The 144,179-nt window shown below is 42.5% G+C and overlaps 4 protein-coding genes and 1 pseudogene across 9 annotated transcripts; 4 read left to right on the top strand and 1 right to left on the bottom strand.

The window, feature by feature from the left end:
- Nucleotides 1-39,998: 39,998 nt before the first annotated feature.
- Nucleotides 39,999-77,546, top strand: LOC311585621 (uncharacterized protein). 2 transcript variants are annotated; one of them, XR_014775278.1, is made up of 5 exons: nucleotides 39,999-40,236; nucleotides 50,786-50,912; nucleotides 51,121-51,181; nucleotides 52,534-54,079; nucleotides 76,656-77,546. XR_014775278.1 is itself a non-coding variant. In XM_084761048.1 (4 exons), the coding sequence occupies exons 1-4, from the start codon at nucleotides 40,153-40,155 to the stop codon at nucleotides 53,561-53,563; spliced, it is 1,302 nt and encodes a 433-aa protein (XP_084617174.1). In that variant the 5' UTR covers nucleotides 39,999-40,152; the 3' UTR covers nucleotides 53,564-54,972. The 2 variants fall into 2 exon arrangements, 1 of the variants encoding a protein (XP_084617174.1); XM_084761048.1 differs by lacking the exon at nucleotides 76,656-77,546 and having other exon boundaries at nucleotides 52,534-54,972.
- LOC311585605 (uncharacterized protein) lies at nucleotides 60,512-136,063 on the top strand. The gene is made up of 4 exons (XM_084761004.1): nucleotides 60,512-60,706; nucleotides 131,086-131,212; nucleotides 131,416-131,476; nucleotides 132,822-136,063. Exons 1-4 carry the CDS (start codon nucleotides 60,665-60,667, stop codon nucleotides 134,941-134,943), a joined length of 2,352 nt encoding a protein of 783 aa, XP_084617130.1. The 5' UTR covers nucleotides 60,512-60,664; the 3' UTR covers nucleotides 134,944-136,063.
- Nucleotides 71,942-77,546, top strand: LOC311585622 (uncharacterized protein). Its single transcript, XM_084761049.1, has 3 exons — nucleotides 71,942-73,178; nucleotides 73,384-73,444; nucleotides 75,027-77,546. The coding sequence occupies exons 1-3, from the start codon at nucleotides 73,145-73,147 to the stop codon at nucleotides 76,138-76,140; spliced, it is 1,209 nt and encodes a 402-aa protein (XP_084617175.1). The 5' UTR covers nucleotides 71,942-73,144; the 3' UTR covers nucleotides 76,141-77,546.
- Nucleotides 86,305-104,460, top strand: LOC311585623 (uncharacterized protein). Of its 4 annotated transcripts, XM_084761050.1 has the most exons (5): nucleotides 86,305-86,603; nucleotides 89,906-89,992; nucleotides 99,570-99,696; nucleotides 99,901-99,961; nucleotides 101,548-104,460. In XM_084761050.1, exons 1-5 carry the CDS (start codon nucleotides 86,520-86,522, stop codon nucleotides 102,350-102,352), a joined length of 1,164 nt encoding a protein of 387 aa, XP_084617176.1. In that variant the 5' UTR covers nucleotides 86,305-86,519; the 3' UTR covers nucleotides 102,353-104,460. The 4 variants fall into 4 exon arrangements, with proteins under 4 accessions (XP_084617176.1, XP_084617178.1, XP_084617177.1 ...); XM_084761052.1 differs by lacking the exon at nucleotides 89,906-89,992 and having other exon boundaries at nucleotides 86,309-86,579; XM_084761051.1 differs by lacking the exon at nucleotides 89,906-89,992 and having other exon boundaries at nucleotides 86,310-86,603.
- A 1,328-nt stretch (nucleotides 136,064-137,391) lies between the features above and the next one.
- LOC311586584 (GPALPP motifs-containing protein 1-like) lies at nucleotides 137,392-138,628 on the bottom strand (annotated as a pseudogene). Its single transcript has one exon. The product of its transcript is annotated as a GPALPP motifs-containing protein 1-like (transcript).
- Between the last annotated feature and the right edge of the window lie 5,551 nt (nucleotides 138,629-144,179).

The raw sequence follows: 144,179 nt of genomic DNA, 5'->3' as shown, positions 1-144,179 counted from the left end.
AATTCTTTAGGGTGCTAGGAGTCTCTAGTAAATCCTATGTGCAATGGATCAGGATTGTTCGAGGAGACATAACAGACCCCAACACCTCACTTGTGGGTCTCCATAAGGCTTATCTTAACATTCTAGACAGGTGACATTTCCTGTGGGCCTGCAAACCGCCAGCTGTCCCTAGAACTGCCCTCTGTAGAGACATGTCCTTGTACCAGTCTCAAAGTCCTTGACATTATTTCTTCTCCCAAGTTTCCTAAGGCATTTTCACCCTGGGCCTAGGCATTAGGGAGCTGATGGGCCTGCCCATGCCTGGCTCTCAAGTGACTCATGTGTTCCTTGGGAACATCCTATTTTCCTGAGGTGAAAATTTCCCATGGGCCCTGCTCTGACCATGGTTATGCCTAATGCACCCCAGGATAGGCTAGTGAGCAAGGCTGGGACCTGGCAGGTCTACTCAATTGGCATCAGACTGAGGATCTCCAGGCTTCGCAAGAGAGCAAGGGTCCTCTAGTGCCCTCAGGAGGTTCCCTGGAGTGTATGGAAGAGAACTTCTGGTGACTGCAGATGATGACACCAAAACCTCACTCCGTGGCCAGCATGCCAGCACCAGTGCCTGCTCCTTAGAACCGTGCCATAGGGAATATAAGGACACAAGGCTCTGCACTGTGTCAAGAATTTATGACACACTGAAGGCAGAACATGCCTGGTGGACAATAGTATCTCCCTGGCCAACTTATACCATGGAGGTCTAGGGTTCTATGGGGTCCTCAGACCAAAAATATGCTGTGAGATTTGCTAGGGCCCTATCCTTGCCTTTGGAGCTTTGGGCAGCAGAGTGGGTATGCAGACCTTGCAGAAAAAATAGGGAAGTCCCCCTCAAAACCTCATGATTATAAAATCTGATGTGGGATTTGCTTTACCTGAGAATGAGTCTGATTTTTAGAGATGCCATCCCAACACTCAAGATGAGGTGGCAGCAGGGGAAGGAAGTGGATGCTACATAGCAAGCTTTATTCCACATACAATTATTCCAATTATGAAAATATACACCTAAATTCTCAGCAATCTGTAATAGAAACAATTTCATGTCATACAATGTTCATTTTTAGTCAGACAATGGTACATCCATTTAATCCTAGCACTTAGGAGGCAAATGCAGGTGGATCCCTGACTTGAAGTGGATTACAGGGCAGCTATGGATACACAGAGGGGAAAAGATTACTATTGAGGGCCTAGGGAGATGGTTCAGTTGCTAAGAGCTCTGGCTGCCATTGGAGAGGTCCCATGTTTGAGACCCAGAATCTACATGGAGGTTTACATCCATCTAATTCCAGTTCCAGAAGATCCAACTCTCTCTTCTGGTCTCTACGGGCAACAAAAAATCATAAGACCCACATAAATGCTATGTGGGTGTGTGTGTGTGTGTGTGTGTGTGTGTGTGTGTGTGTGTGTGTGTGTGTGTGTTCATATTGGTTCAGGAAGATGGCTAAGCATGTACAGGTTTGCCACCAAGACTGACGAATTAAGTTGAGAGTCCAGGATCCACTTGGTGGAATAAGAGAACCAACTCACTCCCACAAGTCCCCTGACCTCCACGTTCACACATGCTCACACAATCTCACCTGCAAAACAATGTACAATTACCTTAATAAATCAGGGTCATCTTGGACTACATCCTGAATTTTAGTCTAGATTAAGCTATGAAATTAATTCTTATATATGTATATTTAAATAATTTGATATGTAAACTATGTAATTATATTTTAAATTATATAAAAATAAATAAAAATATATTTACATATGGATTCATCCAACCATCACCATCATCGTTATTTAGAATCCTACCAACTTACAGATATTCCCTTGACTCCTTATCACCTCTTACTCGGTCCTAGTTTATGTCTTTGTCAGTGACTTTGGTGACACCAGGACAACATATATGTGAAATTCCACAGTCTCTGCCTTTCTCTGATAGGCTTCCTTCACTCAACACAAAGACCTCACTGTTTTCTATGTGGTGGATGTACCTGAATGCCCTCTCTTATTTAGGACTGGAAACAGGGAAAATCCTGTACCTGACTTCTCTTGGGGGGTGGGGGGGCTCACAGGCAACCCTGCCCCTTCCCTTGACTGTCATCACAAGCTGTTCCTGTAGAGGAAGTGATGGTGGGCGCCCTCCCCATCTGAACTTTCCCCATCCCAACCAAGCCACATCCATCCTAGTCCAGACTTTTTCTTGTGTATATTTCTTGCCTTAGCTCCACACATGGAAATTCATCACAATTTCAACACATAATTACTAGCACATAATTACCTCTTGCTCTGCTTACCACCAAGAAGCCTGAATCCACCGTACACCCCAGGCTGGGCACTCCAGACCTTGTTTTCTCCTCCCAGCAAAGGGCCTAAGCTATAGGGACAGCTCATTCATATTCTCCTGGACCAGGGCTTGTGAGGCCGGAAATGGTCAGGTTGACCTCTTCCCCACTCAACCTCAATTGGTTTCATGTTTCTAGACTTTGGCCACCGTATGCTGGATTCTCCTGTTTCCAGAATCCAGAACACCCTCTAGAGCTGGACTTGTCCCTGAGGACAGAATGCTGGATGGGTCCTTGCAGACAATTTTTTTTTTACATTATTGTACAGGAAACTGGGACCTGCAGCATGCGATGTGGCCCTGAGCTACATTCCCTTAGACGGGTGTGCGTCCGCCTCTCTGAACCCCAGTTTCTTCTTCTTTTCTCATTTTTCCCACTCCTCTTTTTAGAACACTTTGTGTGTGTGTGCACAATGACTCTAGAAATCTAAGTCATGTGTCTTCCTCTAGCAATCTCCTCCTTAGTTTCAAGACAGAACCTCTTTCTGAACCCGGAACTCACTGAGGGCTGTATATGTCAGCCAGTTAATCTCCAGGAGCCGACTGTCTCCAGCTAGACTCTACACATGTGCTCTGCCGTGCTCAGCATGTTTCAACATGTGCTGGGAAATTTGAATTCAAGGACTTAGGCTTGCACAGGAATGTCTCCATACCAAATCTCTCCCCATCATTTATTGGACTGTTTTGCTCCGCATACCCAGGCAGGCCTAGAAATTGTATTCCCCATCCCCCAGTCTCCAAGTGATGGGGTGACAGACATGCACATCGCCTCATCTGAACAGTGGGTCTCCACTGAGCAGTGCCTGTGATGATTCCAGAGTAAGACATTATGTTAGCTCAGGGGCCCTCTGCAGGGGTCAGGCCACCTCTCATGCAAGCCATGCCTGGAGCTTTAAGAACCAGTGAACAGTGCCTTCAAGATCCCCAGACCCTGCCTTAGACCACGTGCTCAGTGTCAGCTCCATGGAAGGGCAAAGACCCATCAGGTATCTCAAGCTAGTGGGACCACGAAGAAGCACGGAACATCAAATAGTATATACATTTCCATATCAGTCAAGCTATGTTGTGATATATATAGTTGATTGCTGATTATCCTACTTTATTACATGTGAACCAGATAGATGAAAATGTTGCTTTGGATACACATAGAAGATGTTTAATGTGTCTTACATTCTCTTCTGTTAAACATTTTCACATTACTACTGTTAAAAAGTGTTGCAAAACATTACACATTGCGGATACATCTTCTAGCCTTTGACTTGTACTCAGGAGGCTAATGTGTGAGAATCAGGAGTTCAAATGTACCTCAAGTAATTAATGACATCCAAGCAGGTCTGGATAACAAACAACATCTCAAGCAAATTTTACTAACAAATATTACTAACAAAATCAGGAACAACCATCTACCATCCTTTTTAATCTCCATGTTGACTTTAGCTTTTTGATTTATTGTAATTTATTCACAATATGCCTCAATGGTTATCCTCTCGCTCTTGTTTTCTCCTACCCACCCTCCCTTCCTCTGCTATGGGGTTGGGGGGCTCTCCTCCCTTATGTGACCTCAGCCTATCCAGTCCCAGGTCTCATCAGGATAGCCTGCATCCCCTTCACCTGTGTCCACAAGGATGTGCCACAAAGGGGTAGTTATCAAATTAGGGGCACCAAGGTTCCTGTTGGAGGCAGTACCTGCTCTCCTTCTTCATGCACCATGGAGAATGAGCTACCCATTGTCACATCTGAACAGAGGGTCTATGTTCTCTGCTTACAATGTCCTTTGCAGGTACATCAGGTTCGGCAGGATCCCTGGGTTCAGATACCTCTGGCTTGATGGTCTTCCTGTGGAGCTCCTGACCTCTCAGGCTCCTTACATCCCCCATCTCTCCAGCCCAATAAATCTTTTCTTAAAGTAGTAAAAACAAAACAGAACCCCATTTCCTAGGATTTATGAATAAAAGACGTATGACCATGTACGGAAAGCTGCCACTTCTACTAATATGTATACTCAGTGCATCTGAACATAGCACACCAATAGCATAATCTCACCTGCATTTGACAAACTGGAAATATACATCCTGAAGGATTTATCAATTGCTGAAACAAGAGAACATAGCCAGAAGTCATACCCTGCCAGATTAATAATAACCCAATTTAACTTGTGTGACTGTGTGTGTCTTTAAAATGATGACAGTTGGGTAGGGACTTGAATCAGAGTGATTCCAAGTTCCATGCCAGCGTGGGATATAGTAGTGAGATCCTGTCTCCCAGCAATACCAAACAAGATTATTTATTGAAGAATTTTTAAAACCCTCTAGATTTCATTAAACAGACAGAAAAAATGCCAATTTTGAAAAAATAGACTCACCACTTTGGCAAAATTTAAGCCAAACAATTTACTAGATTCCTCCCCCCCCCCCCCCGAGACAGGGTTTCTCTGTGTAGCCTTGGCTGTCCTGGACTTGCTTTGTAGACCAGGCTGGCCTCGAACTCACAGCGATCCGCCAGCCTCTGCCTCCGGAGTGCTGGGATTAAAGGCGTGTGCCACCACCGCTCTGCTGATTTACTAGATTCTTATATCAGCAGCATTTACTTAACCATTTCCAGAGGAGACTAAACTCAGTCACTGAACATAATCCATGCCAGCAAGAAAAGGGTGAAGATAAACTCCTTCATGACCTGCCACTGCTCTCAGATAAATGCCTTCACAGAGACCATGATGCACACACACATGTACATTTATGTTTCTATGTGTATATATGCACGTATGTGAGTATACACACACATTCAATCACCATAACTAAGCACTGTTATTTTAGCTCAGAACTAGTAATAAATTATGGTTACCAGCAAGAAAGTAAAGTAATCCTGTTCCTGTTGTGATATCTAGTTCCATTAATGGAGCATTAACCAACAACAGGGGTTTTAGAGATACGGGCCCTAAGATAAGATCAGATTAGACACTTCAAATTTCAGTTTTCTTATACTATTAACACTAATGTAGAAAGACTATGGACATTTTCTAAAGCCTCTGTTTCCTCTGTGTATCCAGTTCAGAATCATGTACATCTTATGACTGACAAGGCTGCACATATGAATCCAACAGTCCACGTGTAAGAATCAAGAGTACTGCATGAGAATTACATGTAACAAATGTGATCATAAGCAGCTGTATTTAATTCTAGAAACTAACAAAGCAGCCTTCATGGTCCACAGGAGTCGAGAATTACTACATGCTTGCTGGGGATCAGGTTTTGTTTTTGTTTTTGTTTTTTTTCCCACAATCCCACTTCCATGGTCAAACAACTAGGAATAATACCTTTCTAATGTACGGATCGCAAAGCTACCTTAAGTGCATTTCATGGACATATTAATGGACTTTTCAGCTCATTGTCCTAAAGTATTTTTCAATCCCTGAGTCCAGGAGACTGCCTTCCACTTACTTCCAGCTTTGTCGCTTTAGGTTCACAGATGGATAAACAAAACATAACTGAAATGGTAAAAGTTTATCTTATGGAAATCTATTGTGAGCTACTGTAGTTTAATTTAAGAGCCTATTGTACCTTATACCTGTTATTTGTAGTTATTAAGATTGATTTGGGCCGGGCGTGGTGGCGCACGCCTTTAATCCCAGCACTCAGGAGGCAGAGGCAGGCGGATCGCTGTGAGTTCGAGGCCAACCTGGTCTACAAAGTGAGTCCAGGACAGCCAAGGCTATACAGAGAGACCCTGTCTCAAAAAAAAAAATTGATTTGTACAAGTTATTAGTAACTTTATTTAGAAAAAGAAACAACTGTTATCTTATTTATGATGTAAGTAATTGAATCAGTGCTTATATTTCCAGGGCGTTATCTTCTTTCATTTTAGAGAGTTCCAACTTGACAGACAGGGTCAACGTGATGAAGACATAGCACTTTCAGTTTTGTCTTGATGCCGCTTTGATGCTGCTTGAGAGCTTTGAAATGCTAACAACTTAAAATATTTTCACTGTTACCCTTTACATCAAGTAAATGAAAGCAAAAAAAAAAAAAAAAAAAAAAAAAAAGACACTAATATCACCCTACAGAAATAAACCTGGGCTTGGAGTGTAGTGCATCAGTAGAGCGTGCGCTTAAGGCTTACCTTCTAAGTTTAAAAGGTTCTCCTCCCCCCCCCCCCCCCCAGAATATAATCAGGCAGTTTTGTGAGACAGAGCAGTGTAGATGGAGATCACTTGGTCCCACTTACAACATCTATTAAAGCTTGAATTCTCTTGTCTGAGGTGGGCATGGGTAAGTGGTGTGAACTGCTAATCCCAGGACTCAGGAGGCAAAAGTAGATGTATCTCTGAGTTTCAGAGAAACCTGGGTGGCATAGTGATTTCCAGTGTTTGCTTCTGAGTGATAGCTCTTCATAGACTGCTTATCAGAACTGCTTTAGTTATGTTACTTTCATGGTAGTAAAGAAAAGGGCATGCCTCACTTTTAAACTATATATCCGTAAGAGAGATAACAACAACTCCCCTCCCTTTATGCTTTTACTTGTAAGTTGCTGACTTGTACTTCCAACTTTTGCCAGAAGGGGGAGGAGTTTACCTAAATCTAAACTTCAAAGACCTCGGTTGCCTTGCTAACTCTTTCAAACTACCCCACAAAGAAGACGATGGTCAAAATATATTCCTGAGCCAGACTTTTCTGGTTTGACAAATAACTCCCCTCTGTTTAAGAGTGTATGTCTCAGGGCACACCAATACTAGTCAGTTCCCTGTGGTGCTCTGACAATAGGCAAGAAGTCACTCAGAGCTCAGAGTGACACTACAGCTAGGGCAGAATGGTTTTCTTACTTTGCACAAGTGTTTGTTGCATGGCCAACAGATAGCAAAAATCATGATAATAAAGCGAGAGCACCTCTGGTCAGCATACACATGCATAGACAGACAGACAGACAGACAGACAGACAGACACACACACACACACACACACACACACGGCTTTTTCTAGACATGCACAAACATACAAAATGTTTGCAATTGCTACTTTCATTCAACTGAGGAACTCTGTATGTTCCATATTCACAAGTTAAGGACAGGCAGTGAATACAGCTCACGAGTTGGGAGAGTGCTCACTATGTGTGGGACAAGTTAAGCATATTTTGAAACTGGGTCAACTAGTTTGAAGGATTCTTTGGAATCAACTTACATTTCAAAAACAAATGTTCTAACAGTAGTTATAATCGCTTACAAAAATGTTTTAAAAAGCCGGGCGTGGTAGCGCACGCCTTTAATCCCAGCACTCGGGAGGCAGAGGCAGGCGGATCCTTGTGAGTTCAAGGCCAGCCTGGTCTACAAAGCGAGTCCAGGACAGCCAAGGCTACACAGAGAGACCCTGTCTTGAAAAAAAAAATGTTTTAAAAAATAAAAGTAAATGTTTTACTTTTAAAATATGGTTCACATAATTAGTAGAATTATTGACAGTGGTTCAATTATAAACAAGCATTGACTTTATTAAGCTCAGTTTTGAAAATACAGATATAGCTAGCTAATGCGGGCTGTGAAGTGGTTTATTCTAGTGTTTTCAGTGACATAAGATTGTTTAACAGGTAATGAACTGTTTATTAAATATACAAACCAATCAGATATTTTAAATATCATAGACAAGAGTAAAATAATCATATTTCATGTGTTATTCAGAAAAGTCCAAAATATAAAGACATAATGACAAAAATGTACTTCTCCCCAATTTCAACAATTATGTCAGAAACATTTAAACTCAGAAATAAGTATAGGTAACAGTTGAACCTCTGTCAAAAATTTACATTCTGGGCCGGGTGTGGTAGCGCACGCCTTTAATCCCAGCACTCGGGAGGCAGAGGCAGGCGGATCGCTGTGAGTTCGAGGCCAGCCTGGTCTAAAAAGGGAGCCCAGGACAGCCAGGGCTACACAGAGAAACCCTGTCTTGAAACGCCCCCCCCCAAAAAAAAACCTTAAAATGATAAAATATGTGTTAAATCTACAAGACAGCAGATTGTAGAGGCTGGGAAAGACAAAGCTGCAGCTGCCTCCTCCCATCATGAGACAGAAGTGTCTTTATCTGCGCCTTTGCTCCCCAGACGTGCTGAACGCCATGGTGAGACCTGTATGACCAGCTAATGTAGCAGGCGCAATAACAATTTACAGTACAGGAAAGTGTCTCTAACAATGAACTGCCTGAGCCAAAATGTCGCTAGTGCTATTAAAAAACAAAAAAACCCAAATGAGGTTTCTCCAAACTCAAGGAATCATATTAATAAATGCAGAAAAATATAATTAAGATGCAGCTAATGCCAAAAAGATTTCCTGCATAAGTTCTGAGGATCATATTGTGTTAACATTTCCACTATCTCTTTATTTATATGAATCTTCCCACTCCTCTCAGTTCTTTAAAGGAACACAGTCCAAACACTATTCTAGCCAAATGCCAATAAACTTCCTCAAGTTTTTGGACAGTGTCAAGTGACTAAATGAGATACAGATCTTGTTATCATAGCAACATATATAACTTAGTGGGAAAAATTAAAAAGAAGAAATAAAATCTAGTATAACTAGTGTTCTTTCTCAACTGTGACTTAAAACTTTAAAAATAAGAAAAAATTATATATAATATATATATATATATATTATATATTCCTGATTCCATTCTCAACCTTATTGGCTATTATTTATATATACATAGGAACTTAGTTTCAGTTAAAGGGCTTTTAAGAAACATGGAGTTTGAAATGGCTGAAAACTCCCCAACATTCGGACAGCTGGCAACTTAACAAATGATATTTTGAGGCAGATTCTAGAAATAATAATTTAACAGATGTAGAACCATAAACTAACATAGAATCATATTCTTGGAATAGTATTGAACAACAACAAAAATGTGTTAAAACAATAAATAATCTCATTTCTGGTGCTAAATACAAACATGTCTGATTTCCTATACACAAAAACAGAGTTTTAAAAAAAACATGCATTTCAAAATGTCCCGTGATTATGAAAATTAAATTTACCCTTCTATTTTTTTCTTCTTATTCTTCTTTAGAGTCTCACTATGTAGGCCTGGCTGGCCTGGAACTTTCTGTGTAAAATAAGTTGGCCTCTGGCTCATAGAGAGCCTCCTGCCTATGCCTCTGTAGTACAGGGATTAAAGAGTGTGCACTTCATTAGGACTTCGTAACTTTAAAATTATAAACTTGCCTTCCTTTGAAATCAAGAACAATTTAAACTTTGAAAAGATGCTGACTTATAACTGAACACACACACACACACACACACACATACATGCACACACACACATGCACATACACACATACACACACACGCGCACACACACAGGCACACACACATACATGCACACACACGCGCGCACACACACGCACACACACATACATGCACACACACGCGCGTGCACACACACAGGCACACACACATACATGCACACACACGCACACACACACATACACACACGCACACATACATGCACACACACACATACACACATGCACACATACATGCACACGCACACATACACACATGCACACATACATGCACACGCACACATACACGCACACACACATACATGCACACACACACATACACACACATACACACACGCACACACACATACACACACACACACACATACACACACACTCTTCCCATCTCTTAGTTTTTAGCTATGTAAACCCTCCCCTCAGAGAAGAATGGCTTGAATCGATGATTAGTGTAGAAAACCAAAGCAGACAAAGGCTTCCTTCTCAGGGAACCACCAGGCTTAACCTAGGTGCAGTGAATTGGCCCGATTCAGTATGGTCTAAAGTTCTAAGATCTAACTTACAAACAGAAGAGCATTTCCTTCTTAGGTCTTTGCTTTACAAAGTTCTTTCCATGGCCATGTGAGCCATTCCTCCATGCTCTCACCCCACCCCCCACCCCCCCGTCATTGCGTGAGAGACAGCAAGCTAGGTGCCAGTTAACTGCTTCAAGTGGAAACCCTTGGGTCACGTTCATTGGATGGGCCAAAGCCAATTAGTTACCTGAGACAAAAGTCAAGACAGGATTAGAACCTGCACTTTTCTGTCTCAAAATAAAATGTTCTATAATTCTCTAACTTAATACTTTAAATCATTTCCTGCAAATTAAGTATAAATTTAGTGCTATATTAAATTTTAATGTTGCTATGCAACAATTTCACCTTGAGAAGTTTGTCTGTTAAATAATCAATACCCCTTATTGAGAACCAAATGCATACATCAATAGATGAATTTTAAAATATTATGTTATGACCTTAATTTGTCTTACAGATCAAGGGTACATTAAACATGGGTTGAAGAATAGCTTCTGAAAGATTTTAGTACAGAGCTTATATGGACCTCTAAACACAGTGAAATTAACTTCTAAGTACAGATAATGGGGTTAGATCCCAACAATAGTATTCTAAGTCAGAGATATGTTGAAGGCACACTTCCCAAACGTAAGCTACTGGAGAGAGAGAGAGAGAGAGAGAGAGAGAGAGAGAGAGAGAGAGAGAGAGAGAGAGAAAGAGAGAGAGAGAGACAGAGAGAAGGAGAGAGACAGACAGACAGACAGAGACAGAGATGGAATAGCCATGCCTACATTATCTAAGCTCAGTTCACAGGCAAAATATCTATCATGAAATTTATACTAAAGTATTACTAGCTGATGTTACTTTCTAATATTATCATGAAAAGGAAAAACTGAAGCATTCATTAAATATGCTTTCACACCATTGTAATCTCAAACAAAATCCAATTTGGGGGATGATCTACATGGTGATTGCTTATCATTGGTAACAAAATTTCAGTAATGCAGGGGTGTCAATGCTTATGTCAAGGACTCACTTCAGTGTCCTATATTTTATCCCTTAAGATAAGCTAGTCTTCTTTTTAAAAGTTGACATTTTTCTATTTATGAATTCCGTATTACAGACAACGTGAGTAACGAGAACCACATGTGTCTATTGCATCCTGGACCTGTTTTCCTTTCCAGCAAAGAAACCAATGGAGCAGATGAGCCATAAAGCATAATAGAAGCCACATATTTTCTTTCTTTTTTTTTTTTAAAAAACATACATACATGTTTTGTTTTGAAGATTTATTTATTTTGTATATGAGTGCTCTATCTGCATGTACACCTGCAGGCCAGAAGAGGGCATCAGATCTCACTATAGATGGTTATGAGCCACCACATGGCTGCTGGGAATTGAACTCAGGACCTTTGGAAGAGCAGCCAGTGCTCTTAAGCACTGAGCCATCTCTCCAGCCCTTGAAGCCACATATTTTCATGTCAACTTATACATGTATACATAATTTATAAATTGGTAAATTAAAAGAAAGATAGTGACAAATCAAACATGTTGTTTCCAAGACAACAAAAGAACATTTCCTTCTCCTCCTGGTGAGCCCACTAGTAGCTGTTGCTTGCATCAGCCCTCTTCTCTCATCCTTTAAGAAATTAATAAATGCTATCTGATTGGCTTCTTTTTTCTATCTCTCTGTTCTCTAGATGTTAGTAAAATAAGCAACACATTATACATTAAGAAAAGACATCAGAAACTCCAGTGTCTGCACAATCTTTTTTTTTTTGACAAATGCTCCACAGGACAGTACATGGCATGAAAGAAGAGAAGATGGTTTGCAAATAAAACTGGCCCAGAGGACAGGATACAGCAAACAGACGACGAGGAATGTTTCTCACTGAAGGGAAAACTACCAGCCACTCATACTACTAACTCCACAGCCCAAACTCCCCACAATAATCCTGCAACTGGTAAAAAAGAAAAGAAAAGAAAAGAAAAAAGATATAATTATAAAGACTTCTACTTGAAAATAAAATGAGGTAATTGCTAAATATTTCATCAAGTATACATACTGCTCGCAGACCTTCCCCAAATAAGTGCTGGTGTGTCTAAGAATTTCTTTTACATAAAGGGAGGATAAAGAAATAGGACCATGACTAAAACTTAAAAAGAAATAATGGGGAGCTGTGGAGAGATGGCTCAGAGGGTAAGAACAGTGTCTGTTCTTCCAAAGGTCCTGAGTTCAATTCCCAGCAATTGCATGGTGACTTATAACCATTTATAGTGAGATCCAGCGCCCTCTTCTGGCTTTTTGCCTCATATGCAGGCAGAATACTGTATAAATAAATAAATAAATAAATAAATAATAAATCTAGAAGAAGGAGAAGAAAAGGAGGAGGAGGAGGAAGAAATAATGGGGGATGTGCATGGTGACGCACACCTTTAATCCCAGCACTCGGGAAGGCAGAAGCAGGCAGATCTCAATGAGTTTGAGGCCAGCCTGGTCTACAAAGAGAGTCTAGAATAGCCAAGGCTAAACAGCAAATGCTGTCTCAAAAGACAAACAAACAAACAAACAAACAAAAAACAAAGAAAGAAAGAAAGGAAGGGAGGGAAGGAGGGAGGGAGGGAGGAAAGGAGGAAGAAAGGGTGTCATTGTATGGAACCTAAAAATAGAGTTTACTGCCATAGATGGTGACCTGCATAAGCAGGGGATATTTCCAGATTGAAAGCAAGTACCTTTCAATCCACTGTTGTGGAGAGCCAAGACCATAGCTGGCAGGCATCTTGGACCTTGGCATGATGCATTGAGTGGACCTGGGGCAGGCTGCCTTGTGACCTCTTTCCCTCCTTGCCTCAGGGTACATTCCAGAAGGCTGCCTTGTGACCTCTTCCCCTCCCTCAAGGTCCTCTCCAGCTGTTCTCAGTATTCCGGGAATTACAGAGGCCTTCAGAGGACTAGCAGAACAAAGTCTATAGATAACACCTTGTGGTTCCAGATGCCTAACAGTTCCACCCAGCCCCAAAACCACAAGGGCCCTCGCCCTGTAAAACTTCCTCACTTCTTGATATCTTGAGCGTAATGCCCACCTGGATCACCCCACCCAACCTCCTGCGTCAATGGTATGTAATTGCCTGTGAGAAAATAAAATTTTGTCACCTTGATCAGACTCCTTGACTTGCTGTCCGTTCTTCCCGTCTCTTGTCCCCCATTCTCTCCCTAGGGGTCCGAGGGTCCCAGTTGATTGTCCGGCAGGTCTGGACACACTGTTTGGTTTTTCCCACTGTGGAACTTCTGTGTGACAATTCTAGTAATATTTTTTCCAGAGGAGTTCAGACCAGTCACCTGCAGAATCATAATGCTTATAAATACATTAAAAAAATAGAACATGACATTTAATCATTTCAATATGGAATATTAAAAATTCCAATGCTTTTTAACACTGCATATGGGTGTGTACACTTTAGAACACTGATTCTGCAAAACATTTATGTATAAGAGTATCTAAGAAAAATTATAGCATTATTTTGTTAGGCACATGAAGAAGGAGAAATTATTAGCATCTTGAATTTAGAAATCCTTATAAAACCTCCCATTTAGTATCATTTTAACTTGTAAAACCAGTGACATAAAAAGGGTGATGAGCATATTTTCAACTCACATGAAGGCATGAGATCATTACTTCTAAATTCAGAAGAAGAAAAGGAAGTCCCACGATACGGTAGAGGACAGCACACCAGTATTTGCTGTTACATGGTGAAAAAGAAACCAAACTATTTTCCACACAATCAGAAAGACGGGGCTGTGGAACTGCCTTAAAGCCCACGCCCGGGTCACGCACTAAGCAGACCCTGTCTAACGGAGAGCACAAGGTAGCGTCATCATTCTGCAACTAGCATCGCGCTTTCAAAACTCACAGGTGACCCGATGCAGACGTTAGATGTAAAATCATGAAGAAATTTTAAAACTCTGAAAGTTGGTTACATGGAACTGGTGTCTAAGACTAAAAAAAAACCAACCAAACAAACAAACAAAAAAACCCCAAACAACAACAACAAAAAACAGGCAGGTTAAAAGTAAGTACCCATTTCATCAACCCCAAGATATCAGAAAAATCTCCAGTATTTTTATATTTTAGGTGCTCTCCTTTACACAGTTGTTCAAAGGAGGGTAACATTAAAATGAAATAATGACATGCTAGCCAATCTTTGTAGGTGCCCCATAACACTGACATTTCCAAATTAAAAACTTTAAAGATTAAATATATGGGGCTGGAGAGATGGCTCAGAGGTTAAGGGCACTTGACTCCCCCTCCAAAGGTCCTGAGTTCAATTCCCAGCAACCATATGGTGTCTCACAATCATGTATACTGTGATCTGATGCCCTCTTCTGGCCTGCAGGTATAAATGCAGGCAGAACACTGTATGCATAATAAATAAGTTTTTTGTTTGTTTGTTTGGTTTTGGTTTTTGATACAAGGTCTCTCTGTGTAGCCTTGGCTGTCTTGGAATCACTCTGTAGACCAGGCTGGCCTCTAACTCACAGCAATCCACCTGCCTCTGCCGCCCAAGTGCTGGGATTAAAGGCTTGTGCCACCATGCCCGGCTGTATAAATAAATTTTTAATAAAAGATTAAATAAATGATGGGAGCCTTCCCACAGCCATTTGTTGACAGGGTGGTCCACAGAGGAGACAGGGGGTTGGTGAGGGAAGAGTGAGTCAGGCCTGATGGCCAGGGGAACCTTGCACCTCTGACTGACCAACAATCAAACTGTTTCTGCTCTGACTGACCAGCCATCAGGTGCTTCTTTATTTAGACAGGCTTCCCAGAACAAAGACAGACTAAGGAGACTATCCAAGAACTACAGACTACATGCTTGATTTTTCATACATGTCTCTGGTTACAAGTTCAGTCACAACTAGAAAATACAGACAGAACAGATTTGATTTCTATTATTAGCCCTCTAACTCCAATTGAGAGAGTATAAAGAACGTCTCCCTCCAAGCAAACATGTTTATCATACGACAGCTTGCTCCTAGGCTGTCAGTGTTGGTAGTTTTTAAAGCAATCTATGCAAACAGAAAATATCTGGAGGTATTTTTATGAATAGCAAACACTAATACCTAACTCCTTTGACTGTGTTTCATCATCTAGACTATAAAGTAGGAAAGGTTTATTTTAGTCAACCTGTCTTATTTACTGGGTTCTGCTCCTCCACAGCTGTGCCGTGTATGAACGCCTCTATCTTTAAACTACATTTTTAGAGAGCGCTGAGCATATTGTAAAGGGAGTCCTTGAACCTGTTACCTTTTCTCCTGCCCAGTCAGTTTGTCTATTGTCTCTGTTTACCCTGCACCAAGTATAACGTTTGCTTTTGCTTAGGGGTGGCTGTCCCAAGAGTTTTGCAGTAATGGCCTCATCCAGCTTTGTGTTTATCTGTGCTTCATGATCTCTGGGACAAAAGGAAGATTTCCAAATAGGCCCAGATAACGCTAACTTTAGGGTTTTCCTAAAAAGACTCAGGCATAATTTTCTCAGGAAAAGACATGAGATGAATCTCACTGCAGAAAGTCTCCAAGAATGCAACACACAGAAGCCAAAACCCAAAAGTGAGACGTGCAACGACAGAAACTGCAGCATTCGTCTCAGCGTTGCTGGAATTGTGTCACATAGATGTGCTGGCTTCATGACTTTCGCCATTTCCTGTGGACATTGCTGTGTCAAATATGACTCCGATTGAAACTACTCTAAAAAGGGGTGTGTGTGTGCGCGTGCGTGTGCACGCGGCGTGTGTAAATGTTAGAAATCTGTCAACAAAGTTTGTGCCTAAATGTAATTTTTTAAAAATTTATTTATTTATTATTATGTATACAGTATTCTACTTGCATGTACTCCTACAAGCCAGGAGAGGGCACCATATCACATTACAGATAGTTATGAGCCACCATGTGGTTGCAGGGAATTGAATTCAGGACCTTTGGAAGAGCAGGCAGTGCTCTTAACCACTGAGCCATCTCTCCAGCCCCTTAAATGTAATTTTTTAATGCATTCTTTTATACCTCTGGGCTGTTGTCCTCCCAAGACTATGGTTCTGCTTAAAAACAGCTAAGTTCTACAACCCGTCAAAAACGTTATGGATCCACAAAAACATGAGATAACCTAAAATTGCAGTTATGTTTTCCTAACCAAAGCTTGAAAGTCATTTGCGCTTAGTTAGGTAAACTTCACAGGCATAACTAAGTATAGTTGAGAAACAGTTTGCAAAGTAGGATAATGCAGACAGAAATGTTTGCAAAGCTCTACCAATAAAATTGCTAATAACACCCATGACATAAATGTGGAGCAACCATACGAGGCTGTCTCAGTTGATCAAAACTTCCTGAATCTGTGATTTGCTGGAATGAGTAAAAACTTAATCCTAGGGTACTGTGCGATGCTCAGCGGGCCACTTGCTGATAACATGAATACAACGCCAGAACCCATGTGCTGGAAAACGAGAATCGACTTCAGAAAGTTGTCTTCTGACCTTCACACAGAAACATGGCATGATCCCTCCCCCAGTAGGTGGGGCGGGAGCCATTCTACAATGGGGGGGGGGGCGGGCTTAGTTCTGCCCCACAACCTGTTATAGCACAGTCTTCTCACTTCCCAGGTCTTTCCGAAGCAGCATAGAATGTCGGGTGCGTGGGAAAGCTGGTGGCAGAGAGAGCTGAGGTGCTGGAAAAGGAGGTGAAAGCAGTTAATGAGTTAACATTGTCTTTGACATTGTGCTGTCTGATGTATCAAATCCGCTTAATTTGCAAATGGAATAGATCAGTAACAGATTTATAAATTGGAATGTAGGATTTCATTCTCCCCTCACTTTCCTTAAAAGTGTCATGAGTGAATTATAATTTTAAAAGTGTGAATAAGATACACACACACACACACACACACACACACACACACACATATATATATATGATCTTTGACTTTTCACTAATAAAAAACAAAGAAAACCTACCCTGAATAAGAATATATCTAGCAACAAACTTTTCTCTTTTGTTGTTGCTGTTTTTTTTTTTTTTTAATATGTTTTTGAAGATAGGGTTCTTCTGTGTAGCCCTGGCTGTCCTGGAACTCTCTCTGTGGATAGACCAGGCTGTCCTTGACCCCACAGAGGAGGCCTGCCTCTGCCTCCTGAGTGCTGGGATTAAAGGCTTCCACCACCGCCACCCAGCTACAAGCTTTTCTAAAACCATGTAGCACACAGAAACATTTTTGTTTCTTTTTTGGTTTTTCGAGACAGGGTTTCTCTGTGTAGCCTTGGCTGTCCTGGACTCACTTTGTAGACCAGGCTGGCTTCGAACTCACAGCGATCCGCCTGCCTCTGCCTCCCGAGTGCTGGGACTAGCACACAGAAACGTAATTTCAAGTCAGTCATGCAATTTAGACAAACAACTCAAGTTATTGTCCACTTTGGACTGAGAAGGAATTATTCTCAGAGTTTGGGGGAGGAGGGCATTCATGCGTTCTCATAGCAACAGCATCATTCTCTCCCTCCTTTACAGAAGAGGAAATGAGAGCACAGAAAGTCGGGTGTACACATTTCTGACAGTCGTAATACTTGGGCTAGCTCACTAAAGTGTCAGGGGAAGGCAGTGACCCAGCAGCATGTATGTAAAGACAGCAAAAACATAGCTGAGGGAAGCACTATTCCAAAACAAGTCAGCATAAGTAACAAGTAAAAAGCAAATGAAATCAAGCTGTCGGTAACATGGGCGTTAATACCCAGGCAGCTGCTATTGGGATGTGTCACAAAGCTAGGACCTGTTTTAGTCTACCACCACATGTTTGATATTTGTAGAAAAAAACACCAGATAATGGGGCCTGTGTGGGACAGTTAGTGCTGGCAAATAGTGAAAAACACATGTCTCACTTCACAGATAAGAATGAGATCTCAACCAGTGGAAATTAAGACTGCAATTATTTAGAGGCTGAGGTATCGTTTGATTTGCATCTTTAACCGCTGAGAGTAAAGTATTAGATTAGCATTTCTAAAAGAAACTATTACAATATAAAACTGCCCCAGCCCGCCGGGGTTCCACTAAAGCTCGGGAGGAAAATTTTCCTGTATAGAGACAGAACACTAGACATGAAGAAGGGGGCAAGTCTGCATTATGATCAAACCCCGTTTATTGAAAATTTTCACAGAGTTTATATAGGCACAGAGGCATGGGTAGTTGTGTAAGCAAGGGTTGCTATGGATACCTAACTGTGGAATGCTCCAGCAGGTACGTATCTACCTTTACAGCTGCTAATTGCAGGAGAGAAATTCCAGGAAAGTCCTGAAGGATCTGGTTAGTCAGGAAAAAGCTCTGGGAACTGCTGCTCACAGGCAGCTGGCCTTTAATCTGATCTTATCAGTAGTTCCACCTGAAAAGGAGTAGCTCGGGGGTCTAGAGTGACCAGCCCCCACAATAAACCACAACAGGTGTCTAACTGCCAACCTACGACAAGGTCAGCTAGTTTCTGGTGAATGGCAGACTTCTGGAGAAATAGGAACCTAGGTTCTGACAAGATGGCTGAACATTGGCCATGTAGCCCATCCCCTACATAAAAAGAAGATTTTTTTTTTTCAAGTGAAAAAGATGATTAAAGAAAACGACATCTTAAAGAAAGAAAGGGGGGGGGGAACAGTTAAAAGTAATGAGCCACCTCCTGTACAAGGAGGGACTCTGTGACCTTATGAACTGTCCACGAAGATGCTCCAGCACCCTAAAATAACACTGCATATTAGAGCACAGTCCTCTTAGAGTTCTGTAGTGCACTTCAGCACACATCCCAGGGTACTTTACAATCAGTATGGGTTAAAAGAAAACCAGAGCCCATATAATTCCTAATAGAAATGTTTTTAAAATGCTAAGCAGAACAAATAACTTTTAAGTCTGGATTTAAAAGTCCCGACACCCAGAGTGTTCCCTGCCTCAACTGGCAGAGATTGCAGAGTAGGCTGCTGCTCTCTCCTGGAATGTTCCAGGCTGGCTTATGTTTCTTTATACTCCGAGCATGCTATAGTAGTGAGACAGGTGTGGTGCCTGCGTGATTGTTCTGAACTGGAGGGAGTGCTTGTTGATGAGTTTGCTAGGGGTGCAAATCTGGCATTGAACTAAAGTGAATTTAACAAGTCAATCTGGATAAAACCCCACTTGAAATTTTAGTACTAATTGAAAGCAAAAATGATCAGAATCAGTCCAAAACTAGTTCTGTTTAACAAGAAAACTAATTTGATTAGCCTGATTTTGTTGTAGCTCCTTTTTATTTTATTTTTTTTTTAACAATTAGAAAATAGTGTTTAATAGCAATTTACTCAGGATTTCCAAGTCTTGGAAATATTAGTTCACACATCATAGGGAAAGGGGTCATATTCTCATAATATGATAATTTTCTCTGTGTCAGTGATCCTAAGGTCAAATACAACCTAGTCAGATCTAAAACAATGTATCAGTAAAAAAGAAAAAATATGTGGAAATGAAGAACTTACATATTATTAAACATTTGAAATTGGCATCCTTGAATTCTTTATATTTAACTATTGTGAAGATACAGCCTATAAAATATTAGGATCAATTTATTTATGTTAGACAGTTTCTTCCTTAAGCTTAGCTTTTAGGTTTAATAGCTATGAAGGTTGGAAAAAGCTGACCCAACTACTGTAAACATCCTTCGTATCTAAATTATCTGTGAATGAGCCAGATACTTGTCTTAAGAAAAGAAAACTTAAAAAAAAAATAAAATAAATAAAAATAAGAAAAGAAAAGAAAACTTGCAATTGAGAGGATGTTTTCCTGTGGTTGAGGCAGACTGTAACATTCCTAAACAGAGAAAGTAAATGATGTCCTGACTGGTTTAAGGGACCAAAAAGTTAAATTATGAAAATCGTGTCAATTCAAACACTTAACCCTTGCAGGACTGGCCTGCCAATTATATAACTGAATCCACCATTGACAATGCTAATTAATTTATCAAGTACTTCAGGAACTGACAAAGCAATTACTAATAGAAAATATTAATCAATAGATTTCTCTCTGGGAGCTCAAGGCCAGCAAGTTCTCATAGAAAGCTCCAGAATAGGCCGGAGTACAGAGCAAAACCCTATCTCCAGAAACCATAGATAGATAGATAGATAGATAGATAGATAGATAGATAGACAGATAGACAGACAGACAGATAGATAAGGTAGAGTCAGTACTTAGGATTGAAGAAAAGCTTTGCTTTGCAATTGTAAAAGCAGAGAGAAAATCCTTTAGGGAGCTCCCTTCAAAGATACGTGGTGTTCAGCCACAGAACTATAGCTCTTCACTAAGAAGAGGCAAGGATACCAAGCACAAAGCTGCTTTTCAGGATACCTGCCAGTTACGTCCTTGCTCATCAGGGTAGACCCATCTAATGATAAAAGGCTTGCACTCTGAAACTAGTCTGGGAAATTTCACTGCCCACTGGACCAAATAAAATGCTAAACTTTAACTCTGGGCATCAGTAAAAAGGCCATCGTGAGCTCAGTCACACATCGGCTCTATGTTATGTGGTTAGCTAAAACCATCCAAACACTCTGTGCTCAAGGTTTCTCACCTGAACAGAGGGCTAGAATTCTCTCATACTAAGAGAGAAATGCTGTGTCCATCAAAAGCACCACAAGAGTTAATTATATACACTATGATTTCAGCTGCTAGGAAAAATGCCTGACCTACCGGCAGCCTGTCAATATGTTTTAAATTTCTAATATGTATTTTGGAATGAAAAAATGTATTAATATGTGAATATATTTCATAATCTTATATAAAAAGTGACATATGAGTACTGATATTTTCGGAAAAGAATATGATGAGTCATATTTTAAAAGTTAAGAAACATATCATTTCAGTCTACATAACTACAAAAAACAAAGTACAAGCCTTAAAAAGAAAAGAAAAGAAAAGAAAAACTTCTGTACTCATACACTAGGTTTTATTTTATTTTTTAAAGAATGTAACATTTATTTTTTATTTAATTTTTTAATTATTATTAATTTATTCTTGTTACATCTCAATGGTTATCCCATCCCTTGTATCCTCCCTTCCCTCCCTCCCTCCCTCCCATTTTCCCCTTATTCCCCTCCCCTATGACTGTTCCTGAGGGGGATTTCTTCCCCCTGTATATGCTCATAGGGTATCAAGTCTCTTCTTGGTAGCCTGCTATCCTTCCTCTGAGTGCCACCAGGTCTCCGCCTCCAGGGGACGTGGTCAAATATACACTAGATTTTAACACTGTGCTCAGTGTTATACTACTGACAGAAAACCAAGTGAACACTAAGTGTACCAAATGCCTGTGGAGATGACTTGCAAGGCTCAAGGAACCAGCTTACTTAGATGCTAAGTCTCAGGAGGGGAAGACAGTATTTTATTATGCATTTTTCAAGCAACTGATAATAAATTTAAGATCCAAAAACATCTTGAAAGATGCTGTCTGAAAAAGGAGAGCTGAAAAAAATCACTTCCTCACTTCCTCAGTGCGTTTTTTCTAAACGGGATACTCAAGCCTAGTTCTATGTTTCTATGAATTGAAAAACATGGCAACTCTCATTCACTTTACATAGGACTTGACTTGGACTTGGAGCTGTCTTCTCTGTAGGCTTAAAAAAAAAAAAAACAACACAGAGAGACCCTGTCTCAAAAAACCAAAAAAAAAAAAAAAAAGACAAAAAAGAAACAGAAAATGGTCCCTGTTCCTTTAAAAGCATGGAACCTGTGATATGTGCATGTACTTGCACACCAGCAAGTGTGAGGGAGGAGGGGAAGGCTAAAAATCATGCACACAGCAAACTGAAATAAAATCTCACAGGAGTATCTGTCCCCAACATTTCTAGAAAGAAATAGTAATTAGGCAGAAATAAGAATTGACCTTTTATTTATGGTAACCTTGAACAAAACAATCTGCCCTTTTTCCCAGTGTATGCATTCATCTAATGTTTGATGAATTCAGTATAGAAAACTCTAGGGAAAACAAGCATCAAACCTTTTGCTTTATTGTACACCAAAATATTTACTTTTATACATTCTGATTTACATCCTACGTCCATAATGCTCCAAAGTTCCATGACAACAGACTTTCTTGTTTGAGAATCACCCTGTTTAACTACGTTTAGTTGCCATTCAGAATACAATGCCTGGCCCACCTAACCACATCCACTGAAAAACAGAAAGGTAACAACAAAGCGTCTAATCTCAGATTGATAATGATCTAAGCAATTTTTAACATTCTAGTACATTTTACAAAAATAAACAAGCCTGTGAAACAAAGAAATTAATAAACATGTGTCACTCTGCTTGGTCAGATTTCTGATAGGAAAATACTAACAGAAATAAAAGCATGAGCTGTCAGTCAAGCCACATACCATACACTTAAGAAATCTCTTTGCAATCCGGGTGTGGTGGTGCACACTTTTAATCCCAGCACTCGGGAGGCAGAGTCAGGCGGATCGCTGTGAGTTCAAGGCCAGCCTGGTCTACAAAGGGAGTCCAGGACAGCCAAGACTACACAGAGAAACCCTGTCTCAAAAAAACCAAACCAAACAAACAAAAAAAAAAAAAAAAAAAAAAAAAAGACATCTCTTTGCAGCTGGAGAAGGCCTTAGAAAGATTGTCAGAGTATAAACACTGTTGCATTAAAACCTAAAAGCTCATTGTAAAAATCAACGCCTACTTTTAAATGCACCATTGGGCAAGAGCATAGACAGAGCAAATCAGAACCCAGATCAGTCATTAACCGACACCTTGACTTTATAGAAAACAAAACTCCTGCACTGTCAAAGGAGAAGCCAAGGGCTACAATCATCCCTTCTAATTCTAAGAATCCTGATTCAACTGGACATTTACTTAGCAAGTATCAGTCAGTACACCCAGTGCTGAGGACAGGGCTTGCTGAGCACCCCTCAAAAGGTTCTGGTAAGACCTTCCTACTTTCTACTAGCAATAGATTTTTTTTAGCTCAACATACTGTTTAGGGATCCTTCAGCCACTCTTGTTACTGGCATATCTTAACATATTTAAAAAGCTCTTAAGGCTCATACAGTGAGATACATCTATTGTGCTAACTATTTTCATATAAATGGATCAAAAACTACATGAGACTTACAGCACCTGTGGGTGTCAGGTTGAATTTTCTACAAGAATAGTATTTATTTGCTAGGAAATTTTCAACGAAGTATTTCTATCACCAAATCCCAAATACAAAAGAAAGATGAGTTTTGTCAAACTCAGTGTATATTTTGGGCTAGGTCTTAGGACGCCTTTATCATTCATCTTTGCCAAGTTTATCACAAAACCAAATGGAAAAGTAGCTAGTAATGAAACCATTCTGAGTGTCACATTGCTGGGCTCATTCTAGAAAACTAGACGGTGATGTCACAGAACAGGAAGTAACTTCCTTTGGAGTTCAGCCTTTTTCAACAGACCTAATTTCAAGTATTTGTTGCTTCTGCTAACATATGCGTGGCTCTTTCCAAAGATATTTTTGGTAAAAGGAAGATTGCCACTGCAGCTCTGGTTGCACTTGCAGCCTAGGCCAGTCACTTAGGTTGGTCATGGGTCCTCCTGGCATGTTCCCGTGTTTTCTTCTGAAGACCCCACTTTAGAAACTCATGAGGACATAGCTCCAAGACTAAGCCTTAAATTTCCCTTTGTCATCCTGCTCACTGTGAAAACTGCACATGCTCAGTTCATTACTCGTGATGGCATTAAGCAAATCCATAATCTAAGCTACAAGAAAATGAAGCTCATTGGCTGAATGTGACTGCAAAATAAATACTTCTACCAGACCATAAAACAGACCGCTAGTGTTTGCCTGAGCTGACTTCCGTCATCAATAGACTCCTGACCACATGATGATGCAGGCTATTGTTAGGTGGAGTATTCAGAGTAGAATTCTGAGTAACAAGAAGAACAAAGCATGGTCCGTCCGAGGTCAGTCTTCCAATTTTCACATGCTCATAAACAAGCAACATGCTCTGTAGGGTTGTCCTCACCACGCAATCCCGGGTGGAAGTGGCTATGCTTCAGGATTTTATCAGACTGTCTCAACTGCGGTAAATTCACTCAAATTGTTTTTTATTTTCTGGTTATAAATCCACATCCTCTCTATTTCAAAGGTGAGAACAAGATAGTGCTGATGGGATAAATGAATTGATTTTTTAAAAGTTTGCTCTCAAACACAAGAAAAAGAACATTTAATAATACAGAGAATATCAATTAAGGCCTTAAGTTGAGGAGTGGATTCAATAATCTCCTTTTTGTCTTAAAATCCCTATATATTTCTGTATTTCCCCCTGCTTTCTTTTCAACCCCTATCTCCAAATTTAAGAAAGAAAGATAAAGGAAAGGAGAAACATCCCTGAGTCCAACTTTGCTTTCTCTCTGAATATGACCAATAATAACTTATAACCAACTCCCAATGAAAATAAACATCTACAGCTCAAGAACCCAACCCCACTTAAGGGAAATGGGTCATCATTCTCTTCTAGCTAATTTGGGATGAATAATACCTTTGTAGGGGCTCAAAGAAAATTGGGGAAATGGTTAAACAAGCTAGGAATAGCATTCATGGCCCAATTTCTAAATGTTAGAAATTCCAGGTTTAATTAAAGTCCTGTGAGGGACAGTCTGAATTGCTGGACCAATTGGGATCAGAAGTTTTCTTTGAAGCTGTCCTGTTCTGACGAAGAGCAGCAACTGAAGCACTTGGTCCTGGAACATGAAAGGATGCAGGGAGTCAAGTGTCCAGCATGCGGAGAGAAATGAATCCTGTCAGCTCTGATCCAGTGTCGGTATCTGGTTCTTTTGTTCTGAAACATATAATTTTTCACAAGCATTATACAGTCCTAAAATTATAAATATATGAGGTGTGCAGGATGCATAGAGCAATTAAGCCTGGTTCTCTAGTCTTTGTATGAGCAGAAGAAACACATCTGTAAATTTTAATTCATGCCATCCGAACAATGGCATCTAATAATAAATCACAGCAATTCTGTAACCAACAAGAAGCACTGTCTATGCATAGGCATTCTTGTCTCAGCCAGTCTCATGCTATCCCCATGTAGTGGGATTAGCAAAAAAGAACTAACAAACTCTGGTGCCCGCAATTTGATCACTGCCCCCTGGCGGTGAGGTATTGTGGGTACACAGAGGAAGGGGATGCAGGCTACTGTGCAGGAGGGGAGGAGGAGGCCCCTGTCAGAGGTATAGGGCAGGGGAGTAGGGCAGGAGAGGGAGGGATGTAGGAACGGGAAGATAAGAGGGAAGGAATAACAATAGAGATGCAATATGAATAAATTATAGTAATAGGAAAAACCTCCCTCCCCAATAATAATAATACAGAGAATATGTGATCTGTGGCTATAGCTTAACTTAGAATTTCTCCTTTCCTAGAGTTGCTACCTACCATCAAAGCATGGCAGCAGGGCTACAGTGGAGCGAGGCTGAGTGCACGGACTCCTAGGAAACAGCAGCATCAAGCCCCCAGGCTTCTCTTAAGACGCCCAGGAATCCTCGGGAGCCTATGCACTAAAAACACGCGGAATAAATATCCACCTCAGTGTCATGAAAACAAGCTCTGAGACCCTGTTCACTCCAGAAATGCTTTGCAGGGTAATAGTAGCTCAAACACCTGGCAGACTAATACTCACAATTACATTTTAAACTTGAATTAAGAGAAAACTTTAAACAAGCACTCCAATTATTGCTGTATCTTGGAATGACCTCAACAGAAGTGAGGATGCTGAGGAGTGAGGCTGGACCACACTCTATGGTGACTATCAGCTGACTGTATTCAGAAAGAAACGTGCCTGCATTTTAGACTGCTACCAAAATTCATTCCAAAAATTAAATTCAACAAAAATAAATCTGTCCAATTTCAAAATCTTTAATGGTAAAACAGGAATCTCAAGACAAAAGAAAAGAGTCTACTTATTATTATTATTATTATTATTATTATTATTATTATTATTATTATTATTATTACTATTTTGGTTTTTTTGAGACAGGGTTTCTCTGTGTAGCCTTGGCTGTCCTGGACTTACTTTGTAGACCAGACTGGCTTTGAACTCACAATGATCTGCCTGCCTCTGCCTCCTGAGTGCTGGGATTAGAGGTATGCACCACCATGGTTGGCCAAGAGTACATTTTGTTTTGTTTTGTTTTGGTTTGGTTTTTCAAGACAGGGTCTCTCTGTGTAGTCTTAGCTGTCCTGGACTGACTTTGTAGACCAGGCTAGCCTCGAACTCACAGCGATCCGCCTGCCTCTGCCTCCCAAGGGCTGGGATTAAAGGCGTGCGCCACCACCGCCCAGCTCAAGAGTACATTTTTTAAAAGTGAATTAATTCTTCAAAATTTGTTGTAAACTCCTAAGGGGCGATAATAATAGAACTTTTGTTCCAAGCAAGAGAATTTCTTATATTTATAATTAACATATTTATATAATTTATGAGTACTTTCAGCAAACACGTTCTCATTTTTTGTAATAGAGGAAGCTCCCTGTAATGGTAGCATGCTGAAGCTGTGCACAGTGACACTTTCATCCCCTAAACCCAAAGATGAGGATGTCCTGCCATTGTGACACTGCCTCAGAGAGGGCTCACAGAGTACTCAGAAATTGATCTAAGAATGAGTCGGCAGAGTGTAGTGTCTTCTGCTGGACTGTTTTTTTTCTGGGCAGAGTCCCCAGCCAGCCAAGGTAGACATGCTGGGAGCAATTGCATGCTGGATTAGCAGAAGCAAGCAAGGGGGCTTCCTGGAGGCAGCCCACTTGGTCTTGCATGGCTGACAAATGGGTGTGTCCCTGGTTTAGGCAAAGCCCCAGGGATTTTGTCTGAGGACTGCTTAGTGTAGCTATCCTGCCTGGCCATGCTTGTCTCATACATCTGGCTCGGCAGAGACCCTCACTGCATATTGTGTCACTCTGTGGGGCAGATTTCCTGAAGATTGTTTTGAAGATGTACCTGTTTAAATGAATTGATGGTTTCCTAATCCCTGATCCCAAATCCCTTTAAAGCACCTCTGATTTGAGTCAAGTAATTTTTAAAACCCTCCTGGAGGACAGCAGTGACTGCCAGGAGCTGTGGGATCCTCCATAAGTCATGAACCAGATTCACTCCAATAGGAAAAACAAGGTGAAACAAATTATTGACAAAGGAAATACGTTCATTCTAGGTTTAGTCCAAGGATAAAGTCCAGGTGTATACCATGAAAAGAAAGACCACAGGAATCTAGAAACAAATAATAAATGGTTAGCTACAGGAGAGAAGACAGACTCCTGTCTCTTGGAAAACCCTTGACGTAAAAATCTCTTGCTTTGAACACACAATGTACATTTGAAATAAGAAAAAGATAAAACTTCTGTTTTAAACTCATAATGAGCATATAAATAAAACCACTCTTTTTTTTTTAATTTTTTTTCTCCTTTATTAATTTATTCTTGTTACATCTCAATGGTTATCCCATCCCTTGTATCCTCCCATTCTTCCCTCCCTCCCATTTTCCCCTTGTTCCCCTCCCCTATGACTGTTCCTGAGGGGGACCTCCTCCCCCTGTATATGCTCATAGGTTATCAAGTCTCTTCTTGGTAAAAAACCACTCTTTTAAGCTTACAATACACAGAAAGGACTTAGTGTCAATAGTCGCACTGTGACTCCCTTTTTATGTAATGATTGTATACATTTTTGAATGAGGTGATTTTCTCCATATATAGAGAACCTTAGCATTAGATTGTATAACATCCCAAGACAGAAGTAAATGGCCATTGAAACCATCTGCTTCATTAAAAAATGTGTCTGTCTGTCTGTCTGTTTATATGTCTAATTATCTGTATTTATTGTCAATATGTATGTATATATGTATATATTTCTATCTGTATGTTTACATATACGTGGATGAATGGTGTCTTTAGGAGCTTCCATGTTGTGTCTATTGATTGTATGTGTGTATGTGTGTGTACATGTGTGTGTGTGGGTCATAAAAATCTGCTTGCAGCCGGGCGTGGTGGCACACGCCTATAATCCCAGCACTCGGGAGGCAGAGGCAGGTGGATCGCTGTGAGTTCGAGGCCAGCCTGGTCTACAAAGCGGGTCCAAGACAGCCAAGGCTACACAGAGAAACCCTGTCTAGAAAAAAACCAAAAAAAAAAAAAAGAGTGGTTTCTTCAGCCTTCTTAGTTAGGTTTTTAGTTTCCAGCAAGCTGCTATTCATTGCTAAGCCATCAAGTCAAAAGGAACTGAGGTTTTTCCTTTTACAACCTATGGCTTAACCACCTGGCTGAGCTGATTAAGACCTCCTGCTGTCCAATAACAAAGGTTCTAGCTACAGAGCTGTTTTGGTGGCAGAGAAGCCAGAAGGCCTGAATAGTTCAATTGATAAGGCTCCAGACCCTGATTTAAGGTGCCATTTCCTGTTACCTCTTTTTTCCTTAAAAATTAAAGTGTAAATCGCAAGATCCTGCTCTGAAGGATTAAGAGTTAGTGTGTAGAGAGAAAACACCAGCCGTCAGCTGGTATTCGCAGATGCTGCAGCCTGCCTTGGTTTGCCCTATGTGCTAGAGTTGGCCTCTAGCAGAGAAAGGGCATATGAATTCTATTCAGAATGAACCAGTCATATTTCAAAGGTCACCAGAGGTCTAGTCACTTAGAGTTTTTAGCAAATTCTTGCTTCAGATACCAGTCGCTTGAAACCAGGGGCCCCCACCAGACCTCAAGAGGGAGCTGCCCCCTGATGTCTTATTACTTATGACACACTGTACTGAGGGGTTTCTCTGACAGCACTGCCTGCCTTGGACTTGGATCTCTCTCTCTCTCTCTCCTCTTCCTCTACTCCCCTCGCTACTTTCTTTCTCTCTCTTCCTTTCTTTCTCTGGGGTACCCCTTCCCCCCTTTTCTTTCTCTCCCCATACTGACTTAATAAACCTCATATAATATAGTATCTGTTGCCTGGCATCTTGTTATTTTATCATCTTATTGTCTTTTTATTAATCAGAGCAGAGATGCCTTATCTAGCCTCAGTAGGAGAAGATTCATCCACCTAGGCTTACTGCAGCTCGATGTGCCAAGGCTGGTTGGTACCCACGGGAGGCCGCCCCTTTTCTAAGTAGAAAGAAACAAGTAGAAGCCAAGACAGGAGGGGGAGAGGGAGGGAGTGTAATAATCATAATTACAAAGTAAGTCAAACACAATACAATGAATATATATGTATGTAGGGGACGGGCTGGTCATTCTAGACCCCCCACCCCGAGCTACTCCATTTCCGGTGAGACTACTGATAAGATCAGATTAAGGGCCAGCTGCCTGCGAGCAGCAGTTCCAGGAGATTTTTCCTGACTAACCAGATCCTTCACGACTTTCCTGGAATTTCCATCCTGCAATTAGCAGCTGTAAAGGTAGATACCTACCTGCTGGAGCATTCCAGAGTTAGGTATCCATAGCAACCCTTGCTTACACAGATACCCATGCCTCTGTGCCTATATAAACTCTGTGAAAATTTTCAATAAATGGGGTTTGATCAGAATGCAGACTTGCCCCCTTCTTCGTGTCTAGTGTTCTGTGCCTATACAGGAAAATTTTCCTCCCGAGCATTAGTCGAACCCTGGCGGGCCAGGGCAAGTGTATATATATGTAATATAAATGTGTGTGTGTATATATATATATATATATATATATATATATATATATATATATATATATATATATATATATATTACACATAAGTAGTTTCATTTTGCCATTTTTATGCACGTCTAGACTGGTCTTGGTTCCTATTCTCCTGTGCCATTACACTCCCTCCACCATATCTTGGTGACTGTTACTCTGACTTTTACTAAAGCTCAGCCCCCTCCTTCCTCATGACCTAGAAGAGACCAAATGTATCCTATTTCTGCTGTGGAACTCCTTTGCTTCATGTAAAACCGTGTCTAGTTCTAGTCAATTTCCTTATAACACAGCAGTTCACTAGTCACTGTGCGCAGTTTGAAGTCTTACCCAGAGTCTCCTTATGTGCTATGCTGTTGCTCATTTTTTATTTTATTTTATTTTTTACAAATCATCCTTCTGTTCCTGGGTAAGGGCATTTTGCTTGTGAAGGAAAGGCTATGTAGTGTATTCCTGAAATGGATATGAAGTAAACAAACAAACAAACAAACCACTCATTAATGAGTTTAATATCTATTGGGCTGGAGAGATGGCTCAGAGGTTAAGAGCACTGACTGCTCGTCCAGAGGTCCTGAGTTCAATTCCCAGCAACCACATGGTTGCTCCCAACCATCTACAATCCAGTCTGATGCCTTCTTCTGTCCTGCAAGTGTACATGCAGGCAGAACACTGTGTACACAATAAATAAATATATCTTTAAAAAAAATATCTATGTTTATCAAGGAAGGGAGCTGACACTTTCTATTTTCACTGTGCTCACTTGGCTGTGGGACAAGGGTAACACCAGCTCACGGGGACCAGTTTGGAAGCACTCCTTCATCAACTGTTTTCTGTGTCTTTCATAAACATTTTTCTCCAAAGTATTGATAGATTCAGGAAATCCATAAGGCATGGACTCTGCTCTGTTGGAAGTTATTTTTGTTACAACCCCATACTTGTTGCTTATGTCTCATGCATTTTATTTTCATCGTATTTCAATGTTCATATTTTCTTATTTCCTGATGCATAAAAATTGAAACATCCCTGAAAGATGCTCTGGACTGTAGTCTATTGTCTAGAGCATCAATTTTTTTCCTATAATTTAATTTGTGTGAGGTCTCTCTTGATCATTGCCCTTGAAGGGTTTGCACTACGGCCTTGAAAATAGCGAGGTCATTTTCCTGTGACCCCCGTGTTTCCCTTCGCGGGTCCACCTCACCGACTCCTTCCCTGACCTTTCCTGTGGTCCCTCCTCTGCTAGTTTGTAGTTCGGTTCTTCTAGTATCTCTCCGTCCTTGATGCATCCTTAGGCTGTTAGGGATATCTCAGATTTCACAACAGAGAACTCATGGTTATAAATCTCTAGTCTAAAATTGCAAATTTTTATTTCGAGCACAGTATGTCTCTTTTTTTTACCCATGAGATTAAGTGGTTGAAGTTGGCCAGTACGTGGAAGAAGGAATTCTTTTTTTTTTTCTTAAAGATTTATTTATTATTATGTATACAGTGCTCTGCCCGCACATACACCTGCAGGTCAGAAGAGGGCATCAGATCCCTACATAGATGGTTGTGAGCCACCATGTGGTTGCTGGGAATCGAACTCAGGACCTCTGGAAGAGCAATCAGTGCTCTTAACCTCTGAGCCATCTCTCCAGGCCCCAGGAATTCTTAAAAAAAGATTTCAAAATTTTATTATTCAGGAATGTGAAGCTTGGTCATCACCTTCCCACATGTGCACAGGTGGCTGTCAGTGTCCTTAAGAAAAACATCAACAATGTAGCTGACATCAATTCTGAGGTAGAACTCCTTCAATCTTTAAAACACAGGAACATTGATTTATTTTTTCACATGACTGACACACTGACAACGACTTATATGGTCATGGAGTATGTGGTAGGAAAAGACCTTCAGAGGTGCCTCAGTGCTTCTGTGTAAAAAAGAGAAGAAAGTTAGACCTATTTTCTGGCAGGTCATGTCAGCCGTTCACTTCCTCCACCAAAGACACACTGCATACCATGATATTAAATTAGAAAACATCCTAGTCCTTGTGGCAGGAAATGCAAAGCTTTGTGACTTTACTATGGCAATTAAAATCACAGAAGGGCAGATGTTGGAGGACATCTGTGGCTCCTTGCACTATTATGCCCCAAAGATCTTGGCAAGGAAACTCTATGATGTGCTGGCAGGCAACAGAACTATTACCTTGCAAAGTATTTCTGGAGTGAGCAGGGTCTCAGAGCTTGTTTTCATGACACTGAGGTGGATATTTATTGCACGTATTTTTAGTGCATAGGCTCCCGAGGATTCCTGGGCATCTTAAGAGAAGCTTGTGCAGGTCCTAATGGACGGACTCTGTGGTCAATGTTCATTTTCACCATCAATGCATCCTGTCTCATCTAGGTAAGTGTTAAGTGAAATGGGGTACAGGACACACAGTGCCCGATTACAGACAGGTTGGTGGGACACTGCTTCTCCTCCTTGGTCCTAGAGCCTGTTTATGGGACAGCAGCAGGGAAGGCAGGCCAAAGCAATGCCTGCAGGCAGCATTTCCTGAAGTGACTCCACTGAGTTCTTTCTCAGGAATGTCACATGAGAAGAATGTCCCTGCCTCATTAGGTACTGAATACAAAATAACCTGCTCTTATCTGAAAATACAAGAGCCTTGGGCTGGTAAATGAATTCTTCTGCCAGACTCATCACCTGTCTGCAATATTCCTTTACAGCTGATTGTCAGATCAGGCAAGTCAAGGTGGAGACAATAGTTTGTTCCTAAGGGCTACAGAAGACATGTAGAAAAGCATATAAGATAACATTGAAGCCGGGCGTGGTGGCGTACACCTTTAATCCCAGCACTCGGGAGGCAGAAGCAGGCGGATCGCTGTGAGTTCGAGGCCAGCCTGGTCTACGAGGCGAGTCTAGGACAGCCAAGGCTAACACAGAGAAACCCTGTCTCGAAAAAGCAAAAAAAAAAAAAAAAAAAAAAAAGAAAACATTGAAAACAACACAGTCAACCACATTCCAGCTGAACCACATACACCCATCACAATGCTCATGTGAAAGTTATAGAAGAGACCCACATGACCATGACCATCTGCCGTAGAAGAAGGAAGACCACAAACAAAGTTCTAAGATGAACTGTGGACACAGGAACCCTGATGTCACCAGCCATGAAAACGCCGGAACTGGAGAAAGGTTGGAGCAGGAGCTTCCCTAGGACCTCTCTGGGGAGCCTGGCTGCTGACAAAGCCCAGGACACAACAAATCCATGCACTCACCCAGAGATTACGGCTCGCCGTTCAGCAACACCACGGGGATGCCCATGCAGGCAGGTAGATGTGTGCTGACACCCACTCTTTTCATACACGCAGCCCCCTAGACTGCTGCAGGAGAATGTGAGAGCGAAGCAGAAAGGTTGCTGTGCAAGTCTGGGTGATCACTTCCAGCTCCGAGCGTCAGCTCTGCTCTCGACTCCTGCCGTACCTCAAGCCAACAGAGGCAGGGCGCTTAGCAGGGAATGATCTAAGACTCCCGCGCTGGATCTGGTGAATCTCCGGGCTGCTGCTCATGGAGAGCAGAAATCCTAGAGCTACAAATCCCCATCACTGCTGCACACACACGGCTCGATAGCCACCCATGCAGAACACACTGCCCAGATACAGCCCATGTGAGGACGCGGGCTGTGGAGGATTCTCCACCTGCCCCAACAGTGCTCGGTGTTAGGCCCTGGTGGACACCTGCCTCCCACACACCACATATTCCTCTAGACAATAAGCCTTACCCTGACACTTTTCTCCACCCATGTGTCAATAATCTGCATATACTACTAGGTATCAGTCCTAGAGAGCCCGACACTTAGCAGTGTGTGTGGAACTTCCTCCTTCTTCACAAAGACTTCTCCACAATCACCCTGGAACCTAATTGTTCTCAGCTTCTCATGAATCAGATATGGATCTACGGTCACGGTTGCCTAGACACCCACCTGGCCTGGCTCTCTCAGTCAACCAGGTTCCTGACATGGTTTGTTGGGGCCATTTGCCTCACCCATTTTCTCTCTTGAGGGTTTGTGTGTGTGAACGGTCTTGTTCTATCTTTCCCTTATTTCTTATTCCCCTGTAAATTCACAAGTAAGTTAACAGACTCAGGGCTCGACCGTTAGTAGGCCTACTGGACATCTCGGCAAAGAGGCCTATCATCAAAGAAGGCCTGAGAGGGCCTAAGTATGTGGAGCCAAAGTAGTTCAAGCTGAGCAGAAGTACAAAGCCGCCCCTGGCATAGTCCCATGCTTAGAACCAAAGCCAGACCATTCATACATGTTAGGTATCCTGCTAGATGCCCCTCCTTCACAGCCAGTTTCACCTACGGAACTAGGAGAAATCAGGAAGGACCTCAGCGCTTCATGAGGGTTCCTGCAGCACTGTATGCACAATTTCTTGTGTATGTGCCCCTGTGTGTGTGTGTGTGTGTGTATGAGTGTGTGTGTGTGGTGTGGTGTGTATGTGTGTGTGTAGTGTGGTGTGTGTGTGTGTGTGTGTGTGTGTGGTGTGGTGTGTGTGTATGTGTGTGTGTGGTGTGGTGTGTGTGTGTGTGTGTGTGTATGAGTGTATGTGTGTGGTGTGGTGTGTGTGTATGTGTGTGTGTGGTGTGGTGTGTGTGTGTGTGTGTGTGTGTGTGTGTGTGTCTGTGTCTGTGTGTACCTGGTGTTTTGTTCTGGGAGAGAGATTACCTACCAGGACCTGACACCTAAACATGTAGGTTTTATGTGGTTGTAAGAGAAGAGATAAATACCAGAACCTGACACGTGATATGTCCTGACCCGTGGGACAAATCGAACCAGAGTTCACCTGAAAAAGGGAGTGGGGATTGAAAGTGGGATACAGAGACACAAGAAATATTGAGTCATGTCTGGAAATTTCTGATCAAGACTCACTTTAATGCGTACGCAAGAGTAAGTATGTAAATACATATAGAGAGAGCGAGGTCTATAGGATCTATTTTAGTCCCTCTCTCCCTAGCCCCAGGCAAGAATACAATGGTCTGAGTAGCTCCCTCTAAGAACTTCCTTGATCCTCTGGGTGGTTCCCAATAGGAACTTCCCTATTTCTTTCAAAGGTAAGTAGTCCAGGGATAGCCTGGGACAGAAGCCCTCCTCCGGCAAAGGTCAGCAACTGGAAGGTCACAGCGTGCAGGCTAAGCACGGGATTTCTAACATGGCAGAATTTAGCAGTGCTCCCCACAAAGAAAGGGTTTTGAATTGAAGTATAGAACGTGAGAAAGAGATGTAAGCCAGTGACTGACGCCAAACAGAAGAAAGAGAAGTCAGTCACCCCTCTGCCTCAGCACCCCACCCTTGGGACCTGCCAAAGCTGGACTTTGCTACAGGGGAAAATTTGAGATAAACACAAGGCAAACCCTCCCCTACAGCCAACACTGCTATTAGATGGGCAGGCATCATGTCCTCCAAGAGATCCCTTCCTGACAGCTAAAGCCCTATGCACAGAGCTAGGTGTCGGGTCCTTCTAAGTAACCCCTGACAACCAAACACAATCCTCCATATTTATATAAGGCACGTGTCAGATTCTGGTGTTTATCTCTTCCCTTACAACCACATAAAACCTACATGCTTAGGTGTCAGATCCTGGTAGGTAATCTCTCTCCCAGAGCAAAACACCAGGTACACACGCACACACACACATACACACACACACACACACACACACACACACACACACACACATACACACACACACCTGCGTGCACACCACATGGGAACATTCAAGCAATCATGTATTCATGCCTGTAGGAGCCCTTACCAGTCTGTGAGATCCCACTAAATTTCTCCCATCTCCATGAGTGGAGCTTTGGAACCAAACAGGACTTGAAACCAAGCTCTGTGTCATGGGCTTGGACTGTAATTGGGTGAGAAACATAGCAGCACCTGACTGTTAGTAACTGGGCAGCGGTACAAGCCATCCCAAAGGCCCTGAGGACCATGGGAAACAGGAAACCTCAGGGCAACCCTAAAATTTGTCGGTGTCATCAGAAGCACGTCACCTCCAGGATCCAGGTCCCCCTAAGTTACCTGTGCATTTTCTGCACATGCGCCAGGTCATTTATAAAGGGGCTCACCCCATCCTCGCTCTCTCTTCCTTGTGTCTCCTCAGAGACCACCTGTGTATACCCCTCCCAATAAAGCATCCTACGTGAGCCTGCCACATGGTGTGATTTGTAAATCTATTACACAGTTGTGCCACACAACTCTAACACAATTGTTTGTGTCCCAGGCAGGTACTTTAGCTATGGGAAGAGAATGCCTCGTATTGCTTGACACCTACCCTGCAGGCAAAGTCCTTCATATATGTATTTGGCTTGGTGTAAGGTCCTGTTGGATGGACCCTCCCTTACACTGAAAGCCACACCTAAAACCTCTCAGGACATGCCTGGTATATGTCCCTTTAGTCAAAGGCCTCCATATATGGCTAGGTCTTATGTCCTCCTGAGTAACACCCCCCCTTACAGCAAAAATCCAAACATGCTTGAGCTAGGAGTCAGCGCAAGTTATAGACCTCTTCCCTATACCAATGCCACACACACGCAGAGGGGTGATGTAACTTTGTGATGGCTGTCACCACACACGCACACACACACACCCACACACACACACACCCCTATGTGCTGGCTTGTGATTTTGCAGTTACTGGCAGGTTACTGGACCAATGACGTGGGAGAACCAGGCCCACTGTGGGTGGGTCCAGCGTGTAAGTTCTTTCTGAATGGTGTAAGAAAGCAGCCTGAGGCAGCCATGGAGAGGCAGCCAGCAAACAGCTGTCCTCTCTTCTTGCTTGGATTCCTAGCATACCTTCCTTAATGATGGAATTTGGACAGAACCATGGTACCAAATAAGCTTTTCCTACTATATTGAGTTTTTTTTTGTCATGATGTCTATTACCAATAGAAAGTATAAGCCGGGCGTGTTGGTGCACGCCTTTAATCTCAGCACTCGGGAGGCAGAGGCAGGCGGATCGCTGTGAGTTCGAGACCAGCCTGGTCTACAAAGTGAGTCCAGGACAGCCAAGGCTACACAGAGAAACCCTGTCTTAAAAAAAAACAAAAAAAAAACAAAAACAAAAACAACAACAACAAAAACAAACCCAAAAAACCAATAGAAAGTTTTAGGACAGTATCTCCATGCTGGGCCACAATCTTGGAATCTTCCTGCATATACCTCCTCAGTACTGGGATGCAGATATGTATCAGAACACTATATGAATAAAGACAAGTTTTATGATCTGATAGATTTCATGGAGAAAAGAAATCAAGGCCTAGGACTAATAACATGACACAATTTACAGAAAGTTCCTCAAGTGCATGGATTGGAGAAATTGTGGTGAGTGAGGGCAGACACAACAACAAAAAAAATGTGCCCAACAATATATACAGAGACAAGGGAAACTTGTAATGTGCTGAGAACCTCTCAGAGGATACAAACAGAAGAGTAAAATCTTGAGATGGTACATTAAGGGACATGTGGGTATAAACAGTGACTGCAGAAACATCAATTTAGGAGATTGGTCAACCACCTAGTTCAAACCCTGGGATAACGTACCCACTTCACTGAGTACAAAGTGGTTCCAGAAAGCAGGATGTATGTGAACACATGGCAACTAGCACACAAACACATTGTAACATACATAATCTTGATCATGAGACCAGAGGATGCAGGGCATTATGAGCCCTGCCGTAGCACACAGCCCATCACATCCCCGGAGCCTTGTTTGTGCAGCCAGAGGGATAACACTCCTAGATCATGTACCATCCCCTCAGCTAGTGTAAGATTCCAGGTGGTTTGGAAATAGCCATCAGGATGTTAGCTGAGCAATGTGAGATAAACTGGGAAGGACAAGTTAAAAATTCTCTCTGCCCTCAGAATTTACTACCCCTACCTCACCCCACTTAGAATTTACTGCCCCTACTGCCCCGGCCTGCCGGGGTTCGACTAATGCTCAGGAGGAGAATTCTCCTGCATAGCGACAGAACACAAGGCACAAGAAGGAGAGCAAGTCTTTGATCAAGCTCTCAAATTTTATTTTTCAAGTAGAAGGTTTTATAAGGCAGGGGGCAGGGAAGCATATTGCTATGGCAACCCAGCTGCAGGCTATCTCAAGATGCGAGGAACTCCAAGCAGGTCACAACGTTCTGTCACACTGACTATTTTGCTATCTTTATCTAATCTAACTGTTAAACTACAACAGGGCGGCTCCGTCTAAATCCTACCTTTAGTCTAACTGCCAAACCACGACAGTGTCAGCTGGTTTCTGGTAAATGAGACTGCTGGAGAAACAGGAACCTAGGCTCTAACAAGATGGCTGAACATTGGCCATATGGCCTGTCCCCAACACCCTACCTCACCCCACACCCACTCAAAATTTACTGCCCCTACCTCGCCCTGCTTAGAATTTACTACGTCAGTCACCCATTGTTAGCCTATCACTCGTTAATTAACCTTTGCAGTTAACTTCCGCTTCTGTACACGGTCTATTCATCCCCGACTTTGGCAGAACGGGGTCTTCCAAGTCTTCTGAGCTTGGTGGACCCCCGCATCGGCTCAATAAAATTCCTTTGCTTTTGCATCGACTCTGGACTCTGGCTCTCATTCGGGCTCCCGGGGATAGACTCGGGCGATCGGAGTCTAACACCATCTCTTCTCTAAAGCAGCACCACGTGGCTCCACAATTTAGCTCAAGCAGAACAAAGATGAGGCCCGCACAACCAGCCGTTTGTGTTGACTGCAGGGGGTTTATATCCTTCATCGAGAAGAGGCTCCTGTGTATTTAACAGTCTTGATTTTCCCTAGTGATCTGTGGGTGTGAGAACCTTTGTGCCCCTAACAACCTAAGTGGACTGAACCACTACCGGATTCTTTTAACTTTCCAATTGTAGTCAGCCATTGTTTGAGTACTTGGACCGCAGCCTGTGACATTCTAATAAGTCCGCTTTCTACATATATAGAAACTCATTCAATCCGTTCTGTTTATCTAAAGACCTTGACTAAGGCAGCTGTTTCTTTCGTTTCCCACTTTCCCACTGAGGCAGATGTGCCAGCTAACAACAGCGCTCCACAGTGTTTTGTCATCAGTTTCCTGCTTTTCTCTCAGGGTTCTCTCCTACCTACCAGGTGAAAAGTAGCTGCCGTTTACCTGAGCTCAGCATGAAGCCACAAAACGATGATCTTGTTTCCTAAAAAATCCCTTTTTAGTTGTGAATATTCCGGGCACCCTTTTACGTTGTGGGGGCAGATTGATAACGCCACTACAAGTTGAGCCACGGGCTCTGCGTGTTATCCGCCTTGATTTCTGGAGCCCTGAGGGAAGCTCTTATCAGGCAAGGTCCAAAATAACTGCCAGGTGAGCACAGTGTGGGCCCATAAAGGGGGGGAGGGGGGACAGGAGGATGAGCAACAGGAACCAGCATGTTGGGCTCTTCCCGGGGCTAGGGAGGAAGACAGATGGATAAGCGATTGGAGGACCCGCACAAGTGCTACTGAAATGCACGTCTCTGCATATTTGCAAAACGTCTGGCCCCGGGATTGAAAACTTGGGCCAGCAGCCACTTTGCTGCTTCCCCCTCAGTTAACTCTAAGCAATGTGCTCTTGTCGCCTAAGACTCAGTGGGCAATCATGGCCTCCAGGCCGACCTGCCGGTCAGACGACGAGGCGGGTTCTTCCCCCGCTGCCGTGTTCCAGGATCAGCTCTGTAGCTGAGCAGGCTGAAATGCTTGGTTCTGTGCGATGAGCTCTGAGCGCTGCTGCTGGGTGCTGTGTGAGGTGCTCAGGCAAGCTTTTCCACGTGGTGAGCGCAGGAGCACTGCACACAAAGGGAGGAGCTGTCGGCTGAGCCCCGGGAGCTGGAGAGCTCGGTCCTCCCGGGGGCTGGATGGGAGATCAGGCGGGTAGGCTAGCGGAGGACAGGCACGAGTGCTACTGAGATGCAAATCTCTGCAGTTCTGGAAAAAACCTGGCCCTGGACCCTGGTCCAGGAAACACTATGCTGTGTCTCTTTTGGACATTCTAACCTTAAGGGAGGTGTTCACCTGACTAAAGACTCACTGGCCAATCAGGGCTTTCAAGTGGACCTGCCAGTCAGAAGAGGAGGAGGGTTCTTCCGGAAGCCATGCTTTAGGTTCCCGGATTTGGCTGATGTGGTTTGGATCTTTCCGTGTCCTGTGCTCTGAGCGCTGCTGCTGCTGGATGCTGTGACGGGAGCTCAGGCAAGCTCCGAAGTCAGGAGATGGTGAGACAGGGTCAAGGCCCGCAATGGGGAGGAGCAGGCGGCTGCGGCACTGGTGTGGTAAGTCCTCTCTGGGGCTGGATGGTAAGTGGCGGCCAGGTGTGACCACGTGTAAGGTCCGCTGTGGTTGTAGTCACTCTCTGGACCCAGTTGTGGCCTCTGATTAACTTCACAATGGGGGCTGCATCTGGGCAAACCATTTCGAGCAGGGGCTTGTGTGTAAGAACATCCTTGGCAGGATGTCAAACTGGGAGAGTCCCAGTTTTTCTAGCGTCTTCTACAAGTTCTGCCCTTAGCATTTAACATTTCGGGGTAAAATTCATTTTGTGGAGGTTGTAAAAGGCATCTCATGTGTTGGGTGGGGCTCCAATATTAAACTGTGATGTAGAAAGGTAGAACTGATGGTATAAAGGATTGGCCAATGTTTAGATTATAGTAAGAGGCACCAAGCCGAATTTAGCTGAGGAGGACCGCCTCTCAAACACCCCACAGGTGAACAGTGTGCTAACCAGGCCTCTTAGAGGTGTGTGCTACACGTTTGCCCACCATAATTGTCCAGAAATCTGGCTCCAAAATATGATAAAGGAGACAGCACATATGTACAACCAGCCACTACTTCCATCCCCATTTCTCACACACACACACACACACACACACACACACACACACACACACACACACCACACTCCAAGCTTCTAACAAGCTGCTCAGTGGGGCATGACGGGTTCACAACCAACATCAAGGCCTGGTGTTCCTTGAAGCTCCAGCTTTCTTCTTGAGAAAAGCATAGTTTTGCCACATAGGCAAGACTACACCAGGCAACAACTCTCTGACAAGGAAAAAGACTGTTGTGTTGAGGGCTGGCCTGATGAAGCAGGGCTTTCTATGAGGCCCTCCTGTATGGAGAATGACAGAGCTCCTTCTCCACCCCAGGAGCATGCTTGGGAGAGGCTGGGAATGGTCTAGAGCGAGGGCCTTTGGGGAGGGGTTGCTTCAGCTCCTGAGAACCCAACTCATTCTCTCACATGGGGCTGTGGTATCCGTCCCAAGTCCACTGTGGCTTGGTCAGTAATGTTTTTAGATACCCTGTGTTCCCCTGCACAGCATTGTTTTATTAAACTCCTGAGTTAGTCCCATTGTGTAGTGGTTTCTGCTGGTGTCATAGAAGTCTCCCATTTTCTCCATTGTTTTCCCTGTAAGTCCTATACAAGATGCTATTGTTCAGAGGCTTAGTTGGCATAAGACGTAGCTGTGGAAGACCTCCCGCCCTGGCTTTTCTACTTTCTACCTGCTACTTTCCCATCGTCTCATCTTCTGACACCTTCAAGTCAGGACCATGTCACTGAAGAGTGACCTGCTGTTCTCAGAGCGCTGAGGTACTGAAGAAATAATTCACCGCTGAGGCCTGGAGAGATGGCTCAGAGGGTATGAGCACTGATTGCTCTTTCAGGGGTCCTGAGTTTAATTCCCAACAACCACATGGTGCCTCATAGCCATCTATAATGTGATCTGATGGCCTCTTCTGGTGTGAAGGTGTACATGCAGGCAGAGCACTTGTATATGTAATAGTAATTAATAAATATTAAAAGAAAGAAATAATTCACCGGGCATGGTGGCACATGCCTTTAATCCCAACACTCGGGAGGCAGGAGCAGGCAGATCGCAGTGAGTCCGAGGCCAGCCTGGCCTACAAAGCGAGTCTAGGACATCCTAGGCTACACAGAGAAACCCTGTCTCGGAAAAAAAAAATTCTGGGAATAGTTTGCTGTGTAAATCTCCTATCGGTCTAAGTGGCTAGACTTGCAGTGTCCAGTTCCTATTTAAGTGTTTCAAACCATAACCTGTGGCTTGACCCTAAAAGAGACTAAAGGCTGACAGCGTATGTGGAATGCAAAATAATGTCTACAGATGGCTCTTCTTGTGTGGGCAGTGATTTCTCCTTAGGGAGTCATAGTGCTTCCAGAACAGCTGCATCTTCAGCCTTTCAGAAAGATGTGTCTGAGACAAATTGTTTCGACTCCTGTCTCCTTGGACCTGGTCTGTTACTCCCCAGGGCAATGACCTTGGGTTCCTATTGATGAAAATTTCTAAATATTTTTTTGTTTGTTTGCTTGTTTTGTTTTCTGAGATAGGGTTTCTCTGTGTAACCTTAGCAATCCTGGATTTGAACTCAGAGATCCGCCTGCCTCTGCCTCCTGAGTGCTGGGATTAAAGGTGTGTGCCACCACGCCCGGTTTTTGTTGTTAATCTGAAAGACTTTGTTTATGGATAAAAAGTACTGTGCACTGTACAGGTCACTCAGAAAATATTCTTTTGGTGGTGGTGGTGGGGGTTGACCTTTTTGGAATTGGGTTCAGATACCAATACCCAACTCAAGTCGGGAGGTTCATAACCATCTGCTACTCCAGATGGAAGGAATCCTACATCCTCTTCTCTGGTGAGTCACCTGTACAAGAATGGAAGACATTCTCTTTCTCACAGACATACATACACATGAAAATGGTGATAGGCTTGTGCAATTAGTGCAAAACAAGCTATTTAGGTGTATAATACAAATCATACACTGTTTCTCTTTTTAAAATTTATTTATTTATTTTTATTCACTATATATCCTTGTCATAGCCCTGTCCTTCCTTTCCTCCTGGTCCAACCCTCCCTGCCTCTCCCCCTACGGCCTCCTCTATTCCTCAGAAAAGGAGAACTCCCTTCCCATGCACCACAGCTCATCAAGTCCCATCAGGATGTTGCCTGTCCTCTTTCTCTATGGCCTGGCAAGGCAGTCCCATCATGGCGGAAGTGATCAAAAAGCTGGCATCAGAGTCCATGTCAGAGACAGCCCCTGCTCCCCTTACTAGAGGACCCACATGAAGCCTGAGCTGCCCATTGATGGTATCTCTGTAGTGAGCCTAGGTCCAGGTCATACATGGTCCTTGGTTGGTGCATGAGTCTCAGCAAGCCCCTCTGAGCCGTGATCAGTTGGTTGTATTGGTCTTCTTGTGGAGCTCCCGTCACCTCCAGGTCCTGTTTTCCTTCCCATCACTTTTCCACACGACTCCCTATGCTTTGCCCAGTGTTTGGCTGTGAGTCTCAACATCTTTGCAAACTGCTGCTAGGTGGAGACTCTCAGAGGACAACTCTGCTAGGTTCGTTTTTGTAAGCATAACAGAGTACCATTAATACTGTCAGGGGTTGGCTCTCTCCCATGGGGTGGTGGGGTCTTGGATTGGTCTCGGCATTGGTTGGACAGTCCCTCAATCTCTGCTCCATCTTTCTTCCTGCACATCTTGTAAGCAGGGTCAATTTCAGGCCAAAGATTTTATGGGCGAGTTGGTGTTTCCCTCCCTCTACCAGGAGTCTTGTCTAGTTAGAGGGTGTCCTCTTCAGTCACTATGGGACCTCCTACTAGGAGTCTCTGCTAGCGTTCCCTCATATCTTCCCAGGAGCCTACCCTGACTTAGGTCTCCATCTTGTCACAGAGATGCCCCTGCCCACAGTTTCTCTTTTCCCTGGAGGCCTCTGTCCTCCTGACTCCACTCTCCCCAGGTCACATCTCCACCCTCCTTTCTCTACGCTCCCCCTCTGCTACCTGGTTCCCTCTAGTCAACCTTCTCTTCTGCCTTTTCTGTTTCCCTTTCTGAGTGATATTTGAGCATCTTCCCATGGGAGATCCTTCCATATTCTGATATCTTTCTCACTTTCTCCAGAAACTTGAAGTTTTTGTCATACAGATCTTTGACTTACTTGGTCAGAGTTACACCAAGATACTTTACACTATTTGTGGCTGTTGTATGAAGGGTGTGGCTTCCCTTATTTCTTTCTGAGCCCCTCTGTCTTTTGTATACAGGAGGACTACTGACTTCTTTGAATCAATTTTGTGTCCATCCACTTTGTTGAAGGTGTTTATCAGCTGTAGGAGTTCTCTGGTGGAATTTTGGGGGTCCCTAATGTATACTATCATAACATCTGCCAGTCCCGATAGTTTCCTTTACAATTTGCAAACCTTTGATCGACTCAGGTTGCTTTATTGCTCCAGCTAGAACTTTAGGTACTATATTAAAGAGACATGTCTGGTCCCTGATTTTAGTGGGATTGCTTTGAGTTTCTTTCCATTAATTTGATGTCGGCCATCTGCTTGCCTTCATAATGGGCCTTATAGCCCTGATCTCTCCAAGGCTTTCATAATGAAGGAGTATTGGATTTCGTCAAAAATCTCATAAAATGATTATGTGATTTTTTTTCTTTCAGTTTGTTTATATGGTGGGTTGCATTGATGGTTTTTCATGTGTGTTTAACCATCCTTGCATCTGAGGCCTCCTTGATCACGATGAAATACATTTGATGTGTTCTTGGGTTCAGTTTGCAAGTATTTCATTATTTTTTTAATCAATATTCATAAGGGAAGTTGGTTGAAATTCTCTTTCTTTGTTGAGTCTTTGTGTGGTTTAGCTATCATGGTGACTGGCTTCGTAGAATGTGTTTGGCAATGTTCCTTATGGAATAGTTCGAGGAGTATTGGTATTAGCTCTTCTTTGAATGTCTGGTAGAATTCTGTCCTAAAACTTATCTGGCCCTAGGCTTTTTTTGTTGGGAGACTTTTGATGACTGTTTCTATTTCCTTAGGGGTTATAGGATTGTTTAAACTGTGTGCTGATCTTGATTTAACTTTGGTAAGTGAAATTTATCATGAAAATATTCCATTTCCTTTATATTTTCCAATTTTGTGGAATGCATGTTTGGATTTTCTAAAATTTCCTCTGAGTCTGTTGTTATGTCCCCCTTTTCATTTCTGATTTTGTTAATTTGGATACTCGCCCTCTGCCTTTTAGTTAGTATGGCCAAGGATTTGTGTATCTTGTTGATTTTTCTCAATGAGCCAGTTCCTGATTTTATTGATTCTTTGCATTGTTCTTTTTGGTTCTAATTTATTGATTTGAGCCCTGAATTTGATGATTTCTTGTCATCTATTCCTCTTGGTGTGTTTGCTTCTTTTTTCTTCTAGTGCTTTAAGGTGTGCTTTTAAGTTGCTAGTATGGGATCTTCCCAATTTCTTTCTTTCAGCCTTTTTGAGAAAACATATACATTTATATTATTACACATATATACAGTAACCTACATATAGCAAGAGCAATCATGAAACAGTCAGGAATTACATAAATGTTACATTCATAGTGCTTTGCCTACTTGTATTTGACATCTTTGAAGAAAACATGTTTCTTGGTGAATCTAAAATTCTGAATGTAAATCAATATAATTTCTTTATGAGGGTGCTTAGTGCTATGAATTTTCCCTGTAGCATTGCTTTCGTTCTGTTTCATAGCTTTGGGTATGTTGTGCCTTCATTTTCATTAATTTCTCTTTTTGTTTTATTCTTTACCCAGTTGCCATGATATAGGGAGTTTATCAGTTTCCGTGACTTTGTAGGCTTTCTCTTGTTTCTGTTGTTGAGTTCCAGCGTTAATCCATGGAGGTCTGATAAGATACAAGGAGTTTTTTCAATCTCTTGTGTCTGTTGAGGCTTGCTTTGCTACCGAGTCAATGGTTGATAGTGGAGGAGGCTCTATGAGGTGCTGAGAAGGTGCTTCTGTGTGTGAGTGAAATGTTTTGTAGATATCTGTTAGGTCTATTTGATTCATGATGTCTGTTAGTTTCATCATTTCTCCATTTAGTTTCTGCCTCGATGATCTGTGCATTGGTGAGAGTGGGGTGTTGAGGTCTCCCGCTGTTGATATGTGGTGCCGCTTGCTGGGAGGGTTTGCTGAAGGAGGTGGGGCAGGAGGCTCACAAATTGGAGGCCAGCCTGGGCTACACATATACTATTTCCTTAAAAACCTGTGTTCTTGCATATACTGTCTGAAAACGTTCGGTTCCTCATGCTGGTATGGGTTTTCTTCCAGTCAGTAATCATAGCAAACCAAATGGTTTCTACTTGATCCTAACAGACTTCTTTTTCTTTATCGTAACAGGATGAGATACTTTTAGTAGTCAAAACTATTTTCTCCAAATGTTCAAACATTTGTGTGCCTTAAGCAAAGCTCTTCATTTGGAGTTTTTCTTCACCCTAATACAATTTTTATTATTGGCAAAGCAGAGAGCCAGAGCGCACAGGGCGAGTGATAGCCAGTGAATTTTCTGATTTTGATTTTTAATATAATCCTGTAGTTCTTGTTTAAAGGACTGTGTTATCTTTATATGTCTGGTTCCCCCCCCTCGTTTTTTATAATAGGTGTATTCTATGTTTTACAGTTTACTAATTATAATTTCATTACATTGTTTTTCTGGAAAATGATACACATTCAGTAGTTTTTATCCTTTGAAAATTTAATGTATTATGTTATGCGTTTCTTGAGTTTTTGTTAGTTTGGGTACTTTCTATATAGAAAGTTTTAGTTTCTTCTTTTTGTTCCAAAGGACTTGTCTCTTCTCGTTTCTTGGCAAATATGTGTTTTCTGATTTCTTCATCAGAATGGCTGAAGGCTATGTCATTGAGAGACTGTGTCGATTGATGATTGATGTGAGAAGGTTCTTCCACTGAGGGTGGCAGTATCCCTAAGCAAGTGGTCCTCGGCTGGATAGGAGAGTTAGCTGAGCCCGAGACAGTGACTAGACAAGAGAGCAAGCCAGGAAACAATGATCGTCCATGGTGTTTGCATTCATTGTTTTGCTTGAGTTTCTGTCCCAAGCTTCCAGAATGATGGACTGTGATAGACAGAACTATCCAGAAAAACCCGTTCATTGCCTGAGATGCTTTTGGTTAGAGGATTCAATCACCACAGCAGAGTAGTTAGTCCCAGCACTCAGGAGGCAGAGGCAGGTGGATCACTGTGAGTTCGAGACCAGCCTGGTCTACAAAGTGAGTCCAGGACAGCCAAGGCTACACAGAGAAACCCTGTCTCAAAAAACCCAAAAAAAAAAAAAAAAGATATACAAAAAGTGATTTAGCTGCTGGGCACAACGTTCTCCTTGGGAGGAATGTGGAAGACATGACGACTTGAGATTGCAAAAGGCATTAAAAAAAAAAAACTGTAGAAGTGTTTTACAGGCTGTTCTTTTTCGATCTGAGAGATGGGAGTGTTGAGAGTAATGCAGATAGAGGAAGAAGTTGAGGTCATAGGATTTTGATGGAAAATAGACTCCATGAAAGATTTAGCTAGAGGTCATTTGTGTGATATTTTGGTTCCAAATCTTTCTTTTTCTGCTTGTGCCCTGAGAAATTGAGAAGAACTATAAAATAATGGGCTGATTTCTTAGATGGAATATTGTATTGATTGGATGGTTATTATTAGTGACTCATTGAGGGCTACTGTGAGAAAAAGTAACAAGCGGGGTAGAAATAAATGCAAAGTCTCTGGTTAAAAAAACAAAAAAACCCAAAACAACAACAACAAAAAAAACAGCACTAGCCGGGCAGTGGTGGCACATGCCTTTAATCCCAGTACTCAGGAGGCAGAGGCAGGCAGATCTCTGTGAGTTTGAGGCCAGCCTGGTCTAGAAAGTGAGCCCAGGATAGCCAGGACTATAAGAGAAGCCCTATCTCGGAAAAACAAACAAACAAACAAACAAACAAACAAAAAAGCAGCAGTGGATAGTTTCAGATGGCTGTCAAAGAAGGTGTCTTAAGAGTAACATCCCCTCCTGCTAAACTTTCAATTAATGGAAGGAGTTGGCTAACAGATTTCTAGTCCCATGAAGGAAGTTCATATGAAACCTAGTGCAGCTGGGCGTGGTGGCTCACGCCTTTAATCCCAGCACTTGGGAGGCAGAGGCAGGTGGATCACTGTGAGTTCGAGGCCAGCCTGGTCTACAGAGTGAGTCCAGGACAGCCAAGGCTACACAGAGAAACCTTGTCTCAAAAACTAAAAAAAGAAAGAAACCTAGTGCAACTGTGGTCCAAGTATGGCAGGGTCCATCCCTTAGAAGCCAAACTTGACAATATCACCCATACTGTGGTAGTTCTGGAAACAAGAGAGATGCCAAACTTAAGGTCATGGATTCTTCCTCAAATGGTTTCAGTTCAGCCGTTTTCCAGCCATCTTTGTTTGGTGGAGTGGAAGCCCCAGTGAGGATATTGTGAGAGTTCACTCCTTGAAGCTCTGAGGATGAAGCCTGAGCTGCATTTTGAGGATACGGGATGTTGAGACAACTAAGCTATGAGAAATCTGTCCTGGAGAGATGCTTATACAGAGTAGAAGTAACTACGCCGAGAGTTGTCTGAGAAGTTGCAGGGGTAGGGCCGTCTTTGAAACGGCAGCCCTATGTGTTTGAGACACAGCTACAGGATTTGGTGTTTTCCCTGTTGGGTTTCCTGCCTTGCTCCAATCTCTCCTCACTATGGACACATTCCTCTCTTTTGGAACGGGAAGGGGTATTCCATGCCATTGCATTGTTGGAGAGATATAACTTGTTTTCTGATTCTACAAGGTAGGGCATTCAGGAGATTCTCTTGGATGTCAGAAAAGACTTTGGACATTTGAACAGTGTACAGGCTCTTGCCTGTTACTATTAGGATCATTAACGCTAGACTAAATACATTTTCATCATTGGATGACCCAGAGCCTGCAGTGACCAATGTCAGAATGTATTTGATTGAATCTGAAAGCTCCCAGATAGGATGATGTGTTTGAACACTTGTCCCTACTTTGTGGTTGGAAGGACGCCGCTGTTGGAGGTTTCAGTCCTCCCAGTCTGGATACCCGCTATGAGCTTGGGACTAGGTGCAAGGCTCCCTCCCTCCAGCAGGGCCTCTGGCTCTCTGTCTGACTACCTGGAGAGTGTCTTTGGACATAGATGCCCTTAACTACATTTGATATCTGGCCCTTGACACAACTCCCTGTGCCTCTAGGGTAATTAGATACTGTGTTCCCGTTCATAAGATAGGAGCGTGCTGCCAGACGCAAAACAAGCATCCTTCAAGTGCCTGGTTCCAACCAGTTATGAACGCCTATCCCCGAAGCCCCCCCGACATGCTCCCCAAGAGACATACAGCCTTTGTTCTCCCTGATTAAAACCGAACTACCACCCCCCCCCCCCCGAAGTGGTTCCTAGAGTGTCTGATCTCTGTCGTGCTTGCTTTGTTCCTCTTGCCTCGGTGGGCTGGTGGCCAGCAGGCCTCAAGGGAAGGGGAGAACCACGCTTTGTGGCATTTTGGAGGGGAGCTTATGGAAGCTTTTAAAGAAGCCTTTCCAGATTCCTTAATTGGGAATGCAACTTGAGTGTATCTACTGTGTTGTGGTTGAAACTTCTCAGTCCGCTTCCCTTTTGTGCTGTCCTGCCCTCCCCAATACACGCTCTATCCCTAACTGACGAAAGATACATTCCAAGCAACTGCTATTCAATGCTGAGACACGTTGCTGGCCTGATATTTGTGTAGTTTTAGTTTGTTGGTTTTGGTTTTGATTTTGAAGACGTAGTTTTTTTCTGTGTTGCTCTGGCTGTCCTGAAGGTAGGTATGTAGACCAGGCAGGCCATGACTTTAGAGGTCCAGTTGACTCTGGCTCCAGAGTGCTGGGATTAGACGCTGACCAACATGTCTGGCTTGTTTTATTTTTATACTATTAACTGATGGGCTTGGAATGTGGGTTTCTGTACATGCGAGCACATGCTGTTGTGCTGATTTTTCTAAATCTTGAATTTTGAAATTTTGCAGAGAGTATATTCTGTTTCTCAGATAGCACGTATTCATGACATTAATGGTGCCTGAGCCTTCTGAGTCATTGAATTGAAGGTGTGTGACATTCTTCCTGTCAGTTATATTTGTTTTGAATGTTTTCGAATGAATAGGAGTGTTTTGCCTCTTTGCATGAATATGTACGTAATGTGTGCCCGGTCTTCACAGTAGTCAGAAGATGTACCCAGAACTCTGCACGTGGTGTAATGGACAGGTGTGAGCCCCCATGGAAATCCTGGCCGTTGACCCCATTATTTGCAAAATCAGCAAGAACTTTTATGTGAATATCTCTCCTGCCCAATGGTACTTATTAATTATGAAGATTTTTATTGCTCATATTTTCATCTGCCCATTTGTAACTGTTTAACCCTGCGTTCCCTTTCACTAACGCCACATTTATGTTACAATACAGAACTGCAATGAATGTATAATTCTTAGAAACGTCAGTAAAGTACCTCTGAGCTCTTTATCTTTTTTGTTTGTTTGTTTGATTGATTTTGCAGGGCAGTCAGGCTCTTAATATATGTACCTCTTACTGTTGGGAGCTGGTTGCATAGACCAGGCTTGCATCCACCTCAATGAGATACACCTGCCTCTGCCTCCTAATTGCTAGGATTGAAGACATGAGCAGATACACACATCTTGCCCATCATTTTTGTAGTAGTTTTTCATATAATTTTTCTGGTTTGGGCTCAGTGCTGTTGATCTATCTGCTTGTCCCCTCCCAACCCCTAGCACCACTGTTAATTGGCGTTTCTCTTGCGAAGCTATATCCTATTCGAAGGGTGCAGCAACAACAGAGATGAACCTCATTATTCAGTTTCTTTCTAAAATGACTTGGTGATTGTGTTATAACTTCCATGTCAGGTAATAAGTAGCGGAAGCACCAGAGTTATATGTCAATGAAGTATGTATTTGCAGTGTTGTCATATCAAGCTTTTTGTTGTACACATATATGGGATGTTTTAGGATTCATTGACCTACGATGATGTGAATGTGAACTTCACTCGGGAAGAGTGGGCTTTGCTGGATCCTTCCCAGAAGAGACTCTACAGAGATGTGATGCTGGAGACCTTCAGGAACCTCACTGCCATAGGTAAGATAGTGAATTTTCTTTTACTTTTTTTTAAAATAAGGGAACAACTGTTTCTTTGTTATTGATGCTTTTCTATAATTTCTATTGAGAATGAGGAAGAATGATATGAATAAATCAGACAAGAAAGTAAGGTTCACTTAATATAGAAAGTTAAATTTTGTCTAACTTCCAATAATATATCACACATTTTTTTGGTGTTATATTTTAGGCTATAATTGGGAAGACCAACATATCGAAGAGTGTTGTAAAAGTTCTAGAAAGCGTGGAAGGTAATTTACATGTGCAAACTGGTATGAACATGCCTCTGAAGAAACGTTAAGGTATCCTGGAAGTTTGAAAGAAAAGCAATAGGCTAAAAGAGCTTTAAGATTATTAGTGATTATTAATTCTCACACAAGCATGTACCTCAATGTCAACTGTCTGATTTCTGTGTGTAATACATTGCTCTAAATAAAGAAGACAAGGAACAATGCTTAGCAGACATCATCATTTGAATCGTAGCCCCATAAGAACTAGGCTGGAGAACTGCCAATCTGTTTCCTTTCACACTAGTTAGATATTGCAAATGATACAGAATAGTAATAAGTCTGTCTCTAAAACCCTTCTTTTTCTTTTCTTTATTTTTTTTCTTTTCTTTTTTTTTTTTTTTTTTTTTTGTTATTTCGAAACAGGGTTTCTCTGTGTAGCCTTGGCTGTTCTGGACTTGCTTTGTAGACCAGGCTGGCCTCAAACTCAGAGATCCACCTGCCTCTGTCTCCCCAGGGCTGGGATTAAAGGCGTGCGCCACCACCGCCCAGCATCTAAAGCCTTCGAATAAGCCAGTAGTCCACAGTAAAGCTGATGTTACTCATATACTGTAGTGATGTTGCTGAGTTTCTTGAGAGGACAGTTTATGAGAATCAAGAATCTTGATGTAGAGAAACCTTAGTCCCTTTACCACATGTGTGTGAGGAACAAACATTTAAACCATGTTACTGTGATGTTCGGCCCTTTCATTCGTTATTCTTTTTTAAATAGTTATAGCATATGTCCCAGAGGATGCAAGCCACGTGAGCATAGGGATAGTGAAAGAAGCCACAGACCTCCCTCCCTCCCTCCCTATCTCTCTCTCTCTCTCTGCCTGAACAATTAGAAAACATGTAGGAGTGCCCACTTGGAGTAGACTTTTTGAATGTGATACCAGTTTATAGTTAATTGGTTTTTCAACTTTATTGGGAATATCCACAAAATTATACTTAAATCCCCATGACTACTAGGAATATGAACATTCTCCTGTTTGTCCTGGTTCACTTTACAAATGCAGTATGACCGTACTATTGGAAAATTTATGAATGCTATCAAGGTGAAAAGGTCTCAGTTCTTCCAGTTTTCTTAAAAACGTAGAAGTTCTAATATAGAAGAAAAGGATGCTATAAATGTGAGCCAAGTAATAAATGTTCTGTTAACTTCAAAAATGTAAAAAAACCCATAATGAAGAATGAATATAAACAAAGTGACAAATTTTTAAGATCTGATTCTTCTGTACCATAAGACCAGATATAAAATTAATCCATACAAATACAGGCATTCATGAATGTGATGAATGTTGTAAAGCTCTCAGATGTGCCAATTATTTTTGCAGGCATGAAAGACGTCATACTGGCAAGAAACCACCTGAATATACTCAAGATGGTAAATCCTTTGGCTATCAGAATCATCCTCTAAGGCATGAAAGAATACATACTGGAGAGAAATCCTGTGAAGATATTCAGTATGGTGAAGCCGTTGCATATGGCAATAGCCTTCAAATACATAAAAGAACACGGACTGGAGAAAAACCCTATGAGTGCAACCAGTGTGGTAAAGCCTTTTCACAAAGCAGTGATCTCTCAAGACATGAAAGAATACATACTGGAGAGAAACCATACAAATGTAATCATTGTGATAAAGCCTTTTCACAGCACGGCAGTCTCCAAATACATGAAAGAACACATACCGGAGAGAAACCCTATGTATGTAGTCAGTGTGGTGTAGCTTTTATATGTAACAGTAGTCTCCAAGCACATAAAGAGAAGCATGCTGGAGAGAAACCCTATGAATGTAATCAATGTGGTAAGGCCTTTGCGTGTCGCAGGACTCTCCTATGTCATAAAAGAACACATACTGGAGAGAAACCCTTTGAGTGTAATCAATGTGGCAAGGCCTTTGCGTTTCGCAGTACTCTCCTATGTCATAAAAGAACACACACTGGAGAGAAACCCTTTGAATGTGATCAGTGTGGTAAAGCCTTTGCACATCACAGTCATCTTCACATGCATAAAAGAACCCATACTGGAGAGAGACCCTATGAATGTAATCAATGTGGTAAAACCTATACACGTAACAGTCATCTCAAAGTACATAAACGTACACATACTGGAGAGAAACCCTTTGAATGTAATCAGTGTGGTAAAGCCTTTGCATATAAAAATAATTTCCATGTACATAAACGTACACACACTGGAGAGAAACCCTTTGAATGTAATCAGTGTGGTAAAACCTTCATATATAAAAGTCATCTCAATGTACATAAAAGTACACATACTAGAGAGAAGCCCTTTGAATGTAACCAATGTGGTAAAACTTTTGCATGTCAGAGTTATCTTCAAAAGCATGAAAGAATTCATCCTTGAGAGAAACCCTATAAATGTATTCAATATGCTGAAGCATTTTCACATTTCTATAGTCTTCTCAATCAGGAAGGAATTCATACGGGAGAGAAACCTTGTGGATATATTTAATATGGTGAAGCCTTTGCACTTTTCTGTAGTCTTCATCATCATGAAAGTGTTTATAGTGGAGAGGAATTCTATGTAAGCGATGTGGTAAAGCCTTGTGTTGCGGGTTCTGCTGAGATCCAACACAACTCAAGGACCACATTAATGCAAATGACAAAGATTTGTTGTAATCAAGTTGCTACTGCTCGTTCAGGGTGATGGAACACAGTGGGAAGCTGAACGGTGGCGCCTTGGCCCACTCCGCAGCCCCCCACATCTTCATACCGTGACTCTTGAGCCAGCATAGACAGCTTTTAAGCTTGAAAACCTCGAACAACTATGCCAAGTTACAGCCACATTTTCCACCGGTCAGGATTTAGGAACAGGGGCGTTCCTATGTGGTTGCTCCATGTCAGCTGATACAGAATGTAGGTTTTAGAGTCTAACCAATCGTATCAATACGTGCTTTTGTGATTAGGAACAGGGATTGTGTTTTGAGGAGCAAAAGAAAAATACGAGAAGTCCTGGTTAGGAACAGTCATATTTTGGGTAACAAAGGATGAATAATGGAAGCTTGTCAGGTATTCAAAACTCTCCAACTCCTGTGGGGCCTGGGAACTTGAGCACAGTTTTACCCTGTGACTAACAGGAGGCAGATAAGAAGTCTTTAGGACCAGTTTCTTTTGCTTGTTCTGACATTTGCATATCACAGTCATCTTCAAATGCATAAAGAACAGATCGCATAGGGAAGCTATGAATAAACATAGTAGTGTGTAGTAGTGGTCTTCAAAATTATGAGAAAATGTCATATACTGCAGAGAAACCCCATAAAGTTAGTCACTGTGCTCAGTTTTACACTTCATGGTATCTTTATACAAGAATAAAACCTTTGATGTGTATTCTATCTGTTAGAACCTTTGCTTATCACAGTAGTGTTTGAAGATCATAAAAAACTCGCACAGAAGGGAGTTGATGTCTATAAAGGATTTTGGAAGAAAAAACTCCTGGAGAAAAACCCTTAGAATGTAACAGTGTGGTACTATGTCATTGCACTTTCATTCAGTTACCCAAGATTATTTTGGAAAGAAATGTGACAAGTGTTAACAATCCCTTCAAACATTATGATGTCCCTCTTTATTTTGTTTGGACTTGCAAACTCATATGGACAAAAGCCCAAGAATGTAAACAATAATGTAACCCTCTTAGATTTTACAATTCTTTTCAGTTGTGTGAAGTAACTCACCCAGGCATAACATGTTACGGGTTTGTATTGGTGCCTTTGCTGTTGTTGTAATTAAACCCAATGTCTATGGCAACTTATAAAAGAGTTGATTTAATTTGGCTGATGGTTCTAGGTGGGTATGGGGTCACCATGAAAGTGGCCACGCAGCCAGTGTCACACATGGCAGCTGACGCAGGAATCTCAGGGCTCATATCTTCCAGCTCCAGCATGAAGTAGAGTGGGGACTAGAAATGGTGTGTGGGTGTAGCTCTCAAGCCCACCCCAGGTGACACATGTCCTCCAGCAGGGCAGCATTTCCTAAATTGTCTGAAGTGATATTACCAACTGAGAAGCATTAGCTTTCCTGACTTCAAGCCTACAGGCTTGCCTTCTGTTACACGAACCAATACATTATGAAGAAACTTGTGTAGGTAAGCCTTGAGGTACCTCAAGAGCTGAGTTACAGGAACAAATGCTTACACAAGGAAAACATTCATGAGTAAAATTTTATTTCTTTAGCAAATTGTTTTAATTGAAAATTTTTGACGTCATTGCAGCTTTGTGTGTGTGTGTGTGTGCGCATCTCTGATGAAGAAACATTAACTTGTTATCTGAATACCTTACAGTAAAGAAAGGAGTTGAAAATTGGAAAGGAATTTACAGATGTGAAAAAATTCATTGTATGGCTTGATTAGCTTACTTATTCATATCTCTGTGCTACTGTTTAAACCTGTCAGGACGGGGTCCTGGAGAGATGGCTCAGCGGTTAAGAGCACTGACTGCTCTTCCAGAGGTCCTGAGTTCAATTCCCAGCAACCACATGGTGGCTCACAACCATCCATAATCTGATGTGATGCATACTGTATACATAATAAATAAATCTTTAAAAAAAAAAAACCTGTCAGGACATGGTTGTCCTCGGACTGCAAAGAGATGTGTCTACCTTGCCTCCAGAGTGTTTGTGAGGCGCCTGTGCAGGAACTGACTTACATTATAAGTAAGTATTGTAATCATGAATATTACAGCTAGAAAACCTGTTCTTTTTGTTGGGTTATATAGGAATCAGTGGTTGAGCCTGCCTCCTTAGGTAACCTAACCAGGACACAGGCTCTGGCCCTAACTCCAGGAACAGCGGGCCCCCATCAGCTGCAGCCCCCACTCTGCCTTAAAGTCCACTGTCTTTCAACTATAAGCAATATTATTTTTCTTTATCATTGAGTCTGTTACAGCTCATCAAAGGGCTAGGGCAGAGTTCTGTCCGTATTCTACAGGTGGGGAAACCTGGGCTCAAAAAGGTAAGTGAGCCGGGCGTGGTGGCGCACGCCTTTAATCCCAGCACTTGGGAGGCAGAGTCAGGCGGATCTCTGTGAATTCGAGGCCAGCCTGGCCTACAAAGCGAGTCCAGGACAGCCAAGGCTACATAGAGAAACCCTGTCTTGAAAAACCAAAAAAAAAAAAAAAGGTAAGTGGTCTTGCAACACAGTTAAGTGTAACTTCTCAGCTTACTCATCCCGTCACTGTAATCGCCCACTCAATGTAGGTGAAGTCGCCTAGGCCAGGCATGGTGGCACAGGCCTGAAATCATGGCTCTTAGAAAGTGGGGACAGGAGTTACAGAAGTTTAAGTCATCTAAGTAAGAATGCTTAGCGCAGTGTGGGAGAAGCTTTTATTGGCGCGGGCCAATTTCTGCCATCTATTGCAGGTCTGTACCTTCAGGGCCACGGCACCAGCAAGTGTTAGCTGGGGTACTTAGTGCCCCAAGTTTTCTGTTCTTGATAACGTTTCCCGCCCAAGGCATCCTGTGGCGCTTCAGGGTCAGACTCCTCATTCTCCTGCAAGGAGGAGAAGCAGCCTCAGGAGAGGATGAGCTTGTCCAATGCTGAGGGTTCAGCTTTGAAACCAATGAACCCGGTCAGGAGGAATAGACACAGCAGGTTCTATTTGTGTATTTGCACATACGTACACATACTTATAAGGAAGAAATTGGAAGAATTTGGGAGGAGATGGAGAAAGGACAGGCAAGGGGAAAGTGATAGATTTTAATTCATATATACGAGCATTGAAAACGCATCTAGAGGGATAGCACAGCAGTCAGGAGCCCTGAGTGCTATTACAGAGGACCCAGGTTCCGTTTCTAGAAACTAACTGATAGCTAAGCATCTCCTGGAACTCCAGTCCCAAGGGATCTGATTCCCCTTCTGGCCTCTGCAGGTGCTGCACACAGACATGTGCAGGCAAAACGTCAATATATGTAAAGTAAAATTGAAGCTTAGTGGAACATTTTACAGTGATGTCATAGCTCTGAGATGGACAGCAGTTAGGGCTAGTTAAAATGAACAGCTAGCCTGCTCAGAGGCAAAGCCGGCCTTATTCTAAGTTTAGCATAGTTCAGTATAGCCGTTTATCTAAGAACTGCAACCAGAGTGCAGTCAGATCACTTTCCCTTGAAGTTTTCTGTATTTATCTTCCCTGGAGTTTGTATGTGTGAGAATTGTGCCACTGGTAAGTCCTTTAAATCTATAAAGGAAAATATACCAGTGACAATGTTTTCCCCAACCTCTCTGTCTTTTATTGGGACTTAAAAATTAAGAGGGGCCTGTGCAGGAATTGAGTTCTATCACTAACTTTGAAGGTAGAATAGTAACAGCAGAAAAATGGATGGAAAACAAGGAGGGTAAAAACTTTCCCTCTTTGACTGTAGTTGACGTTAGTAAGGAGCAGTGACGTCATCACTTTTAGAGCATCCATAAACGTCCTGATGGGCTATCGAGCAGGCAATCGGGAATCTGGAAAACAAAACCAAAAACAAACAAACGAACAAAACCTGAACTTATCATGAAACTGATTTACTGCAGTTACAAAAGTTCAACCGAAATAGAAATGGTGTGGCCCTGTCTAACAGGTCTGCTCTTTTCCAGGTTTAAGGTGTGAGAAGAGATGTGAGCAACATTTGCTGTGCTGTAGTCCAGTTCCCTACTATCTTTTTACCTATAATTTTGGGGATTATAATTACATCAGTTCTACCATCTCTTTTCTGCCTCCGAGCCCTCCCCTTGAGCCCTCACTGACTGCTTATTCCTGGCCTCTTTTTGCTTTAACAAGTTACTCTGTGGATGTCGCCTGTGTTTCGCGGCAGGCAGGAGGTGACGCAATGGGATGGCTGCAGGGGACACTGAGTGGGGAATGGAATGTGCACATAGAAGACCTTGTGCCTTGGAAGAGGAGGAAGAGCTCTGGGAACCTGCAAGAATTTCTACATAACCACACATTTCCCTGACTAGGGGTCAGTGTGCCTGTAGGGTGAAAGGGCAGAACTGGGTAGGTCTGTGCTGTTTAAGTTATTCAGCTCTGCTCACCCAGTAGTGCAGCTAGTGCTGTCCTTAGGCCAAGCTGGGTTAAGGGTAGGAAAGCCCTAATGGCGGGAATCTAGGAAGACTGCAGTCAGGAGCACCAGTGAGAGACGGGCTGCCAATTCTTTCCTGTGTTTTTCTCGGCTGGGTCTTTCAAGGGGGTGAGGGAGACTACAAGCCATACCATGGTGAATGTGGGGGGCACTGTCCACAGATCAGGAAGTGCAACAGGGCTGAGATATCAGAGTCTGATTTGAAGGGATGGGGATGGAGTGTGAGCCAGCCTTTGGCTCTCTCTGTGGGTACATATGGTGACCTGGGCAGAGTCCCTTGGCCTCTGAAGTTTCTTGAGTATGGATCCCCTGGAGAAGGTTAGGCACTTCAGCCCTGCTTTTAGGAAGCTGTGATGCTTATAATATCACTGTCCAGTGAACACACCAGGCACTGCTTTGCATGTCCAATAGGACCACAGTTTGAAAAACTGATGTTTGGTTTGTAGAAGATCTTAACCTTGTACTACACATTCAGTTTTGTGTGATCACTTTCACAAATAGTTTAGAACCTTGTAGAAAGGAGGTGAGGGGTGTTGCCCTTCAGCAACGTTTAGTTAGAAACCTTTTACCTTTTTGCTACCATCAGCCACAGTGTCACGATTCAGGAAAATTCATTTCCAGGGTACAAAAGAGGTTTCTGAGCTGCAGAGGTTTCTCAGGTGTGCAGTGTTGTGCAGGTGGATCCCACATCCTATGCCACCATCCACACGGCAGGAAGCAGACATAAAATAATACTTCAGCATTATTTTGTGTGTGGGCTTCTGTGGTGCTGGGGTTGCCTGAAATCCACAAGGGGGTGTGAGAGGCTGCGGAGTTGTAGCCCACCTCTCTGTTATGCAGACGGCGGTGGTCAAGGTCAGAGTTTTTGTGGCAAACAGTCTCCATGAAAAAGTAAGTAGGGATTATTTGTGTCATATGTTATCCAAAAAAAAAATCTCTCTTAATCTGCTCATGTCCTGTAAAATTAAGCAAGGCAAAGTAAAAAAGTAATAGGCTGATTTCTTAGATGAAATATTGATTCTGTTTGATCGTCGCTACTGACAAATCCTTCAGATCTACAGTGAAAAATAGCAACAAGGTAGGTAAAAAGAAATTCAATGCCTGTGGTTTGGAGAGAAAAACAGTACTAGGTAATTTCAGGTGGCAGCCAAATGCAGAAACAGAGGCAGGATTTTTTTTTTAATGATTTTTTTCTTTATTATGTATACAGTGTTTTGCCTGCATGTACAACTGCATGCCAGAACAGGCTACCGGATCTCATTATAGATGGTTGTGAGCCACATGTGGTTGCTGGGAATTTACCTCAGGACCTTTGGAAAAGCAGCTAGTGCTCTTAACCACTGAGCCATCTCTCCAGCCCCCGAGGCAGGAATTTTTAAGGAGATCATCACTATTAAGGAGAAGGCCCTTGCTCTGGATTTTAAGCCTTAGAAGGGACCTTAATGGTAACGCTCTATTCTGCTCATTCTTAGTTGATGGAGGAGTAGGCAAAGTGACTTCTATTCTCAAGATGACGCTTCATACAGAACCTGGTGCCGCTGTCATTCTAGCAAGATCTGTTCCATCTCAACTTCGAAGCCAAACTTGACAGGGTCATTCATGTCTTACTAGTTCTGGAAACAACAACCAAAACATATGCAAATTTGAAAGGTCAAGGATTCTTTCACTGCGGTTTCAGTTCAGCACTGTTGCTCTCATGTGCTTTTGGCAGAACCCAAACCCTCGGGAGGAGACTCTAAGGGCCTCCAGGCCGACCTGCCAGTCACAGGAGAAGGCGGGTTCTTCCCGGTGCCGCGCTCCAGGATCAGCTCTGTAGCTGAGCAGGCTGGAATGGGTGGTTCTGTGCGATGAGCTCTGAGCGCTGCTGCTGGGTGCTGTGAGAGGCGCTCAAGCAAGCTTTTCCACGTGGTGAGCGCAGGAGCACTGCACACAAAGGGGAGGAGCTGTCGGCTGAGCCGCGGGAGCTGGAGTGCTGGCTCCTCCCGGGGGCTGGATGGGAGATCAGGCGGGTAGGCTAGCAGAGGACAGGAACGAGTGCTACTGAGATGCAAATCCCTGCAGTTCTGGAAAAGGTCTGGCACTGGACTGGAAACCCGGATCAGGAAACGCTCTGCTGTGTCCCTTCAGTACCCTAACCCTGAGGGCGGGGCTCACCTGTCGACTCACTCGTCATCCAGGGCGTTCCGGCGGACCTGCCAGTCAGAAGAAGAGGAGGGTTTTTCCGGATGCCTTGCTACAGGTTCCGCTCTGTAGCCGAGCAGGCTTGAATGTTTAGGTAGGAAGTGCTCTTAGCGCCGCTGCTGGGCGCTCTGAGGGGAACTCAGCAAGCACCGTAGACTGGTCACGGTGAGCACCGGGTCATTGCCCACAACACGGAGGAACAGGCGGCCGCATGGCGGGAGCTGGTGTGGTGGGTCCTCTGTGGGGCCAGATGGTAAGTGGCGGCCAGATGCGGTCACCTGGGAGGTGTGTGGTGCTTCTTGTCACTCTCTGGACCTGGCAGTGGCCTCTGAGAATCTTCACTGTGGGGGCTGTATCTGGGCATAGCAGGTCCAGCAGGGGCTGGTGTGTAGAAACATGCACGGGAGGATGCCAAACTCACAGAGCCCTAGTTTCTCTAGTATCTTCTACAGGTTCTGCCTTCAGCATTCAACATTTCAGTGTAAGATCCATTTGGAGTTAAGTTTGTGGAGGTTGTGAAAAGCATCTCATGTGTTGGGTGGGGCTCAGGTGTTAAGCTGTGGTGTAGAAAAGTGTAACTGAGCATGTGACGGATTTGCCAATGCTTAGAAAACAATCGGAGACACCAAGTAGAGTTTAGCTGAGGAGGACCGCCTCTCAAACACCGCACAGGTGAACAGTGTGCTAACCAGGCCTCTTAGAGGTGCTATGATACACATATTTGCTCATCAGAATTGTCCTGAAATCAGGCTCCAAAATATGAAAAAGGAGACAGCACATATGTACAACCAGCCACTACTTCCATCCCCATTACACACACACACACACACACACACACACACACACACACACACACACACACACACAGACTCCAAGCTTCTAACAAGCTGCTCAGTGGGGCATGACAGGTTCACAACCAACATCAAGGCCTGGTGTTCCTTGAAGCTCCAGTTTTCTTCTTGAGAAAAGCATAGTTTTGCCACATAGGCAAGACTACACCAGGCGACAACTCTCTGACAAGGAAAAAGACTGTTGTGTTGAGGCCTGGCCTGATGAAGCAGGGCTTTCTATGAGGCCCTCCTGTATGGAGAATGACAGAGCTCCTTCTCCACCCCAGGAGCATGCTTGGGAGAGGCAGTAACATCCTGGAGACTAGGACTTGGGAGCTGTCCCTAAGGCCCCTATGCACTGGGAGTAGAGCTCCTTTTCTAAAGGCTGGAACATGCTTGGGAGAGGCTGGGAATGGTCTAGAGCGAGGGCCTTTGGGGAGGGGTTGCTTCAGCTCCTGAGAACCCAACTCATTCTCTCACATGGGGCTGTGGTATCCGTCCCAAGTCCACTGTGGGCTTGGTCAGTAATGTTCTCAGATACCCTGTGTTCCCCTGTACAGCATTGTTTTATTATATGCCACGGACCACCGAGGGGGCTTCAACTGTGGCAGGGTCCTAGGTATCCAGGTGGGCACAGATTCGGCGCAACAGGCAGACGCACAAACGCTAGAGAGGTTTGATGCTGCTGCAATGACCCTTTACTCAGTTCAGTGGTTTATACAGTCATATCAGGAGCTAGTTATTGGTGGGTCTCCAGCAAGTGAAATACAAATCAAATCATAAAGTGCATAATACAGCAATAATAAAAAAACCAAACGTACACTAAAAAACAGTGTTTCCCCTGAACCCAAGTTTACAGCTGACAGTGGTTAATCATCTAGACAGAGGCCAAAGCTTTTCTTAGGCTTTGTGGTCATCCCATTTCATTTTTCAAGCTGTTTACTTTTAGTTCTTGCTTCACCATAAGCCTGCTATTTGTCAGCACGTCCTCAGGGCCCTTCAGGCCAGTTAATGTATTTCATAAAGTACTCTATCCAATCTTCTTTTTTCTTCAATATCACCATCTTCTATCCCGATCATCTCCTGAAAAATGTAGGAATCGGTAAACTTGTCACAACAGGTCTCTTTTCTTTGTCAGGGATATAGTGCACCAGGGAGGACGTGCACGTTGTATCCGTTCCCAAACGCTTAGGTCTCCATACTTAACACATTTCCCGGTCCTATTAAGCCATCGTTCTGCATTTCTATCATATATTTTCGTATAGGGTAAAGGAGGACTAGGAGTGGCAGCCAGTCTGTAGGGACCCCGATGCTGAGGGGCGTGTCACCACTTTTCTTTTACCCAATACCATACTGAGTCATTCGCTCCTTTTAGTGGGAACTCCCAGGACCACTGCATCATCCCCTGAACCTGACTCTCTCTTCCTAAATGACCTCCTTTTCCTAGAAAGTGAGCCCTTTATGCCTAACTCCATGTTTTGGGGCTGGTCCCTAACATTTCCAAATGTGGTATTTTTTCTCCCTAGCATCAACTTCAACAGAACTTTTACAGTCCTAGGGAGATTCTCAGTAATAGTCATATTCCTAGCAATGGTTACCAGACTCTGTTCTGCTTCGTCACGTGATGTGTTCCTAATGGGAGCACTGGAAGCTGGGGTGGTCATGCTCCCCTGATGATCCGAACTGCTCATGTCAGTGGTTCCTGGAACAAGGATGTCCAGTGGGCCAGGCTGCCCACCACCTGTTCCTGCCATAAAGACTCCCTGCGAGATTAAAGTGAAAGGAACAGAAAGAAGAAACTGCCAGCACACAGATGGCCAGGAAATAGCTTGGTGCCCTCGAGCCCTGTTTCCACATCTTGGGTATCTGCCAGAGGCCTCCAGGAGACTTAGCTACATCAAGCACCTGCCTCGGGTCCGAACATGCTCCCAGCCTGTACGGCCGCATGTCACACGGACTCTACTGGAGTGGGTGTGGCAATTATCCTCCTGAGTTAGTCCCCTTGTGTAGTGCCTTCTGTTGATGTCATACAAGTCTCCCATTGTTCCCTATTTTCCCCTGTAAGTGGTACACAGGGTGCTACTAATAAGAAGCATATTCAGACTTATGCTATCACTACAGATAAGCAGAGAGTGTTCTTAGGTTTTTGGTTTGTTTTTTTTTTTTTTTTAACATTCACACCTTGGGCTCCTTCCCAACCTCCAGAGACAAAGTTGGGACATCTTGCTCACCAATTTCATCATTGTTTCTATCTCGTACCTTTCAAATGTGTAAAGCATGTTGCTTCTTTTAATAGAGTGTTTCCATATCCATCTCCCAGAGCATCCAGGACCACCAGTCTTGGTGAAAAGAGACAAGTCAGTGGAACTAGAGAACACTAGTTAGATGACTTCATCTTTCAGGTAGCATGAGCTAGAGGCAGAACTGGGGCTCTGTCCACCCGTGCCAAGAGCTGGCCTTCCTCATATCTCCCAGCCATTGTGGTTACCTAGTCCTTTTCACCCATCATTTACCCTCTTGCCTTCTCCGCCTGGCTCTCCCTCCTCCCTCTCTCTACACAGCTCAGCATCATGTCCACTATGGACTCTCCCAGATGGCCCTGTTTCTGCCTATGCTCTCTCTTTATCTATAATAAACTTTTTACTCCATCATACTTAGGAACAGCCATGTCCTTTCCTTTATTTTTCTTTTTTTCATTCACCTTCCATTAACCACTCCCTGCTTTCAAATTTATTGTTACTTTTTGCTGTAATTCTTGTGTAGACCTTCCCAGCTATGAGTTAGTGTTGGAGGTTGGTCTGATGTATCTTGATGCTAATTACTGTTTGCTGTCTTTTTTTGTTTAAAGATTTGTTTATTTATTTATTACATATACAGTGTTCTGCCTGCATGTACACCTGCAGGCCAGAAGATGGCGTCAGATCACATCATGGATGGTTGTGAGTCACCATGTGGTCTCAGGACCTCTGGAAGGGCAGTCAGTGCTCCTAACCTCTGAGCCATCTCTCCAGCCCACTTGCTCTCTTTCAATGCTCTGTAACCTTGACTAAAAACATGTTCCTTTTGACCAATAAAAAGACCAATACAGCTGGGTAGGCAAATGGGCTAGACCTGACCTTGGGCTCTTGAAGACAGAGAGAATCTTGGGGAAAGCGGGACGAGACAGGACAGAGCGGGAGGAGAATGACCATGGGATAGGAATGGACCACGTGGGCCCAGAGGAGGAATTCTGCAGTTCCTCATGGGAGGGGATGGAGAACATCAGCAAGTGCTTTGGGATTTTGGATGGGAGGTGGCCCAAATAGAAATTACTAGAAGCGGATGGAAGGAGATGGAAAATAGGAGTTATCGGAGTACAACTTAGGAGGTAATATCTGCAGTGGCCAGGGTAAAGGCTTACTCTAAACCACAACAGGTGTCTGAGTTTTCATTGATTTCTAGAGGGTTAGAAAATACTGCCTCGCACACAGAAGAAGAGGAATCTGGCTGTCTGGATGAGACGTGATAGGCTGTGGTCATATGGTGGGGGAGGAAGCCTAGGGGAGGGGAATAGGGTGAAAGAGGGAGGGAGGGTGGGATCAGGAAGATACAACTGAGCGGATAACAATCAGGATGTAATCTGAATACATTATTTTTTTAAAAAGAAAATACTGCTGTAATAATAAGTAGGCTACTAATAAATATTTATGAGGCTCTACTTCTAAAATTAACCACAACAAGGTAGAGATGGATGCACTGGACATTGAGTGTGTAATGGAATGTGCACACTAAGGACCTTGGAAAGAGGAACAGGAAGTGCTTTGGGAGACTGGAACATTCTATTAAATACCAACATCCCAGACTAGGCCTCTGTCGCCCCTAGGGAGGAAGAAGAGAGCTGGGAAGGCTTCAGTTGTCTGCGTCATTTGATCTCTGGTCCCCCAGTATAGGAGCTGCTCCTGTCCCCAGGCCCACCTGGGTTGTCCAAGGCAGTGAGGGGCTGTGGGCAGGCCTAGCAGTCAGGAGCACCAGTGGGAGGTAGCTTGCAGGTTCTTTGCAGGAATCTCCTCAGCTGCCGCTGCGGCAAGCTACAAGGAAAGCCACATGGTATGGCATGGTGAGTGTGAGGCCCCTGTCTCCAGGCCGGGAGGAGCAGGTCTGCGGAGATATCAGAGTCTGATCCGCTGGGAGTAGGAGGGACCTTGGGTCATGAGGTCCATGTGGTGATCTGGGCAGAGCCCTTGACCTCTGATCCTCTCTGAGTGTGGAAATCTTCCTCCTGGGAGGGGTGGGGGTTGTGCATCCCCGGCAGGGGAAAGCAGTGGTGTTTATAAAATCACTATCAGGTGTGCACACACAGACAGCCGTTGCTTTTGGTGTGAAGTAGGAAGACAGGTTGGAAACGTGAAGGTCTCGTTTCCAGAAGTTCTGCATTTTGCATTCCCCAGTTTTCTGTGACAGATTTTATGAGTAGTTTAGAAACTTGGGGAAAGGTTATAGGGAGCAACCTTCAGCCATACTTGATTAGAATCTTTTTAACCTTTCCACTACCACCAGGCACAATAGCATGAATCAGGGAAATTCAACTCCTGGGTACAAAAGTAGTTTCTGTGATGCAGGGGTACCATGGACCACTCCAGCCGGATATGGGGGTCCGTGGAACAAGGGGCTTCGAAGACTTGGTGGGTAAAGCTTCGGTGGCGACGAACAGAAACAAGCACAGAGGCAGTTTGAATCTGAGTGTATTTCACAGCTTTTAGGCAAGAATATTTATACACAGTGAAACAAGTATGTCTTTGTGGCTACAGCTCTTGGAAGATGGGTTCAGCAAAGCAGTCAGGGATAGAACAGATAACATCATTGTTTTGTGTTACTTGGCACAGTAAAGCATAAGATCATCCAAAGTTGGTAGCATTCTACCAAGAGCAGGTTAATCAATTTTTGTGGTTAATTATTGTTTAACATCTAGTGCCTAAGTCTATGTGAACCTTCAAGGGGTGAATTTAAACTATTTTAATTCTTTTCTATTTGAGACTTCTTTTTCTCTAGGTAGGTACTTGATGGTCAATATTTTGTCCGTATCATTTTACTAAATAGTCCATTAGTTATTTGTTAGTTATTTCTTAGAATCCTGTTGATTTTTTTTTTTTTTTTTTTTTTTAGTAAGAAGACAGCAAGGAGGCCAAGCCCGCTCAAGGTGCTCAGCCCCATTTAGGGAAAAGACACGCTCTCTCCATTAATTATAATCCATTCACTGTCCTCTTCATAAACTCCCGTACAAGGCAGAGGTGGATGTGGAGTAGTAGCCAATCTATATGCACCCTTAGTGTCTGGGCTACCAAAGCCGACTCCCGACAGCATATGCATTGCCATGTGGAGTTTTTGCTGTTGGAAGAGGTTTGTAAATAATTCATGAGCTCCTCTAGCAAAACATCTTTCTATAGCGCGATAACGCGCTGGTTTCTCTGGATATAGCGTCACGCGGGGGACTCCGTCTCAGGGAACATTTTCATATCCGTTTTCCCGCTTGGCATCTCAGCTCAGGCTATGAGGAACATCTCATGAGCGAGGAATGGAACAGATAAAAGTAATTGCCAGGAAACTCCAGCCAAGTGCACTGGCTAGGGTCAAACCACCATGACCCGTTCCAGGAGACTTCTTGTGAAGTTTTTGCTTCAGTCTGCGTAACAGGTCACACAGACTCCACTGCAGTTGGCGTGGCCCAGACGGTTCTCAGGTGTGCATGGTGCTGGGCATGTGAACAGGACAGATTCCACATCTTGTGCCATAGTCCTTGTGACAGGAAGCAGACATTAAATTTTTCTTCAAAATTAGTGCAAAACAAGCTATTTAGGTGTATAATACAAACCATAAACTGTTTCTCTTTTTTAATTTAATTTAATTTAAATTTTATTCACTATATATCCTTGTCATAGCCCTGTCCTTGCTTTCCTCCTGGTCCAACCCTCCCTGCCTCTCCCTCTGCAGCCTCCTCTATTGCTCAGAAAAGAGGAGCCCGCTTCCCATGCACCCCAACTCATTAAGTCCCATCAGGATGTTGTCTGTCCTCTTTCTCTATGGCCTGACAAGACAGTCCGACCATGGCGGAAGTGATTAAAAAGCTGGCATCAGAGTCCATGTCAGAGACAGTCCCTGCTCCCCTTACTAGAGGACCCACATGAAGCCTGAGCTGCCCATTGACGGCATCTCTGTAGTGAGCCTAGGTCCAGGTCATACATGGTCCATGGTTGGTGCATGAGTCTCAGCAAGCCCCTCTGAGCCGTGATCAGTTGGTTGTATTGGTCTTCTTGTGGAGCTCCCATCACCTCCAGGTCCTGTTTTCCTTGCCATCACTTTTCCACACGACTCCCTATGCTTTGCCCAGTGTTTGGCTGTGAGTCTCAGCATCTTTGCAAACTGCTGCTAGGTGGAGACTCTCAGAGGACAACTCTGCTAGGTTCGTTTTTGTAAGCATAACAGAGTACCATTAATACTGTCAGGGGTTGGCTCTCTCCCATGGGCTGGTGGGGTCTTGGATTGGTCTCGGCATTGGTTGGACAGTCCCTCAATCTCTGCTCCATCTTTCTTCCTGCACATCTTGTAAGCAGGGTCAATTTCGGGCCAAAGATTTTGTGGGTGAGTTGGTGTTTCCCTCCCTCTACCAGGAGTCTTGTCTAGTTAGAGGGTGTCCTCTTCAGTCACTATGGTACCTCCTACTAGGAGTCTCTGCTAGCGTTCCCTCATATCTTCCCAGGAGCCTACCCTGACTTAGGTCTCCATCTTGTCACAGAGATGCCCCTGCCCACAGTTTCTCTTTTCCCTGGAGGCCTCTGTCCTCCTGACTCCACTCTCCCCAGGTCACATCTCCACCCTCCTTTCTCTACGCTCCCCCTCTGCTACCTGGTTCCCTCTAGTCAACCTTCTCTTCTGCCTTTTCTGTTTCCCTTTCTGAGTGATATTTGAGCATCTTCCCATGGGAGATCCTTCCATATTCTGATATCTTTCTCACTTTCTCCAGAAACTTGAAGTTTTTGTCATACAGATCTTTGACTTACTTGGTCAGTTACACCAAGCTACTTTACACTATGTGTGGCTGTTGTGTGAAGGGTGTGGCTTCCCTTATTTCCTTCTGAGCCCCTTTGTCTTTTGTATACAGGAGGACTACTGACTTCTTTGAATCAATTTTGTGTCCATCCACTTTGTTGAAGGTATCAGCTGTAGGAGTTCTCTGGTGGAAATTTGGGGGTCACTAATGTATACTATCATATCATCTGCCAATTCGGATATTTGACTTTTTCCTTTACAATTTGCAAACCTTTGACTGACTCAGGTTGAAGAGACATGTCTGGTCCCTGATTTTAGTGGGATTGCTTTGAGTTTTTTTCCATTTAATTTGATGTCGGCCATCTCCTTGCTTTCATAATGGGCCTTATAGCCTTGATCTCTCCAAGGCTTTTTTTTTTTTTTTTTTTTTTTGGTTTTTGAAGACAGGGTTTCTCTGTTTGGCACTCGCTATCCTGGACTAACTTTGAGGAACAGGCTGTCCTCAAACTCACAGCGATCCGCCTGCCTTTGCCTTGGAGTGCTGGAATTAAAGGCGTGCGCCATCACCGCCTGGCTCTCCAAGACTTTCTTTCTTTTTTTTTTTTTTTTGTTTTGTTTTTGTTTTTTGAGACAAGGTCTCTCTGTGTAGCCTTGTCTGTCCTGGACTCACTTTGTAGACCAGGCTGGCCTCGAACTCACAGTGATCCACCTGCCTCTGCCTTCCGAGTGCTGGGATTAAAGGCTCTCCAACACTTTCCTAATGAAGGCGTATTGGATTTTGTCAAAGGGTTTTTCTGCATGTAATAAAATAACTGATTTTTTTCTTTTTATTTGTTTATATGGTGGATTGCACTGATGGTCTTTCATGTGTGTTTAACTATTCCTGCATCCCTGGGATGAGGCCTACTTGATCACGATGAATGGTATATTTGATGTGTTCTTGGGTTCAGTTTGCAAGTATTTCATTATTTTTTCATCAATGTTCATAAGGGAAATTGGTCTGGAATTCTCTTTCTTTTGTGAGTCTTTGTGTGGTTTAAGTATCATGGTGACTGGCTTCCTAAACTGTGTTTGGCAATGTTTCTTATGTTTATGTTTTGTGGAATAGTTTGAGGAGTGTTGATATTAGGTCTTCTTTGAATGTCTGGTAGACTTCTGTGCTAAAACTTATCTGGCCCTGGGCATTTTTCTTTGGGAGACTTTTGATAACTGCTTGATAAGATTGTTTAAATTGTGTACCTGATCTTGTTTTAATTTTGGTAAGTGAAATTTATCATGAAAATATTCCATTTCCAAGCCGGGCGTGGTGGAGCACGCCTTTAATCCCAGCACTTGGGAGGCAGAGGCAGGTGGATCACTGTGAGTTTGAGGCCAGCCTGGTCTACAAAGCGAGTCCAGGATAGCCAAGGCTAACACAGAGAGACCCTGTCTCAAAAAAAAACCAAAAAAAAAAAAAAAAAAAAAAGAAAAGAAAATATTCCATTTCCTTTATATTTTCCAATTTTGTGGAATGCGCCTTTGTGATTTTCTAAAATTTCCTTTGTGTCTGTTGTTATGTCCCCCTTTTCATATCTGATTTTGTTAATTTGGATACTCTCCCTCTGCCTTTTAGTTAGTATGGCCAAGGATTTGTGTATCTTGTTGATTTTTCTCAATATTGATTTTTTGCATTGTTCTTTTTGCTTCTAATTTATTGATTTCAGCCCTGAATTTGATGATTTCTTGTCATCTATTCCTCTTGGAGTGTTTGCTTCTTTCTTCTTCTAGAGCTTTCAGGTGTGCTGTTAAGTTGCTAGTATGGGATCTTCCCAATTTCTTTCTTCCTTTCAGCCTTAAAAAAACAACAACATGGGGCTGGAGAGATGGCTCAGCGGTTAAGAGCACTGACTGCTCTTCCAGAGGTCATGAGTTCAATTCCCAGCAACCACATGGTGGCTCACAACCATCTATACTGTGATTTGATGCCCTTTTCAGCACTGTATGCATAATAATAAATGAATATTTAAAAAAAACAACAACATACATTTATATTATTACACATATATACAATAAACTACATATAGCAAGAGCAATCATGAAAGAACCAGGAATTATATATGTTACATTTATGGTCTATTGCCTATTTGTATTTGACAACTTTGAAGAAAACCTGTTTCCTATCTTGGTGAATCTAAATTTCTGAATGTAAATCAATATAATTTTTTTATGAACGTGCTTAGTGCTATGAATTTTCCTCGTAGTACTGCTTTCATTGTGTTTCATAGCTTTGGGTATGTTGTGCCTTCATTTTCATTAATTTAATTTTTTTTTTTCGGTTTTTCGAGACAGGGTTTCTCTGTGTTGCCTTGGCTGTCCTGGATTCGCTTTGTAGACCAGGCTGGCCTCGAACTCACAGCGATCCGCCTGCCTGTGCCTCCCGAGTGCTGAGATTAAAGGCGTGCGCCACCAAACCCGGCCCATTAATTTATTTATTTTTTATTTCATTCTTTACCCAGTTGCCATTATATAGGGAGTTAATCAGTTTCCGTGACTTTGTAGGCTTTCTCTCGTTTCTGTTGTTGAGTTCCAGCGTTAATCCATGGAGGTCTGATAAGATACAAGGAGTTTTTTCAGTCTCTTGTGTCTGTTGAGGCTTGCTTTGCTACCGAGTCAATGGTTGATAGTGGAGAAGGCTCTATGAGGTGCTGAGAAGGTGCTTCTGTGTGTGAGTGAAATGTTTTGTAGATATCTGTTAGGTCTCTTTGATTCATGATGTCTGTTAGTTTCACCATTTCTCCATTTAGTTTCTGCCTCGATGATCTGTGCATTGGTGAGAGCGGGGTGTTGAGGTCTCCCGCTGTTGATATGTGGTGCCGCTTGCTGGGAGGATTTGCTGAAGGAGGTGGGACAGGAGGATGTTTCCTTAAAAATCTGTTTTCTTGCATTTGCTATCTGAAAATGTACATTTCCTCATACTGGTACAGACTTTCATCCAGTCAGTAGCCATAGGAAACCAAATGCAAAACAAGCATCCTTCAAGTGCCTGGTTCCAACCGATTATGAATGCCTGTCCCGGAAGGCCCCCCCCCCCCCCCCCCCGCCCCGCCAGCGTGCTGCCCTAGAGACATACAGCCTTTGTTCTCCCTGATTAAAACTGAACTACCCCCTGAAGTGGTCCTAGAGTGTCTGATCTCAGTTGTGCTTGCTTGGTTCCTCTTGCCTGGGTGGGCTGGTGGCCAGCAGGCCTCCAGGGAAGGCCGTGCTTTGTGGCATTTTGGAGGGGAGCTTATGGAAGCTTTTTTAGAAACCTTTCCAGATTCCTTAATTGGGAATGCAACTTGAGTGTATCTACTGTGTTGTGGTTGAAACTTCTCAGTCAGCTTCCCTTTTGTGCTGTCCTGCCCTCCCCAATACACGCTCTATCCCTAATTGACGAAAGATACACTGGAAGCAACTGCTATTCAATGCTGAGGCACGTTGCTGGCCTGATATTTGTGTAGTTTTAGTTTGTTGGTTTTGGTTTTGATTTTGAAGACGTAGTTTTTCTGTGTTGCTCTGGCTGTCCTGAAGGTAGGTATGTGGACCAGGCAGGCCTTGACTTTAGAGGTCCAGTTGCCTCTGGCTCCAGAGTGCTGGGATTAAACGCTGACCAACATGTCTGGCTTGTTTTATTTTTATACTATTAACTGATGGGCATGGAATGTAGGTTTCTGTACATGCAAGCACACGCTGTTGTGCTGATTTTCATCTACATCTTGAATTTTGAAATTTGGCAGAGAGTATATTCTGTTTCTCAGATGGCACGTATTCATGACACTAATGGTGCTTGAGCCCTCTGAGTCATTGAATTGAAGGTGTGTGACATTCTTCCTATCAGTTATATTTGTTTTGAATGTTTTCGAATGAATAGGAGTGTTTTGCCTCTTTGCATGAATATGTACGCAATGTGTGCCCGGTCTTCACAGTAGTCAGAAGATGTACCCAGAACTCTGCACGTGGTATAATGGACAGGTGTGAGCCCCCATGTTAATCGTGGCAGTTGACCTCATTATGTGCAAAATCAGCAAGAACTGTTATGTGAATATCTCTCCTGCCCAATGGTACTTATTGATTATGAAGATTTTTATTGCTCATATTTTCATCTGCCCATTTGTAACTGTTTAACTCTGCGTTCCCTTACACTAACGCCACATTTATGTTACAATACAGAACTGCAATGAATGTATAATTCTTAGAAACGTCAGTAAAGTACCTCTGAGCTCTTTATCTTTTTTGTTTGTTTGTTTGATTGATTTTGCAGGGGAGTCAGGCTCTTAATACATGTACCTCTTACTGTTTGGAGCTGGTTGCATAGACCAGGCTTGCATCCACCTCAATGAGATACACCTGCCTCTGCCTCCTAATTGCTAGGATTGAAGACATGAGCAGATACACCCATCTTGCCCATCATTTTTGTAGTAGTTTTTCATATACTTTTTCTGGTTTGGGCTCAGTGCTGTTGATCTATCTGCTTGCCCCCTCCCAACCCCTCGCACCACTGTTAATTGGCGTTTCTCTTGCGAAGCTATATCCTATTCGAAGGGTGCAGCAATGACAGAGATGAACCTCATTATTCAGTTTCTTTCTAAAATGACTTGGTGATTATGTTATAACTTCCATGTCAGGTAATAAGTAGCGGAAGCACCAGAGTTATATGTCAATGAAGTATGTATTTGCAGTGTTGTCATATCAAGCTTTTTGTTGTACACATATATGGGATGTTTTAGGATTCATTGACCTACGATGATGTGAATGTGAACTTCACTCGGGAAGAGTGGGCTTTGCTGGATCCTTCCCAGAAGAGACTCTACAAAGATGTGATGCTGGAGACCTTCAGGAACCTCACTGCCATAGGTAAGACAGTGAATTTTCTTTCACTTTTTAAAATAAGGGAACAACTGTTTCTTTGTTATTGATGCTTTTCTATAATTTCTATTGAGAGTGAGGAAGAATTGTATGAATAAATCAGACAGGAAAGTAAGGTTCACTTAATATAGAAAGTTAAATTTTGTCTAACTTCCAATAATATATCACACATTTTTTTGGTGTTATATTTTAGGCTGCAATTTGGAAGACCAACATATCGAAGAGCATTGTAAAAGTTCTAGAAAGCGTGGAAGGTAATTTACATGTGCAAACTGGTATGAACATGCCTTTGAAGAAACGTTAAGGTATCCTGGAAGTTTGAAAGAAAAGCAACAAGCTAACAGAACTTTAAGATTATCCGTGATTATTAATTCTCACACAAGCATGTACCTCAATGTCAACTGTCTGATTTCTGTGTGTAATACATTGCTCTAAATAAAGAAGACAAGGAACAATGCTTAGCAGACATCATCATTTGAATCGTAGCCCCATAAGAACTAGGCTGGAGAACTGCCAATGTTTCCTTTCATACTAGTTAGATATTGCAAAAGATACAGAATAGTAATAAGTCTGTCTCTAAAACCCTTCTTTTTATTTTCTTTATTTTTTTTCTTTTCTTTTTTTTTTTTTTTTTTGTTTTTTTTTTTGGTATTTCGAAACAGGGTTTCTCTGTGTAGCCTTGGCTGTTCTGGACTTGCTTTGTAGACCAGGCTGGCCTCAAACTCACAGAGATCCACCTGCCTCTGCTTCTCCGGGGCTGGGATTAAAGGCGTGCGCCACCACCGCCCAGCATCTAAAGCCTGCGAATAAGCCAGTAGTCCACAGTAAAGCTGGTGTTACTCATATACTGCAGTGATGTTGCTGAGTTTCTGGAGAGGACAGTTATGAGAATCAAGAATGTTGTTGTAGCGAAACTTCAGTCTCTTTACCACATGTGTGTGAGGAACAAACATTTAAACCATGTGACTGTGATGTGCGGCCCTTTCATTCGTTATTCTTTTTTAAATAGTTATAGCATATGTCCCAGAGGATGCAAGCCACGTGAGCATAGGGATAGTGAAAGAAGCCACAGACCGACCTCCCAATCGACCTCTCTCTCTCTCTCTCTCTCTCTCTCTCTCTCTCTCTCTTTCTCTGCCTGAACAATTAGAAAACATGTAGGAGTTTGAGTAGACTTATTGAATGTGATACCAGTTTACAGTTAATTGGTTTTTCAACTTTATTGGGAACATCCACAAAATTGCACTTAAAAATCCCCATGAGGTGGCTAGAGAGACGGCTTAGAGGTTAAGAGCACTGACTGCTCATCCAGAGGTCCTGAGTTCAATTCCCAGCAACCAGATAGTGGCTCACAACCATCTATAATGTGATCTAATTCCTTTTTTTTTTTCCCATGCAGCCAATCACTATATACATAATAAATAAATAAATCTTGGAAAAATATTTTTTAAAAATCCCCATGAGTACTAGGAATATGAAAATTCTCCTGTTTGTCCTGGTTCACTTTACAAATGTAGTATGACCGTACTATAGGAAAATTTATGAATGCAATCAAGGTAGAAAGGTCTCTGTTGTTCCAGTTTTCTTTAAAAATGTAGAAGTTCTAATATAGAAGAAAAGGATGCTATAAATGTGAGCCAAGTAATAAATTGTCCGTTATCTTCAAAGAGGCAAAAGAACCCACCATGGAGAATGAATATAAACTAAGTGACAAATCTTTAAGATCTGATTCCTCTTTACCGTAAGACCAGATATAAAATTAATCCATACAAATACAGGCATTCATGAGTGTGATGAATGTTGTAAAGCTCTCAGATGTGCCAATTATTTTTGCAGGCATGAAAGACGTCATACTGGCAAGAAACCACCTGAATATACTCAAGATGGTAAATCCTTTGGCTATCAGAATCATCCTCTAAGGCATGAAAGAATACATACTGGAGAGAAATCCTGTGAAGATATTCAATATGGTGAAGCCGTTGCATATCACAACAGCCTTCAAATACATAAAAGAACACAGACTGGAGAAAAACCCTATGAGTGCAACCAGTGTGGTAAAACCTTTTCACGAGGCAGTCATCTCTCAAGACATGAAAGAATACATACTGGAGAGAAACCATACAAATGTAATCATTGTGATAAAGCCTTTTCACGGCACAGCAGTCTCCAAATTCATGAAAGAACACATACCGGAGAGAAACCCTATGTATGTAGTCAATGTGGTATAGCATTTGCATGTCACAGTACTCTCCAAATACATAAAAGAACACATACGGGAGAGAAACCTTATAAATGTGACCTGTGTGATAAAGTGTTTGCTTGTCAAAGGGGTCTCCGGTCTCATAAAAAAACACACACTGGAGAGAAACCCTATGAATGTAATCAATGTGGTAAAGCCTTTGCACATCACAATCCTCTTCAAATACATAAAAGAACCCATACTGGAGAGAAACCCTATGAATGTAATCAGTGTGGTAAAACCTTTGCACGTAACTGTCATCTCAAAGGACATAAAAGTACACATACTGGAGAGAAACCCTATGAATGTAATCAGTGTGGTAAAACCTTTGCACGTAACTATCACCTCAAAGTACATAAAAGTACACATACTGGAGAGAAACCCATTCAATGTAATCAGTGTGGTAAAACCTTTCTATATAAATGTCATCTCCGTGTACATAAAAGTACACATACTGGAGAGAAACCCTATGAATGTAATCAGTGTGGTAAAACCTTTGCACGTAACTATCACCTCAAAGTACATAAAAGTACACATACTGGAGAGAAACCCATTGAATGTAATCAGTGTGGTAAAACCTTTGCACGTAACAGTCATCTCAAAGAACATAAAAGTACACATACTCAAGAGAAACTCTTTGTATGTAACCAATGTGGTAAAACCTTTGCTTGTCAGAGTTATCTTCGAAAGCATGAAAGAATTCATCCTTGAGAGAAACCCTATAAATGTATTCAATATGCTGAAGCATTTTCACATTTCTATAGTCTTCTCGGTCAGGAAGGAATTCATACGGGAGAGAAACCTTGTGGATGTATTTAATATGGTGAAGCCTTTGCCCTTTTCTGTAGTCTTCATCATCATGAAAGTGTGTATAGTGGAGAGGAATTCTATGTAAGCGATGTGGTAAAGCCTTGTGTTGTGGGTTCTGCTGAGATCCAACACAACTCAAGGACCACATTAATGCAAATGACAAAGATTTATTGTAATCAAGTTGCTACTGCTCGTTCAGGGTGATGGAACACAGTGGGAAGCTGAACGGTGGCGCCTTGGCCCACTCCGCAGCCCCCCACATCTTCATACCGTGACTCTTGAGCCAGCAGAGACAGCTTTTAAGCTTGAAAACCTAGAACAATTATGCCAAGTCACAGCCACATTTTCCACCGGTCAGGATTTAGGAACAGGGCGTTCCTATGTAGTTGCTCCATGTCAGCTGATACAGAATGTAGGTTTTAGTCTAACCAATCGTATCAATACGTGCTTTTGTGATTAGGAACAGGGATGGTGTTTTGAGGAACAAAGAAAAATAAGAGAAGTCCTGGTTAGGAACAGTCATGTTTTGGGTAAGAAAGGATGAATAATGGAAGCTTGTCAGGTATTCAGAACTCTCCAACTCCTGTGGGGCCTGGGAACTTGAGCACAGTTTTACCCTGTGACTAACAGGAGGCAGATAAGAAGTCTTTAGGACCAGTTTCTTTTGCTTGTTCTGACATTTGCATATCACAGTCATCTTCAAATACATAAAGAACAGATCGCATAGGGAAGCTATGAATAAACATAGTAGTGTGTAGTAGTGGTCTTCAAAATTATGAGAAAATGTCGTATACTGCAGAGAAACCCCATAAAGTTAGTCAATGTGCTCAGTTTTACACTTAATGGTATCTTTATACAAGAATAAAACCTTTGATGTGTATTCTATCTGTTAGAGCCTTTGCTTATCACAGTAGTGTTTGAAGATCATAAAGAACTCACACAGAAGGGAGTTGATGTCTATAAAGGATTTTGGAAGAAAAAGCTCCTGGAGAAAAACCCTTAGAATGTAACAGTGTGGTACTATGTCATTGCACCTTCATTCAGTGACCCAAGATTATTTTGGAAAGAAATGTGACAAGTGTCAACAGTCTCTTCAAACATTATGATGTCCCTCTTTATTTTGTTTGGACTTGCAAACTCATATGGACAAAAGCCCCAAGAATTTAAACAATAATGTAACCCTTATAGATGTTACAATTCTTTTCAGTTGTGTGAAATAACTCACCCAGGCATAACATGTTACGGGTTTGTATTGGTGCCTTTGCTGTTGTTGTCATTAAACCCAATGTCTATGGCAACTTATAAAAGAGTTGATTTAATTTGGCTGATGGTTCTAGGTGGGTATGGGGTCACCATGAAAGTGGCCACGCAGCCAGTGTCACACATGGCAGCTGAAGCAGGAATCTCAGGGCTCATATCTTCCAGCTCCAGCATGAAGTAGAGTGGGGACTAGAAATGGTGTGTGGGTGTAGCTCTCAAGCCCACCCCAGGTGACACATGTCCTCCAGCAGGGCAGCATTTCCTAAATTGTCTGAAGTGATATTACCAACTGAGAAGCATTAGCTTTCCTGACTTCAAGCCTACAGGCTTGCCTTCTGTTACACGAACCAATACATTATGAAGAAACTTGTGTAGGTAAGCCTTGACGTACCTCAAGAGCTGAGTTACAGGAATAAATGCTTACACAAGGAAGACATTCATGAGTAAAATTTTATTTGTTTAGCAAATTGTTTTAATTTAACTTGTAGACGTCATTGCAGCTTTGTGTGTGTGTGTGTGTGTGTGTGTGCTGCTTCCAAAGAAAATTGTACCCGTGGATCTTCTTATAGCAAGAATCACAGGAATTTGTAAACAAAAAAAACCTGGCCCTGGCACTAGTCATGAACTTGTCTTAATTACACAGCTATCTTTCTAGCCCTCTAAATATCTTAAAGCCTATATATGTCATCTTGAAGTCAGGAAGTAGGAAAGAACTCAATACAAGTGAAAACCATACTCATGTATATGATTGGATATAGACTTTATACATCTTCAGTTTAAGAAAAAAAAAGTCTTGTTTCATCTTTTTTTCATCATAGTCTTGAAGGAATTAAGCTTTTTGCCATATTCACTCAAGTGTAATAGCAGAGCTCACCAACTGTGGTTGTTGTTTGTATTTGAAACATTTGGGGTAGGGGTTGACCTTTGCTGTATGTGTGGCACATCAATTTACAGAAGTTTATTGGGCTGTTTTGATCTTTCTTCTGTGGCTGCTGTTCATCTTCTATTGCATTTTTACTTGGTGACGGGTGTTGGTTGTTCTGCTGCAGTGTACAGAGTGGTCTGGCCATCATCTAAGTGGTCCATTGTTTATTTAAACATCAGGCATCATCTGAACATCCTTTTCAATAAAGGGTTCCTGTGAATGGTTGGTGGGTGACTGCTCCTGGTTTTGCTTTTCATATTTCCACAAACTCCGTTCAGAGTTTGCTGTTTCTTATCCAGCTTGGGTTGACCATCGTCATTAGTCAAGGCTGCACTTTCACTCTTGATTCTCATGTGTTAGCCTCATGATTGTCAGCCCTAGGGTGGACGATGTATCCCCAATGTCAACACGGTTTAAGAACGTTAATGTTGGGGCTGGAGAGATGGCTCAGTGGTAAGAGCACGGCCTGCTCTTCCAAAGGACCCGCGTTCAATTCCCAGCACCCACGTGGTAGCTCACAACTGTCTTTGACTCCAAGATCAGACACCCTCACACCAGCACACATATATTAAAATATTTTTTTAAAAAATGAATGTTAATTTTAAAATGCTAAATAGAAGATAATGTAAGAGACATTAAACACATCATATGTGTATCCAAAGCAGCATTTTCGTCTATCTGGTAGAGATGTGATGAAGTAGGATAATTAGCAATTATCTGTTTATCTCATAACATAGCTTGATTGGTATACATATAATTATTTGCTGTTCTATGCATCTTCAGATTCCCGTTACTTAACAATTTGGCATTTCATCATGAAGTGCTGTCTTCTACGGGGATGACTTATAGATGCTACAGCAGTAAGATTTATTAAAGAAGCCAGGCGTGGTGGCGCACGCCTTTAATCCCAGCACTCGGGAGGCAGAGGCAGGTGGATCCCTGTCAGTTCGAGGACAGCCAAGGTTACACAGAGAGACTCTGTCTTGAAAAACCAAAAAAAAAAAAAAAAGATTGATTAAAGAAACATTCTGTGTGTGTGTGTGTGTGTGTGTGTGTGTGTGTGTGTGTGTAATATAATTATCGGCTTTAGGTCATGACATATGTGGAGACTGGGAGACAAATTTGAGGGCTCTACTCTGGCTATCTTTATATGATTATCAACGTCAGGTTTCCAACTTTACATCCCACAGACAACTCCCACTTAGCCATCTCCATGTGCTCAAATAAGATTAGTTGAAACATTACACCAGCACAATATTGCCTTCTTTTCAGATTGTAAACATTGTCATCTCAAGATGGAGAAAAATAGGGCAATTTAAGTAATAAATCCTATTTGCAAATGAAAATGATATACTGCTATTTTTATGGTTTTTTTTTTTTTTTTATTCTGAGGAGTAAGCACTTTCTCACAAGTCCATGGTAGAGAATTGCCTCAGTGGGTAAAGTTGGTTGTTGTTACATCTGAAGACCTGAGTTCAGTCTCTGAGGTCCACATTACTCCTTCTATTTTTTTCTCCTATTTTTACACTTGGGCTGTGGCAAATGCACAGCCCCACACCACCAAATGCATAGATAATTTTTAAACCCAAATAAGGGACAGTGAGGTCACTTGAACCAAATGACCCCTTTGGCTTCCTGTCTAGAACTCACACAGAGGAAGCAGATGACAGCTGTAAGTTGTCCTTTCCTGACCACATGCACACCATGGCACAGGTGTGTACACAGACACAGGTCAGACATCTTCAAAATTAACAAAGCAAAGAACCCAATTATTGAGAACACGTGAAAAGATAGGCCAGTTTATTACTGTAGAATTTTGAGAAATATTAACTCTCCATCCAAAAGGGGGTAGTTTCTTTTTAAATCTTATTTTATCTTTTCATTTTCAGATTGAAAGATAGTTCACTTTTAAAAACCACATCATCTGGGCTTACATGTGCATCCCTGTTCTCCCAGCACATGGAGACAGTGACCTAAACTTGAGGCCATCTTGTTCCACATAGTTGTAAAGACATGGCTATGTAGGATTATCCTGTCTCGAAAACATTCCAAAATGAAGCATATATCTCATATTATGCAGTTTTTCTGATATGATCTGACCAGATATTGACTGATTTCAACAAAATATTTTGCTGTCTTTACTCACATTAAGAGAATTGTGTTAACAATGAAAGCAATAAGCAATTTGGAGAGTGCATTCCCAGAGGGATAGAAATCCATTGAATCCATCAGCAACTTTGTAGCTGGGTTTCATAGCCTTCATGTGGTTGGAGACAGAAGGGGCAATGAAATGTCTTCCTTGGCATTATAATGGCATTTGGCAACTGGAGAGTTAGGAGTGCTGCTCCACTTGCATACTCAAGTTTGGTTCCTAGTGCCCATATCAGATGGCTCAGAACCACTGGTCTTTCCAAGTCCAGGGTGTCTAGTGCATTCTTCTGGCCTTATAGGGCACCAGATATGCAAATGGTAAAAAACATTCATATGTGACTTACATTGTGAAAATGGTTTTTTTTTTTTTTGGATTTTTTGAGACAAGGTTTCTTTTTGTATCCTTGCCTGTCCTGGACTAACTTTGTAGACCAGGCTAGCCTTGAACTCACATCGATCCACCTGCCTCTGCCTCCCGAGTGCTGGGATTAAGGGCGTGCGCCGCCACCACCGCCTGGCGTGAAAATGGTTTTCTTTTTGTCCTGGGTATTTTTTAATTAAAATTGATTTAATTTATGTGCGTGGTTTTGGAGCTGTGCATTCCAAGTGTGTGCTGAGAACCAGTTGGAGCCTAGAGGTGACTGCCTGATCCCACGTGATTGCAGTTACAGACGGTTATGAGCTGTCTCTAGGGTGCTGGAATCAGTGTTAGGCCCTGAGGATAAGCTGCTTGCCTTTAGAGGGGGAGCTATCTATTCAGCCCATGAAAATGTCACTAAAGGCAGTACTGTGTCAATGGCTGATCCTGAGTTCATCTTTACCTCAGCCCTGATAACTCAGAAAAACATAAAATTAATAGCATCAGAAATTAACGTAAGACTTGGTGCTTAAGGGAGTTTCTCAGCCCAAATTGCTAAAAAAGTAAGAAGAGCACACACACACACACACACACACACACACACACACACACACACACACGCACACACACACAAATATCCAAAGAGAAACTGGCAATACAAGTCTTTACAAAGTGGTTGAAAACTTGAACAAATCTACAAGAATGAGTTTGTCTCACACCGCCGCCTCCTGAGAGCATCTCTGATGAAGAAACATTAACTTGTAATCTGAATACCTTACAGTAAAGAAAAGAGTTGAAAATTGGATAGGAATTTACAGATGTGAAAAAATTCATTGTATGGCTTGGTTAGATTACTCATTCATAGTAGCAGAGGTGCTACTGTTTAAACCTGTCAGGACATGGTTGTCCTCGGACTGCAAAGAGATGTGTCTACCTTGCCTCCAGAGTGTTTGTGAGGTGCCTGTGCAGGAACTGACTTACATTATAAGTAAGTATTGTAATCATGAATATTACTGCTAGAAAACCTGTTCTTTTGGTTGGCTTATATAGGAATCAGTGGTTGAGCCTGGCTCCTTAGGTAACCTAACCAGGACGCAGGCTCTGGCCCTAACTCCAGCGGGCCCCCATCAGCTGCAGCCCCCACTCTGCCTTAAAGTCCACTGTCTTTCAACTATAAGCAATATTATTTTTCTTTTATCATTGAGTCTGCTACAGCTCATCAAAGGGCTAGGGTGAAGTTCTGTCCGTATTCTACAGGTGGGGAAACCCGGGCACAAAAACGTAAGTGGTCTTGCCACATAGTTAAGTATAACTTCTCAGCTTACTCATCCCGTCACTGCAATCACCCACTCAATGAAGGTGAAGTCGCCTAAGGCAGGCATGGTGGCACAGGCCTGAAACCGTGCTTCTTAGAAAGTAGAGACAGGAGTTTCTGAATTTGAAAATATCTAAGTAAGAATGCTTAGTGCAGTGTGCGAGGTCCACAGAACCTGTGATTGGCGCGGGCCAATTTCTGCCATCTATTGCAGGTCTGTACCTTCAGGACCACAGCACCAGCAAGTGTTAGCTGGGGTACTTAATGCCCCAAGTTTTCTGTTCTTGATAACGCTTCCCGCCCAAGGCATCCTGTGGCGCTTCAGGGTCAGACTCCTCATTCTCCTGCAAGGAGGAGAAGCAGCCTCAGGAGAGGATGAGCTTGTCCAATGCTGAAGGTTCAGCTCTGAAACCATGAACCCGGTCAGGAGGAATGGACACAGCAGGTTCTATTTGTGTCTTTGCACATACGTACACATACTTATAAGGAAGAAATTGGAAGAATTTGGGAGGAGATGGAGAAAGGACAGGCAAGGGGAAAGTGATAGATTTTAATTCATGTATACGAGCATTGAAAACGCATCTAGAGGGATAGCACAGCAGTCAGGAGCCCTGAGTGCTATTACAGAGGACCCAGGTTCCGTTTCCAGAAACTAACTGATAGCTAAGCATCTCCTGGAACTCCAGTCCCAAGGGATCTGATTCCCCTTCTGGCCTCTGCAGGTGCTGCACACAGACATGTGCAGGCAAAACTTACGTAAAGTAAAATTGAAGCTTAGTGGAACATTTTACAGTGATGTCATAGCTCTGAGATGGACAGCAGTTAGGGCTAGTTAAAATGAACAGCTAGCCTGCTCAGAGGTAAAGCTGGCCTTATTCTAAGTTAGAATAGTTCAGGTTAGCCGTTTATCTAAGAACTGCAACCAGAGTGCAGTCAGATCACTTTCCCTTGAAGTTTTCTGTATTTATCTTCCCTGTCGTTTGTATGTGTGAGAATTGTGCCATTGGTAAGTCCTTTAAATCTATAAAGGAAAATATCCCAGTGACTAAGTGTCCTCTAACCTCTCTGTCTTTTATTGGGACTTAAAAATTAAGAGGGGCCTGTGCAGGAATTGAGTTCTATCACTAACTTTGAAGGTAGAATAGTAACAGCAGAAAAATGGATGGAAAACAAGGAGGGTAAAAACTTTCCTGCTTTGACTGTAGTTGACATTAGTAAGGAGCAGTGACGTCATCACTTTTAGAGCATCCATAAACGTCCTGACAGGCTATTTCTTGGGCCCATAGAGCAGGCAATCGAGAATCTGGAAACAAACAAACAAACAAAGAAACAAAACCTGAACTTAATGCAAAAATGATTTACTGCAGTTACAAAAGTTCAACCGAAATATAAATGGTGTGGCCCTGTCTAACAGGTCTGCTCTTTTCCAGGTTTAAGGTGTGAGAAGAGATGTGAGCAACACTTGCTGTGCTGTAGTCCAGTTCCCTACTATCTTTTTACCTATAATTTTGGGGATTATAATTACATCAGTTCTACCATCTCTTTTCTGCCTCCGAGCCCTCCCCTTGAGCCCTCACTGACTGCTTATTCCTGGCCTCTTTTTGCTTTAACAAGTTACTCTGTGGATGTCGCCTGTGTTTCGCGGCAGGCAGGAGGTGACGCAATGGGATGGCTGCAGGGGACACTGAGTGGGGAATGGAATGTGCACATAGAAGACCTTGTGCCTTGGAAGAGGAGGAAGAGCTCTGGGAACCTGCAAGAATTTCTACATAACCACACATTTCCCTGACTAGGGGTCAGTGTGCCTGTAGGGTGAAAGGGCAGAGCTGGGTAGGTCTGTGCTGTTTAAGTTATTCAGCTCTGCTCACCCAGTGGTGCAGCTAGTGCTGTCCTTAGGCCAAGCTGGGTTAAGGGTAGGAAAGCCCTAATGGCAGGAATCTAGGAAGACTGCAGTCAGGAGCACCAGTGAGAGACGGGCTGCCAATTCTTTCCTGTGTTTTTCTCTGCTGGGTCTTTAAAGGGGGTGAGGGAGACTACAAGCCATACCAGGGTGAATGTGGGGGACACTGTCCACAGATCAGGAAGTGCAACAGGGCTGAGATATCAGAGTCTGATTTGAAGGGATGGGGATGGAGTGTGAGCCAGCCTTTGGCTCTCTCTGTGGGTACATATGGTGACCTGGGCAGAGTCCCTTGGCCTCTGAACTTTCTTGAGTATGGATCCCCTGGAGAAGGGTAGGCACTTCAGCCCTGCTTTTAGGAAGCTGTGATGCTTATAATATCACTGTCCAGTATACACACCAGGCACTGCTTTGCGTGTCCAATAGGACCACAGTTTGAAAAACTGATGTTTGGTTTGTAGAAGATCTTAACCTTGTACTACACATTCAGTTTTGTGTGATCACTTTCACAAATAGCTTAGGACCTTGTAGAAAGGAGGTGATGGGTGTTGCCCTTCACCAACGTTTAGTTAGAAACCTTTTACCTTTTTGCTACCATCAGCCACAGTGTCACGATTCAGGAAAATTCATTTCCAGGGTACAAAAGAGGTTTCTGAGCTGCAGAGGTTTCTCAGGTGTGCAGTGTTGTGCAGGTGGATCCCACATCCTATGCCACCATCCACATGGCAGGAAGCAGACATAAAATAGTACTTCAGCATTATTCTGTGTATGGGCTTCTGTGGTGCTGGGGTCGCCTGAAATCCACAAGGGGGTGTGAGAGGCTGCGGAGCTGTAGCCCACCTCTCTGTTATGCAGACAGCGGTGGTCAAGGTCAGGGTTTTAGTGGGAAATGGTCTCCATGAAAAAGTAAGGTAGGGATTATTTGTGTCATATGTTGTCCAAAAAAATCTTTCTTAATCTGCTCATGTCCTGTAAAATTAAGCAGGGCCAAGTAAAAAAGTAATAGGTTGATTTCTTAGATGAAATATTGATTCTGTTTGATCGTCGCTACTGACAAATCCTTCAGATCTATCATGAAAAATAGCAACAAGGTAGGTAAAAAGAAATTCAATGCCTGCGGTTTGGAGAGAAAAACAGTACTAGGAAATTTCAAGTGGCAGCCAAATGCAGGAACAGAGGCAGGAATTTTTTTTAAATGATTTTTTTCTTTATTATGTATACAGTGTTTTGCCTGCATGTACAACTGCATGCCAGAACAAGCTACCGGATCTCATTATAGATGGTTGTGAGCCACATGTGGTTGCTGGGAATTGACCTCAGGACCTTTGGAAAAGCAGCCAGTGCTCTTAACCACTGAGCCATCTCTCCAGCCCCCGAGGCAGGAATTTTTAAGGAGATCATCACTATTAAAGAGAAGGCCCTTGCTCTGGATTTTAAGCCTTAGAAGGGACCTTAAGGGTAACGCTCTATTCTGCTCATTCTTAGTTGATGGAGGAGTAGGCAAAGTGACTTCTATCCCCACGATGACGCTTCATACAGAACCTGATGCCGCTGTCATTCTAGCACAATCGGTTCCATCTCAACTTCGAAGCCAAACTTGACAGGGTCATTCATGTCTTACTAGTTCTGGAAACAACAACCAAAACATATGCAAAATTTAAAGGTCATGGATTCTTTCACTGCGGTTTCAGTTCAGCACTGTTGCTCTCATGTGCTTTTGGCAGAACCCAAACCCTCGGGAGGAGACTCTAAGGGCCTCCAGGCCGACCTGCCAGTCACAGGAGAAGGCGGGTTCTTCCCGGTGCCGCGCTCCAGGATCAGCTCTGTAGCTGAGCAGGCTGGAATGGTTGGTTCTGTGCGATGAGCTCTGAGCGCTGCTGCTGGGTGCTGTGAGAGGCGCTCAGGCAAGCTTTTCAACGTGGTGAGAGCAGGAGCACTGCACACAAAGGGGAGGAGCTGTAGGCTGAGCCCCGGGAGCTGGAGAGCTGGGTCCTCCCCGGGGCTGGATGGGAGATCAGGCGGGTAGGCTAGCAGAGGACAGACACGAGTGCTACTGAGATGCAAATCTCTGCAGTTCTAGAAAATGTCTGGCCCTGGACCCTGGATTGAAAGCCTGGGCCAGGAAACACTATGCTGTGTCTTCTGTACACTCTAACCCTAAGGGAGGTGTTCATGTCACTCAAGACTCACTGGCCAATGAGGGCTTTCAGGCGGACCTGCCAGTCAGAAGAGGAGGCGGGTTTTTCCGGATGCCGTGCTTTAGGTTTCACTTTTGCGCTGATGTGGCTTGGCTCTTTCCGTGTCCTGTGCTCTGAGCGCTGCTGCTGCTGGATGCTGCGACGGGAGCTCACGCAAGCTCCGAAGTCAGGAGATGGTGAGACAGGGTCAAGGCCCGCAATGGGGAGGAGCAGGCGGCTGCGCCACTGGTGTGGTAGGTCCTCTCTGGGGCTGGATGGTAAGTGGCGGCCAGGTGTGACCACGTGTAAGGTCCGCTGTGGTTGTAGTCACTCTCTGGACCCAGTTGTGGCCTCTGATTAACTTCACAATGGGGGCTGCATCTGGCAGGATGTCAAACTGGGAGAGTCCCAGTTTTTCCAGCGTCTTCTACAAGTTCTGCCCTTAGCATTTAACATTTCGGGGTAAAATTCATTTTGTGGAGGTTGTAAAAGGCATCTCATGTGTTGGGTGGGGCTCCAATATTAAACTGTGATGTAGAAAGGTAGAACTGATGGTATAAAGGATTGGCCAATGTTTAGATTATAGTAAGAGGCACCAAGCCGAATTTAGCTGAGGAGGACCGCCTCTCAAACACCCCACAGGTGAACAGTGTGCTAACCAGGCCTCTTAGAGGTGTGTGCTACACGTTTGCCCACCATAATTGTCCAGAAATCTGGCTCCAAAATATGATAAAGGAGACAGCACATATGTACAACCAGCCACTACTTCCATCCCCATCACACACAGACACACACACAAACACACACACAAACACACACACACACACACACACACACACACACACACACACACAGACTCCAAGCTTCTAACAAGCTGCTCAGTGGGGCATGACAGGTTCACAACCAACATCAAGGCCTGGTGTTCCTTAAAGCGCCAGTTTTCTTCTTGAGAAAAGCATAGTTTTGCCACATAGGCAAGACTACACCAGGCGACAACTCTCTGACAAGGAAAAAGACTGTTGTGTTGAGGGCTGGCCTGATGAAGCCGGGCTTTGAGGCCCTCCTGTATGGAGAATGACAGAGCTCCTTCTCCACCCCAGGAGCATGCTTGGGAGAGTTGGGTATGGTCTAGAGCGAGGGTCTTTGGGGAGGGGTTGCTTCAGCTCCTGAGAACCCAACTCATTCTCTCACATGGGGCTGTGGTATCCGTCCCAAGTCCACTGTGGCTTGGTCAGTAATGTTTTTAGATACCCTGTGTTCCCTTGCGCAGCATTGTTTTATTATATTCCTGAGTTAGTCCCATTGTGTAGTGGTTTCTGCTGGTGTCATAGAAGTCTCCCATTTTCCCCATTGTTTTCCCTGTAAGTCCTATACAAGATGCTGTTGTTCAGAGGCTTAGTTGGCATAAGACGTAGCTGTGGAAGACCTCCCGCCCTGGCTTTTCTACTTTCTACCTGCTACTTTCCCATCGTCTCATCTTCTGACACCTTCAAGTCAGGACCCTGTCACTGAAGAGTGACCTGCTGTTCTCAGAGCGCTGATGTACTTAACAAATAATTCACTGGGCGTGGAGGTGAATTATTTTAATCCCAACACTCGGGAGGCAGGAGCAGGCAGGTTGCTGTGAGTTCGAGGCCAGCCTGGTCTACAAAGCGAGTCTAGTACAGCCAAGGCTACACAGAGAAACCCTGTCTCAAAAAACAAAAAACAAAACAAAACCAAAAAATAATAATTCTGGTCTGGGAATATTTTGCTGTGTAAATGTCCCATCGGTCTGAGTGGCTAGACTTGCAGTGTCCAGCTCCTTATTTAAGTGTTTCAAACCATAACCTGCGGCCTGAACCTAAAAGAGACTAAAGGCTGACAGCGTATGTGGAATGCGAAATATGTGTTCAGATGGCTCTTCTTGTGTGGGCAGTGATTTCTCCTTAGGGAGGCATAGTGCTTCCAGAACAGCTGCATCTTCAGCCTTTCAGAAAGATGTGTCTGAGACAAGTTGTTTTGACTTGGACCTGGTCTGTTACTCCCCAGGGCAATGACCTTGCGTTCCTATTGATGAAAATTTCTAAATTCTTTGTTTTGTTTTCTGAGACAGGGTTTCTTTGTGTAACCTTGGCAATCCCAGACGTGAACTCAGAGATCCACCTGCCTCTGCCTCCTGAGTGCTGGGATTAAAGGTGTGTGCCACCACTGTCCAGCTTCTAAATTCTTTAGTTAAAGAGCTGTACTATTTTAAAGAAACCCATTTGAGGCATGTAGTGAACTTTTCATTGTACTAACAGGGAAATGAGTTGCTTGTGGAGAGTGGCTTCTGCCTTCAGGCCAGAGTAGGAGGAACAGCATACTGTGTACTGTGCCAGGCGAAACAGCAGAGGTAATAGCTGGATCGCAGACTACAGGTTAAGGGAGTCAGCTGCAGTGGTCACCCTTATGGGGAAGGACCTTCCTGAGGCAGAGTGAGTGATTTTGTAGTTTCCTAGCATGTATTAATTCATGCATGTGAATAAAAACAGACCAGATTGGTGGGACTACACTTTGGGTGGGTTAACTGGAGCCAGTGCATATCGAATTTCCAATTAAGGAGTGTCCTATGTAGATATGTGCACTCCTCCTTGACGTAGTTAAGTCAGGTCAGAAATTTGAAGCACGTGCCATTATCTGTACCTGGGTGTGCCAGGATTTAGGTGTCCGCAGCTAACTTTGCACTTAAGAGCAAGGGCAAACTATCTCATTAATGTCATTCCCTCTACCAAGGAAGGCCCTCTTCTTTTTCAAAGCCAGTATACCTGTGTGTTTTATCAATTTTAGTTATCTTTAAAAAAAAAAAAGTCATTGAGCTAGAAATGATCATAATGAGTGAGTTAACCCAGAAGCAGAAAGAGTCAAATGGTATATACTCACTTATATCTGTACACTAGCCCAAGGGGCATGTCCCATGAAAGCCTTCACTTACCAGGAAACTGGCACAGAGGGGAGGACATCCTATTGAGACTCTGGATGAGAGAAGCATGGGAGAATAGCAAAGTAGAAGGATCCAGAGGGTCCTAGAAATCTACAAGTAGAACATGATAGGCAGATTTGGGCCCAGGGGTCCCGCTCAAAGTAAGGCACCAGCCAAGGACAATGCAGGCGGTAAGCTTTAAACCCCTACCCAGATCTAGCCAATGGACAGGACATTCTCCACAGTAGAGTGGAGAGTGGGATATGACTTTCACACGAACTCTGGTGCCTCATATTTGACCATGTCCCCTCAGGGGGAGGCCTGGTGGCACTCAGAGGGAGGATAGCAGACTACCAAGAAGAGACTTGATACCCTATGAGCATATACAGGGGGAGGAAGTCCCCCTCAGGCACAGTCATAGGGGAGGGAAGTAAGGGGAAAATGGGAGGGAGGGAAAAATGGGAGGTTACAAGGGATGGGATAACCATTGAGATGTAACAAGAATAACTTAAAAATAAAAAATTTTTTTAAACAGTCAATTTTGGGATTACTTTTTAAATTTCATTTTCTTTATGCATCACTGCTTTAGTCTCTTATTTGTCTCCAATGTTTCTTAGTTATTTATAATTTCATTCCTAGAGCAGGCATGGCATGTGGCGCACTCCTGTAATCCTAACACTCAGAAGGTCAGATCGCTGTGAGTTCAAGGCTATCCTGGTCTACCAAGTGAGTCTGGTACAGTCAAGGCTACAGAGAGAAACCCTGTATTGAAAAACCAAAAAAATAAAATAAATAAATAAAAAAAATAATTTTATTCCTTTTTTTTTCCTCAAGGGTTTTCATATTTGTTTCTGTTTAGAGCAACATCACCTGTAGCTCAGCCTTTCCTCATGCTATGTAGTAAAGACCGGCTTTGAGCACCTAATCCTACCTCTTCTGCCCAGGGCCTGGAAGACAGTTCTGTAACTCCTTTCAGGCTGGGCCTTGCCCGGTCAGCAGGAAAGAAGACACCAGTGAGTGATTGTCTTCCAACCTCCCTGGATTTTTTTTTTTGCTGGGGCGGAGATTACAAATAAAGAGGAGCCTGTGTAGGAAGTGAGTTCACAGACCAACTTTGAAGCTAGTGTTAGTCACAACACAGAAAAATAGAAAGAGGAAAGAAGGTGGCAGCTTTCTTCCTTTGACAGAAGTTGCCTTGAGCAGTGAGTAGTCAGGGGAATCAATTTTAGACAATCTATAAAAGTCCAAACTGGTCATTTTTTGGGGGGGAGTGGGTCACAGACCAAGAGAATCAAGAATCTGGTTGAGGAACCGAACTTAGTTTTAGAAACCAAATTTCTGTCACCACGCTAGCTCAACCAACACAGAAGATCGGGACAAACTGCTGTGGCTGCGCCTAACACGGATGTCTGAAAATGCACACCGTGAGAGGAAAGGTGTGAGTCACACTTGGTGTGTTCTAGTCTGTATGATTGGCCCCTCAGGCGTATTGCATCATAAAGCTTGTTTCAAGTAGTAGAAATAATGTCTGAGATTATAAATCACTTCAACTATTAAGTCTTGAACCCTGGGACAAATGGCTGATGTGCCCATTGACCAAATCAAAGCGGACCTGTCTAACAGGCTCTCCCAGCAGGCCTCAGTCCCTACCTTTTGCAGGGTTAGGGTTGGCATGGCCTACCCTCTAGCCCAGGGGTTGGGATGCCCTTCTCCCAGCTGTCCTTAAGTAAGCCAACCATTTTGGTGACCTGGTCTTTTTCGTCTATTGTTTACTCTCCTGGCCTCTTGGTCTGATCCTCCCTTCCTCCCTCACATGGCTCGGGCTCATGCCCACTCTCCTAGATGTCCTTGGCTCTGGCTAGGCTCTCCTTTTCCTCTACAGTAAGTGTGCTGCTCCATCATGCTGAGGAGCAGCCATGGCCTTCCTTTTTATATTCGCCTTCCATTAACCATTCCTTGCATTCAAATTCACGGCCACTTTTTGCTTTTTTTTTTTTTAATTTAAATTTTAATTTATGTGCATTGGTGTGAGGGTGTCAGATCTTAGAGTTACAGACAGTTGTGAGCTGTCGTGTGGGTGCTGGGAGTTGAACCTGGGTCCTTTGGAAGAGCAGGCAGTGCTCTTAACCACTTAAGCCATCTCTCCAGCCCCACTTTTTGCTTTAATTGTTGTTACTGTTTGACTTTGACTAAAGTTTGCCTGGAGGACTTTCCAGCTATGAGGTAGAGATGGCTGCACTGGACATTGAATGTGTAGTGGAATGTGTGCATAAAGGACCCCGTGCCTTGGAAGAGGAACAGGAAGTGCTTTGGGAGACTGGAACATTCTATTAAATACCAACATCCCAGACTAGGCCTCTGTCTGCCCCTAGAGAGGAAGGAGAGAGCTGGGAAGGCTTCAGTTGTCTGCATCATTTGATCTCTGGTCCCCCAGTATAGGAGCTGCTCCTGTCCCCAGGCCCACATGGGTGTCCAAGGCAGTGAGGGGCGGTGGGCAGGCCTAGCAGTCAGGAGCACCAGTGGGAGGTAGCTTGCAGGTTCTTTGCAGGATTCTCCTCAGCTGCCGCTGTGGCAAGCTACAAGGAAAGCCACATGGCATGGCATGGTGAGTGTGAGGGCCCTGTCTCCAGGCCGGGAGGAGCAGGTCTGCGGAGATATCAGAGTCTGATCCGATGGGAGTAGGAAGGCCCTTGGGTCATGAGGTCCATGTGGTGATCTGGGCAGAGCCCTTGACCTCTGATCCTCTCTGAGTGTGGAAATCTTCCTCCTGGGAGGGGTGGGGGTTGTGCCTCCCTGGCAGGGGAAAGCAGTGGTGTTTATAAAATCACTATCAGGTGTGCACGCACAGACAGCCGTTGCTTTTGGTGTGAAGTAGGAAGACAGGTTGGAAACCTGAAGGTCTCGTTTCCAGAGGTTCTGCATTTTGCATTCCCCAGTTTTCTGTGACAGATTTTATGAGTAGTTTAGAAACTTGGGGAAAGGTTATAGGGAGCAACCTTCAGCAATACTTGATTAGAATCTTTTTAATCTTTCCTCTACCACCAGGCACAATAGCATGAATCAGGGAAATTCAACTCCTGGGTACAAAAGTAGTTTCTGTGATGCAGGGGTGCCCTGGACCACTCCAGCCGGATATGGGGGACCGTGGAACAAGGGCCTTCGAAGACTTGGTGGGTAAAGCTTCGGTGGCGACGAACAGAAACAAACACAGAGGCAGTTTGAATCTGAGTGTATTTCACAGCTTTTAGGCAAGAATATTTATACACAGTGAAACAAGTATGTCTTTGTGGTTACAGCTCTTGGAAGATGGATTCAGCAAAGCAGTCAGGGATAGAACAGATAACATCATTGTTTTTTGTTACTTGGCACAGTAAAGCATAAGATCATCTAAAGTTGGTAGCATTCTACCAAGAGCAGGTTAATCAATTCTTGCGGTTAATTATTGTTTAACATCTAGTGCCTAAGTCTATGTGAACCTTCAAGGGGTGAATTTAAACTATTTTAATTCTTTTCTATTTGAGACTTCTTTTTCTCTAGGTAGGTACTTTATGGTCAATATTTTGTCCGTATCATTTTACTAAATAGTCCAAATTCCTGTTACTCATCATTAGTTATTTGTTAGTTATTTCTTAGAATCCTGTTGATTCTTTTTTTTTTTTTTAGTAAGAAGACAGCAAGGAGGCCAAGCCCACTCAAGGTGCTCAGCCCCATTTAGGGAAAAGACACGCTCTCTCCATTAATTATAATCCATTCACTGTCCTCTTCATAAACTCCCGTACAAGGCAGAGGTGGATGTGGAGTAATAGCCAATCTATATGCACCCTTAGTATCTGTGATACCAAAGCCTACTCCCGATAGCATATGCATTGCCATGTGGAGTTTTTGCTGTTGGAAGAGGTTTGTAAATAATTCATGAGCTCCTCTAGCAAAACATCTTTCTATAGCGCGATAACGCGCTGGTTTCTCTGGATATAGGGTCACGCGGGGGACTCCGTCTCAGGGAACATTTTCATATCCGGTTTCCTGCTTGGCATCTCAGCTCAGACTATCAGGAACATCTCATGAGCGAGGAATGGAACAGATAAAAGTAATTGCCAGGAAACTCCAGCCAAGTGCACTGGCTAGGGTCAAACCACCATGACCCGTTCCAGGGGACTTCTTGTGAAGTTTTTGCCTCAGCCTGCGGAACAGGTCACACAGACTCCACTGGAGTTGGCATGGCCCAGACGGTTCTCAGGTGTCCATGGTGCTGGGCATGTGAACAGGACAGATTCCACATCTTGTGCCATAGTCCTTGTGACAGGAAGCAGACATTAAATTTTTCTTCAAAATTAGTGCAAAACAAGCTATTTAGGTGTATAATACAAACCATAAACTGTTTCTCTTTTTTAATTTAATTTAATTTAATTTTTATTCACTATATATTCTTGTGATAGCCCTGTCCGTGCTTTCCTCCTGGTCCAACCCTCCCTGCCTCTCCCCCTACAGCCTCCTCTATTCCTCAGAAAAGGAGAACTCCCTTCCCATGCACCCCAGCTCATTAAGTCCCATCAGGATATTGCCTGTCCTCTTTCTCTATGGCCTGGCAAGACAGTCCGACCATGGCGGAAGTGATCAAAAAGCTGGCATCAGAGTCCATGTCAGAGACAGCCCCTGCTCCCCTTACTAGAGGACCCACATGAAGCCTGAGCTGCCCATTGACGGCATCTCTGTAGTGAGCCTAGGTCCAGGTCATACATGGTCCTTGATTGGTGCATGAGTCTCAGCAAGCCCCTCTGAGCCGTGATCAGTTGGTTGTATTGGTCTTCTTGTGGAGCTCCCATCACCTCCAGGTCCTGTTTTCCTTCCCATCACTTTTCCACACGACTCCCTATGCTTTGCCCAGTGTTTGGCTGTGAGTCTCAGCATCTTTGCAAACTGCTGCTAGGTGGAGACTCTCAGAGGACAACTCTGCTAGGTTCGTTTTTGTAAGCATAACAGAGTACCATTAATACTGTCAGGGGTTGGCTCTCTCCCATGGGCTGGTGGAGTCTTGGATTGGTCTCGGCATCGGTTGGACAGTCCCTCAATCTCTGCTCCATCTTTCTTCCTGCACATCTTGTAAGCAGGGTCAATTTCGGGCCAAAGATTTTGTGGGTGAGTTGGTGTTTCCCTCCCTCTACCAGGAGTCTTGTCTAGTTAGAGGGTGTCCTCTTCAGTCACTATGGGACCTCCTACTAGGAGTCTCTGCTAGCGTTCCCTCATATCTTCCCAGGAGCCTACCCTGACTTAGGTCTCCATCTTGTCACAGAGATGCCCCTGCCCACAGTTTCTCTTCCCTGGAGGCCTCTGTCCTCCTGACTCCACTCTCCCCAGGTCACATCTCCACCCTCCTTTCTCTACGCTCCCCCTCTGCTACCTGGTTCCCTCTAGTCAACCTTCTCTTCTGCCTTTTCTGTTTCCCTTTCTGAGTGATATTTGAGCGTCTTCCCATGGGAGATCCTTCCATATTCTGATATCTTTCTCACTTTCTCCAGAAACTTGAAGTTTTTGTCATACAGATCTTTGACTTACTTGGTCAGTTACACCAAGATACTTTACACTATGTGTGGCTGCTGTGTAAAGGGTGTGGCTTCCCTTATTTCCTTCTGAGCCCCTTTGTCTTTTGTATACAGGAGGACTACTGACTTCTTTGAATCAATTTTGTGTCCATCCACTTTGTTGAAGGTGTTTATCAGCTGTAGGAGTTCTCTGGTGGAAATTTGGGGGTCACTAATGTATACTATCATATCATCTGCCAATTCGGATATTTGACTTTTTCCTTTACAATTTGCATACCTTTGACTGACTCAGGTTGAAGAGACATGTCTGGTCCCTGATTTTAGTGGGATTGCTTTGAGTTTTTTTCCATTTAATTTGATGTCGGCCATCTCCTTGCCTTCATAATGGGCCTTATAGCCCTGATCTCTCCAAGGCTTTTTTTTTTTTCAAGACAGGGTTTCTCTGTTTGGCACTGGCTATCCTGGACTAACTTTGCAGACCAGGCTGGCCTCAAACCCACAGCGATCCGCCTGCCTTTGCCTTGGAGTGCTGGAATTAAAGGCGTGCTCCATCACCGCCTGGCTCTCCAAGACTTTCTTTCTTTTTTTTTTTTTTTTTTTGTTGTTGTTGTTGTTTTTTGGTTTTTTTGTTTTTTTGGTTTTTTTGAGACAGGGTCTCTCTGTGTAGCCTTGGCTGTCCTGGACTCACTTTGTAGACCAGGCTGGCCTCGAACTCACAGTGATCCACCTGCCTCTGCCTTCCGAGTGCTGGGATTAAAGGCTCTCCAAGACTTTCCTAATGAAGGCGTATTGGATTTTGTCAAAGGGTTTTTCTGCATGTAATAAAATAACTGTGATTTTTTTTTCTTTCAATTTGTTTATATGGTGGATTGCACTGATGGTTATTCATGTGTGTTTAACTATTCCTGCATCCCTGGGATGAGGCCTACTTGATCACGATGAATGGTATATTTGATGTGTTCTTGGGTTCAGTTTGCAAGTATTTCATTATTTTTTCATCAATGTTCATAAGGGAAACTGGTCTGGAATTCTCTTTCTTTTGTGAGTCTTTGTGTGGTTTAAGTATCATGGTGACTGGCTTCCTAAACTGTGTTTGGCAATGTTTCTTATGTTTATGTTTTGTGGAATAGTTTGAGGAGTGTTGATATTAGGTCTTCTTTGAATGTCTGGTAGACTTCTGTGCTAAAACTTATCTGGCCCTGGGCATTTTTCTTTGGGAGACTTCTGATAACTGCTTGATAAGATTGTTTAAATTGTGTACCTGATCTTGTTTTAATTTTGGTAAGTGAAATTTATCATGAAAACATTCCATTTCCAAGCCGGGTGTGGTGGCGCACGCCTTTAATCCCAGCACTCGGGAGGCAGAGGCAGGTGGATCACTGTGAGTTCGAGGCCAGCCTGGTCTACAAAGCGAGTCCAGGATAGCCAAGGCTAACACAGAGAGACCCTGTCTCAAAAAAACAAACAAACAAACAAAAAACCAAAAAAAAAAGAAAGAAAGAAAGAAAATATTCCATTTCCTTTATATTTTCCAATTTTGTGATTTTCTAAAATTTCCTTTGTGTCCGTTGTTATGTCCCCCTTTTCATATCTGATTTTGTTAATTTGGATACTCTCCCTCTGCCTTTTAGTTAGTGTAGCCAAGGATTTATGTATCTTGTTGATTTTTCTCAATATTGATTTTTTGCATTGTTCTTTTTGCTTCTAATTTATTGATTTCAGCCCTGAATTTGATGATTTCTTGTCATCTATTCCTCTTGGAGTGTTTGCTTCTTTCTTCTTCTAGAGCTTTCAGGTGTGCTGTTAAGTTGCTAGTATGGGATCTTCCCAATTTCTTTCTTCCTTTCAGCCTTAATAAAAACAACAGCATGGGGCTGGAGAGATGGCTCAGCGGTTAAGAGCACTGGCTGCTCTTCCAGAGGTCATGAGTTCAATTCCCAGCAACCACATGGTGGCTCACAACCATCTATACTGTGATTTGATGCCCTTTTCAGCACTGTATGCATAATAATAAATGAATATTTAAAAAACAACAACAACATACATTTATATTATTACACATATATACAATAAACTACATATAGCAAGAGCAATCATGAAAGAACCAGGAATTATATATGTTACATTTATGGTCTTTTGCCTATTTGTATTTGACAACTTTGAAGAAAACCTGTTTCCTATCTTGGTGAATCTAAAATTCTGAATGTAAATCAATATAATTTTTTTATGAACGTGCTTAGTGCTATGAATTTTCCTCCTAGTACTGCTTTCATTGTGTTTCATAGCTTTGGGTATGTTGTGCCTTCATTTTCATTAATTTAAATTTTTTTTTTTTCGGTTTTTCGAGACAGGGTTTCTCTGTGTAGCCTTGGCTGTCCTGGATTCGCTTTGTAGACCAGGCTGGCCTCGAACTCACAGCGATCCGCCTGCCTGTGCCTCCCGAGTGCTGAGATTAAAGGCGTGCGCCACCAAACCCGGCCCATTAATTAATTTATTTTTTATTTCATTCTTTACCTAGTTGCCATTATATAGGGAGTTAATCAGTTTCCGTGACTTTGTAGGCTTTCTCTCATTTCTGTTGTTGAGTTCCAGCGTTAATCCATGGAGGTCTGATAAGATACAAGGAGTTTTTTCAATCTCTTGTGTCTGTTGAGGCTTGCTTTGCTACCGAGTCAATGGTAGATAGTGGAGAAGGCTCTATGAGGTGCTGAGAAGGTGCTTCTGTGTGTGAGTGAAATGTTTTGTAGATATCTGTTAGGTCTATTTGATTCATGATGTCTGTTAGTTTCAGCATTTCTCCATTTAGTTTCTGCCTCGATGATCTGTGCATTGGTGAGAGTGGGGTGTTGAGGTCTCCCGCTGTTGATATGTGGTGCCGCTTGCTGGGAGGGTTTGCTGAAGGAGGTGGGGCAGGAGGATGTTTCCTTAAAAATCTGTTTTCTTGCATATGCTATCTGAAAATGTACATTTCCTCATACTGGTACAGACTTTCATCCAGTCAGTAGCCATAGGAAACCAAGTGCAAAACAAGCATCCTTCAAGTGCCTGGTTCCAACCAATTATGAATGCCTGTTCCGGAAGCCCCACCCCCACCCCCGCGCCCGCGTGCTGCCCTAGAGACTTACAGCCTTTGTTCTCCCTGATTAAAGCCGAACTACCCCCTGAAGTGGTTCCTAGAGTGTCTGATCTCTGTTGTGCTTGCTTTGTTCCTCTTGCCTGGGTGGGCTGGTGGCCAGCCGGCCTCAAGGGAAGGGGAGAACCACGCTTTGTGGCATTTTGGAGGGGAGCTTATGGAAGCTTTTTTAGAAACCTTTCCAGATTCCTTAATTGCGAATGCAACTTGAGTGTATCTACTGTGTTGTGGTTGAAACTTCTCAGTCAGCTTCCCTTTTGTGCTGTCCTGCCCTCCCCAATACACGCTCTATCCCTAACTGACGAAAGATACACTCCAAGCAACTGCTATTCAATGCTGAGGCACGTTGCTGGCCTGATATTTGTGTAGTTTTAGTTTGTTGGTTTTGGTTTTGATTTTGAAGATGTAGTTTTTCTGTGTTGCTCTGGCTGTCCTGAAGGTAGGTATGTGGACCAGGCAGGCCTTGACTTTAGAGGTCCAGTTGACTCTGGCTCCAGAGTGCTGGGATTAAACACTGACCAACATGTCTGGCTTGTTTTATTTTTATACTATTAACTGATGGCCATGGAATGTAGGTTTCTGTACATGCAAGCACATGCTGTTGTGCTGATTTTCATCTACATCTTGAATTTTGAAATTTGGCAGAGAGTATATTCTGTTTCTCAGATGGCACGTATTCATGACACTAATGGTGCCTGAGCCTTCTGAGTCATTGAATTGAAGGTGTGTGACATTCTTCCTATCAGTTATATTTGTTTTGAATGTTTTCGAATGAATAGGAGTGTTTTGCCTCTTTGCATGAATATGTACGTAATGTGTGCCCGGTCTTCACAGTAGTCAGAAGATGTACCCAGAACTCTGCCCGTGGTATAATGGACAGGTGTGAGCGCCCATGGAAATCCTGGCAGTTGACCCCATTATGTGCAAAATCAGTGAGAACTCTTATGTGAATATCTCTCCTACCCTATGGTACCTATTATGAAGATTTTTATTGCTCATATTTTCATCTGCCCATTTGTAACTGTTTAACCCTGCGTTCCCTTTCACTAACACCACATTTATGTTAAAATACAGAACTGCAATGAATGTATAATTCTTAGAAACGTCAGTAAAGTACCTCTGAGCTCTTTATCTTTTTTGTTTGTTTGTTTGATTGATTTTGCAGGGGAGTCAGGCTCTTAATATACGTACCTCTTACTGTTTGGAGCTGGTTGCATAGACCAGGCTTGCATCCACCTCAATGAGATACACCTGCCTCTGCCTCCTAATTGCTAGGATTGAAGACATGAGCAGATACACCCATCTTGCCCATCATTTTTGTAGTAGTTTTTCAATAATTTTTCTGGTTTGGGCTCAGTGCTGTTGATCTATCTGCTTGCCCCCTCCCAACCCCTCGCACCACTGTTAATTGGCGTTTCTCTTGCGAAGCTATATCCTATTCGAAGGGTGCAGCAACGACAGAGATGAACCTCATTATTCAGTTTCTTTCTAAAATGACTTGGTGATTATGTTATAACTTCCATGTCAGGTAGTAAGTAGCGGAAGCACCAGAGTTAGATGTCAATGAAGTATGTATTTGCAGTGTTGTCATATCAAGCTTTTTGTTGTACACATATATGGGATGTTTTAGGATTCATTGACCTACGATGATGTGAATGTGAACTTCACTCGAGAAGAGTGGGCTTTGCTAGATCCTTCCCAGAAGAGACTCTACAGAGATGTGATGCTGGAGACCTTCAGGAACCTCACTGCCATAGGTAAGACAGTGAATTTTCTTTCACTTTTGAAAATAAGGGAACAACTGTTTCTTTGTTATTGATGCTTTTCTATAATTTCTATTGAGAATGAGGAAGAATGATATGAATAAATCAGACAAGAAAGTAAGGTTCACTTAATATAGAAAGTTAAATTTTGTCTAACTTCCAATAATATATCACACATTTTTTGGTGTTATATTTTAGGCTGCAATTTGGAAGACCAACATATCGAAGAGCATTGTAAAAGTTCTAGAAAGCGTGGAAGGTAATTTACATGTGCAAACTGGTATGAACATGCCTCTGAAGAAACGTTAAGGTATCCTGGAAGTTTGAAAGAAAAGCAACAGGCTAACAGAACTTTAAGATTATCCGTGATTATTAATTCTCACACAAGCATGTACCTCAATGTCAACTGTCTGATTTCTGTGTGTAATACATTGCTCTAAATAAAGAAGACAAGGAACAATGCTTAGCAGACATCATCATTTGAATCGTAGCCCCATAAGAACTAGGCTGGAGAACTGCCAATGTTTCCTTTCACACTAGTTAGATATTGCAAAAGATACAGAATAGTAATAAGTCTGTCTCTAAAACCCTTCTTTTTCTTTTCTTTATTTTTCTTCTTTTCTATTTTTTTTTTTTTTTTTTTTTTTTGTTATTTCGAAACAGGGTTTCTCTGTGTAGCCTTGGCTGTTCTGGACTTGCTTTGTAGACTATGCTGGCCTCAAACTCAGAGATCCACCTGCCTCTGCTTCCCCAGGGCTGGGATTAAAGGCGTGCGCCACCACCGCCCAGCATCTAAAGCCTTTGAATAAGCCAGTAGTCCACAGTAAAGCTGGTGTTACTCATATACTGTAGTGATGTTGCTGAGTTTTTGGAGAGGACAGTTATGAGAATCAAGAATGTTGATGTAGAGAAACCTTAGTCCCTTTACCACATGTGTGTGAGGAACAAACATTTAAACCGTGTGACTGTGATGTGCGGCCCTTTCATTCGTTATTCTTTTTTAAATAGTTATAGCATATGTCCCAGAGGATGCAAGCCACGTGAGCATAGGGATAGTGAAAGAAGCCACAGACCGACCTCCCAATCGACCTCTCTCTCTCTCTCTCTCTCTCTCCCTCTCTCTCTCTCTCTCTCTCTCTCTTTCTCTGCCTGAACAATTAGAAAACATGTAGGAGTTTGAGTAGACTTATTGAATGTGATACCAGTTTACAGTTAATTGGTTTTTCAACTTTATTGGGAACATCCACAAAATTGCACTTAAAAATCCCCATGAGGTGGCTAGAGAGACGGCTTAGAGGTTAAGAACACTGACTGCTCATCCAGAGGTCCTGAGTTCAATTCCCAGCAACCATATGGTGGCTCACAACCATCTATAATGTGATCTAGTTCCTTTTTTTTTTCCATGCAGCCAAGCACTGTATACATAATAAATAAATAAATCTTGGAAAAATATTTTTTAAAAATCCCCATGAGTACTAGGAATATGAACATTCTCCTGTTTGTCCTGGTTCACTTTACAAATGTAGTATGACCGTACTATAGGAAAATTTATGAATGCAATCAAGGTAGAAAGGTCTCTGTTGTTCCAGTTTTCTTTAAAAATGTAGAAGTTCTAATATAGAAGAAAAGGATGCTATAAATGTGAGCCAAGTAATAAATTGTGCGTTATCTTCAAAGAGGCAAAAGAACCCACCATGGAGAATGAATATAAACTAAGTGACAAATCTTTAAGATCTGATTCCTCTTTACCGTAAGACCAGATATAAAATTAATCCATACAAATACAGGCATTCATGAGTGTGATGAATGTTGTAAAGCTCTCAGATGTGCCAATTATTTTTGCAGGCATGAAAGACGTCATACTGGCAAGAAACCACCTGACTATACTCAAGATGGTAAATCCTTTGGCTATCAGAATCATCCTCTAAGGCATGAAAGAATACATACTGGAGAGAAATCCTGTGAAGATATTCAATATGGTGAAGCCGTTGCATATCACAACAGCCTTCAAATACATAAAAGAACACAGACTGGAGAAAAACCCTATGAGTGCAACCAGTGTGGTAAAACCTTTTCACGAGGCAGTCATCTCTCAAGACATGAAAGAATACATACTGGAGAGAAACCATACAAATGTAATCATTGTGATAAAGCCTTTTCACGGCACAGCAGTCTCCAAATTCATGAAAGAACACATACCGGAGAGAAACCCTATGTATGTAGTCAATGTGGTATAGCATTTGCATGTCACAGTACTCTCCAAATACATAAAAGAACACATACGGGAGAGAAACCTTATAAATGTGACCTATGTGATAAAGTGTTTGCTTGTCAAAGTGGTCTCCGGTATCATAAAAAAACACACACTGGAGAGAAACCCTATGAATGTAATCAATGTGGCAAAGCCTTTGCACATCACAATCATCTTCAAATACATAAAAGAACCCATACTGGAGAGAAACCCTATGAATGTAATCAGTGTGGTAAAACCTTTGCACGTAACAGTCATCTCAAAGTACATAAAAGTACACATACTGGAGAGAAACCCTATGAATGTAATCAGTGTGGTAAAACCTTTGCACGTAACGGTCAGCTCAAAGTACATAAAAGTACACATACTGGAGAGAATCCCTTTGAATGTAATCATTGATGTAAAATCTTTCTATATAAATGTCATCTCCGTGTACATAAAAGTACACATACTGGAGAGAAACCCTATGAATGTAATCAGTGTGGTAAAACCTTTGCACGTAACTATCACCTCAAAGTACATAAAAGTACACATACTGGAGAGAAACCCATTGAATGTAATCAGTGTGGTAAAACCTTTGCACGTAACAGTCATATCAAAGTACATAAAAGTACACATACTCAAGAGAAACTCTTTGAATGTAACCAATGTGGTAAAACCTTTGCATGTCAGAGTTATCTTCAAAAGCATGAAAGAATTCATCCTTGAGAGAAACCCTATAAATGTATTCAATATGCTGAAGCATTTTCACATTTCTATAGTCTTCTCGGTCAGGAAGGAATTCATATGGGAGAGAAACCTTGTGGATGTATTTAATATGGTGAAGCCTTTGCACTTTTCTGTAGTCTTCATCATCATGAAAGTGTGTATAGTGGAGAGGAATTCTATGTAAGCGATGTGGTAAAGCCTTGTGTTGTGGGTTCTGCTGAGATCCAACACAACTCAAGGACCACATTAATGCAAATGACAAAGATTTGTTGTAATCAAGTTGCTACTGCTCGTTCAGGGTGATGGAACACAGTGGGAAGCTGAACGGTGGCGCCTTGGCCCACTCCGCAGCCCCCCACATCTTCATACCGTGACTCTTGAGCCAGCATAGACAGCTTTTAAGCTTGAAAACCTTGAACAATTATGCCAACTTACAGCCACATTTTCCACCGGTCAGGATTTAGGAACAGGGGCGTTCCTATGTAGTTGCTCCAAGTCAGCTGATACAGAATGTAGGTTTTAGAGTCTAACCAATCGTATCAATATGTGCTTTTGTGATTAGGGACAGGGATTGTGTTTTGAGGAGCAAAAGATAAATACGAGAAGTCCTGGTGAGGAACAGTCATGTTTTGGGTAACAAAGGATGAATAATGGAAGCTTGTCAGGTATTCAGAACTCTCCAACTCCTGTGGGGCCTGGGAACTTGAGCACAGTTTTACCCTGTGACTAACAGGAGGCAGATAAGAAGTCTTTAGGACCAGTTTCTTTTGCTTGTTCTGACATTTGCATATCACAGTCATCTTCAAATACATAAAGAACAGATCGCATAGGGAAGCTATGAATAAACATAGTAGTGTGTAGTAGTGGTCTTCAAAATTATGAGAAAATGTCATATACTGCAGAGAAACCCCATAAAGTTCGTCACTGTGCTCAGTTTTACACTTCATGGTATCTTTATACAAGAATAAAACCTTTGATGTGTATTCTATCTGTTAGAGCCTTTGCTTATCACAGTAGTGTTTGAAGATCATAAAGAACTCACACAGAAGGGAGTTGATGTCTATAAAGGATTTTGGAAGAAAAAACTCCTGGAGAAAAACCCTTAGAATGTAACAGTGTGGTACTATGTCATTGCACTTTCATTCAGTTACCCAAGATTATTTTGGAAAGAAATGTGACAAGTGTCAACAATCCCTTCAAACATTATGATGTCCCTCTTTATTTTGTTTGGACTTGCAAACTCATATGGACAAAAGCCCCAAGAATTTAAACAATAATGTAACCCTTTTAGATGTTACAATTATTTTCAGTTGTGTGAAATAACTCACCCAGGCATAACATGTTACGGGTTTGTATTGGTGCCTTTGCTGTTGTTGTAATTAAACCCAATTTCTATGGCAACTTATAAAAGAGTTGATTTAATTTGGCTGATGGTTCTAGGTGGGTATGGGGTCACCATGAAAGTGGCCACGCAGCCAGTGTCACACATGGCAGCTGAAGCAGGAATCTCAGGGCTCATATCTTCCAGCTCCAGCATGAAGTAGAGTGGGGACTAGAAATGGTGTGTGGGTGTAGCTCTCAAGCCCACCCCAGGTGACACATGTCCTCCCGCAGGGCGGCATTTCCTAAATTGTCTGAAGTGATATTACCAACTGAGAAGCATTAGCTTTCCTGACTTCAAGCCTACAGGCTTGCCTTCTGTTACACGAACCAATACATTATGAAGAAACTTGTGTAGGTAAGCCTTGAGGTACCTCAAGAGCTGAGTTACAGGAATAAATGCTTACACAAGGAAAACATGCAAGAGTTAAATTTTATTTGTTTAGCAAATTGTTTTAATTGAAAATTTTTGAAGTCATTGCAGCTGTGTGTTTGTGTGTGTGTGTGTGTGTGTGTGCATCTCTGATGAAGAAACATTAACTTGTTATCTGAATACCTTACAGTAAAGAAAGGAGTTGAAAATTGGAAAGGAATTTACAGATGTGAAAAAATTCATTGTATGGCTTGATTAGTTTACTTATTCATATCTCTGTGCTACTGTTTAAACCTGTCAGGAAGGGGGCCTGGAGAGATGGCTCAGCGGTTAAGAGCACTGACTGCTCTTCCAGAGGTCCTGAGTTCAATTCCCAGCAACCACATGGTGGCTCACAACCATCTATAATGTGATCAGATGCATACTGTATACATAATAAATAAATCTTAAAAAAAAAAAAAACCTGTCAGGACATGGTTGTCCTCGGACTGCAAAGAGATGTGTCTACCTTGCCTCCAGAGTGTTTGTGAGGTGCCTGTGCAGGAACTGACTTACATTATAAGTAAGTATTGTAATCATGAATATTACAGCTAGAAAACCTGTTCTTTTGGTTGGCTCATATAGGAATCAGTGGTTGAGCCTGGCTCCTTAGGTAACCTAACCAGGACACAGGCTCTGGCCCTACCTCCAGAAACAGCGGGCCCCCATCAGCTGCAGCCCCCACTCTGCCTTAAAGTCCACTGTCTTTCAACTATAAGCAATATTATTTTTCTTTATCATTGAGTCTGTTACAGCTCATCAAAGGGCTAGGGCAGAGTTCTGTCCGTATTCTACAGGTGGGGAAACCCGGGCTCGAAAAGGTAAGTGAGCCGGGTGTGGTGGCGCACGCCTTTAATCCCAGCACTTGGGAGGCAGAGTCAGGCGGATCGCTGCGAGTTCGAGGCCAGCCTGGTCTACAAAGCGAGTCCAGGACAGCCAAGGCTACATAGAGAAACCCTGTCTTGAAAAACCAACCAACCAAACAAAAAAATGGTAAGTGGTCTTGCAACATAGTTAAATGTAACTTCTCAACTTACTCATCCCGTCACTGTAATCGCCCACTCAATGTAGGTGAAGTCGCCTAGGCCAGGCATGGTGGCACAGGCCTGAAATCATGGCTCTTAGAAAGTGGGGACAGGAGTTTCAGAAGTTTAAGTCATCTAAGTAAGAATGCTTAGCGCAGTGTGGGAGAAGCTTTTATTGGCGCGGGCCAATTTCTGCCATCTATTGCAGGTCTGTACCTTCAGGGCCACGGCACCAGCAAGTGTTAGCTGGGGTACTTAGTGCCCCAAGTTTTCTGTTCTTGATAACGTTTCCCGCCCAAGGCATCCTGTGGCGCTTCAGGGTCAGACTCCTCATTCTCCTGCAAGGAGGAGAAGCAGCCTCAGGAGAGGATGAGCTTGTCCAATGCTGAGGGTTCAGCTCTGAAACCAATGAACCCGGTCAGGAGGAATGGACACAGCAGGTTCTATTTGTGTATTTGCACATACGTACACATACTTATAAGGAAGAAATTGGAAGAATTTGGGAGGAGATGGAGAAAGGACAGGCAAGGGGAAAGTGATAGATTTTAATTCATGTATACGAGCATTGAAAACGCATCTAGAGGGATAGCACAGCAGTCAGGAGCCCTGAGTGCTATTACAGAGGACCCAGGTTCCATTTCTAGAAACTAACTGATAGCTAAGCATCTCCTGGAACTCCAGTCCCAAGGGATCTGATTCCCCTTCTGGCCTCTGCAGGTGCTGCACACAGACATGTGCAGGCAAAACGTCAATATATGTAAAGTAAAATTGAAGCTTAGTGGAACATTTTACAGTGATGTCATAGCTCTGAGATGGACAGCAGTTAGGGCTAGTTAAAATGAACAGCTAGCCTGCTCAGAGGCAAAGCCGGCCTTATTCTAAGTTTAGCATAGTTCAGTATAGCCGTTTATCTAAGAACTGCAACCAGAGTGCAGTCAGATCACTTTCCCTTGAAGTTTTCTGCCTTTGTCTTCCCTGGAGTTTGTATGTGTGAGAATTGTGCCACTGGTAAGTCCTTTAAATCTATAAAGGAAAATATACCAGTGACAATGTTTTCCCCAACCTCTCTGTCTTTTATTGGGACTTAAAAATTAAGAGGGGCCTGTGCAGGAATTGAGTTCTGTCACTAACTTTGAAGGTAGAATAGTAACAGCAGAAAAATGGATGGAAAAGGAGGGTAAAAACTTCCCTCTTTGACTGTAGTTGACGTTAGTAAGGAGCAGTGACGTCATCACTTTTAGAGCATCCATAAATGTCTTGACAGGCTATCGAGCAGGCAATCGAGAATCTGGAAAACAAAACCAAAAACAAACAAACGAACAAAACCTGAACTTATCATGAAACTGATTTACTGCAGTTACAAAAGTTCAACCGAAATATAAATGGTGTGGCCCTGTCTAACAGGTCTGCTATTTTCCAGGTTTATGATGTGAGAAGAGATGTGAGCAACACTTGCTGTGCTGTAGTCCAGTTCCCTACTATCTTTTTACCTATAATTTTGGGGATTATAATTACATCAGTTCTACCATCTCTTTTCTGCCTCCGAGCCCTCCCCTTGAGCCCTCACTGACTGCTTATTCCTGGCCTCTTTTTGCTTTAACAAGTTACTCTGTGGATGTCGCCTGTGTTTCGCGGCAGGCAGGAGGTGACGCAATGGGATGGCTGCAGGGGACACTGAGTGAGGAATGGAATGTGCACATAGAAGACCTTGTGCCTTGGAAGAGGAGGAAGAGCTCTGGGAACCTGCAAGAATTTCTACATAACCACACATTTCCCTGACTAGGGGTCAGTGTGCCTGTAGGGTGAAAGGGCAGAACTGGGTAGGTCTGTGCTGTTTAAGTTATTCAGCTCTGCTCACCCAGTAGTGCAGCTAGTGCTGTCCTTAGGCCAAGCTGGGTTAAGGGTAGGAAAGCCCTAATGGCGGGAATCTAGGAAGACTGCAGTCAGGAGCACCAGTGAGAGACGGGCTGCCAATTCTTTCCTGTGTTTTTCTCTGCTGGGTCTTTAAGAGGGGGTGAGGGAGACTACAAGCCATACCATGGTGAATGTGGGGGACACTGTCCACAGATCAGGAAGTGCAACAGGGCTGAGATATCAGAGTCTGATTTGATGGGATTGGGATGGAGTGTGAGGCAGACGTTTGCCAGGGGCGGCTTTGTACTTCTGCGCAGCTCGAACTACTTTGGCTCCACATACTTAGGTCCTCTCAGGCCTTCTTCCTTCACTTCCTCCTTCTTCACAAAGACTTCTCCACAATCACCCTGGAATCTTATTGTTCTCAGCCTCTCATGAACCAGATATGGATCTAGGGTCACGGTTGCCTAGACACCCACCTGGCCTGGCTCTCTCAGTCAACCGGGTTCCTGACATGGTTTCTCAGAATGTGGCTAGCTATGAGCTTAATTCCCCTCCCCCCTCCCCTTGACCCTAATTGATATCATTGATATCCTGCACAGCTGCAGCCAAGATCAATCGCTTCTTACCTCCTCACCCCCCTCCCTACATCCTGCCTTGAAAGCATATAAGCAGCCTGAGAAAATAAAATTTTGTCAGCTTGATCAGACTCCTTGACTTGCTGTCCGTTCTTTGCATCTCTTGTTCCCCACTTTCTCCCTAGGGGTCCGAGGGTCTCAGTTGATTGTCCGTTGGGCCCGGACAGACGTTGGCTTTGTTGGTACATATGGTGACCTGGGCAGAGTCCCTTGGCCTCTGAACTTTCCTGAGTATGGATCCCTTGGGGAGGGGTAGGCACTTCAGCCCTGCTTTTAGGAAGCTGTGATGCTTGTAATATCACTGTCCAGTATACACACCAGGCGCTGCTTTGCGTGTCCAATAGGACCACAGTTTGAAAAACTGATGTTTTGGTTTCTAGAAGATCTTAACCTTGTACTACACATTCAGTTTTGTGTGATCACTTTCACAAATAGTTTAGAACCTTGTAGAAAGGAGGTGATGGGTGTTGCCCTTCATCAACGTTTAGTTAGAAACCTTTTACCTTCTTGCTACCACCAGCCACAGTGTCACGATTCAGGAAAATTCATTTCCAGGGTACAAAAGAGGTTTCTGAGCTGCAGAGGTTTCTCAGGTGTGCAGTGTTGTGCAGGTGGATCCCACATCCTATGCCACCATCCACACGGCAGGAAGCAGACATAAAATAGTACTTCAGCATTATTTTGTGTGTGGGCTTCTGTGGTGCTGGGGTTGCCTGAAATCCACAAGGGGGTGTGAGAGGCTGCGGAGCTGTAGCCCACCTTTCTGATCACCTCCATTTATAGAGAGGGCTCTAGAGCATGGGGCCTCACTGTTTGGAAGAGCGATCAGTAGTAGCTAAAGCGTCAGAAATGTAACAGTTAAGAGGACACTGTGAGCTACTGTGGTGGGAGCTGTGAGGTCTGTGTTTATTTAATTTCTGTGCACATACAATCACAGGTAACACTGGTGAAGTTCACAGTATTCCTCATAGAGTTTTCTTGGGTCTCGCAAGGAAAGCTTTAATATACTTTCATGCTTTTATTCTTGGCTTTTTCTCTCCATTCTCTTACTCTTTTCTAATTACTGCACACGTTTTTCATTGTGGTACAGTGTGTGTACTATTTCATCATAACCCGGTTTCGAATGCTGAGATTTTCCTCATGGCACATAGCCTCATAATCAGATTTCTGCTTTAAACTTTTTTTAGAAATTTTCTTTGGATTTTTTTTACATGTATATTTATATTATGCAATAAACTACATACAGCAGAAAGAACCATGAAATAATCATGAATTACATTAATATTACATCCATAATGATTTGGGTATTTGTATTTGTCAACCTTGAAAAAAAAATCTTTCCTATCTTGGAGAGTCTAAAATTCTGAATGTAAATCAATATCTATCAACTTAAAACATCTATCTAGACCTAAAAACATCTTAACCTCTAAACAACTTGAGAAGGATTAAAAATTAATTAGCTGAGTAATCAGAAGTCCAGGTAGCAACTTAAAAAATGAAAAAAAAAAAAACACAAAAAAACAAAAAACGTTTGTTGCCTGAACAGTCACCTTCAGGCCCAGTATATCTGGCATATATATTTGTGAGGCAAGAACTATTGAAGACTTGCTTACCAGTCTTGGCAGAGTTTGGCTATTGACTCTGCCTGCATCCAACCTTGCCCATTTTTAGGCAGAATTCTGTCAGTGGCCGAAACGACATGGTGCCCAATGGCTGGTTTGACACATTTGAAGCCATCACCATAAGGTTCTTTGATGCTCATCATCTTCTTTGAGGTAGGCTGGGTGTTGTCAAGAGTTAGCCTGTCTTACTGTCAAAGAATCTTTAAGATAATAAAAACATCTTTAAATGCCATATTCTGTAGGACTCTGAGGTTTTTGAAGACCTTATCTAACTATTTTACCTTATCTGTCTATAGAATCATATCTATCTGTTAAATCTAGGATGTATATTCTTGTGATTAAAATAGACATGACCAGGATTTGATCAAATAGCATTTAACTTGTATTACTTAATTATCCTAAACAGCCTGCAGTGGCACTTTCAAAGTATTGGAAGTAAACCTTGTATAACAATTGAGTTGTATGGTTACAACACCTCACATAAGAGTAGAAATATATATAATGTGTGTGAAGAATAATCTTACATTTGAATTCTATACCAATGTATCAAAATTAAACTTATTTTGCATCAATATACAAAATTGTATACCAATAAATTAAAAATAACCTTATTTGTGAGTAACAATTAAGGTCATAAGTTGAGGAGTAGATTCAATAATAAACTTTTGGTCTATCATCTCTATATATTTCTAAATTTCCCCTTTTTTCTTCTCAACCCCTATCTCAAAACCTAACAAAGAAAGATGAAGGAAAAGAGAGCCATCACTGAGTCCAACCTCATTTTCTGTCTGAATAACACCAATAATAATTTGTAAGCAACTCCACCTGAAAATAAACACCTATAGCCCAAGAAAGCAACCAAAAAAACCTACCCAATCCCCTTAAGGGAAATGGGGTGTCATTCTCTTAAGGTTTCTTCTGGCTAATTAGGGACGAATAATACCTTTGTAGGTGCCTAAATAATATTGGGGGAAATGGTTAAACAAGCTAGGAATAGCATTTGTGGTCCAGTTTCTAAATGTTGAGACTTTCCAAGTTTAATAGAGGTCCTGTGTGGGCTGGGTGTGGTGGCGCATGCCTTTAATCCCAGCACTCAGGAGGCAGAGGCAGGCGGATCACTGTTTGAGGCCAGCCTGGTCTACAAAATGAGTCTAGGACAGCCAAGGCTACATGGAGAAACCTTGTCTCTGTAAAACCAAAAAAGAAGTAGGAGGAGAAGTAAGAGGGGAGGAGGAGGAAGAGGGGAGGAGAAGGAGGAAGAGAGGAGGAGGAAGAGGAAGAGGAGGAGGAGGAGAAGGAGGAGGAAGAGGAAGAGGAAGAGGAAGAAGAAGTCCTGTGTGGGACAGTCTGAAGTGCTGGACCAACTGGGATTGGAAGCTTTCTTCGAAGCTGTCCTGGGAGCTGTACTGTTCTGATGGAGAACAGCACCAGAAGCACTTGATGCTGGTACATGAGGGATGAAAGATGTCAGCGTCCAGCATGCTGAGAGGAAGGAATCCTGTCAGGTCTGACCAGCGTCAGTGTCTGGTTCTTTTGTTCTAAGAACGCATAATTTCTCACAAATATACAGTCCTAAAATTATAAATGAATAAGGTGTGCAGGATGCACAGAACAGTTATGGCCGTTTCTCTGTTCTTTGTATGAGCAGAAGAAAGACATCTGTAAATCTTCATTCATGCCATGCAAAGAATGGCATCTACTAACAAGTCCCAGGGATTTTGTAGCCAACAAGAAGCATTGTCTATGCATAGAATTCATGTCTCAGCCAGTCTCAGAGCTTTTCCTATGTAGTGGGATTAGCAATACCTGTTTGTTCTATGGTTTGAAAAAGAATCTGCTGGATGTTTTGTGTCAGGAGGTTTTTTTTTTTTTTTTTAGGTTTACCTTTGTCCTTATCTGATGTATCCAAGCCTTCCATCATTCTACTGTCTTCAGTGCTGGAGGTTGTGTCTTCCATGTCTGTATTCTGCTGGTGAACCTTGCCTCTGGAATTCCTCTTGGCATTCCTAAATTTTTCATTTCCAAGATTGAATCACTTTGTGTTTTCTTTATTGCTCCTATTTCCATTTTAGGTCCTGAACTGTTTTATTTGTTTCCTTCAACTATGTTTCCACTCCACACCCACCCCAGCCCCACCCTTACTGCCACCCCCACCCCCGCCCCTGCCTTTATCTATGGAATTTGTTGGTTTTCTCCAGTTGTTTTTCTGGTTTTTTTTGTTTGTTTCATTTGGTTTGGGTTTTGTTGTTGTTGGGTGTTTTTTGTTTGTTTTGTTTTTTTTGTGTGTGTGTTTGTGTGTATTTTCTGGCAATCTTAAAGGATTTATTTTTTCCTCCAATTGTTTGTTTGTGTTACTGAATTTTTTTTTTTTTGAGGAATTTCTATTTAAGGACTGTGCTAGATAGAAAAGGTAGCCGAGACAATGACAAAGCAAGAGAGAAAGCTGGGAAACCATGTTACATATGCTTTTGTCCTCAGTTATTAGCTTGACTTTGTATCAGAATGCACCACAAAGACAGACTGTGACCTGGCCTGTCAGCCACTTCAACCTAATCAATATAAGAGTTGCTCTTGGTTAGGTAATTTAATTGTAGCAGCAGAGAAGCAAGTTTAAAAAAAAAAAGGTACCTCAAAAGAGATTTAGTTGCTGGAAAGAGCTAGGAACTGTTTTCTTTTGAAAGAATGTGGACTATGTCATGTCCTTCTGTGAACATAGAAAGTTGTAACAGAACTCAGTCAGCTGTTCCTGTAGGACAGGGAAGATTGCAGTGTTGAGAGTTATGCAGACAGCAGTGGTCAAGGTCAGGAATTCAGTGGCAAAGAGTCTCCATGAAAAAGTAAGGTAGGGATTATTTGTGTCATATGTTGTCAAAAAAATCTTTCTTTTTAAAAAATTTATTAATTATAGGGGCATTAGATCACATTACAAATGGTTGTGAGCCACCATGTGGTTGCTGGGAATTGAACTCAGGACCTTTGGAAGAGCAGCCAGTGCTCTTGACCGCTGAACCATCTCCCCAGCCCCCAAAAAACTTTCTTAATCTGCCCATGTCCTGCAAAATTAAGCAAGGCACAGTAAAAAAGTAATAGGCTGATTTCTTTGATGAAATATTGATTCTGTTTGATGGTCGCTACTGACAAATCCTTCAGGTCTACCGTGAAAAATATCAACAAGGTAGGTAAAAAGAAATTCAGTGCCTGTGGTTTGGAGAGAAAAACAGTACTAGGTAATTTCAGGTGGCAGCCAAATGCAGAAACAGAGGCAGGATTTTTTTTTCTTTATTATGTATACAGTGTTTTGCCTGCATGTACAACTGCATGCCAGAACAGGCTACCGGATCTCATTATAGATGGTTGTGAGCCACATGTGGTTGCTGGGAATTGACCTCAGGACCTTTGGAAAAGCAGCCAGTGCTCTTAACCACTGAGCCATCTCTCCAGCCCCCGAGGCAGGAATTTTTAAGGAGATCGTCACTATTAAAGAGAAGGCCCTTGCTCTGGATTTTAAGCCTTAGAAGGGACCTTAAGGGTAACGCTCTATTCTGCTCATTCTTAGTTGATGGAGGAGTAGGCAAAGTGACTTCTATTCCCACGATGACGCTTCATACAGAACCTGGTGCCGCTGTCATTCTAGCACAATCGGTTCCGTCTCAACTTCGAAGCCAAACTTGACAGGGTCATTCATGTCTTACTAGTTCTGGAAACAACAACCAAAAAATATGCAAATTTTGCCGGGCGTGGTAGTGCACGCCTTTAATCCCAGCACTCGGGAGGCAGAGGCGGGCGGATAGCTGTGAGTTCGAGGACAGCCTGGTCTACAAAGTGAGTCCAGGACAGCCAAGGCTACACGGAGAGACCCTGTCTCGAAATACCAAAAAAAAAAAAAAAAAAAAAAAAAAGCAAAATTTAAAGGTCATGATTCTTTCACTGTGGTTTCAGTTCAGCACTGTTGCTCTCATGTACGTTTGGCAGAACCCAAACCCTCCGGAGGAGACTATAAGGGCCTCCAGGCAGACCTGCCAGGCACAGGAGAAGGCGGGTTCTTCCCGGTGCCGCGCTCCAGGATCAGCGCAGTAGCTGAGCAGGCTGGAATGGGTGGTTCTGTGTCATGAGCTCTGAGCGCTGCTGCTGGGTGCTGTGAGAGGCGCTCAGGCAAGCTTTTCCACGTGGTGAGCGCAGGAGCACTGCACACAATGGGGAGGAGCTGTCGGCTGAGCCCCGGGAGCTGGAGAGCTGGCTCCTCCCGGGGGCTGGATGGGAGATCAGGCGGGTAGGCTAGCAGAGGACAGACACGAGTGCTACTGAGATGCAAATCTCTGCAGTTCTGGAAAAGGTCTGACCTTGGACTGGAAGCCTGAGCCAAGAAACACTATGCTGTGTCCCCTCAGTACACTTCAAAAGAGAAGTTCTCACGTCACTCGAGACGCGCTAACCAATCAGAGCCTCTAGGCGAGCCTGCCCGGCAGAAGAGCAGAAGGTTCCTCTGGGTGCCCTGCTGCAGGTTCCGCTCTGTATCTGAGCAGGCTTAGGTGGTTCGGTGTGATTTTCTCTGAGCGCTGGTGCTGGGTGCTGTGAGGAGAGCTCAGGGAAGCTTCACGACATGATGAGCGCAGGGTCACTGCCTGCAACGGGAGAAGCAGGCGGCTGAGCTGCGGGAGCTGGAGTCCTGGGTTCTGCCGGGGTTGGCTTGGGGAGACAGGCGGGTTGGCTCCTGGATAACAGGCGTAAGTGCTACTGACTGCAGCTCTCTGCAGATCTGGCAAAGCTCTGGCCCTGGACTGGAAGCCCGGGCCAGGAAACGCTCTGCTGTGTCCCTTCAGTACCCTAACCCTGAGGGCGGGGCTCACGTCTCGACTCACTCGTCATCCAGGGCCTTCTGGCGGACCTGCCAGTCAGAGGAAGAGGAGGGTTTTTCCGGATGCCTTGCTACAGGTTCCGCTCTGTAGCCGAGCAGGCTTGAATGTTTAGGTAGGAAGTGCTCTTAGCGCCGCTGCTGGGCGCTCTGAGGGGAACTCAGCAAGCTCTATAGACTGGTCGCGGTGAGCACCGGGTCATTGCCTACAACAGGGAGAAGCAGGCGGCTGCATGGCGGGAGCTGGTGTGGTGGGTCCTCTGTGGGGCCAGATGGTAAGTGGCGGCCAGATGCGGTCACCTGGGAGGTCTGTGGTGCTTCTTGTCACTCTCTGGACCCGGCAGTGGCCTCTGAGAATCTTCACTGTGGGGGCTGTATCTGGGCATAGCAGGTCCAGCAGGGGCTGGTGTGTAGAAACATGCATGGGAGGATGCCAAACTCACAGAGCCCTAGTTTCTCTAGTATCTTCTACAGGTTCTGCCTTTAGCATTCAACATTTCAGTGTAAGATCCATTTGGAGTTAAGTTTGTGGAGGTTGTGAAAAGCATCTCATGTGTTGGGTGGCACTCAAGTGTTAAGCTGTGATGTAGAAAAGTGTAACTGAGCCTGTGACGGATTTGCCAATGCTTAGAAAATAATAGGAGACACCAAGTAGAATTTAGCTGAGGAGGACCGCCTCTCAAACACCGCACAGGTGAACAGTGTGCTAACCAGGCCTCTTAGAGGTGCTACGATACACACATATTTTTTTTTACAAGAATTGCCCTTAAGTTTGGCTCCAAAATATGATAAAAGACACACTCCATATGTATAATCACCACTACTTCCATCCTCATTTCACACACACACACACACACACACACACACACACACACACACCCCACCACCACCACCACCACCACCACCAACAACAACAACAAAACAAAAAACCAAGCCAAAACTCAAGCTTCTAACAAGCTGCTCAGTGGGGCATGACAGGTTCTCAACCGACATCAAGGCCTGGTGTTCCTTGAAGCTCCAGTTTTCTTCTTGAGAAAAGCATAGTTTTGCCACATAGGCAAGACTACACCAGGCGACAACTCTCTGACAAGGAAAAAGACTGTTGTGTTGAGGGCTGGCCTGATGAAGCAGGGCTTTCTATGAGGCCCTCCTGTATGGAGAATGACAGAGCTCCTTCTCCACCCCAGGAGCCTGCTGGGGAGAGGCAGTAACATCCTGGAGACTAGGACTTGGGAGCTGTCCCTAAGGCCCCTATGCTGTAGAGCTATAGCCTGCCTTTCTGATCATCACCTCCACTTTCTAGGAGAGTTCTAGAGTGTGTAGCCTCACTGTTTGGAAGAGAGATCAGTAATAGCTGGAGGGTCAGAAATATAACAGTTTAGACTCATTTTGAATTATTCTGTACATCGCTGAGATTTTGGAGGAACTTATCTATTTAATTTTGTATAATTTATTTATGGAATCATATATATCTGTTATACCTAAGATGTATATTCCTATGATAAATTTGACTAGTATCTGATATGATGTCAAGTTGATCAACTAATGATTAACTTGTGTTATTTAATTATTCAAAACAGTTTGTAATAGCACGGTTAAAGGTTCTAGAAGCAAATCTTGTATTATAAATGAGTTGTATGGGCACAATACCTCATGCCAGAGTAGAAATGTGTGTGTGTGTGTGTGTGTGTGTGTGTGTGTGTGTGTGTGTGTAACAAAGTAGCCTTGAATTTGTATCAGTATACCAAAATTTATACCAGTGTATCAAAATAAACTTACTTATATATAACAGTATCTCTAAGTTAAAGACTAGATACAATAATCTATCTTTTGGCTTATTATTCCTATAAGGTATTTCTGTATTCCCCTTCTTTCTTTTCAACCCTTTACTTATTACCTAAGGAAGAAAAATAGAAAAAAGAAGGACAAGATAGCCCTATGTTTTTATGCTTTGTTTTTACCCCTCTGGATAGGACCATTAATAATTCACTTAAATGAGGACAAACATGTATAGCCCATTAGAACAACCACAATTTACCTCCCCACCTTAACGGAAATAGTGTATTGTTCTTCTCAAGGTTGTTTCTTGCTGATTTGGGTGCTTAGGATACCTTTTTGGGGGGTCCCAAATAAAATAGGAAATAATGGTTAAGCAAACCAGCAGTAACACTGTACCTTTTTGGGTGTGCCAAATAAAATAGGAAATAATGGTTAAGCAAGCTAGCAGTAACATTATACCTTTTTGGGCTTCCCAAATAAAATAGGAAATAATGGTTAAGCAAGCTAGCAGTAACATTTGTGATCCAGTCTCTAAATGTTGAGAAACTTGAGGCTTACCAGAAGTCCTGTTTGGAACAGTGGAAGTGCTGCACTAGTTGAGAGCAGCAGCTTTCTTTGTAGCTCTCCTGGGAGCGGGATTTGAAGAAACAGCTGAAGCACCTGTGTCTGGAGCCCGCAGGATGTTGGAATAAGCTGTGTCAGCGTATGAGCCAGCAGCATTGATAGCCGGTTCTTTTGCTCTAAAAACGCATGATTCTTCACAGGCATTATCCATCCTAAAATTATAATGTAGGAGCTGTGCAGGATGCATAGATCGATTAAAGATGTTCTTCCTGCTCTTTGGTGGAGGATACAGGATTGTAAAATAAAAGGTAGATTATTGAATCTACTAACTTCAAAAATTCTACATTGGTAAGGGAGGATACAGGGTTGTAGAATAAAAGGTAGATTATTGAATCTACTAACTTCAAAAATTCTACATTGGTATTGTAGATTGATGGAAATTTAAGACTTTTGATTGATGAAAATTTAAGACTTCAACTTTTGCTTCACATTGATATGAACTTAAATTGTATATTACATTCATTTTTGCCTTATGTATTGTATGTTATATGTTGACAAAATATTGTATATTGTATGTTAAAAATTTACGTTCTTTTTGTTCAATGTTTATTTGATGTATTATTCATGTACCACTAATGTCTTATAAAAACTGTTTGGAATCATCTGGGATAAAAGTTGGTATTTAGTTACGTAAAAATCCTATTAGATACTCACTTTGTTATAGAACAGGTTTGTTTAATAGCTCGTATATGTCTTCAAAAAAATAGGTTGATAACTGTAAGAATAGATAGATTTGCTCTTCAAGCTCTTCAGAGATCCACAAAATATGACATTTAATGATAAGGGCTTTCCTGACAGAGAGAGACATCCGCTCCTGGCCACCTCTCCATTTACATCATTAAAGATGGGGACTTCAAGAGACGCTGGTGACAAAATGGTCACTAGACGAAAAAACTACTCTACTACTGCTCTTATCTCTACTGCTGATGACAAGATGATTGTCTACAATGATCAACAATGATGCTGAAAAGATGACTGTCCAGCTTTAAAGAGAATAGATGAACCAGACCGTCAGATTTCCTGCTTCAAAAAGCAGTTCGTTGGATGTTTTGGGCCAATAAGGCTGAAGACTGCCCCAATGAAGGAGAGAATTCGGTGACTATCCAGACAGTCTGCTCTCTCTGTACTCTGCAACTTGGAAGTTGCCTGCCAGCACTTCCTTTATTAGATAGATTTTCCTTCTTGGGTCTCTGATGGGATTGAAGACTAGATAGCCACAGTGTTACTAGAAGCTTTAGTAGATTAATAATTACAATTTCTCATGAAAAAAAAGGACTCTTTTTGGTAGGATAGTGGTATACTTTCCCTTAAGTTAACAAATATAAAAAAACTTTGTTATGTTCTTAATACCTGATGAGTATATATATATGTATATATGTGTATATAGTTCTTAATTTTTTAAAGAAAAGGAGGATGTGTGGGAAAGATTAAGCTTTGTCACAGGTGGAAGCAGTCTTGGCGGGCTTTACCCGTGGGGCACACCATGAATACCTTGTGAGAGACTGTTTGGAGCCTTTCTGGGCTTGGAATTCAGGAAGCCTACCTAGGAACCCCACCGTGGCTATTGTTTTCCTAATTGACCCTCGAAGGGAGGAGGAGACCGCCCTTTACATGTGACTGAAAAGGTGGTGAAAAAAAAAAAAAAGATAAAGAAAAGAAAAGGCGCAGAGAGAAAGGAAGGGACTGGACCAACTCGTGGGACAGAAACACCTAAAGACCCGTCCTGCCGACGGATTCCAAGAAGTTTGCTCTTCTGTCCCTTTAACCTTTTTTTCCTTCTTGTATATGCTAATTGGGTTGTATAATAAAGTTTAATTGTTAATAAACAGAGCCAACACTTTGGATCAGCAGAAAAAGACACCTGTCTTTCTTTAAGTCAGTTTGGATTGTATACCAAGCTGTAACATCAATTTTATCTGTGTCATTTAAAAGAAAGGCATGATAAATCCTGAGGATTTTGTAGCCAAGGATTTTTTTTTTTTGAAGTGTTTTGGCTGGAGACATTTATATGTCCCAGTTAGTTGAAGAGCTCTACCCATGTGGAGGGATCAGCAACTTACCTTTCCTGTTTGGTCTTCTTGATTGATTTTTTTTTTTCTTGTCCATGGCCAAAATCTTCATGGGATCGTCCTCTGTCAAATCTGATCTTTATAACTTTGGATACGGTACAAAGCTCCGCCCCTCACACCCACACACACCCACACACCCGGTTAATAGAAATATATTGCTGCTCCTCTTCCAACATAATATTGGTCCTCCAGTTTGAAGTTATCCTGAGTATAGGATGATTTAATTCAGCAGTCCAGTTTTTTAGGCCTGCTATCATTTGATTTCCCCCAAAGGGGATGAGTAAAATCATTATTGAATATAGAAACATTTTCATGTTGATAAGTTAGAATACGATTGTATGGAGTTTAAGTATATTCTTTTATAGAGATATAATTATAAATTCCATTGAATTAAGATTTTCCTATACAGCCTGGGCTGCTTTGGATTGGTTTTGTTGATTATGCTGTCCTCTAACTCACAAGGAACTTTTAGTATTTTGTTGTCTCCCAAATATCAGGATCAAGGTATGAATTTAGTTAAAGATTGTAAGAGTCTAAATATTCCAGGCCGAGCATGGTGGGGCACGCCTTTCAGCACAGCACTTGCAAGGCAGAGGCAGGCGGATCGCTGTGAGTTTGAGGCCAGCCTGGTCTACAAAGTGAGTCTAGGACAGTCAAGGCTACACAGAGAAACCCTGTCTCGAAAAACAAAAGAAAGAAAAAACAAAACAAAACACAGAGTCTAAATATTCCATTATATATATATATATATATATATATATATATATATATATATATATATATATTTTAATGGAGGCTCTACCTCTTCCCCAAGTTGCAATTAAATGCATTAATTAATTATTTTGTGTTAGTTAGAGTTCCTGTCAGTTCCTGTGAACTTTACACTGTTCTGAGCATTTAATTGTTTTGTTTTATTTATTTATTTATTTGGCACTGATTAAATTACCTTACAGTTCCTATGAAGCTCCACACTTAGGAAACCAGTAGCCTGCTCAGAGCATAAATTAATTATTCATTTTGTTATATATCAATAATTTTCAGTTGAGGGAGGAATGCAGAGTGGTTTCCTGTCTTTGTGGTCCTGCCATAGCTGCTTGTCCTGAGTGGGGATGTGTGTAGGCTGAACTTTTCACTGCTGTTATTGTCCCCCTTGTTTTAAAAGGACAATGACTGTCTGACCCACTGCTCTGGGAATCTGTGAAAAACGCCTTAGTCCATGGAAGCCAAGTTAGTATTCCTGCGGCTGCACAAGGTTTGGGGCAAACCCCACCTTTGCTAAATCACTGCCTCGCGTCCTATCCCCTGTTCTCCAGTCTCCAAGCCCTGTTCCCTGCCCACAGCCCCTTCTCCCCTCCTTAAAAGCGGCTTTTGTCTCCTGGGCTGATGTTGGGTGGAATCAGACAGAGGCATGGCAGCTGCGTTTCATTAGACAGTTCTGTTCAGGTTAGGACACTCCATCTCTTGCCTGCCTGCTGTAGGCTCTTTCACCTGTGGGCTTCCCCTCAGGGGCTCACATAGAGACACAGGTAGCAGACTGGTTTTGACTGGGAAGTTCTTGGTTTTAAGCTTCGGTTCTAAAAGTGTTTGTGTAGGGTGCCATTACGTTGTGGTCATGTTTATCATTAAAGCCTGTACGTATTACAGCCGTGTTATCCAACCCACATCATATTCAATAGAGATACAGACACCTGTTGTATTTTAGAATGGCCTCATTTTTCCTGGGGCTGAGCAGATTAATCCTCCAAACTACCTTTATCGTGCAGCCTCGATCCCAAGCCATCGGCTTTAATCATTCCTGTCTAGGCTGCTTCCGGTCCATCATCCGGAAATGCTTGCTGATGCTCTTCATCTGGGCTGCTGTCCTGCGTCCGTGCCGATGTGTTCTCGTGTTTCTCTCCACGCTACAGTAATTTTCTCTCCCCATGATCCTTCTCTCCCCAAAACTCGTGAACTCTGCATCTCTCGTCTACCCTGCCCTGCCCAGATTAGGCCTTTTAATCAGCCAATGAGGAATATTTTTTAGGCAAGGTTACAAACATCAGTTTTGGGTATGTGAGTGTAGGCAGAGAGAGGAAGGGGGAGTGGAGGGAGGGGGAGAGGGAGAGGGAGGGGGAGGGGGAGAGGGAGGGAGGGAGGGAGGGAGAGAGAGAGAGAGAGAGAGAGAGAGAGAGAGAGAGAGAGAGAGAGAGAGAGAGAGAGAGAGAGAAAGAGATCATGCGAGCAAGCGCGCCCCGGGAACAAAATAGTTAGCAATCAAATACAAAGCCATGTTGTTACAACAAGCAAATGTGCTATTATAGTGTACAATAAAAATACAACGCATCAGTTTATTTGGATGGGAAGATAAGAGAGCTTTCTGTGAATGAGCCATACTGCATGAAAAAGTAAAAACGGGGTTATGAAACAGACTGACATGTTCTGTTTGAGTTTAAATAATGAAAATAAGGGCTGGAGAGATGGCTCAGTGGTTAAGAGCACTGCCTGCTCTTCCAAAGGACCCGGGTTCAATTCCCAGCACCCACATGGCAGCTCACAACTGTCTGTAACTCCAAGATCTGACACTCCCACACAATCAGACATAAATTAAAGTTAAATAAAATATTTTTAAAAAAGAAAATAAATTGTAGTTGATAAAAATAATAATAGTCCTAGACAAGTGAGCCAGCGCTTTGTTTTCTTCTCATCTTCTGATCACTTAACTCCCTTATGTGATAACACTTTCATTTTTCTTTGGAGGGTTTGTTTAAACCTTTAACATTTTTATATATCATTTTGTTATGTTTAATATATTTTGCAATTAATGTCGCAATCCTGTATAACATTACACATGCATTTCTACCATTTGGATAGCTATTCCAACAGTTTCCCATCAAGAGAATGAAGAGCACTCCTTTGGAATGAAATGAGCAGGAATTGCAGAAAGAATTCCACAGTCCAAACCAGTGAGAGCTAACACGGGAAAATGACCTGTGTTCGTTTCCTCTGTGAAGTACATTTCATATTGTAAAGCTTCTGATTTCGCAGATCTAGACAAGGCGCCACATGGATTGTCATGAGCTCCTGTATGATGCTCTCTCTCTACACACACAGAACTAGGACTGTATGTGTCAAATCATGCTCTCCTCGTCTCTGTATTTGGCTTCTCTGTGTTCTTTTTATTTTTTATTTTTTGGGTTTTCAAGACAGGGTCTCTCTGTAGCCTTGCTGTCCTGGACTTGCTTTGTAGACCAGGCTGGCCTCGAACTCACATCAATCTGCTTGCCTCTGCCTCCCGAGTGCTGGGATTAAAGGCGTGTGCCACCACACCCGGCTGGCTTCTCTGTGTTCTTTATTGTTTCACTTCTCTGCATTTTCAATTAGAAAACATCAAATTAATGTTTTTTAATTGAAATAGATTCTTTTTCTCTCAGACAATATATTCTGCTCAACTCCTAATTCCAGCCTTGCCCCGCCCCCCTTTGTCAGATCTTGTCCACCTTCTCTGTTTCCTCTCCAGAAAAGAGCTGGCCTCCAAGAGAGGACAGCCAAGCAAGACCAAACACGATACAAGAAGGGAAGACAACGGAGCTCGCCTTGAGGCCAGACAAGGCAACGCAATAGGAGGAAATGAGTCACCAGAGCAGATGAGAGAGTCCGAGCTGCGTCTGTTCTCGCACTTAGGAGTCACACAAACACACCAAGCCGACAGCTATATCACGTCATCAGAGGACCCGGTGCAGACCCATACACTCACGTGCCTGCCATTTAAGTCTCTTGGAGATTCCTGGGCATCCAGGAAGTGTAAGGCATGGCTTCCCTCACATGCCATGGGCCTCTAGTTACACCAAACATCGTTTGGCCACTCAAACAAGTGTGGTGCCACCATGCTGCCCCTGCACATCTTGCAGGCAAGACAGATTTTAGTTAAAAGGTTTTTTTAGCTGGGTTGGTGTCCAGGTTTCTCTTTTTATAGCCTATAGAGTACCTGCTCACCCCAAACAAACTTGAACAAAGGGCAAAGTCTCCAAGCCTGTACCTGCTTGTCCTCTCTTTATTCAGTGATCTGTGTGAAGTTTTTCTCCTCAATGGGATGCTGCTATCTCTTTCCAGAGAGCAACCTTCTGTCCTAGCATCAGCCAGGCTTGTTTAGGGATCTATTTAAATTGTTTCTCTAATATTGCCAAGTACTCCTTCTAGGCTTACTTTTTTTTTTTTTTTTTTGCTTTAGAGCTTTCTGATGTGTTAAGTTGCTAATAAAATATATCTCCATTTAAAAAATATGTACGTACTTAGTTCTGTCAACGGTCCTCTTATTACTGCCTCATTGTGTCCATAAATTTGGTTATTTGGGTATTCTTTTTCATTGAATTTATAACATCTTTAATTTCTTTCTTTATTTCTGTCTTGTACAGTTTTCTGTTCAGTAGAGTGTTGTTCAGTTTCCTTATGTTTTTAATCTTTCTGTTGTTTCTCTTGTTGGTCATGTGCAACTTTAATCTATAGAGAGGTCTTACAGGATGCATGGGGTTGTTTCAATTGATTTGTATTTGTTGTCACTGGCACTATGTTCATGTATGTCATCAATTTTGGTGAAAGTTCCATGAGTTGCTGAGAATAGGGTATATATATATATTGTGTGTGTGTGTGTGTGTGTGTGTGTGTGTGTGTGTGTTTGTTTGGATGGAATGTTTTGTAAATATTAGTTTGACTTTATTTGCTTTTTCTTGTTGGTTAGCTGGAGATTTTTCTGTTCATCCTTTGTTTGGAGGATGTCTCCTTTGGTAACAGTGAGATATTGAAGTCTTCCACCCTACCACTGTGTGAGGACCAATGTGTTTCTTTTTCAGAAACGGCAGAAGTGTTTCTTTTACAACAGCATATGCTCTTATGGTGGAGCTGAGATGTTATCTTTGTGGACTTTTAAAAAATGAATATGTAGTATCCTTCCCCACCACTTTTGATAAATTTTTTGAAGTCTATTTTGTTAGATATTAAAACGGCTACACAAGCTTTGTTTTCAGTTCTATTTGCTTAGACTGTCTTTGTCCAACCCTTTACCATGAGGCATTGTCTATTCTTGACGTGGAGCTGTATTTCTTCCATGGAGTAGAAGAAAGGATTCTCTTTCAGCAGCCATTCTATAGCCTGTGTCTTTTTATTGATGAATTGGGGTTATTGATGTTAAGAGACTTCAGTGGACAGTGATTGACAATTCCTGGTATTGTGTTGCTGTTGTTGTTGGTGTGTGTGTGTGTCCTTTTTTTAAAAAAAATTTGTTGGTAATGTGAGGTTGTTTATTTCCTGTGCTTTTATGTGTGTAGTTAAGCTCCTTGGGCTGGGTTTTTCCTTCTAGCATCTTGCGTAGGGCTGTATTTGTAGATAGATATTGTGTAAATTTGATTTCATTGATGAATGTCTTATTTTATCCATTTGGTGATTGAAAATTTTCTGGGTACAGTAACCTGGCCTGGCCTCTGCAGTTTCTTAGGGGCTGAGGCACATGTGTCCAATGCTTTCTAGCTTTCAGAGTCTGCATTGGGAATACAGGTGTAATTCTAATCAGTCTGTCTTTTTATGTTACTTGTTTGTTTGTTGTTGTTTGGTTTGGTTTGGTTTCCACTGGATCTTTCATATTCTTTCTTTGTTCTGTATGTTTAGAGTTTTGATTATTATGTGGAAAGGGGTCTCTCTTTTCTGGTTCAATCTATTTGATATTTTGTGTGCTTCTCATACCTTGATAGGCATCTTCTTTAGGTTAGAAATAAAAATAAGATTTTTGTTGAAATTATTTTCTGGGACTTAGATACGGTATTTTTCTCCTTCTATTCCTATTATTTTATGTTTTGTTTTTTCTGTTCCAGGTTTCCTGGATGTTCCTGTGAGGAGTTTTTAGGTTTAACATTTTCTTTGACCAATGTATTCATTTCTTGTGTTATGTTTTCAGTGCCTGAGATTCTCTCTTCCATCTCTATTCTGTGGGTGAAACGTTCCTCTGTCGTTCCTCTTTGCAGTCCTAAAATTTACATTTCCAGGATTCTCTGTGTTTTTGCCTTCTTTATTGCTTCTCTTTCCATTTATAGGTCATGAACAGGTTTGTGTGTTCTCTTCAACTGTTTTTTTTTTCTTGCCTTTAGTTAGGGATTTATTGATTTTCTCCAATTGTTTAATCGTATTTTCCTCGACCTTTTTTTTTTTTTTAAAGCAATTTATACATTTCACCTCTTAAGCACATCAGTCATCTTCATATAGTTTTTAAGTCTTTTGTTTGTGCTGTCAGCTATGTTGGACTATTCAGAACCTGTGTGTTAGGATAACTTGGCTCTGTGGGTAACAAATTTCCCTGGCTGTTTTTGATTACGCTCCTATGCTGGTATCTAGACATCTATGTTTTGGTGATTGTAGCTCTAGGTGCTGATTTCTGCCTTTGTCTTGCTTGGGTGGGAGCTTTGTTCCTGGGTTTCTGTTTGCTCTCTGAGTTTTCCGAGAGTGGGTTTGCTGGGTATTGCCTCTTTTACTCACCTTCTTGGTGGGCGTGGTCAAGGGGGAGTGCTTGCTGGTGTTGGTAGCTGAGGTAAAAGGGAGCCAGAGAAGGATGATCTTAAAAGTCCACAGGAGGAGTAGACAGGAGAGAGCTGAAGCTGCCTCTGGTGTTCTAGTCCAGTGTTGGGCAAATGTGAAAATTTGATATTGGGTAAGAGACAGTGTCGTAGATCTGTGGACAGTCTACTTGGTATTCTGGTAGGGGTGTCTGCCCAAGTTGGGGCTGTGACACAGAGATGAAGCTGGAAAGAAAGGAAGGGCAGCTTGAGGGGTCTGTGATATCTACAAGGGGCACGGGAAAGAGAAGAGGAAGCTTCCCCGGCTGTTCTGTTGCAGTTCTAAGGCAAGTGTGAGAACTGGGTCTGAGGTAACAGATGATAGGGTAGGTAGGTCTTTGGACAGACCACCTAGTCTTCTGGCAGTCATGGCCTGTGGCTGAGCATGGGGTGTCCTTCCAGAGGTGGGGGCTCAGGCACAGAGATGCGGCAGGAAGAGAAGGGCAGATAGCGATGGTCTGTGGTACCTATAGGAGGCATAGGCGGGGGCGAGGAAGCACTCTGGGCGAGTTGAGTATTGGGTCTCAGGAAACAGAGAGTGGGGAAGGTCGGGAGGCGTCCTGTGTGGTCACATACCCAATGCCGTAATACTGAGGCATCACGTTTTTTAGGGGTCATTTACTGACCTCTATATTTATGTAGGCTTTTGTTATCATTACTCTGTGAAAGACTTTTTGTTTATTGGGGGGGAAAAGTACTAAATGGGCTGTACGAGTTAGTTAGCAAGTATTCTCCTTGGGGTTGACCTGAATTCAGATTTCAACACCCAGCTCAAGTTGGGGGGCTCATAACCACCTGGTATATTCTACATCCAGGGGCTGGGACATTCTCTTCTCTGGTGTGTCATCGGTGTACACATGGATGACATTCTCTCTCTCACACTCTCAAATATACAGGTAAAAAGGAGGACAGACTTGTTTGCTCATGACTTTTAAAACAACTAGTGCAGAACAAACTGTTTGGGTGCATAATAGAAAGCACACGCTGTTTCTTTCTTTCTTTTTTTAAAATTTATTATGTATACAGTGGTTTGCTTGCATGTACACTTGCAGGCCAGAAGAGGGTACCAGACCTCATTAGAGATGGTTGTGAGCCACCATGTGGTTGCTGGGAATTGAACTCATGTCCTTTTGAAGAGCAGACAGTGCTCTTAACCTCTGAGCCATCTTTCCAGCCCCCATACACTGTTTCTTTACAGATCTATTTTCTTGCATTTGGTCTATAAGAATTTGTATTTCCTAACACTGCTGGAGATTTCTATCCAATCATCAATCATAGGTAACAAAATGATTTCTAATTGATCGTAACAGACATCCTTGTCTCTATCATAACAGAATGAGATACTTTTAATAATCAAAATTATTTTCTCTAAAAGTTGGAACATATGTATGCTTTAATCAAATCTCTCTGATTGGAATTGCCCTCCACCTCTGTTCTATTTTATATTTTGGCAAAGGAGAGAAACAGAGCAAACAGAGGGAGCACTGGCCAGCGATTTCTTTGAGTTTTGACTTTGACTATAATCCTGTAATTCCAGTTTAAGGACTGTTATATGCATATCAGTGGTGCACTCTACGTTATATTATTTTATTAATTATAATCTAATTATATTATGTAATTATATTGTTGTTTCTCTGGAAAATGATAGACCTTCAGCAATCTTTGTCTTCTGAAAATTTAATTTATTATGTTTTATGTTCCTTGAGTTTTTGTTACTTTGGGGGACTTTCTGTGGAGAAATAGTTTTAGTTTTCTCTTTTTGATCCTAAAGACTGGCTTTGCCTCTTTTCTTGGCAAGTCGGCATTTTTCACTTCCTGCAATCATCAATGTTTGTGTTTCTGATACTTAAGTAATTGATATAGTTAACACATTAGTTTGTGTTTTTAATACTTTGTCATATATTATTGTGTTTGTGTCTTAGTTAGCTTCAGTTCTCAACATTTTAGAGCCTACAGTCATGTGAGCCTCCAATGAGGAACTGACCCCATCAGAATGGCTGGTTGTTATGGTCATGAGAGAGTATATTGATTCATGATTGGCGTGGGAAGGCTCTTCTATTTATGGTGGCAATATCCCTAAGCAAATGGGCGTGGGCTGGATAGGAGAGCTCGCCGAGCCTGAGACAGTCAGGAAGCCAGAGTGCAAACCAGAAAACCATGTTTGTCCTTGGTTCTTGTCTTCATTTTCTAACTTGGGTTTCTAAGCTTCCAAAATGATGGACTGTGATCTGACAGAACCATCAAAACCAACAACCAAACAATCAATCAAAAAAACAAAAACAAAAAAACAAAAACAAAAAAACCCTGTTCGTTGCCTGGGAAGCTTTAGGTTAGAGGATTCCATCACAGCAGCAGAGCAGTAGCGAGTTAGAATAAGAAGTAGTATGAAAAAGTGATTTTGTGGCTGGACTCAACCTGGCTATGTTCTCTTTGGGGAGAAATGTGGAAAACATGATGCCGTGAGATGGTCAAAAGCAGAGGAAGCTAAACAAGACCTTAATGGGCTTTTTTTTTTTTTTTTTAGGACCTGAAAGATTGGAGTGTTGAGAGTAATGCAGAGAGAGGAAGTTGAGGATTTCAGGGGAAAGTAGACTCCATGAAAAATTTAGCTAGAAGTCATTTGTGGGATATTTTTGATCCCAAATCTTTTTTTTTTTTTTTTGAGACAGGGTTTCTCTGTGTAGCCTTGGCCATCTTGGACTCACTTTGTACACCAGGCTGGCCTCGAACTGACAGTGATCCACCTGCCTCTGCCTCCCTAGTGCTGGGATTAAAGGCGTGTGACAACACGCCCGACTTTCAAATCTTTCTTACTCTGCCATGTTCTGAGGAATTGAGTAAGGAAGAATTAAAAATCAATGGACTGATATTGGAGATGGAATATTATAAAACTCGGATGGTTATACCTAGTGACTCATTCATGACTACTTTGAGAAAAAGCACCCATTGGCGCAGAAATAAATGCCAAGTCTCTGGTTTATAGAGACAAACAGCACTAGGTAATTTCCAATGGCAGTCAAATGGTGAAACAGAGGTGGGAGTTTTCAAGATTATCACCACTAAACAGAAGGCTCCTGCAACATTCTCTCCTTCTAAACTTTCACTTATTGGAAGGAGTAGGCAAAGTGATTCCTAGTCCCAGGAAGGAACTTCATATAAAACTTGATGCACCAGTCATCCAATTGTGGCAGGGTCCATCCCTATTTAGAAGCCAAACTTGACAGTATCTCCCATATTGTGCTGGGGTCTGGAAACAAGAAAGATGCCAAGCTTAAGGTCATAGACTTTTTTTCCTTTGTGGTTTTAGTTCAGAACTATTCCATCCATGTATGTAGTGCAGAGTCAGAGTCCCAGTGAGGATATTGTGAGAGTTCATTGCATGAGGCTGTGAGAATGAAGCCTAAGCTGCGCTTTGAGACCACAAGATGCTGAGATTCCCTAAGCTTTGAGAAACCTGCCATGGAGAGATGCTTATGCACAGTAGAGGTAACCAAGCTGAGAGTTGTATGAGAAATTGCAGGCATGGGACCATCTAACACCTGTCAAACTGAAGCCCCACGTGTCTGAGACAGAGCTATAGGATTTCTTGTTTGTCCTACTGCTTTTGCTCCCGTGGTCCAATCTTCCTTCACTGCGTACGCATTCCTCTCTGTTGGACTGGGAAGGGAGATTCTGTGCCATTGTATTTGGGAAAATATAACTTGTTTTTTTTTTTTTTTTTTTTTTTACAAGTTGTGGCATTCAGGAGATTCTCCTGAACGTCAGAAGAGAGTTTGGACATCTGACCAGTGTAGGGGCTGTTACCACCATTAGGATCATTGGAGTTAGACGAATTGCACTTTCATCATGGGATGACCCTGAACCTCTAGTGACCATTGTCAGAATATATTTGGTTGAATCAAAATGCTCCCAAATAGCATGATGTCTTTGAACACTTTCCTCTACTTTTCGGGGAGCTTATGGTAGCTTTTGTAGTAGGAATCTTTCAAGAGGTATTTTGGGGATGGGATTTGAGTGTCTATAGACACACTCCATTTCCTGCTCTTCCTTTGTGTGCTGTCATGCCCTCACTAGTCTACAATCCATCCCTACATTGCCTAAGATACAGTAGAAGCAACTGCCATTCAATGCTAAGCTATTTTGCTAGCCTGATTGTTTTATACTTATTGTTTTTTATTTTGAAGACAAAGTTTCACTGTATAGCTCTGGCTACCCTGAAAATAGGTGTGTTGACCAGGCGGGCCTTGGATTTAGCGATTCAGTGACTCTGGCTCCAGACCCTGGCTGGGATTAGATGTGGGCCAACATGCCTTATTTGTTTTATTTTTATATCATTATCTGATGGGATCAGAAGATAGGTTTTTGTACATGCAAGCACATGCTGTTGTGTGGACCTTCGTCTACATCTTGAATTTTGAAACTTGGCAGAGAGTCTGTTCTATTTCTCAGGATGGCATGTATTCATGACACTAACAGTGCCTGAGCCATCTGAGTCATTACACTGACGGTGTGTGACATGCTTCCTACCTGTTGTGTTGGTTTTGAATTTTTTTTGAACAAATATAAGTATTTTGCCTGTATGTATGAGTATGTGCATCATGTGTACCTGGTCTTCACAGTCGTCAGAAGACGGTCTCAGAGCTCTTGAACATGAAATTATGCATAGTTGTGAGCCCCCGTGTAAGCTCTGTCAATTGAGCCCGATTATTTGTGAGACCAGCAAGAACTCTTCACTGCTGAAACACCTCTTCCGCCCTATTTTGCTTATTTATAAACATTTACATTGCTAAAGTTGATATAATGGATAGTTATGAGCTCCAATATAAATACTGGGAATTGGCCCCATTATTTGCAAAATCACTAAGAGATCTTCTTAGGTGAACTATCTCTCCTGTCCTACGTTATTTATTATGATCAACATTTATGTGGCTAATACTTTCATCTGTCCATTTGTAACTGTTTAGACATGGATTCTCTTTTCCTAAGCTCATATTAATGTTACAGTTTAAACTAGGGAACTTCAGGTTTCTGGAAGATGAATATAGAAAGGAAAGAAATGTATAATTCTTTGTAGAAACTTCAGTAAAGAACTCTTTTTTGTTTGTTTGTTTGTTTGATTCATTTTTTGCTGGGGAGTCAGGGTCTTAGTATGTACCACTTGCTTTCCTGGAACTTGTCGCATAGGCCAGGCTGGCATCCACCAGCCTCGTGGATGTACCTGCAGGTACACCTACTTCTGCCTCCTGAGTGCTGGGACTAAGGACATGAGAAAATGCACATATCTTGTCCATCATTTTTGTAGTTAATAGTTGTCCATACAATTTTTCTGATGTGTTATCTCTGCCTCTCTCTCTCTCTCCCTCTCTCTCACTCTTAGTTGGCATTTCTCTTGCAAAGCTATATTCTATTCAAAAAGAAATAACAAGATGAATCTCATTTATTCAGTTTCTTTCCAAAATGACTTGGTGATACATAAGAACTTCCAAGTCAGGAAGTCAGTGGAGAAAGCACCTGAATTATATGTCAATGTAGTATACCTTTACAATGTTGTCAGTATCAAGCTTGTTATTTTACACATATATGGAATATTTTAGGATCCAGTGACCTATGATGATGTGCATGTGAACTTCACTCAGGAAGAATGGGCTTTGTTGGATCCCTCCCAGAAGAGACTCTACAAAGATGTGATGCTGGAGACCTACAGGAACCTCTATGCTATACGTAAGACAGTGAATTTTCTTTTACTTAAAAAAAAAAATGGGACAGCTGTTTCTTTGTTATTGATGCTTTTCTGTAATTTTTATTGAGAATGAGGAGGACTGATATGAATAATTCAGGCATGATTGTAAGGTTCACTGAAGATAGTAACATGAATTTTGCGTAATTTTTAATAACATGACATATTTTCTGGTACTGTATTTTAGGCTATAATTGGGAGAACCAACATATTGAAGATCATTGTCAAAGTTCTAGAAGACGTGAAAGGTAATTTCATGTGCAAGCTAGTATAAATATGCCTAAGAAATTTTAATGTGTCCTGGAAGTTTTAAAGAAAATCAACAATGTAAATAAAGCACTGCTTTAAGTGCATTGGTGATTATTAAATTCTCACAAAACCATGTACCTCAGTGTCAGGTATCGGCTTTGTTTTTGCCAAGCATTTCTCTAAGAAAGAAGACAAGGAAACAATGCCTGAATGGATATCACCATTCGAATCATAGCCCCGTTACAACAGAATAGATAAATATATGTCTAAAACCTTCAAATAAGAAAGTAGAGTGAGCCGGGCGTGGTGGCGCACGCCTTTAATCCCAGCACTCGGGAGGCAGAGACAGGCGGATCGCTGTGAGTTCGAGGCCAGCCAGGACTACAAAGTGAATCCAGGACAGTCAAGGCTACACAGAGAGACCCTGTCTCGAAAAACCAAAAAAAAAAAAAAAAAAAAGTAGAGTGAGGTGTGGTGGTGCACACCTTTAATCCCAGCACTGGAAAGGCAGAGGCAAGTGGATCACTGTGAGTGCAAGGCCAGCCTGATCTACAAAATGAGTCCAGGACATATACTTATAAAATCATTGCTAAGTTTATTGACATGGCTAGTTTATGAGAGTCAAGAATGTTGTTGTTAAGGTTAATTGTTGTTAACCTTAATTTCTATACCACGTGTGTGTGAGGAACAAAAATTGAAACAGTATGAATGCAATGTGGAACCCTTTCATTTTTCATTATTCTTTTAATAGGTGTAGCATATGTCACAGTGGATGCAAGCCATGTGAGCGTAGGAAGAGTGAAAGAAGCCACATACCCTTCTTTCTTCCAGAACAATTAGAAAATATGTAGTAGTCCCCACTGTGAGTAGACTTTCTGAATGTGATACGATTTTACAGTTGAGTGGCTTTCCAACTTTATTTGGAACATCCACAAACTTACACTCAAAAAAAAAAAATCTCTGTGAGTTCTAGAAATATGGAAATTCTTCTGGTTGTTCTGGTTTACTTTGCAAATGTAGTATGACTTATACAATATGCAAATTTACAAATGCAATCAGGGTGAAAATATCTGGTTTCTTTCAGTTTTCTTACAATATGTAAAAATTTAATATAAAAATAGGATCCTATAAATGTGCGCCATGTAAAGAATGCTCTTAGTATCATAGATATCTTCAAAAGAACCCATAATGAAGGGGAACCAGGAAGTTAATATCGCAATAAAACTTTAAGATCTGAGTCCTCTTTACCGTTAGGCCAAATTATAAAATTAATTACACAGATAAAAGCATTCATCAATGCAATCAATGTTGTAAAGCTCTCACATATGCCAATTATTTTTTCAGGCATGAAAGACGTCATAGTGGAGAGAAATCACCTGAACATACTCAATGTGATAAATCCGTTATGTGTCAGAGTCATCATCCTGGAGAAAAACCCTATGAGGATATTCAATATGGTGAAGCCTTTGCATGTCTCCATGGGCTCCAAAGACATAAAGGAAGACACACTAAAGAAAAACCCTATGTATGTGACCAGTGTGGTAAAGACTTTCCATGTCACTGTAGTCTCCAAGTTCAAAAAAGGACACAGACTGCAGAGAATCCCTATAAATGTAACAACCAAAGTGATAAGGCCTTTTCACAACACAGTCGTCATAGAAAACATAAAAAAACAACTGCTGGAGAAAAACCTAATGAATGTAGTCAGTGTGGTAAAACCTTTGCATGTCACAGTGCTCTTCAAAGGCATGAGCGAATTCATACAGGAGAGAAACCTTATGAATGTAATCAATGTGGTAAAGCCTATGCACACCATGGTCATCTTCAAAGACATAAAAGAACACACACTGGAGAGAAACCTTATGAATGTAAGCACTGTGGTAAAGCCTTCGCAGTTCACAATACTCTTCAAATCCATGAGCGAACACATACTGGAGAGAAACCTTACGAATGTAATCAATGTGGTAAAGCCTTTTCCCGACTGAGTAATCTCCAAATACATAAAAGAACACATACTGGAGAGAAACCATTTGAATGTAGCCAATGTGGTAAAGCCTTTGCAAGTCACAGTAGTTTCCTATATCATAAAAGGACACATACTGGAGAGAAACCCTATGAATGTAGTCAATGTGGTAAAGCCTTTGCACATCACAATCATCTTCAAATACATAAAAGAACTCATACTGGAGAGAAGCCCTATGAATGTAACCAATGTGGTAAAGCCTTTGCACGAAACAGTCATCTCCAATTACACAAAAGAACACACACTGGAGAGAAACCATTAGAATGTAGCCAATGTGGTAAAGCCTTTGCAAGTCACAGTAGTCTCCTATATCATAAAAGGACACATACTGGAGAGAAACCCTATGAATGTAGTCAATGTGGTAAAGCCTTTGCACATCACAATCATCTTCAAATGCATAAAAGAACTCATACTGGAGAGAAGCCCTATGAATGTAATCAATGTGGTAAAGCCTTTGCACGAAACAGTCATCTCCAATTACACAAAAGAACACACACTGGAGAGAAACCATTAGAATGTAGCCAATGTGGTAAAGCCTTTGCAAGTCACAGTAGTCTCCTATATCATAAAAGGACACATACTGGAGAGAAACCCTATGAATGTAGTCAATGTGGTAAAGCCTTTGCACATCACAATCATCTTCAAATACATAAAAGAACTCATACTGGAGAGAAGCCCTATGAATGTAACCAATGTGGTAAAGCCTTTGCACATCACAGTCATCTTCAAATACATAAAAGAACTCATACTGGAGAGAAGCCCTATGAATGTAACCAATGTGGTAAAGCCTTTGCACGAAACAGTCATCTCCAATTACACAAAAGAACACACACTGGAGAGAAACCATTAGAATGTAGCCAATGTGGTAAAGCCTTTGCAAGTCACAGTAGTCTCCTATATCATAAAAGGACACATACTGGAGAGAAACCCTATGAATGTAGTCAATGTGGTAAAGCCTTTGCACATCACAATCATCTTCAAATGCATAAAAGAACTCATACTGGAGAGAAGCCCTATGAATGTAACCAATGTGGTAAAGCCTTTGCACGAAACAGTCATCTCCAATTACACAAAAGAACACACACTGGAGAGAAACCATTAGAATGTAGCCAATGTGGTAAAGCCTTTGCAAGTCACAGTAGTCTCCTATATCATAAAAGGACACATACTGGAGAGAAACCCTATGAATGTAGTCAATGTGGTAAAGCCTTTGCACATCACAATCATCTTCAAATGCATAAAAGAACTCATACTGGAGAGAAGCCCTATGAATGTAACCAATGTGGTAAAGCCTTTGCACGAAACAGTCGTCTCCGATTACACAAAAGAACACACACTGGAGAGAAACCTTTTGAATGTAGCCAATGTGGTAAAGGCTTTGCATGTCACAGTTATCTTCAAAGGCATGAAAGAAATCATCCCGGAGAGAAACTCTGTACATAAATTTAATGTGTTGAATCTTTTTCACATTTCTAAAGTCTTTATCATCATAAAAGAATTACTACTGGAGAGAAACCTTACGAATGTAGTTCTCATCATCCTGAAAATATAGTGGAGAGAAATTCTGGGAGTGTAAGCAATGTGGTAAAGCCTTTGTGTAGTGGGTTTGTTGCGATCCAACACAATGCAAACTCCAGATAAATGCACATGACCAGAATTTATTGTAATCAAGTTTCTACTGCTCGTTTAGGACCACAGAAAATACTTGGAAGCTGAACTGTGACGTCTCAATCCCACTGCCCATCCCCCTTCCCCACCCTCATGCCACTACCCCTGAGCCAGAATATTACAGAGCTCTTAAGGTCGAAAACCACAAATATCTGTGCCAAGGTACAGCTACACTTTCTCACCAATCAGGATTTAAGGTTCGGGGCTTTCCTTACGTGGTTGATTGATGTCAACTGATACAGGATGTAGGTTGTACAATTTTGCCAATCATATCCATTTGGCCTTTTGTGGGTAGGAACAGTCATTATGTTTTGGGGAACAAAAGATGAATAACAGAAACCGGTCAGCTGTTATAAAGTCTTCAGCATGACTAGGGCCTGGGAACTTGAACTCAGTTTCATTCTATGACTAAATGGAAGCAGATAACAAAAAGGACATGTTTCAGCCAGGTGTGGTGGCACATGCCTTTAATCCCAGCACTCGGGAGGCAGAGGCAGGTGGATCGCTGTGAGTTCGAGGCCAGCCTGGTCTACAAAGCGAGTCCAGGACAGCCAAGGCTACACAGAGAGACCCTGTCTCAAAAAACAAAAAAAGGACACGTTTCTTTTGCATGTCACCAACATTTGCCTGTCACAGTCAAATGCATAAAAGAACAGATCCTGTAAAGAAACCCTATGAATAAGCAATGCGTTAAAGCCTTTTCATGGAGCAGTAGCCTTAGAAATCATGAAAAAAAAATCATCCTGCACAGAAATCCATAAATTTAGTCAGTTGGGAAAAGATACTTCATTCTATCTTTATACAAGAGTAAAACCTTTGGTGTACAGCATCATATTCAAGGGGAGGAGGTCCCCATCAGTCACAGTCATTGGGAAGGGGAATGGGGTGAAAGCGGGAGGGAGGGAGGAATGGGAGGATGCATAGGATGGGATAGCAATTGAGATGTAATATGAATGATTTTATTTTTCAATAAAAAAAAAAAAGAATGGAAAAACCCCCCTTTGGTGTATAATCATTCTGCGAAAACCTTTGTATTTCACAGTAGTCTCTTAGGATCTTAAAGAACCCATACAAAAAGGAATCTATGTCTATAAAGGATTTTATAAGATCATGCATTTAGATAACACAAAGTAATTCTGGAGAAAAAAAATGTGAAAAGTGTCAACAATCTATTCAAACATTGTGATGCTCCTCTTTATTTTGTTTGGATATGCAAACCCCTACGGACAAAAGCCCTATGAATTTAAACAATCATGTAACCCTTTTAGATTTCACAATTCTCTTCAATTACATGAAATAAATCATGCAGGTGTAAAACATTATGGTGTATATTAGTGACTTTGCTGTTGTGATAAAACACAATGTCTAAGGCAACTTATAAAAGAGTTTAATTTGGTTTGTGGGTCCAGAGATGTAAGCATCACTGTGAAAGTGGCAGCACAAGTGTCACACATGGCAGCTAAAGCAGGAAGCTCGGAGCTCACACCCTCAGCCTGGACCATGAAGCAGAGGGTGGGAACTAGAAATGGGGTGTGGATGGAAACTCTCAAGCCAACCCCAAGTGACGTATTTCCTGTAGCAGGGCAGTGTTTCCTGAATTGTCCCAAATGATATTACCGACTGAGAAGCATTCCCTTTTTCTGATCTCTGGCCTATATCCTGTTTTCTGTTAAATCATCCAAATTCACGATGAGGAAACATTCTGTAGGTAAGCCTTTAGATGCCTCAACACCTGAGTACCAGGAATGAATGATTACATTAAAAAAAAACCACACAGGAGTAAAAATTTGTTTAACAAAGTGTTTTAATTTTAATTGTATTATGTCAGTGTGTCTTTATATGTGTTTGTGCACATAGTTGCTGGTTCCTAAGAAGATTAGACCCTTGGATCTTTTTGTAGCAAGAATTACAGGAAGTTGTCAAAAAACTTACTTTGGTACTAGTCATGAAATTGTCTTAACTACACAAGTATCTTTCCTGCACTGCAATTTTTAAAAAAATTTTAAAACCTTTTTATTTATTTATTTTGGTTTTTTGAGACAGAGTTTCTCTGTGTAGCCTTGGCTGTCCTGGACTCACTTTGTAGACGAGGCTGACCTTGAACTCACAGTGATCCACCTGCCTCTGTCTTCCAAGTGCTGGGATTAAAGATGTGTGCCACCACACCCAGCTTTGCACTATAATATTTAATTTAATTAATTAATTAATTTATTTATTTTTTTGCAGATGCTGAATCTTCTTTATTACAAAAGGAAATGTATTTGTGCACTTAATTACTATAGACCAGGGATGTTCTGAGGGCTCAGGCCCATCTGGATGGTGCGCTCACTAAAGCACACTTCCTTATAAAAACATGTTCCCTTTGCCGTGTGAAAACCGGGTGTTCAGTTCTTGGGATTTCTTTATTAGGGCTTTCTTCTGAGCCTCAGCAAAGCAGTTAACCTTGAGGTCTTTATCCCAGTCAAATGGTATTCTCTCTTGCTGTCTGTTTTTTATCTTCAGCAGCCTTAGTCTTTAACCTCTTATGAGGAATGTCCATGAGGGATTCTGATCTTTTTGATTCATTGTATGAAGATACTTGCTCAGCCAAACTCTTATCCCTTCCTGACAAGACGTTCTCTTCATCTTACTTACTGAATGACTTCCTTGCTTCTTGTATTCCCTTAGCTTTCCTTTCCCGGTCGGCTGAGACAGACCGGTCTCCGGATTTGTCATCAGCTCTTCTCTTAAAGGTTCTTGGCCCAAGGCCAAAGTCTTTCATTTCTGGAGGAAGCTCAGTCATCCATGACTCTCTTGTGATTTGGTTTAGATGAATCATCATCTCCTTTGGTCAACTTTTCGGTCAACTTTCTCTGGGCCCTTTTTTCAAACTCTGTGGTCATGCTATAGTTAACTGGTCCTTTCGCAGGCATTGGTCCAACAATACCCTCGTCTTCACTGCTCTCTGCTTCCTCTGAGTTGAAGAATGATGACCCTTGTCCTTGAGCCTCTCGGCCTTTGTCACTTGTCTGTGAAGACTTAATGAAACCAGGTGGCAATGCAGGACCTATCATAGGCCGTGGAGGAGAGTCATCCTGCTTCTTAAACCCAGGAGGAAGGGCTGGACCAAAAATCCCATCATCGTCATCATCTCTATCTTGGTTTCTCCTCTGCTTTCTTGCAGTTGGACCGGTGTCATCTTCAGACTCTTGATGTCCTTCTTCAGACAAAGAACTACTGTCCTCGTGGCTGTCTGAGGAGTCGGAACTGCTGCTTCTGTAGTTAGGGGGTAAAGCTGGGCCTGCAACCGGGCTCGGGTCCCGCTCCTCGTCCTCAGCTGTCGCGTGCTCCTTGAAGCCTGGCGGCAGGGCCGGCCCGATCAGGTAGGTCCCTAGCCATTCGCTGCGACGCACAGTCGCTCAGAGTGCGACTGCCCTCGCAGCTTAGCTAAACCCAGCCTGGACACCAGACCAACTTTACAGCGAGGCTGCACTATAATATTTTAAAGCCTTTATTTATCATCCTGATGTCAGGAAGTAGGAAAGAACTCATACAGGAGAAAAATCCTATTCATGTAAATGATGTGATAAAGACTTTAGACATCATATTTGTTTTCAGTTTCAAGAAAAAAAAATCATTTTATCTTTATATCATCATAACCTTGAAGGAACTAAATTATTTGCCATGTTCACTTACGTGTAAGAGAGGAGATCACCAATTGTGGTTGTTTGTTTATTAAAACATTCTGAGTAGGTGTTGAAGTTTGCTGTATGTGTGGCACATCAATCTACAGAAGTTTATTAGGCCGTTGTGCTATTTCTTCTGTGACTGCTGTTCATCTTCTATGGCACTTTTACTTGGTAGTAGGTAATTTTTTTTTTGCCACATTTTATAGAGTTGTATGCCCATCATCTAAGTGGCCCGTTGTTTATATAAATAGCAGGCACTGTGTGATCATACTTTCAGTGTAAGCGTGCCTGGGGAAGGGTGCTGGGCGGTTGTTCCTGGATTTATTTTTTTATATTTTCACTAATTCCTGTCAGATGTTGCTATTTGTTATGTAGCCTGGCTTGAGTGTCAGTCATCAATCAAGGCTACATTTGCACTCTTGATTCTCACGGGTCAGTCTCCTGATTACCACCGTAGGGTAGAAGATGTACCCTCAATGTCTACCTATTTTAACGATTTTAATGTTAAGATGGTAATAGAAGGAAATATAAGAAATGCTAGGGGCTGGAGAGATGGCTCAGAGGTTAAGAGCACTGGCTGCTCTTCCAGAGGTCCTGAGTTTCAATTCCCAGTAACCACATGGTGGCTCAGAGCCATCTATAGTGAGATCTGGTGCCCTCTTCTGGCATGAAGGCAGAACACTGTATACTTAATAAATAAATAAATCTTAAAAAAAAAAAAAAAGAAAGAAAGAAAAAGAAAGAAAGAAAGAAAAAAGAAATGCTAACTACCTTGTATGTGTATCCAAGGCAGGACTTTCATCTGTCTGGTAGAGATGTAACGAAGTAGGGAAATCAGCAGTCAGCTCCGTATCTCACAGCATAGCCTGACTGGTCTGGATATGGATATGGATATGGATATACTATTTGATGTTTGATCTTTCTTCATATTCTCTTTAGGTTTTATTTGGCACTTCATTTTGAAGTGCTGCCTTCTTAGGGAATTTTTTTGAGATGCTAGATAATGTTGCAACAGTGAGATTTATTTTTTTTAAAAAAATTGTGTGTGTGTGTGTGTGTATGTGTGTAAAATTACTATAAGCTTTTAGGCCATGAGATATACGTGGAGACTAGAAGACAATTCTGTGAGATCTGCTTTGGCTGTCTCTATATGATTACCAAGGTCAGGTTGCCAACTTTGCACACCACTGATATTTCCTACTTCTCTGTCTCAATGAAGCTCAAATAAGATTAGTTGAAACCTTACATCAGTAAAATATCATCGCCTTCTTTTTAGCTTATAAACCTATTTTCATCTAAGGGTGGAGAAAAATGGGGCAAATTGAATAATAAATCCTATTTGCACCTTTTTTTTTTTTTTTTTTTTCGAGACAGGGTTTCTCTGTGTAGCCTTGGCTGTCCTGGACTCACTTTGTAGACCAGGCTGGCCTCGAACTCACAGCGATCCGCCTGCCTCTGCCTCCCGAGTGCTGGGATTAAAGGCGTGCGCCACCACGCCTGGCTTTGCACCTTTTTTTTTTTATGTGTTAGTTTTTCCCTAGAAGTAAACACTTGTTCATAACACTTTCTCAGAATCACAAATGAATGCCAGAGAATTGTCTCAGTGGATAAAATTGCTTGTTGCTAAGCCAGATGACTTGAGTTTAGTCTCTGGGAAATTCATATGACTCCTACAAAGTTTTCTTTTATTTTTATACTTGGGCTGTCACATATGAACACTCACACGCCAGCACATACATAAATAATAAGGGTTGGTGAGGTCACTCGGACCAAATGACGCCTTGGGTGTCATGGCTAGAACTCACATAAATAAACAGCAGTGAGTTGTCTCTCACTACCACATGCACGTCACAGCACAGGTGTATACACAGAAACACAGTTCAAACAGTTCTAAATTGGTGAAATTAACAAAGCAAAGAAATAACCCAGTTATTGAGAACATATGAAAAGATTTGCTAGTTTAAATTATCATTGTACATTTTTGGGAAGTATTAGTCTTCATCCAAACTATGATGGTTCCTTTCTAAATTTTATTTCATCTCCTCAGTCTCTGATTCAAAGACACATCATTTTAAAAAACATCTCCTCTGGACATAGAGGCGCACCCCTGTCATCCCAGAGCCCAGGAGACAGTGGCAGGCCAACCTCTCTGAGTTTGAGGCAAGCTTGGTCCTCATAGTGAGTTCTAAGACAGCCACGGCTATGTAGAGATAACCTGTCCCAAAGAGATTTCAAAAATGTAGAGTATGCCCGGCGGTGGTGGCGCACGCCTTTAATCCCAGCACTCGGAAGGCAGAGGCAGGCAGATCGCTGTGAGTTCGAGGCCAGCCTGTCTACTTTCTTCCCTGAGCCTGTCGATGCTGGATATGACTTTGATTGACAGACTGCTTCCCTGCATATCTCTAGCTCTCATCCCAAATAGCCTGTAGTAACAACTTTCATGAGGACTAGAACTTTACATGGCACTTTCTCTTTTGTTTGTTTTGACTTACAAAAGACAAAAGGGTACTTGTGGAAAAGAGACCCAAGATGGGGTGAAGAACTAAGCAGTGATAATCTCTATGGAAGAAGTTTTTTTTTAGAAGAGCAAGACCAATTTTTAAAAGATGCATCAGAGCCACAATTCACACACATACAAAGGACAGAGGACACAAATACAGAAAGCATCAAGTAGAAGTCCTATAACACAGCACTGTGGTTACAGTTCTCAGATGAACGGCTATAGTACGCTAGTCTAACCTCAGAGAAAGGTTGCTTTGCCGCCTCTGAGCAGCCGCAACTGCTTCCATATAGGACGAGGAAGAGTTCTTTTGTTTTGCTTTGGGTTTTGGGTTTTTGAGACAGGATCTCTCTGTGTAGCCTTGGCTGTCCTGGACTCGCTTTGTAGACCAGGCTGGCCTCGAACTCACAGTGATGTACCTGCCTCTGCCTCCCAAGTGCTGGGATTAAAGGCATGCGCCACCACTGCCCGGCTAGGAAGAGTTCATTTTAGCTAGCACTGACAGCTGTCTATCTCAGGGCTATGAGAAACCCATTGTAGAGAAACCATTTAAGCTCCATGTTTACTTTATAGCTATTTTCCCTGCGTACCTCTGTGTGCAGTGCCTGCAGAAGGCAGAAGGAGCATCACAATCCCTTTGTATTACGGTTAAGTGCTTTCAACTGCCATGCTATCTCTCTAGATGCTTTTGCATTTAAAACAATTATTTTATACATTTGAATTAAAATACATTGTATCACTGTCCCTTTCCTTGTCATTTCTCCATCTTTTCCCACATTCTTCCTTTATAATTTCTTACTTTTAAGTATGTGTAAGTAAGTAAGTGCAGATCCATGACTGACACCCGCTGAGGCCATTGCTGTTGGTTGAGTGGATATGGTTACGGGGCGGGGTGGGGGTGGGGGGACACACACTTTGCACAAGAATCAATTAAGGAGCTCATCCCTGCCTGAGGCTAATTCTTCCACTTGCAGGAAATTTCTTGTCTTTAACCACCAGCAGGAATCTGACCCCAAAGTGACCTAGGCTGCCTTGGACCATACATAGTATCGATAATAGAAAACATGGGATGGTAGGGCTGGAGAGATGGCTCAGTAGTTAAGAGCACTGATTACTCTTCCAAAGGACCTAGGTTCAATTCCCAGCACCCACATGGCAACTCACAACTGTCTGTAATTCCAGTTCCAAGGCATCTGACACCCTTAACCCCACACCAATGCACATAAAATAAAATTAAATAAATTGTAAAAAAAAGAAAGAAAAAAAAAAGAAAACATGGGATGGTAAATACCTCATTTAATACTTGTGAAGGCTGGGCGTGGTGGGGCACGCCTTTAATCTCAGCACTCCGGAGACAGAGGCAGGTGGATCGCTGTGAGTTCGAGGCCAGCCTGGTCTGTAAAGTGAGTCCAGGACAGCCAAGGCCAAAATCAAAATCTAAGGAATCAGTGGCCAGCACTGTGCACTCTGCTTTTCTCTCCTTTGCCTATAATAATGCAACGTGGACTGGGGGTGGGGGCGCTATTCCAAGATGAGAGAGCCACTTTAAGCATACAAGTATTTTAATATTCGAGAAAATAATTTTGACTACTTAATGTATCTTATTGTCTTTAAAAATATTTTAATTTATTTATTCACTTCACATCCCAATCATAACTCGCTTCCTCCTTTCCTCCAAGTCCCGCCCTCCTGTCCTCCTCCCCTATCCTCCCTCCCCTATTCCTCTGAAAAGGGAAGCCCCGCCCCCCCTTCCCCCGCCACCAACCCACCAAGCTCATCAAGGACAGAAAATGTCCTCTTCCTCTGTGGCCTGGCCAGGCAGTGGGGAGTGATAAGGAAGTAGAGGCTTGGTGGGGTGCTTCTGGGGACACCTCTGGGTCCTGGGGAGTTGGCTCTGTTGTTCTTGTGGGGCTCCTGTCACCGCCAGGTCCTTCCGTCCTCACCCCCTCACCCCTTCACCCCCTCACCCCCTCACCCCCCCCTTCCCACCAGCCTTTCTATTGCCCAGTATTTAGCTGCGAGTCTCAGCGTCTGTTTCAATCCCCTGCTGGGTGGAGCCTCTCATTGTCTTCTGATAAAAAGAAAAGAATGTATGTTAGGGTCACTCAGAAACCACTTTTCCCCCTGGGATTGGTAAGTGGATATAAGTCTGCACCAGTGTGAGGAAATGTAAAGTTTTTAAAAACCAAATACAACAAAGCAGATTTTTTTAAAAAAAAGAAACAGTCTATTTGTATTATACACCTAAACAGCTTGTTTTTACAGTTACTGCTTAATAAGTCATAAACACTCTTGAAAACAAGCCTATCTTGATTTTTGTACATGTGTCTGTGTGTATGAGAGAGAGTGTGTCTTTCTTGTGGGCTCAGGTGACACACCAGACAAGAGCGTGTCAGATCTCTTGGATCTAGAGTAGAAGGTGGTTATGAATTTCCCAGCCTGGGTTGGGTGTTGGTATCTGAACCCATGTCAACCCCAAGAGGGTATCTGCTGAATTACCTGCCCAGCTCTCATAGTATTTTTTTAAAGATTTATTTATTTATTATGTACACAGTGTTCTACCTGCATATGTGCCTGCATGTCAGAAGGCACCAGATCTCATTATAGATGGTTGGGAGCCACCATGTGGTTGCTGGGAATTGAACTCAGGTCCTCTGGAAAGAGTAGCCAGTGCTCTTAACTTTTGAGCCATCTCTCCAGCCCCCCTCTCATAGTATTTTTTAAATCCAATAACCAAACCTCTTTTACAGAGTAACAACAACATAAACCTAAGTAAGTACAGAAGTAAATAATGACCCCTGGGAATCTGCTGCTGCAGTATTAAGACATTGGGGATGGGACTA

This window comes from Acomys minous, assembly GCF_964271855.1.
Source record: "Acomys minous genome assembly, chromosome: 16".
Taxonomy (NCBI): domain Eukaryota; kingdom Metazoa; phylum Chordata; class Mammalia; order Rodentia; family Muridae; genus Acomys; species Acomys minous.
This window is presented reverse-complemented; position numbering and strand designations above follow the sequence as displayed.

Bases quoted from the DNA above. Each gene is read 5' to 3' on its own strand.
- LOC311585622 (XM_084761049.1), top strand. From the start codon at position 73,145: ATGCTGGAGACCTTCAGGAACCTCACTGCCATAG. The intron at 73,179-73,383 runs GTAAGACAGTGA...GTTATATTTTAG, and splicing joins CAGGAACCTCACTGCCATAG to GCTGCAATTTGGAAGACCAA. The intron at 73,445-75,026 runs GTAATTTACATG...TTATTTTTGCAG, and splicing joins AGTTCTAGAAAGCGTGGAAG to GCATGAAAGACGTCATACTG.
- LOC311585605 (XM_084761004.1), top strand. From the start codon at position 60,665: ATGGCGGGAGCTGGTGTGGTGGGTCCTCTGTGGGGCCAGATG. The intron at 60,707-131,085 runs GTAAGTGGCGGC...GGAATATTTTAG, and splicing joins GTCCTCTGTGGGGCCAGATG to GATCCAGTGACCTATGATGA. The intron at 131,477-132,821 runs GTAATTTCATGT...TTATTTTTTCAG, and splicing joins AGTTCTAGAAGACGTGAAAG to GCATGAAAGACGTCATAGTG.
- LOC311585623 (XM_084761050.1), top strand. From the start codon at position 86,520: ATGGTGAGACAGGGTCAAGGCCCGCAATGGGGAGGAGCAGGCGGCTGC. The intron at 99,697-99,900 runs GTAAGACAGTGA...GTTATATTTTAG, and splicing joins CAGGAACCTCACTGCCATAG to GCTGCAATTTGGAAGACCAA. The intron at 99,962-101,547 runs GTAATTTACATG...TTATTTTTGCAG, and splicing joins AGTTCTAGAAAGCGTGGAAG to GCATGAAAGACGTCATACTG.
- LOC311585621 (XM_084761048.1), top strand. From the start codon at position 40,153: ATGGTGAGACAGGGTCAAGGCCCGCAATGGGGAGGAGCAGGCGGCTGC. The intron at 50,913-51,120 runs GTAAGATAGTGA...GTTATATTTTAG, and splicing joins CAGGAACCTCACTGCCATAG to GCTATAATTGGGAAGACCAA. The intron at 51,182-52,533 runs GTAATTTACATG...TTATTTTTGCAG, and splicing joins AGTTCTAGAAAGCGTGGAAG to GCATGAAAGACGTCATACTG.